Below are 144,179 nucleotides of genomic sequence, written 5' to 3' on the forward strand. Positions count from 1 at the left end.
TAAATCTTATTCTTAAAGACAAATGCAATATTTCTACAGAAGCTGCTTTCAACTTTTGGGTTTCAATATTTATTTTTTCAAGCACAGAAACTTCATCACATGTTATAGAAACATCTAGTTTCAAGGCATTTTTCAGAAGTGATCAGAATGAATAGCAAAAACTACTGAGAAGAGATGAGATCAGGTCTAAATAAAGTAAAAAGACAGAAGAAACAGATCTTTTTACTCAAATTATCTTTAAAATATTTTAAAAGAAGCCTCCATTAAATTGGTAAAGAAGTGATTTGGAAGTAATTCCACAATGGAAGATTTTAGTTCTGTTAAACTTTGAATTTGAGACCTCTTCATGAATAAAAATAACCCAGCCATCTGTGCAAGCTAAGGAAAAATTTTGACCATCATTAATAGCATACTTACATGTGCTACATTTGTGAAGGAGAAGGTGGTGGGAAAGAGCAGGAAAGGGTGGGTCCGGATGACAATGATTAAGTAAAGTGCCGACATAACAGAGATGATGGAGTGTGACCACAGTGAGTCACTATGCCTGGCTAGACTTTCCATTATTGAAGGGGACAATGTACATGCGGACATGGATGAGTGCTGACCGCCTTTGAGAAGAATGAGAACACAACTCAGAAGACTGTTCAAGCGACTGCATGCCAAGGAAATGATTAGTGGCTTCCCTCAGAGGAGAAAACAAAAACGAGATTTCACTTAAGAAATGAATAATGCTGAATAGGGGCAATTATTAGCAACCATTATCCACTAACCTAGATCCCATTTCTTGATTTTGCATTAAGATTTCTGTAGAGGATGGTTTTGTTTGAGCTTTCCTTTGTTTTCAGTGCAGGTTTTATGAGTCTGATAGTGGTGAGCTGAAATAATGCTGAGAGAGGTGTGCATGTCCCACTTTATCTTATATGACATTTGTTATTTTATTATAGTTTCATCCACTTTACTGCAGGCGTGTTATACAGAAGCTCTTTCTTCATATGTCAGATATGTCCTGCCTTTGTTGCAGTTGACAGACTGGATGTCACAGAGTCACAGCTCTCAGGATCCTCTGAAGAGAGCAGTGAAACAGAACTCCTATGCTCCCCACACAACTGATTGAAATTTATCCAGGAGCTGAAAATTAGGCCATAAATAACAAAGCCTATGCCCCAAATTGAGTAGACACTTCTTTCCTCATCATCTTCTGCCCAGTGATGAGAAAGCAAGAGACTAGCTGCACCAGCTCTCTTTGCCTATGTGACGCAGGCCTCACAAAGATGCCTTTTGGCTTTCTAATACGGGCTTTCCTGTTCATTTCATAGCAGAAAATGTTTGGTTCCCATATTATCTTTGTTAGGCAATATAAGTTGAAGAAAAGTTGTCAACTGATTTCTTACTTTCTACGTTTAAACTAGAAAAACAAAGAAGAAGAAATTATATCATGAGCCTATTGGACTGTGTAGGAGTGTGATTGAGTTGACTTTTCTAGTTTAGGCACCAGTAATTATATATTAGAGTGCTGCCCTGAACACCATACAGTATCAGCCACAATTGCACTGATAGAGATATTCTGACCAAACTCAAGAGGGTGGCACTGACAGAGGTGAGCTTCTGGAAAAGAGGTAATATTAGAAATCATAAATTTGTAAAGATGTAAGGTACACATCTCTTCTATCTCTTCGGCTCCCTCTTCTTCCACAGCTCTCCTCCAGCCCCACCCTGACTCAGTCTTCATCTCCATTTCTATTTCAATTCTTGTCTTTAGTGCAACTGGGAATCATTTGCCAGAAGTTGACCTTTGATAGATTCTTTTCAATTTTTTTCACCATAGGAACCACGGCGTGTGCTTTATCTATTGGACCTTGTTTTTCTCATGATGAGACGGCTGATCCTGATACACAGGGGAACAATAGCAACTGGGATAGGAGAGGACATAGGTTTTCTTTTTGAGAAGAAAAAAATTACCATAAATTTTACTTATTAATAATGAGACTGTCTCAGATGTTCAAACAAAGCTCAGGGAGGCTTCAGGTGACATGTTATAGTTAATGGAATTAGCATCTCTTCAAACTAGGCAGATAAACATATCCCTGGGAAGACAGTTTGTGAGCATTGCCTCACTAACAGATTTACTCAAATGCACATTGATACTTTTCTGAGGCATTTATTACAAGTGACCTCATAAATAAAGTCAACGTTAAAAAATCACAGAAATTATTATGAAAAAAATGACAGATTTTATGGATTGCTTATGGGGAAATATATGAAATATCCCAGTTTGTTATGAAGTAATGTAGAGTTCTGAGAAAAACACTGAAACATTTTGGGAGAAGAAATGATTTGGCGGCTTTTAAAGGTATCTTTCAAAATTCATCATAAATCATAATATCAGAGCAATCTGTTAATATGAACAGATTATAATAAAATATAATAAATTTTAATATGAAATTAAAATTTTAAGGTGATAGAGAGATGACTCAGTGATTAAGAACACTGGCTGCTGTTCTAGAGGATTGCAGTGTGATTCCCAGCACCCACACATCAGTTCACACCTGCCTGTCATCCCTGTTCAGACATATGATATCATTTTCTGTCCTCCATGGACAACAGGTATGGATGGTTCACAGTCATAAAAGCAGAAAAAATGCATATAAAATAAAAGCAGATAAATTTCATTATTTTTAGAATTATAATTTTAGGTAAAAGGAAACAGACTTACAAAAAAGAAGGCAGGGTAGGTAGTGGAGTGCACATGCCCCTCTCTACCCTCTGCATCTATGGTATAGGCATGTGTATGTGTGATGTGTGTCTGATGTTACATTGAACTTAGAGCATTATCAGAGGAAACAGAGTCCTGAAAATAAGAACCACATTGTTTTTATTATTTTCCCTTGTCACTGACATTTTCAGAAAATTGTGTAAATTCCCTATCAGAGTTTTTAATTTGTTAGTGGATATAGTTTTTGCCTCTTTGTTGCTGCTGCCTGTTGTGCAGCCCCTATTTCTCAGGGAGCAGGGGGTGAGAAGACACGAAGTCAATGGCACAGACTCCAGGAGATTCCAGTGCAGAAGCTCATTATTGTAAATGGGTTTGGGGTTTTACCGGGTTAGGGAAATTAAGCAGACACAGGAACATTTCTCCTTGGGTCTTTGGAAACTGGCAGTCACAACTGGCATTTTTATTTTTGAAGAGGACCTACACCAAGTCTTGGTGAGAACCCTTTATATGCTCTGAGGGGACCTTGGCCAGCTCTCCTTTTAGGGAGCAGTTTGTTCTTTCTACAATAGCCTGGCCTTGGGCAGTATAGGGAATCTCTGCTCAGAGTTTGATTTTCCAGCTCTGGAAGAAGGCCTTAAGGGTTCCAGAGGCATACACTCAACCATTGTCAGCTTTTATTGCCCAGGGTACCTCCATAACTAAAATTGCTGTCTTTAATGTCTTGGTAGCTTGTGTGGCCTGATCTGCTGTTTGTGCCAAAGCATACACAAAAGCAGAATGTGTGTTAATAATTACATGTACATATTTAAGCTTAACAAAGGGCATTGGGAACCAATCCACACGGGTTTACTCCTGCCTTATTCAGAGGTCCCAATGGGGCCAATGTAGTATTTGTAGTATAAGTTCTAGCTGAATGTTTAAAGCTGGGCAAGGGTAAATCAGGTAAAAGCTTGTGCTTAAGAACCACCTATAGCTCCCTAGTAGGACTTACTGATCCAGGATTTGGTTGATTATAGGCTCTTTCCTTATGATTAACTGTAACTCCTGGGTCAGGGAGTACACCAAGTACCTCAAGCAGCTGCTGACTGGCCTGAAGGGCAGCAAAAGGCTTATTTTCATAGACTGTCCTGGGAAGGTTGCTGAACACATATAACATAATCAACAACTGTATTTCTGTCCTCATTCTCAGTTTCAGAGTCAAACTAGTGGAAGGAGAACCACATTAGTTGAGAAGAGAGACTGGAAGAGGAAGTCCAATAGTTCACACTCCAAAGAGCCACTGGGACTCCTTATAAAAGCAAGAGAGCCTTCTGGGAACCCTGGAGAGTGGCCCCAGGCAAGGCAACAGTTCCTCTAATAAGTCAAAGGAGTCCACTTGAGGACAAGGACAAAAGAGAATGAGAAAATAGTGTTTGGAAACGTAGGGTGTTACTTATAGTTAGGAACTTCTGAGGTTAGGCCGTGTATGCTCACACAGTGTCTCCTGGTAAAAAGGATCTGTCAGAGGGTCCCTTTGTGGTTCTATCTTCTGGGTTATCAGTGATATGTGGAGGAAGCGGATGAACTGAGTAAATATGGAGAGTTCCTAACAAGGAAGACAAGTAGAAAGAAAAGAAAATGTAGGGACAGGAAAAGAAAATTACCCAAAAGAGGGTAAGGAGGACCCAAAAAGAGAACAAAAGGAAAAGTCCATCTACCTCGGGCGCCAGTTGTAGCTTTTGCTGGCTTGCTGCTGTTGCTTGTATGCAGGTCCAGTGTCCCGGGATCAGGGATGAGAAGATATAGAGGCAATGACACAGACTCTGAGATTTCAGTGCAGAAGCTCATTATTGTAAATGGGTTTCGGGTTTTATGGGGTTGGGAAAATTAGGCTGCCACAGGAACGTTTCTGGTTGGTCCTTTGGAAACCGTGGTCACAACTGGCACTTTGTGATTAGCTAGGAGTGTGCATCATTGGTTACCAGGCTGTTGGTTCGCTGACAGGTTGTCTTGGCCAATTTTGTTTACTCATTGTGAGTTTGTATGCGCTTGCTTGTGCTTGCGTTATTGCCCTGTCTCAAGTGGAAACTATTGTTCTCTTTATTAAAATCATTTTATGTTGATATTGTTTTAGAAATAATGTTTTTATTTTCCTGAGTAATGGGTCGTGCTAAAAAATTTCTTTATTGTTTCCTAATTGTTATTTTCATTGAAGTATTGATGATTTTAAATGACCACTTGTTTACTTTTTTCTAGAAGTAATGTTTGATTGAATGATGACTAACTTTAAGAAATACTCAGTGGCATGTACTTATTATACTATACTTTTGTATTTTATTTTCTCAGCTTTTCAATGATTCAGATGTTAATCCTATACCTTTTCTATAAACATAAAATATGATGTTTCAATATATTTGGTGATTTGTCTGAGAGTTTATAATATCTATGGTGTGTGATTCTAGAGCTAATATTCTTTCCTTAAACATATTTATTTTATTTCTTTTTTTAAAGAATTTTTTAACATAATCTTTTCTTATTTTACATAGCTGTCCCTATTCCCACTCCCTACCCTCCTCTGGCTTCGCCCTTCCCTCTATTCCATCCCCATGCACTCCTCAGAAAGGGTAAAATATTTTTAATCACCATAATATTTTTCTTATGAAAGAAGAGTGTGATATGATGTCTTTAGTTGCCTGTTCTCTTGTATATGCAGAACAATAAAGTCTTTTCAAGATGGCATAATTTTCAGCAGCCACAGCAACACCACTAATACACATGTGTACATCTTTAAAATTTATTCAGTGAGCTCTAGGGAAATTTTCATATTTTCACTAAACACAAAGCCCAGGGATATTTATTTGGACAGTAGAGACTGCTGACATTTTTATTTCTCATGGAAACAATGTTGCTATGAGAGGCAATTTTGGCACCAGTGGATTTGCTAAGACTTGACTCTGCTAGTACAGTAATTATTCTTATTATTTATTCTCATAATCCAGATACTTCTTAATGGTTCCCTTTCAGAAGAAAAAAAGTGATTTTAGAAAAATTTATTATGAACTATATAAATACAAACAGGGTACTTCACTGATGCAGATTATAATATTAGCATTATAGAATAATGCTGTAGAAGAGCTACTTAAGTCCGGGTTTGGAAGTTTATATAGAACATTAATTTTTCCTTGCAGATTATTCATATCCAGTACTCCATTAAATGGGTAAATATCAAGTAATTAAGTCTTAGACTTCACAGAAGTAAGAAAATACTTCGATATTATATTCATGTGTATACACATAAAAGCATAACCAGAAATATATATATTATTCAATGTGTATATGCATATATATGTGTGGGTTTATCTGAATTTTATAATGAATATGTATATACCAGAGTTATATATCTTTCTATAGATATATCACCTATATCTATATATGAAGATGTTTTATATACATCTGATCATATATAGGATTATTCATTTATCTGCTTTACCCCTCCCCTTTTCATTTAAAAATGAAAAGATCAAAACTGAAGGGTCTCTAAGAAAATTATCAATTCAATTTTCACTTTTGTCATTCGTTTTTCAGACTTTTACCTGATCCCCTTAGGCAAAGCAAAGAATATGTATATTGGAATAACTTAATAATTAAATAAATTGCAACGCATGCAATCTATAAAGTAAGTGATGTTTTCCAGTCTCTGGTGCCCTTTCAATTCTCTGCATGATATTCCTGTCTAAAAGCCACTAATAGAGACATTCTGATCTTGAAAAGAAAAGAGAGGAAAATCAACATCTGAAACTCAGAAAAGTCCTGGGTAGTAAAAGGTCTTTGTTCTGCGGAGTGTTCTCCCACAGAGGAACAGAATTTTCTTTTAGCTTTTACATTTGACTCCCAGGCTCTGAAATATAATAATCAAAGCTCTTTGCTAACTTATGTTGAATCTCTTGTACGTAAAATCTTTTTTATTTAGTAAGAAATGGAATTCTTACCACCAAATAATTTTTTGAAAGATTGAACATTTGGCAGTTAAAAATATCTTTTTTTATTATGATGTTACAGAAACTGCTTGGTAGGCCACTGGGATAATCAGAGGAGAGTAGGGGATATTTAATGAGGTTTTCAGGGTGCAGTTGAGAGTGGATCATATACCATCCTGTGCTGCTAATAATTTTATACTTCATTCTCTGGGTGGCATGATACCCTGGTGATGGAATGCTTAAATTAGAGATCCAAGAAAATTCAGACATCCAGAAAATAATAGCTTTTTCAGATATTTTCTAAGGAGGGGTGAGGTTTCACCCATTGTCAGCTGCTCTAGTCCTTATATTTCTCCTCATCTACGGCTCAGTATAAATGAACCAGTAGCTCATCTCCAGAGGAAAACAGTCCTTTGCATTTTCAAAGAACAAAAATGCCAGAGCTTTATAGCTAAATGAAAACAACACAGTAAGGGGTGGTCTAGGAAGTTTTCTGTGTTCATTATATACCTAGGTGATCTGACCAGCCCTGGGAGATGGAGGTAGGAACTTCAAGGCAGATCAGTTAGGCTAGATCTTTCCTCTGTAGATCCTTGAACATCTCAACATACATAGCTTTGCAACAGAATTTATTGAGCAAGCTCTGTGGGGGAAATTCTAAGCTAGAAACAAAACAACAGATGATACAGACAATTGAGTGTAGTCCTTCCTGGACTACAAGCCCTTTCCCATGGAGAATATTTGGTATCCATAGACTTCTGTCCTCTAGCCTCTCTTGTCTGTGAAGAAATGTCCCCTGTTTTGTTTATAGGTGAGCTGTTAAAGGCTAGGTTTACAACAAAAAATATAAAAAAACCATTTTTAAAGAATTTTTTCAAGTTGTTTGACTTTCTCAGTATTTCATCCCCATATTTTCAAAATGTGCATTGTTTTTTATTTGTATTTTCTCGCATGAAAACCATGACTATGTTAATGGCAAGAAAGAATATATTTTTCCCACATTTTAGTAGAAAGCCTTTTTCAGAATCTTCCATTATTAGTTTGTGATATGCTTAATTAACTATGAATAAATCAGAAAATAAAGTCCCTTACCCTCAAAATGCTAGAGTTTTTATTGTCAGGAACAAAATACTAATTTTGACTATCTGTATGCTATCAATATGAATTTGTCTACTCAAAAAAACCTTTAAGATAAAAGTTATTGTGTGACAATATTCTTGGGAATGCATAAGCAAATGTCTGCTCAACCCATAGAGGAATACTACGCAGACCAAAGGAGGAAAGCCATCAAAGTCCCAATTGGTGAATCAATGATTCTTCTTAGGAATGTAAGTGAGGGATTACTTTCAGAAGCATAAATGATTCAATATGGCTGCATCACAATAAAAGTCTATTCCAGAATGAATAACAGCTCATAAATCTAGAAATACAGAATGCAGAAGGGAAAGGGTTCCTGACAGTTGGAAGTCAAGGACTACCACAAAGTCACAGTGCACAACACACCTTACACAAAGATTTTTTAGGAAAACATGAGAGGTTGGTTGCCTCTGCTCAGGTGAGAAACAGCAGGGAACTGAGCAGAAAGCAGGCTTTACATAGAGTATCTTGTGGGGCAGATCTTTCCAGAGTGGTATGGTATTAGTAGGAGTTTTATGGCCTGATCTGGGGCAAGCTCATGGACTGGTGGAATTCTGTTTTCAGACTCTGGTCTCCCTACTTGGGTCAAGTCTTTTCTTTCTCTTTGCTGTGACCTCAGGGTCAAGTCAGGATTAGAGTGTTCTTTTCCTTGGCCCTGGTCTCAGGGTCATGTCAGGGTCTGGGTGTTCGTTTGTTGGCTCTGATCTCAGGGTCAAGTCAGGGGCAGGGTGTTCTTTTCCATGACCCTAGCATTTGGGATAAGATAGGATCTACGTGTTCTCTCCTAGGCTCTTTAACCCTGCAGCCTAAAGGCAGATGAACCACATGGAGAGAACTTTCCAGCTAACTTAGGTCATCTCACAGTCTGCTTGATTAACCTCTGCCTCTTTCAGGAAGCTCAGCTAGTTTGATCGTCTCTTAGGCAGCCCAGTTTGTCTGAGAGTATCTCTCATCAGTCCTAATGCTTATATCTGTCTGAAAAGGGAGGGGCCTAATGTATCTGCTCAGTCTCAGGGACTTGCCGAAGCCTTCGGAGTGTTTGCCTCCTGAGCTTTATGAGCTTCCCTGCAGAATACAATGTTTCGCTTTCCCTTAGAACATACTGTTATTTCAGCGCTCCTTGGCACATTCTAATTTCACCTCACTTTCAACACCTTACATCTAATGAGCTTCTCCCCAAATGGAATTTAAACTCAGAGGAAATTGCTATACAACAAAAGTCTCACTTCAAAATCGTCATGGCCGGCAGTTGTGGAGGCTGCTTGTTGAGTCTCACTTCAAAATCGTCATGGCCGGCAGTTGTGGAGGCTGCTTGTTGAGTCTCACTTCAAAATCGTCATGGCCGGCAGTTGTGGAGGCTGCTTGTTGATTTAACGAAGCTGCTCTCTGTAAAAACTGATCACAATAGACTGTTAGATGAGCAAGAAGAACCACATTGAGAAAGAAGTCAGGGAACCTGAGAAAGCTCCTTAGTGTAAAGCTAATCCCAAACCTTAGCTTTTAAGAACTCTTGATCTCTCATGTGATGCGCTGCATGTTTCTGGGCTAAAACTTTCAAAGTAGAAGAAACGTTACATATTGGAGTTCTGTTAAATTTTATTTTCTTTTAATGCTATGGAACTAGTAAGACATAAAAGACCGCAACCCAACCATTCCCCTTCATCACTACAGTTCATTGCTGTCCTCTGTTTATCGCTGGAAGTAAGGTCTACATGGTATACAGACACCTTTGTTTCTTTCATTTTGCCAATAAAAAGTTAGTATAAGAGTATTCTCTGGCCATTGTTTTAAGGTATAAAAAAAAGGAGAGAAATGTATTGAAATTTCTCCCAGTCTACTTGATAATGAAGTTTTCACATAATGATCTTGAACTTGGTTGTACATTGAGAGTCAGAGGATAATTATTCATTTCTTTAAAAATAATGTTTTTATTAATTCGCACAACGAATTTTGGTCACATTTATCTTCTCTCTCCTTACAACTCCTTCCAAATTCTCCATTACGTATTCACTTCTCACTCTCCTCTCTCTCTCTCTCTCTCTCTCTCTCTCTCTCTCTCTCTCTCTCTCTCTCTCCCACTCTCTTTCCACTGCTTTTAAATTTTGGCTCCAGTTCACTGGCTTCTTCTGGGTACAGGGCATTTCCTAAAGTGTGGTCCTTAGAGCATGTGTCCCACCATTGAAGAGAACTGACTTTTCCTACCCCAGAAGTGATCAAATACCCCTAGTTTTCCACTAGGGGTAAGTAAAACTTCAGGATCAGCTCCCCTCTTCCATGCCAGGATTTTGCTAGACTCAATCTTCAAGTTTTATAGATGTTGCCACAATTTCTGTGAGTTCATATGTACATCTGCGCTGTTGGTCATGAAAACTCTATTTTCTTGATGTCATCTATCTACAGTCTTTTAGTCCCCCTACCACATAGATTACTTAGGCTTGAGCAGAGGAATTTGATATATATTTCTTATTGAGGGCTGAACACTCACAAATCTCTTACTCTGATCGTACTGACTAGTTGTGGGTCTCTGACTTAATTTCAATGATCATGGAAACAAATTTGGTCATTTCCTCTCCTCAACCCATCACTGCAATGCTACAGAAGATGGATGCTTTGTGTTAATGAAACTTTGCATGTAAAACCAGAAAGGTAAAGAGGAAAGTTCATATGTATTCTGTTAACTCCTTTCATCATTAAAAATTACACCATAAGCCTTTTTGTCTCACCCATGGCCCTTCTGAATTATCCCATCTATAAAACTTTCTTTCCCAATTGAGTATTTTGGTCCCATCTATTTGATCACTGCTTGATTATCCTGTGGTCAGGCAAAGCCTTCTACAAGTGAATGCTAGGTGCTTGAACTGGAGTTTCCAGAAAGCTATGAATGCACTGAGAAACTGTAGATTGCATTACAGTAGGAAGTTCCTATCATATAGGATTTCAATTAATTAGCAACAACAATAATAATAAAATAAAACACAGAAATATAAAAAGACTTCCCAAAATAAATGAATATCCCATCTCATTTTACCATGCTTGAATATCTTATCTCAATGACTTTCCATATGTTCCATGCCCTTGAAGACTGTCTAAGTCACAGTTCCATTGTTAAGAAGAGACATTGTGACCAAGTTAATTCTCATAAAAGAATGTATTTAATCTGGTAACATGACAGTTTCAGAAGTTTAGTCCATTATCATCATGTGGAGGAGTATGGCAGCATGCAGGTAGGCACTGGAGCAGAACCTGAGACCTATGTCCCTATCCAAAGACACTGAAAAAGAAACAGTGGGGCTGGTGGAGGAGCTCAAACCCTACCTCCAGTGACACACTTCCTCCAACAAGGCAGACAGACCTATTGATCCCTTTCAAATGTGCCACTTCCTGGTGGTCAAGCATTCATATATACGAGCCTGCTAATTTAAATCCCCAAATTACTACCGTTAATTATGTACACCTTAGGAAAGTTCTCCCCCTAAAGTTTTAGGAATCTCAGAGTAGATGGTATGACATTTTCCCCTTTCACCTCCTTCTGTGTCTGCTCATCCTTCTCTCCTCTCCCTTTATCCTAGTCTCCTATCGTCACTTCCTCACTTTGTGTCTGCACAGGCATACATGTATGGTTCAAACATTTCAAGATAAAAGTCTTTACTGTTTAGTAAAATGGACCTATCATTCCTCAATGAGGAAAAGGGAGTAAGTAAATTTCCTTTTTATTTTTCTCACATTTAGATAAAAGTAAATCAAAAACAAACAAACAAATGAACCCACTCCAGAAGTTTACAGATGGGATGGTAATAACAGATTTTGTGATTCAGCAAATTTTGTATAGTCACAGTTGTTCCTTCAATGCCCTTACACTAACACTTAGGTCAGCTTAAACGTGTCACATTCCTATGTTGAAATGATGTAACTGATATCACCATGACAGGGAGAGGACCTGAAGGTTCACAGGGATTCTTCCCACATTGAGTCATCCTAGCAGAACTGAAGGGGACGGATGGTCAAGGGAGAGCTTGAAAATAACTAAGCCCCATGGACTAGGGCTTATTTACTACTACAGTCAACCCTCTGCCCCCTTTTTAATGAAATAAGAGCTCCTGATAGTAGTTCTAATTTATCTTCCTTTTTCTTTTTTTTGAGGGTTATATTCTAGCCAGGGATTCTCATATGTAGTGTCTTATTCCTCCATTTCTTTTCCATTTTTTCACTTTTTAAAAGGAATTGTACACTGCTGCAGGTCCATAGAGGGTTTTTGAGGAACAGAATACCTGAAAAATTACCATAGCTAATCTATCCACATGGAATCTATTTACATAGATGAGGGATTCCTCAAAGATGCACTCTACTTCCTACATGTTCTGATTTTTATAATTTATCTTTATCCATGTGAGAATTAACATGGTTACTGCTTTTCCAAACCCTAAATATGGAAGTCTGGCCGGCAAGGAGTAGGAGCTAGAAGAACAGCAGGGGCAGAATACTTCTTAGATGACGGAGATTTAAGATTCCAGTCCCTGTGACTAGAAAATTGAATCTAATGGACCTTTTCAGTCCTGGAAACTATATGAGCACAGGGAATTTGGATCATTTGTTTTCTCTTCCCCAGGCAAAAGGGAAAACACTGAGGAGGGTACCAAGAGTAAAGAAACTCAGAGTGCCTGCTTTGAGTTTTATTTCCGAAAATGAGGAAGACATTATTCGAGATAATGAGAACAAATTTTATCTTTTAATCTTACCTCATTTTTCTTAATCAAAGACTTTCCTAGAAGAAAAACATCACGGAAGAACACCAATTGGAGATAATTCATCTAAATGATGAATCCTTAGATAAGGGTAATTTCATGTTGCCAGAAGTCTTAGGATTGACTTGGCTAAATAATCATCTTTTAAGGTATTTTTGCTATGACAGTAACATCCTAAGAAATTGATGAAACCAACCAATTTCAAGTTTTTAAATAATTATTTGTTAGTTAAAATATTTATACGAGTGTTGTATGCAGATAGAAAAAAATAGTAATCAATGGATTTAAATGTTTCCCTCTGCGAAACTTCCTCAGGTCTATTTAGAAGATTAACATACAGAAATATTTTTAGTTATTCTAAGTAGTTCACTTTCATCTGTAAATGGTGTATTTTATGTCAATTGCAATAGTCCGCTCAAACATAGATAGGATGCTTGGACTAAATACTATTTTATCATCCAGATCTGAATATACAAAGGCAAACATAGAGGGCTGCAAGTTACAGCCTTGCTGAGCCACAAAGTAAGAGCCCAAATAAAACCATAAAAAATGAAAGTATATGAACAAAATTATAAACATTTATGATTTTATAGTAACATAATATCCAATTATTGCTATAAAGTATGAAGTATGTGGATTTCTATGTGTTGGGCACTGGGTCACTAATGCTTGTGTGCTTTATGTCTTCTATAAATTGGATTGTACACAACAGAACAAATTTTCTGTTGTTATTTATCACTCATAAAATATTTGCCATAGTCTTCATGTTATTTTTGGACTATATAATAATTATATTTTCTTAGAAATAGCCGCATGTTAGATCATGGGAAATTCACAGAGTAGTATTTGCTCCAACTCTTGGTGGACTTTGCTTCCTTTATCTCCTGACATTCTGTGGTTGCCAGTAAATGAAATCCTGAGTCAAAAACAGCTACTTTGAGTGATTTAAGGTATACATAATCAGAAAAGAATACTAGAAATACTGAGGTCAAAGAAACAATGGTATTAAAAAAAAAGAATCTGTTGAACTTTAAAAATAAAGCATGGGTATTTAGATAAAAAGGAAATATATTAAAATGTCACTGCCTTAGTACACAATAAAGACTGAAGAGAGTAAAAGTGCTGCAAGCTGTGGTGTTTGCTGAGACATGGCACTGCGTACAATGCCCTGGTTTCCAAATAGCTGAAATCAATCAAGGAAGTGAAATGTGAAGTTTGACATTTTTAATAAATTACACTATTTACCTTAATGCAAGTGACATAATTGAAGTAAATTAAACAGTGGAAAGGAACAACTGGGCTGTAACTAAATCATGTTTTAGTCAATGCTCAAAGTTTTCTTAACAATGTATGCAGAATTTTTAATTTCTGGAATGAGCAAAGTTAGTTCTTTATGTAGTTCAGACTATTAGTCATTCCTAGCTAGAGAAGAATGAAATTCTTTCACATGCCTGCATTCTTATGACAGTGGTGAAGTACATGGCCATTTAGAAAAGTAATGGTAGCTTATCAAGATAATTATGTTTATGAACACCATTAGCTTAAAATATTCAGTATTTGATGGATACCCTGAGGACACAATGGGGTAGATCTGAGAACACAATCTTTTCTGTTATTAATATTGTCTTGAAATTTTATTCCCGAAATCACTTACATCATTTCATTCAAGCTTGTTAAAAGATAAATAATGTGAAATGCATCTGAAAAAATATATATTTGAACTAATAATTTTAAAAAGTATTTCATAGTATAAGAGTACAATATTTCATAAAGTCACACAGTAATTCTACTGGGGCAAAAATAAATATATAAAAGTCAAAATTTGCTTTGAAAGCCTTTCTTTTATGTATGTCTTTTAAAAAGACACCTAGTAAAAGGATTATGCAGAATAATAAAATTGTAAGCTCTTTAGAATAGTTAATATTTCAATGACTATGAACTCATACTCATGAGGAAAGCATGGACAATAAAGTATGATTTGGTTTATTAAGATATTGTCCAATAATCTGTTTTTCTGATAGTTTACCAAATTCAACTGTCCTATACAAACTAATAGCATATTATTTTTAAATGTTAAGACAGAAAATGATTCCATATAAATTATAGAAATTAACTTGACATATTTGATCTGATTAATTTTTCCCTTTAATGTGATCTTCTGAGTTTTGCAGGATATCCCATTTCTCCTTCTACCAGAAGAGGGTATTTGAGGATACTCTCATTTTTAATATTCCAAGTGATAGGTGTCCCATGGTCCACATCAGAATGGCATGACTTCCAATATTTTTGTTGTGTCCATTGTTCTGTTCCTAATGGTGCTCTCACACAAACGAGATTAGATTTTGTCTAAAGAGTCTACTCTCCATATAAATTGGAGATCAGTCCTCTGTCTGATGTGGGGTTGGTGAAGATCTTTTCCCATTCTGTAGGCTTTCATTTTGTCATGTTGACTGTGTTTTTTTGCTTTAAAGAAGCTTCTCAGTTTCAGTTTCAGGAAGTCCCATGTATTTATTGTTGCTCTCAGTACCTGGGCTACTGGGGTTATATTTAGTAAGTGGTCTGAAATGTAATGTATTCTAGTGTACTTCCCACTTTCTCTTCTATAAGGTTCAGTGTGGTTGCCTTTATGTTGAGGTCTTTGGTACAATTGGCCTTGAGTTTTTTTTGTGCATGGCAATAGATATGGATCTGCTTTTGTTCGTCTACATTCTGATATCAGTTATGCCAGCACCATTTATTCAATCTGCTTTCTTTTTTCCATTTTACATTTTTTGCTTATAAGTCAAAAATCTGGTGTTTAACAGTGTCTGGATTGATATCTGGGTCTTCAATCTAGTTTCATTGGTGCTCCTGTCTGTTTTTATGCCAATATCAGGCTGTTTTAAGTACTGTAGCTCTGTAGTAGAGTTTGAAGTCAGGGATTGTGATGCCTTATTGAACAGAGGACTGATAACTAAAATATACAAAGAGCTCAAGATATTGGTCATCAAAAGAACAAATAATCCAATAAAAAATTGGGGTACAGACCTAAACAGTGAACTATGTTCATAGCAGCATTCTTTGTCATAGCCAGAACCTGGAGAAAAAAAACTCAATGTCTTTTTACTGAAGAACTGAATAAAAAGATGTGTTACATTTACAGAAGGAGTACTACACAGCAGAAAAAAATAATGACATCTTAAATTTGCAGCAAATGGATGAATCTAGAAAGCATCATATTGACTGAGGTAACTCAGACCCAGAAAGACAAATATCATATGTTCTCACTCATAAGTGGCTTTTGGACATAAAGTAAAGAAAAACCAGCCCACAATTTACAATCTTAGAGAACTTAGACAACATAGAGGATCCTAAGAGACAAATACACGTATATAATGCACATGAGAAGTAGAAAAAGATGAGATCTCCTGAGAAAATTGGGAGCATAGGGATCGTGGGAGAGTGTAGAATGGAAAGGGATAGGAAAGCAGGCAAGTGAAGAGAAATGTATAACTCAATAAAAACAATAAAAAAGGAAAAAATAAAATGCATGCATGTGTATATACACACACACACTTACATGTATACCGTATGCAAAATGAAGAATGAAGTGGAAATTGTTCCCAGGACAATACTAATGAGAAACCAGGTTCTCTAACATAAAACTTGACTTTCCCAAGAAAATTTGTTATCAAATGTAACTCATTCTCAAAATAAGAGAGATCTTGTGATCTCTTTATGTCACAATCAGGACTTTAATGTCTTTATAAAACACATGTCACCTACATTTATATGACCATATTATTAGAATTCATCAAAATTATGTTGGTTGATGATCATATACACTTTCTTCTTTATGAAGTTGTATAAAAATTTATTCTATTTTAAAAAGTGTCTAATGTCTGGTTGCATGCTTATTCTGTGGAATAAATCAAACAGTAGGTTTTAACATGAAATTCATTAATTGTCATTGAGGTTTGTGGCAGATATCCTTTTGTAGATCACCTCCATATTTCTTTGCTCCTTGTAATTCATTCATATTTTTGCCATTAGACCATCCAAAAGGCCATTCCACCTGCCAAAGAAAAGAAGTTGATAAAGGGTGCTCTCAGTTGGAGTAACCTGATATACAACACACAGTTCTGCATATTGACTTCTCATATCTTTTTCTCATGTTCATATGGTGCTCTAAAGCATACATTTTCACATGCTTGGTCCATGCTATGAGGATATATTGACAAATGTGTATATTGTTTTTCAGAAGGCACAGTATTTTACATTCACTATTGCAGCAGATGTCAGGTCTCAGTAGTCCTGAGAGATAAATGGCATTCTAACACTGGAGCAAGCCCAGGGCAGGGCAGCTGTGGAAGTTCTTACACACCCATTTAGCATCTCAGAGGACTACTAATCACCTGCCCCATCAGCTTCCAGATGTGGACTATTTAGCAGCTTGATAGATTGCAGTAGCTGGGAAGGATGGAACATGAGGCATGCACTCAAACTCTTTCTTGTTAGAAACTGGGAGCAGTGTGATTTGTCTGTTTGATCTGAACTTAGCTGGGAGAAATGGTCACTGAAAGGGAAGGAACAACTGGTTCAGTTCATTTTGTTTTAATCTTCGTTTTGGGTACTGGCAAATAATTAACCTTGTCCTTGACAGCACAAAGTCAGTCTTTTAGTGGGGCTCTAAAAATTGGGGTGCCCAATAAGTAAGCTAAGTCCTCCCAGAGAAGTGATAGAGAATAGGTTTAATTTTGTGAATAAACTGGGTTATGAGAGCAGACGGGTGGTGTTTCTTGAAATACTTAGTCAGACTGCCAAAATTCTTACTGATCCTAATACATGACACTCCAACATGTTCAGTGATATTAAAGAAACTGGGGCTCGGGAATTCTTGTATTTTCCCTATTTATTGTATAATCTTATTTTAATTCAATCTTGAGCTTCAGACCCTTTGTGGAGGAAACAGAAGCATAACGAATCTCTGTGAGGGAGTCATCTGCATATTGCTCTATTATTCTGAACTAATAGATTATTTTTATGATCTCAACCTATTTTTTGAGAAAGGATATGCTTCCATTGATACAAAAATGTAGAGCCAAATTGTAGGTCATTTATTTTATTTTTTTCAGATTTATACTGTGAAATAGTTGAAGCACAAAGAAGGAAAGGAATAGAAAAACAGAGGTTACATTTGTTTTTGATACGTGAGGAAAAGGAAAAGAGTTACTTGAACCTCACGGTTACAAAGTTAAAAATAGGTCATAATTTAGTTGATTACAGTGACAAATTTTAGGCTGTATTTCTCTTTGGTTACAGAAAGGTGATTCACAAATTATTAGAAATCTTTTCCCTACTGATGCTAAAACCTAATAAAACAGGGTAAATATGATAAACAGATATTTACTATTGTTTCTTCTATAATGAAATAAATAGTTGTAATTTAATGCAAAAGTTAGCATACATTAAAACAATTTTTTTAATAATTCAGCATGAATATCATTAACAGAGTGAGCTTCTCAGTGTTGGGAAGCCTGGATTGGTTCTTGGAGTGGGAAAGCAATCGAAAGAGTTGGATTACTCTATGTAGTTTCATAGATCTTGAAAGGGACAGACAGAGACAGACAGACAGAGAAAATATAAAGAAATTATGAATCTTCTCTTCCCTTCAAATCCGGACAGGATAATATTAGGAAAGATAGACACCATATCATGTATAGCACAACAGGGTCCTGAATGTACCTGTAGGGCAGACCCTTCAGCTCTGGAAAACAGATTTTTGATGTTTGTAAAAGGGAAAAGGAAAGTCAGAAGGTATGAACTTAACAATACTCAGCTTGCAAATCTGAGACAATCCTATGACATTGGTGGGAATACACAGGGGGAAATTATATATTTTCAACAAATATATAGATAGAACTTCTTCTGGGAGGTAAAACCAACAAAAAGGTTTTTTAGTATCACAATACTCATTTTGCTCTTACTTCAAAATTATATATTCTATAAAGTAAACTTTTTCTGAATGGTGAATGTACAGAAACCATTTCTCTATTTACAACCTTATAGTGAGATTAATTTCAATTTACTTGATGATTCTACATTTTATAAAGAGTCTCTGGTAGTTAACTTAAGTTCCAAAAGCTATGGCTACATCTTTATTTCAAATGTCCATTAAAATTCTAAAATTTCTTGGGTCTGTCACCTAAAGTGTCAATTCACTATAACTTTTACCCTTAGTCATGTTTCCAACTTATTTCACAACTAAAAACAATGACCACTGTATATTTTCCCGATTGTCCTTGGCTGTTCCTTACATACACTTGGATTGAAATATTCTGCATCTTACAATCCTTAAAAGATTTTCTGTATGCCCCTTTGCAAACTAAATGTACTACTTTCCTGGGATATCTGTGTTTCTGATCAGCTCATAAAAGCTGTGTAATGACAGGAAACTTCACTGCTGTAAGGGTAAATAGTTGTTTATCCGTCACTTCTGACACTACATTGCCTGATAAGATGGCATCAAGAAGTAAGGCTGTGCAGAGATTAGCAATGAGTGTATGGATTCACAAATGAGAATAAGGTTCTTATACAGTGCTAAGGACACAATCTTCACTGAACATTCACTCTGCTTTTGTCTTCATATTACATTTTCCAACCTCTAAAGTATCAGAAACATTTATATGTTGTTTATAGATTCTAATGGTATTTTGTCATAGTAGCTCCCAAAAGACTGAAATACTTTTATTAAATGTTAATTTTCATCATAAAAATTATTTTGCATGTAAAATATGAAATGAAATATTGTTTTTATCTCAAGAGTCAATGTCAGTGTGCTAGTAGGGAGGCCTATAGTGGGTGTTAACAATAGATCAGAGAAGAAAACCTCAGTAGGAAAACTGTGATGTCTTAGTTCTATTTGCCATCACTTTGAAAGAGTAGGGTGCTGGTCAGTATTTTAAGCCCTGCATCAACAGATCATTGAACATGAAATGATTCAGAGTTCTTTGCAATGACTTCAAGCTACATAATCACCTTTGCTAGTGGAGACTTGTGGAGATGATACCTTTGATGATATTCTAAAACAATTAGTGACAGGTTCTAGAAATTCTTTAGTGGCTAAATAGAAGATAGTACCATGGTGATAAATGACCATCACTAGGCTAGTTGAAGCCTGTAATATGGCAAGGTTAATATATTTCTTAGTATTTATGGCATCTGTTCTCTTCAGTTGTGATAGTAAACATTCTTATGCTGCTTTATCTAATAAAATGCCATGTAGGGTCATACATGGTTAAGCATGAGTAAAAAGCTTTGTCAACTGGATATGAGTCTCATGGAAAAAGTGAACCTCAGTTGGGAAATAGGTTCTTTAGGATTGGCCAATAGTCAGTTTATGTGGAATTTTCTTGATTGATGTTTTATATAAGAGGGCGGCCTAGCCTAATGAGAGCAGTGCCTTCCCTGGGCAGGTGGACACACTAGTGGAAGCAAGCCATTAAATAGTATTAATTCCTTCAGTTCTATCCTCTAGGATCCTGCCTTGGAGTCCCTGAGTGTAGGGCTTTATCCTTGTGCTTCTCTCAATGGATACTTGCTTGTAAGAAGTAAACCTTTCTTCCCACAAATTGTTTTTATTCAGTGGTTTATCGAATAAACAAATAAGCTATTAAGAACACCTACAGCAAAGAAACTTTCTCCACAAAGTCAAAGGAAAAGCAAAGTACTTTCATGATTGATTAATCATCACAGCATGTGATGTATGCCACAAACAACATACTCTGGAGAAAACAAAGATAGAACACAAACAAAAGTCCTCATCCTTTTATGTGGAAAAGAAAATGGTATCCAAGAGATATATGTTATTGTGATAAATAACTAACACTCAAGTAAAAGGACTTGACAGCATATAGCACATCCTAAATTTTTTTAATGTTTATGGTGAACATCTGTGATAATGAATTGGTTAGAAAAATAACTTCATGACAGGTAATAAACTAGCAACTTGGAACAAAGACTTGTACAGGAGACTGTTGTTTTCTTCCCATCTATAAATACTGGGGGATAAGGGTATTATTTCTCTTAGTCTATATTTTTTTAAAGAGATGAACTTTCTTATAAAATTACAAACCAGAAACAATAGAAATATAGACATATTAACTAAAGTTGTAAATTAAGAATCAGCATTTTAAAAGGTTATATTTATATATAAGAACAATAAACTATGACAAAAATTAAGAAAATACCACTCAAATAGTATAAAAAGAGTGAAATGCAGTATTTTATTTTTAATGTACATATATTTAGATGTGGCTAATTGAGCTAATTAACGTATGCAAATGCCTATTACTTTGCTTGTCAGTGGGAGTTTTTCTAAGTACACATTTTTAAATCTTTGAGAATTCCAAATGTCTACAATGTTTTTTGATCAGAACCACTTACTTATTTCTCCAAAACTCTTTCCTAGATCCTTCACTCAGAGAGAGTAGAGTTTACATTTGAACAACTCAGTTATTTAAAAACTCAGAAGGTAAAAATCTATTGTAATAACTGAAAAATCAAACTAAAAACTACAGAGGATCATTACACCACAAAAAAGACTTTTATCCAGAAATCTAAAGTCCATCTATGTGGACAGAAATTTAAACAATTACTTTTTTTGTTTATTTTTTATTTTTGTTTTTGTTTTTCTTCTGTAACTGCCCAGGAAACACTCATAAGTAGAAAGTCAGTTTTAATTCCTATGCAGTTTATTAGTAATCATTAATTCTAAAGGGAGAAAGTAACTATATTTCTGTAAACTGAAATAAAGTATGCTACGTTCACTTGAATGTATGGTAATATTAAACAAAAATAAATATATTGTGAGTGACTTGGTCTTTTATTGTTGACTTGGTTTCCTTCCAATTCTATATGGCAGCCCATTGAGCCTTTCCTTTCATCCCATCTTTTATGATTCTGTGAACCCACAGATCCAATCTCTTCCACAGAAGATGAAGTATTTTCCTCTATTCCATCTCTCCAGACTTAATAATGTTTCAACCTGCCACAGGATCATCTCTTTCCAACCACTCCATCCCAACCAAGCACATGTGACTAAGAATCAAGCAGGTACAACTATTTAATGTTTTACAAAACAGGCTTCAAAACAAAACTAATCAGAAAAGACTAACAAGGTCTTCCTAGTTCTCCCTGGTGACTCCTCTATGCCTTTCCTTCTAACCTATCTTCACTCCTTTGTGATTCCCTTCCAATATGCAGAACAGCCTCTTCTTTCAGATCTTCCACTTAGAAAGAACATTTTTGAGGTTCAATTTGGAGAACTTAGTCATTTAAAAACCCAGAGGGTAAAATATATTGCAATAACTGAAAATGATATACCCATACCCAAAATATATGACTGGAACCCATAACTTCTTTCTACTTGAGATGCAATAGATATCACTCTTCTCTGGGACTCAGGAACCTCCCAACTGTGACACTTGGTTAGGACTGAGATTAGAAAAAAGCAGACAGTAAAACACTCACTCACCAAAGACAAGACCAAATATTTACACCAAGAGACACCAAATATAACACTAGATACCCAAATTCCATTATTTCCTAATGATTAGAGTTTCTTCTCCTATCTGTCTATTATGTATAGGTTTGAACTTTTCAAAATTTCCCCAGTTGCCTTTATGTCATTCGCCTGGACTTTTATAATTAACATGTTAAAATATAAACATTAATGATCAAGATAAAATGCCTCCTCTCAATAACAACAGTTCTGGAGATGAAAGTAAAGATACCTCTGTCATAATAAAATACTGAGAGAGGTGGAACCAGCATCCAAGGCTGCTGCAACCAAACTGCTTACCATTTTAAAAACACTCCTGATCATAAAATGATTACAGATAAGAAATAAAGACAGATTCAGGAAGAAATAAACCTCTGAATGAGTTACAGTGTGTTTAAAAAATGTATGTAGGCTTGAGAGAGAGAACAAAAGGAGTATGACATTTATAAAAAGAAATAAGTAGTTCTAAAAAATAAACCAAAGTTTTTAAAGAGATAGAGCACAGACAGTCATAGATTAAAGAAATAAAGAAAAATAAGCCACATAAAGATGAAAACTACACAGAGAGTCTGGATTATATATAGTATTGTGTTTTCTTTGAAATTTTGACTGTGAGTTAGCTAAGTACAAAGAGACATTCCATTGTATAGGAATTTATTTTAAATCAACATGAATGTTTTATTATATTTAAGTCATATTTATCTTGACTTCAAAATTTGGGTCTAAGGATTTGTTGCTTTAGAAAAGAGGTTCTGTTTTTGTTTCCACAGAAGATGAAAACCTGTGGATTCCTTCCAGGCTAATATGGTTTGATCAAACAATACCCCCTGAAGCATTGGCCCAGATTGTTCAACATCCATGACAGCTTCAGGACTGCTGGCTGAAATGGCCCTACGACACAGAATACTCCATGAAAGATCTGAGTAACAGCACCTCCAATCAGTCGGAAGTAGTCTAGAGAACAACATCCAAATTCCTTAAATGATTGTTTATAAATCTTTGCATTGTTTGTAAATACTTTGCATTGGTATGAATTTTGGTTTATTGGTACAAATTTAAGGTCAATTTTGTTTTATGTTTATTTCTGCTCTTGATTAAGGCATTGTGTTTGTGCAGCTCATCTAAAAATGCAATGTATGATTAAAAATACAAGTTAATAGTCTAGTCAACTTGTAGTTATATTAGTTAGGGTTTCTAGATGTTTGGAGATATATTCCAGATGAATAAGTGATTCCTTAAACTTTTTAAAGACTAACAGAATATGGCATTTAAAATGTTTAATAACTTAGGACTTTCATGACAAAGAGACATATGTGCTACTGGTAGCACCAATTACTTCAAGAAAAAGATCTGCAACACAGAGGCTCCTTATGGAGTTCATTAACCATTTGAGCAAAAAACTGTTCTTTAATGCACTACTTAATGTCATGTTATGAACTGGACATGCAGGACCCACAGAAAAATGACTGCTAACTTGCCGAAAGGTGAGACAGTTCTTCAGGCTTCCTGCTTCATGAAAGTGTCTGCAAGACATTCTGCAAGCCACAGAAGAAAGAATTGATGAACTTTGCCAGTAAAAGACATAAAAAATCTTTAAATTTCCTGCTTAATGGAAAAGTCTGCCAGATTTTATGGGCCTAAAGGCTGAAGATGGATGATCCAGCATTACAGAAGAACCTTGGATGACTGTCCAGGCCGTGAGATGTCTCTGTCAATTCTAGATTTTGGAAGCTGCTTACAATGCACTTCCAGTTTATGTAGGTAATATTATATTCTTCTGGGGTCTTTGATGGAGTTAAAAAATAGATAGCTATAGTTACAGTTTTCCTTAGTCATGGTAAAAGATAAATTAGGTATAAAACTTTAGACTTACAAAGATAGGATAGATGATAGAGTATTTTCCACAACTTGTTAAATGCAAATAGGTTTGTTTGATAATTGTTTTGTATATGTAATTTTACTTTGTTATAGTTAAAGCCTCTCTTTTTTTGGACAGAAAAGAGGAAATGGAAGTCTTTCTGTATATGTGTTGCTTTTATTCGTTATTGAATAAAGATGTTGCTTGGACCTATGACAGGGCAGAATTGAGCAATGCAGAAATTCCAAGCAGAGATAGAGGAGAAAAGAAGGCAGAGTCAAAGAGATGTCATGTAGGTGCTGAAGGAAAAAAATGCTAACAACCAGCCAGAACTTAATAGGTAGGTCACAGCCTCTTTGTGATTCACAAATTAATAGAAATGGGTTAGTTGAAGATGTAAGAGTTCACTAGAAATATGTTTAAGCTATCTACTAAACAGTATTGTAATTTATATGGTTTCTGTATAATTATTTGGGTCTGAGTGGCTGGGAATGAACAAGAAGTCTCCTCCTATAGTAGTAGGTCCTGAGAAAAGCAATCTAGTCAACCACAAGACAAAGACTGTAAAATAGCAAAAACAGCAATCATAAATATGTTCAAATACCTTAAAGTGGATAAGAATAAAAGATTAGCTTAATGACAACAACTAAAACACAACTAAATAACATAATGACAACAGTTCAAAATATTACTGTAGAACTCAACAAAGAAATAGAATCACTGAAGTAAACTGAAATTTAAGTTAAGACTGGGGGGAAAACAAATAAACTTAGAATTTTAAGTAAAAATTTCAGAACAAGTCTCACCAACAGATTGAAAAAACATAGAAATGAGAATTTTAGGTCTTAAATGTAGAAGAAAGAAATAATTAAATGAAAAAGCATTCTAAATTTAAAAATCCACACACAAAACCTACAGGAAATCAGGGAAAGTTTAAAAATTTCAAGCTTACATACAACAAGCATAGAGGAGAAGAAATCCTAGTCAAAAGAAAATAAGGTAGGCTACCACCGACTTTTCCCTCACTCTGTTTCCCCAGACCCAATTCCTCAGTCCTGTCCCTAGCTTTTCAGCAAAACACCAATTGAAGCCCTCCTCCCCTGCCTGTTCACATCTCCTGTCATTTCCACAGACCATTCCCTCCTAACCTGCCTCCCCCACTCACCTCTACCTCCCAGCCCACAGTAAGAGCAGGCATTCCCTGTGAAAATACCAGCTGAGCAGATCAGGAAAACAGGCAACATACAGTCATCACACTCTCTAAAATTTCAGAGAGGAAAGAGAAACCAAAAAACAAAACACTTACCCAACATGAACAAAACCAAAAATCAGCAGGCAGATAATGCACAAAACAATCCCACACCAGTTTGGATTCAAAAGGTTATTTAGTTGACGGGAAAAACTTACAGAACACCATCCTACACAACAGCCAGGAAAGGAGTCTAGTCACTGGAGCAAGAGAGTGAGCAGAGGGCTGCTTCTGTTTTTTAAAGAGGAAGAGACCACACCCCAGTGGGCTAGTATCTCAGCAGCTATTGGCTGAAGGTGCTCCCTCAGCACCTCCCCCTTTTGTTTAAGTAAGAGAGTTCTAAACCTACTACCAAATTCTATATAGTAAGAACAAATATCATATTCTAACTAGCTTAAGTCTTGTATAATAAATAATTTAGCCAAGTCCTGAGAGGAAAGTAACTACATTTATCTAGTCTTCAACCCCATCAAAGATCTGAGAAGGAAAATAATGTTACCTAAGTAATTAGGAAGTACAATCAAAAAACTTTCAAAACATGCAACAAATCACAGAGACAACTGGCTACCTGGGCAATCACCCAAAGTAACATTTGCAGCATTGAAGCAACCAACTTCAGATTATTTTTAACAGGCAAGAAATTTTTCAAAACCGTCTGACCCTGTCTTGGCAAGATTTTACAGATCTGCTTATCCATTTCCAGATACTATGTATTCTGTCAGTAGTTGAGGTATGGACAGTTCCTTGCCCAGAGGCCAGTTTTGCCAAGAAGACAAGTTCCAAGTGGAGTGTCTTTGGTGTTCAACAATGTCTCGGGAATAGATCGGTGTTGCCAGGAGCGATTGTGTCTCACTACCACAGAACTCTAAGATTAAATTAAATGCCATTTTCTACAGTTATTTGAAGAGGTTGAAGATTATTTATACAGGATATAATCTTTATGTATCTAAAGAACCTGATTAGTCTAACTATAAATATGACAAACATAGATGACTAGTAATCTGCAATTCTTAATACCTATCTAACTTAAAGACTAAGAGAATAAACAACTGTGTAATAATTGAGGACAATGACCTCCAAATGTAAACAATATACAAGTATACATTGCAATATGGTAAATATATATATATATCAACACATAAACAATATATAAGTATCTTAACCAAAGGTAGAAATGAACACTGCAATATAGTAAAATATATATATATATATACATACATGCATATATATATAAATACTATACTTATATATGTATATCAATACATTAAAAATGTTTTAACAGAGGTAGAAGCGTACATGCATACAATATTCAATACAATTTAATTTGTATCCATATACAAAAATCTATGCCAATGTAATTATCTATAAACAATAACTCACAAATACCAATCTATTATCCCATTATCCAATTTTCCTTTTTTTCCCAAAAAAGATCCCTGAGCTTATAAAATTACTCCCCCAACCCTCAACTATATACTAATTATAATCAACCCCTAAATGATGTCCCTAAACCCGAGGATAAACTTTACTGGGAGAGGGGACATCTTTCTCTAGAATTACTTCCATCTGTCATGGGGGCAATGTTCTTTCTGGGGGATCCTGTGAAAGTAAAATGATGGTTAAATTCCAAGATTAATGTCGGGTAAGATTGCAAATAGTCTTTGAGTGTTTAGTGGAGGTCTGGCCAGAATGTTGTAAAAGATGTGCACCATTTCAACTAACCAAGTTGGAACGGTCTTGTGCAGTTGGCACCAAAATCAGGCCTTGTAGTAGCACTATCAGTATCATGACATCATACCAACCAGGTAGAGTTGTTACAGGGTCCCCATCTTCTTGCTGAAAACTTCAAAGATTGCTGCAGGAAAATTAATTGTTCATTGTGGGAAAGTTACATTAATTATATAAATGTATACAGACATACATAGATTCAATGAAAATATGATAGATTTATTCAATGAAAAGTTTGATAAACATGAAGAAAAGCAAAGATGTTTTCTAAATTCCTTTTTTCCTTGTTTCATATCATGGCTCTTGACATGAAACAGAAACCCTGGGTTTTTCTCTTAACAACAGGCTTGGAATTAGAAAGGGACTGAGCCAGAGTCCAACTCCAAAGCCAGCTCTATAAATTTAGACATATCATTTAGTATATCTTAGTTTATACTTACAGAACCTATTCAGTTTTCTTGATAGTCCCTATTGGATAGTTATTTTTCCATCTGTCAGTATTCAAACATCAAGGGTCCTTGAATTTTTCAAAGATGAGTGTTTTCCTGTGGAGATAAGAACAGAACCCTGCCCCCATTATGTATGTGTTTCTTACCACCTGTGTGGTTATCATCATTGTGGAAGAGCTGTCATTCCTCCTTTCCAAGAGGCTTATACTCTTCAATTTGAACCTTTATTAATTTTGATGGAATCTATATTGTTTCTTATCCTGTGGAAACAAGAACAAAATCCCTCCCCCAACATAGCACATCTCCTGGCTTCCATTGAGAGGTCAGCACATCCTTGAAATAAACTGTTTGATTTAGTTCAGCTGACTTTTCCATTATCCAATGTCTTTCTGCTGCTGTTGTTCTTTTCTTATTAGCATTAAGAAAATTCAAGTTTAATAAGGCATTATGTAATCTATTTCTGGGGGCATTTTCCACCCTTTTCTGTTTATTTAACATATCTTTTACAGTTCAATTTGATCTTTCTATGACTGCTTGACCTGTAGGATTGTATGATATACCTCTAACATGCTTAATATTATAATAAGCAAAAAACTGTTTCATTTTCCTGGAGACATAAGATGGACCATTATCTGTTTTTATTTTGCAGGTATACCCATGATGGCCATATCTTCTAATAAATGTGTGATTACCGAATCAGCTTTTTCTGAGCTTAAAGCAGTTGCCCTTTGAAAACCTGAGTAAGTGTCAATAGTGTGATGTATATATTTTAATTTTCCAAATTCAGCAAAGTGGGACACATCCATCTGCCAGATTTCATTTCTTTGAGTACTCTTCAGGTTAGTCCCTGCCGGCAACTGTGTTTAGTTATATAAAGAGCAAGTAGAACACCTTTTTTTAATCTCCTTAGCTTGTTGACATGTAATGAAAAACTCTTTCTTTAAACCTTTGCTATTGACGTGATTTTTTTTAATGAAATTCTGAGGCCTGCCACAAGTTTCCAATCAATAATTGATTAATTTCTGCATTACCTTGTGCTAGAGGACCTGCTAGACCCATATGGCACTGGATGTGTGTTATGTTCTTTGGGCAAAGTCTCATCCTGATTATGTCTTGTACCTGGATCAACAATGAAGTCAACTCTGTATCATCTGGTACAAATTCAGTGGTTTCAATATGCAAGATAACTCTTTCTACATAATGTGAATATGCAGAAAATAACTATAATTATTTTATAACTATAACTATATTAAGAGGGTCTTTAAAATCCCTTAGTACCTTAAGAAAGGCATATTATTCTGCCTTCTGTACAGAATTATAAGGGCTTTGTTCCACCTTACTCAATCCATCTGATTTGTAACCTGCCTTCCTTGATTTCTTGGTATCAGTATAAAATGTACGGGCTCCAGTTATTGGGGCATCACATACAATTTGAGGAAGAATCCAAGAACTTCTTTTTATAAGATTAAGTCTACCACTTTGGGGATGGTTGCTATTAATTTCTCCCAAACAATTAGCACAAGCCCTTTGCCATGGTTCATTGTCTTCCCATAACTTTTTTTATTTCATTAGTAGTGAAAGGCACTATAATTACTGCTGGGTCTATACATGCTAGTTGACAAAGTCTCAGTTTACCTTTTATAATTAATTCAGAGACCTTTTCTACATAAGTTTTCAATTTTTTACTTGATTTGTAAAATGATCCATTCTAAAATAATATCTTTCCTCTGCATTAAAATTCCCATAGGAGAAATTTTGGAAGGCACTAAGACTAGAATACTACTAAGGTTTGGATCCACCCTATCCACATGTGCCTCCTGTAATTTTTCTTTGATCATTGTCAGTTCCCTTTCTGCTTCAGCTGTTAACTCTCTGGTACTATTCAAATCTTTTTCACCATCTAAGGTTTTGTTTAAATGAACTATTGGATCAGGTGTTATCCTAACAGCCAGTCATCTAGGAATGTCTCCTAATAATCTTTGAAAATCATTAAGAGTCCGTAACCTGTCTTTCCTAATTTGTGCCTTTTTCCTCCTAATTTTCTGTAAACCTATTCTGTAACCAAGGTAATTAACAGAATCTCCTCTTTGAATCTTTTCAGGAGCAATTTATAATCCCCATTTGGGCAAAACTATCTTTACTTCCTCAAACATTCTTTCTAAAGTATCCATGTTTGAATGAGAAACCAAAATATCATCCATGTAATGGTAAATTATAGATTTAGGGAATTGCTTATGTATTATTTCCAATGGCTGATTTACAAAGTATTGACACAAGCTGGAGCTATTGAGCATTCCCTGTGGGAGGACAGTCCACTGGTATCTCCTAGTAGGCCGAGAGTTATTATAAGTAGGCATTGTGAAGGCAAATTTTTTTCTATCCTTTTCTTGTATAGGAATAGTGAAGAAGCAATCCTTCAAGTCAATAACTATAAGAGGCCATCCTTTGGGTAACAGAGAAGGCAGAGGAATTCCAGACAATAGAGGGCCCATAGGTTGAATTACCTTGTTGACAGCTCTTAGATCTGTCACCATTCTCCATTTGCCAGATTTATTTTTTACAACAAACACAGGAGAATTCCAAATGCTAGTTGACTCCTCAATATGTCGAGCATCTAATTGCTCCTGTACCAATTGTTCTTAAGTCTGTAATTTATCTTTAACTAAAGGCCATTGCTTAACCCATATCGGCTTCTCAGTTAGCCATTTTAAAGGAAGGGCTATTGGTACCTCTAAAGACTTGTTAATTGCTTTATGTTCTTGTAAAGCCTGAATGGTTGGTTACCTTTGTGCCTACTACCTTATTAGATCCTTCCTAGAATTTTGAGTTCCTGGGACTGCAGAAATGTTAATCTGGGTATTCCATTGTTGTAGCAGGTCACAGTCCCATAAATTTATTACAATATCAGCTACATAAGTCTTTAGCTTTCCTCTTTGACCTTCTGACCCAAAGCAGTCAACCCATCTCATCTTTGTTTAACTCAAGATATGGTTCCAATTCCTAGTAACCAAACATCTGCCTCTTGAATAGGCAATTTGGATGCCAAGATTCTGGAATGATGATACTCACATCTGCTTCTGTGTCTATCAAGCCAACAATCACAATCCCATTTATATGTACTCTCAGCTTTGGGCTCTGATCATTTATAGAAGTTTGTCAAAATATGCTTCTTATTTCCTAATTGAATTTTTGACTTATCCTCCAAATTTAAGCAATTATTAAGAACCTTATGGTCTTGCAAAGAAGCACCTAGAGTTTTTAATTTTCTTGGTATGACATGTCCTCCACAGTTACTGGAAATGACTATGCCACTTTTGGCTTTGGGCCTGTGAGAGGCCCCTTAGGGAGATTCCTGATGGTATCAGGTTGCCTTGTCTGTCTGTTGTTGGTCTGCATTCATTGGTCCAATGCCGTCCTTTACCACACCTCCTACATGTACCTGAAGGGCAAGGTTTCCTATTCCTGCCATTCCCAGATGAAGTGGTATTTCTAGAAATTCCTTGCCTGCCATCCCTTTTCAGGTGTCCTAATTTATCACAATTAAAACATTTGTTGACTTGTTGTCCCCTCATCACTTTGGAAATCGATTCCCCTACCCAAGATTCATCTTCATAGTTAAATGTCTGAAAATTCAGGGTATGCTGAATCCATTCATCCATAGGTGCTGATCTAGACCTTAAAGGCCCAATTATCTTTTTGTAGCCTTAGTTTGCATTTTCAAAAGTCAGTGATTCAAGAATTAGTCATCTAGCTTCTGGGTCTGTTACTCCTATCTTTACAGCCTTAATTAATCTTTGCAAAAAGCCAGTATAGGGTTCTCCCTGTCTCTGCCTAATATGACTACCTTTTTTCTTGGTTCTGATATCCTATCCCATGCATTCAAGGATGCTTTGTGACATAGGGACAATACTTCTTCATCATAAAGAGCTTGAACCCATAGATCAACATAAGCTCCTATGCCAAGAATTTGATCCTGAGAAACCTCCACACCTTTTGCTCTTACTTGCTATTCCATATGTTTGAATTCTTCTCTGAAATAAACTCCAAACATCAAGGAAGTTCCATCTTCTAACACCATTGAAGCTAACTGGGAGAAATCATGGGGTATAGCTGTGACATTAGAAGCCCAAGTTCTTTTCATTTCCTTAACAAATATTGAGTGCAAGCCATAATTAGCAAGGGCTTGCTTAATTTCCAGTAGGATCATTCATTCCTACTGGCGTCCATCTAGCTTCTTTGACTCCCTTTGATCCTTTAAAGGTTGACGCTTTGTCAGAATAAATTACAGGGTATGTCACTAAAACCCTGGGTAAACCAGTTCTGGCAGCTGGTGGTGGCATTGTATCTTACCCTTGTATCTTCTCACCTGGTTCATCAGCTCCAATAATTTCCTCAATCATTTCAAATCTCTTAATCATTGTCTCACGTAAGGCCTCAATCTCCTGACCTGCAAAGGTTAGTAGTGATTTCCCAATGATATTAATTTTCTGGTCCCCATTCTGCACTTGTGATTCTAAGGTTTTAAAGTTGCCTTTCGAAGATAGCATCTCCTCCATGAACTGCCCCTGGATATCGTGTAAGTTGCCATTCTGGAGGTATATTCTGTCTGTTGCCTTATCAAAACTCTGTGATAACTTCTCAAAGTCAAATTCAACAGTCTGGACCCTTTCAGGCAAGTTCCTCAGATAAGGAGTCAATTTTGCCTATCATGGTATTAATCATATCAATTAATGCCAAATAATTCCATAATGATATTATATGAAGAAAGAAACTAAAAACTAATAACAAGTAAATTGAGGCACCTCCATAGACATATACACCTCTTGTGATTTCTTCCAAAGTGGCTGCAAACGCCACGGCTAGAGTCCCATTAACAACGAAACCTGCCATTTTACCTGTTAACCAGCTGATGACACTGTTTCCGTGTCACAACCAGAATCAATGGAATGGTGTCAGGATAGATCCTGTGGTTCTCAAGAAGTTAGATGTATAAAAAATCCAGTGGCTGATAAACAGCACGACTCATGCTGGGCACCCACCCTGCTCAGACCCGATACAGGGGTCATGACACAGCCACTTTGAGAACGGCAGACTGAGAATGGCTGATCACTGCTCGGAGTCCATTCAAAACCCACTCAGACTGTACGGGCCCATGGATCCCGGGAGACATGGAGTTACCACGGTTGAGAGAGGGTTCATGCCAAGCCAAGTTGGCCAAACCAAGCTGACCAAGCGGAGCTGACAGCAGTCAGCCGAGCCAGAGGCAGGCAGCCAAGCCAGGGGATAGGGAGTGTAGGGTGGTTCTAAAACCAAACACTGGGTGCCTGATAATGTGTGAAACAATCACACACCAGTTTGGATTCAAAGGGTTATTTAGTTGAGGGGAAAAACTTACAGAACACTGTCCTACATGACAGCCAGGAAAGGAGTCTAGTCACTGGAGCAAGAGAGCAAGAGGAGGGCTGTCACTGCTTTTTAAAGCGAAATAGACTATGGACTGATATCTCGGCGGCTCTTGGCTGAAGGAGCAGAAGGCACTCCTGCAGCAGGTAAATTTATAATCATCCCAAACTCAGATGCCTAGACAACAGCACAAGAACACAAACAATAGCCATGGCATTACGTCTCCACGAGAGTCCAGCTATCCTACCACAGAGGCCCTGGATATTCCGACATAGTTAAAACACAAGAAAAGACCTTCAAGCATATGAAAAAAATAGAGCTCTTAAAAAAACAAATGAATCCCTTAAAGAAATCCAGGAAAACACAAACAAATAATTGGAAGAAATAAATAAATTGTTTAAAGATAGTCAAGAACATGTAAACAAATGGTTGAAGAAAACAAATAAAACTGTTGAAGACCTATAAATTTAAATAGAAATAATAAAGAAAATCCAAAATGAGAGAATTCTCAAAATGAAAAATTTGGAAACTCTAGCAGAAACCACAGAGGCATGCTTCACCAAAAGAATACATGTGATGGAAGAGAATCTCAGGCTTTGAAGATACAATAGGATAAATGGATACATTTGTGAAAGAAAATGGCAAATCCAAAAAGTTCTTGACATAAAACATCCGGGAAATCTGGGACTGTAAGAAAATATCAGTCCCAGGAACAAAAAGAATAGAGGAAAGAGACAAATCTCAAAGCCCCAGGAAATATTTTCAATACAATCATAAAAGAAAATTTTCCTAATCTAAAGAAGGGGATGTCTGTTAAGGTACAAGAAGCATACAGAACACCAAATACATTAGATCAGAAAAGAAACTCCCTAGTCATGTAATAATCAAAACACTAAACACACAGAAAAAGGAAAGTCTTTTAAAAATGGCAAGGGGAAAGACCAAGTAATATATAAAAGCAGATCTCTTAGAATTAGATGTGATTTATCAATGGAGACTCTAAAAGTCATAAGGACATGTGCATATGTCTTGCAAATTCTGAGAAAACTGATGTCAGATTTTTATACCCAGCAAAACTTTCAATTACTGTAGATTTATAAGAACAGATATTCCAAAATAAAGTCAAAATTAAAATATATTTACATTCCAGATCTACAGAAGGAGCAAGAAAAAAATTCCAGCCTAAGGAGGTTTATACCCATTTGAAAACTAGGAAATAAATAATCTCACACCATTAAAACAGAAGAATGGAAAGACACACAGAGACCACCACTATCACCAACAATAAAATTACAGGAATCAACAACTATTGATCTTTGATATCTTTCAATATCAGTGATCTCAATTTCTCAATAAAAAGACACAGATTAACAGAGTAAATGAAAAAACAGGATCCATCCTTCTGCTGTATCCAAGAAGCATGTCTCAACATCAAGGATAGATAAAGGGTTAGAAAAAAATATATATTTCAAACAAATGGATCTAAGAAGTAAGCTAGTGCAGCCATTCTAATATCTAATAAAAAAGGCCTTAAGCCAAAATTAATTGAGAGAAACGGGAAATGATACTACATTCTAGTCAAAGGAAAAATCCACAAAGATAGCAGTTCATTTCTTAACATCTGTGAACCAAATGAAATAGCAGAGTAGTTTGTAAGTGAAACACTACAAAACTTAAACCACATAGTAACCCTCACAGAGTGATAATAAAAGACTTTAATATCAGACTCTTACCAAGTGACTGGTCATCCAGACAACACGTAAAGAGAAAACACTGAAAGTAACAGATTTTATAAACCAAATGGACCTAACACGTTTACAGAACATTTCACTCAAACATAAAAGAATATACCCTTTTTCTGTACCTCATGGAACTTTCTACAAAATTGAACACATACTCAGACACAAAGCAAGTCACAACAAATGCAGGAAAATTGAAATAATTTCTTGTATCCTATCAGCATGTCACAGATTAAAGCTGGATATCAACAGCAACAGAAACAACAGACATCTTACAAAGTTATGGAAACTGAACAACTCTTTACTAAATGGAAAATTGGTGGAGAGAGAAGTAAAGAAATTAAAAACTTTCTGGAATTCAATGAGAACAAATACACAGCATATACAAACTCATGGAACACGCTGAAAGTGGCAGTAAGACAAAAGTTTGTAGCACTAAAGGCCTACATTAAAAACATACAGCAGGGATCTCATACTAACAATTTAACCTCAGAGCACCTGAAAGTTCTAGAATTTATCATATTTGGGAGGAGTAGATGGCAGAAAGTAATCACATTCAGGGTTAAATGAAATCGAAACACAAAGAACAGCACAAAGGATCAATTAAACAAGAGGTTGGTTTTTTTTTGAGAAAAATAAACAAGATAGGCAAATCAAGCTTACTAACTTGAAAAGAAAAAAAAATACTCAAATAACAAAAACTGAAACATGAGGACATAAAAACAGACAACTAGAAGTACAGAAAATCATTAAAAATCATTTTAAAAATCATTAAAAAAAAAACCCTGGACTGCACCAAGTTTAAAATCTGAAGGAAATGGATAAATTTATGCACTTATCAATGTTAAAAGAAGATAGGGCACACAATTTAAATTGACCTAAATCCCCCCATTAAAGAGATGTCGGTAAATGTTTCATATATATATTTATTTCAAATGTTTCATATATATATATAATCTCCAGGCCAGATGGTTTTAGAACAGAATTCAATCAGAATTTCAAGAAAGAGTTAACGTTGATATTTTTCAAATTATTCCAGTAAGAAAAACAGGAGGAAAATTGTCTAGTTCTTTCTATGAAGTCACAGTTACCCTGATCCAGTAATCACATAAAGATTTAACAACAAAAAAAGCGAATTACAGACCAATTTCTCTTATGAACATAGATGCAAAAATACTCATTAAAATATTACAAACTAAATCTAAGAACACATGAAAAAATTCTCCCCCGTGATCAAGTAGGCTTCATCCCAGAGACCTTGGGATGGTTCAATATATGATAATCAGTAACTATAATCCACCATATTAACAAACATAAAGGAAAAAGAGCACATGCATATCTTATTAGATGCATAAAAGCCTTTGACAAAATCCAATCCCTTTTCATGATGAAAGTCCTAGAGTGATTAAGGTGACAAACATAATAAAGGCAATTACTGAAAGCCTATCGCCAATATTAAATTAAATGGAAAGAAACTCAAAACCATTTCACTAATATCAGCAACAAAACAAGGTATTTCATTCTCTCCATATCTGTTCTATATAGTGTTTGAAGTTTAAGCTACAATAAAAGGAAACTGAAGGAGTTCAAGGAGATACAACTTGGAAAGGAAGAAGTCAAACTATTGCTATTTAGATATGATTCAATAGTATACATAAGTGGCTCAAAAAACTCTACCAGGGAACCCCTACAGCTGATATGTGACAGTAATGTGACAGGATACATGATTAACTCAAAAGAATCAGTAGCCCTCCTACATACATAAAGATACTAAACTAATAACTGCAATATAGATATGTAGGACCTGGTGTAGATCCATGTAGGTCCTGTGCTTGTTGCTTCAGTCTATGTTGAGGGCTTTCATTCACATGGACTTGAGTTATATGCAGGGTGATAAATATGATCTATTTGCATTCTACTGCATGAAGCCAAACAGATTGACCAGAACCATTTGTTGAAAATGCTTTTTCCACACTGTGTAGTACTAGATAGTTCATCAACAATCAGGTGTCCACAGGTGCATGGACTATGTTTTGCCTTTCAATATGATTCATTTGATCGGTATATCTGGTTTTAAGCTAGTACCATACTCATTTTTTTTTTTTACTATAGATCTGTAGAAAAACTTGAAATCAAGAAAGGTGGAACATTCAATGGATCTTTTATTGTTTGGCATTGTTTAAGCCATCCTGAACCTTTTGTTTTTCCATATGAAGTTGAGAATTTTCCTTTCATGATCTGTAAAGAATTGTGTTTGTGTTTTGATGGAGATTGTTTTGAATCTATAGATTGGTTTTGGCAGGGTGTCCATTTTTGCTTTGCTAACCATATAGATCTATTATCATGGAAAATCTTTCTATCTTCTTTGATTTCATTTTTCAAAGACTTGAAGTTTTTAACATGTTGGATTCTCATTTGTATTTTGTTTTTTGGTTAGAGTTTTCCCAAGATATTTCATATTATTTGAGGCATTGTTTCTTTCTTACTCTATTTGTCATTTGTAGATACAAGGGCTACTGAGTTATTTTTTTTAAGTTAATCTCGTATCTGGCAATTTTGATGAAAGCATTTATCAGCTGTAGAAACTCCCTGGTAGAGTTTTTGGGTCTCTTAGGTATATTATCATATTATGTACAAGAGACACCATGTTTCATATTGGCCATCCACTTCCAGGTGTGGGGCCTGCCCTTAAGTGTGGTTTGTTTATTCGCTGAGATTTTTCCTGTTTGAATGTCTTTTAATTGGAGAAAACTTTTGGGTTTGGGATAGAATCTTGTATCTACTTCCACTCACAGTGCTGGGACTCCCATGTAGAACAGATCAAGCCCTGTGCATGTTTTTACAGTCACAGAAAATATTTTCAACAAAATAATAGAAATTTTTTCCAAACTAAAAGGTAAGATATCTATTAAGGAAAAAAACACATGCAGAACACCAAAGAGCTGGGACCAGGAAAAAAAAATTTCTTGCAATACACAATAATCTAAACACAAAATGTAAAGAAGAAAGAAAGAATATTAAAATCAGCCAAAAAAGTTGCAAGGAAAAATAATACCAAGTTACATATAAAGACAGACCATTTGAATAACACCTGACTTCTCAGTGGAAATTCTGAAAGCCATAAGGGCCTGGAAAGATGTTCTACAAGGTCTTTGAAACCTGAGAGATTATAGATGCTAGCCTAGACCATTATACACAGCAACATTATCAATTATAATAGGTGAAGAAAAAAGAAGCAATTTTTGTCTAGCAAGCCAGGTCTAAAAAGACACTAGAAGGAAAATTTCATTCTCAAAAGAAGTCAATGACATTTAAGAGAAAACAAGTAACAATTAATTCCAGGACAATTAGACAAAAGTAGGAAAAAAAACCCACACAACCTCAACAATAAAGCAGTGCTTATTAATAAGTCTCAGTATTAATGGTCAGTTTACCTATTAAAAAGATATTGACTAACAATTCAATATTGAATTAAACATTGAATTAGAAAACAGGATATTTCATTCTGCTCCACCAAAAAAAATACTTCACAAATGCATACAGTACCTCAGGGATAAATGATGGAAAATGTTATCCCAAGATAATGTAACGGAGAACTGAGTAAGTGTGACTCTTTAAATATATGAGAAAACAGATTTCAAACAAAACCTGATCAACAGAGATAAAGGGGGACACTACATACTCATCATAGGAAAAATCAATTAGGGTGATATTAAAATTCAAAAAATTTATGCATCCATATTCATAAAAGAAGCACTAGTACAGCTAAAATCATATTTTGACCCTAAGTGTCATAATGTGGAATTTCAGTACCCCGATCTCACTAATAGACTGGCTATCCAGACAAAATTTGAACAGAAAAACTCCAGACTTAAATAATGTTCTAATCTAAAGGACCAAGTCCACATCTACAGAATATTCCACACAAACATTAAATATTATGTTTTATTCTCAACATCCCATGTAATTTTCTAAAAAAAAAAATCATTCTATTAAGACACGGAAGAAATAAAATGAAGACATCAGAAGATTTGGAAAGATCTCCCATGCCTGGGGATTAGAAGGAGTGTTATTGAGAGAATTCACATCAAAATTCCTACACAATTCTCCAAAGAAACTGAAAAACGAAATAAAGCAACAAAACCAAACCTGCTCAGCTTCATTGAAACAAACATTCCAAGATGTATCACCATCCCTGATTCCAAAGTATACTATAGACCTTAGTTATATGTTCTAAAAACTTTATAGTGTTGCCTAAAAACAGACATATAAATCAAAGTGATCAAACTGAAGACCCATCTATAATTCCACAAACACGAACACTTGATCTTTTATAAAGATCCAAAAACACACACCGAGCAAAAGAAAACTTCTTCAGAAATTTGTATTGGTATACCGACTGGATACATGAAAGAGTGAAAATAGAATCATATCCACCACCATGCACAAAACTCCACTCCCAAATGAGAAATTCTGTGAATATGCTAGAAGAAAACTAGGGAAGAAGCTTGAACTCACTGGCACAGAAAAGGACTCTATGAACAGGATAGCAGCAATACAGACATTATTAACAACAATTGCTAAATGATACCCCCAAGAAACTGGAAACTTTCTATATGGCAAAAAACACATCATTCAAACAAAGCAGCAACCTTCTCAAGGAAAACGTAAAGCTTATCAGAAAGCTTATCTGAAAGAAGGTTAGCATCTATAACACATAAGGAACTAAAAAACGTAACAACAATAAAACCCCTGAATATCAAGAAAGCAAAAAAAAAAAACAATTTAAAAAATTAAATGTAGAACTAAATGGACAGATTTCAAAAGATGAAACATAAATGACTGAGAAACACATTTGTCGTGTTCAATACCCTTTAGCCATAATAGACATGAAAACTGAAGCTACTCTGTGAGTTCATCATACTACAGGCATAATGATTAATGTTAAAATAAAAGAGAAGGAAAATGAGTGCACTTTGCAAGAATGTAGGGAGCACTTATTCAGTGCCGTTGGGAGAAGTAACTGGTACTGGCCTTGTGAAAACCAGTATGGAATTTTCTCAAAACGCTGAAAATTGATACACCTCACGATCCAGTTATACCACTCTTGGGACACATGTCCAGGGAGCTCTCCATGGTACTACAGAGATGCTTGCTCACCCATGTTCATTGCAGCTCTACACATAACATCCTGGAACTGGTAATAGTCTAGATGTCCATCAACTGACGGGAACATAATGAAAATGCAGTGCACTTACACAGTGGAATATTATTTGGCTGTTAAGAAAAGTGAAATTCACAGAAAAGTGAATGGAACAGGAATCAAACATTCTGAGTAGAGTAACCCAGAAAATTTGTATGTTTTCTATTATCTGTAGAAGTTAACTTTTGAGATTTCAGTATGTAAGTTTCATATAAAGTAATCACAGAGGTTAGACATCTGGAAAGGGACTAGGTGGGAGGAGAAATTCTTACAAGAAAAGAGAAATGGAGTGTTGTGTTGTAAAGAAATAAGGGAATAATAGAATAGATTAGTGGGGAAAGGTACAGAAGGGCTGGGTAAAGAAGGGTGTATGGGGATGAACACTTAACACATACCAAAAGCCTTTGGAAAAGTCATATGAAACCTAGTAGTGTAATATATATATATATATATATATATTACAGACTACTTCTGAAGCTTCTGATTGCTCTCTATATTCTTACAGTAGGGCCCTATTGCTGAAGCTGCATCATTCTTATGCTATCACGCATGGAGGATTGGTATTGTGCCTAACTAGAATCTTTACCCATAACTGACTAGCATTCATTATGGTAATACTTTGCATGTTACCAGCTGAGAAAGGACATGCTTTATATCATCCAGCTACAAATCCTGTTAACAACAACAAAATGTTAAACTCTCTACAAAATATGCTGATGGACTAGTGCCTCAAGTATTGTGGGAAAATCCAATCATTTTTAGATTTGATTTAAAGTCCACTCCATATTGGGCATTGTCGTTGGAGGCTGCTTGTACGTTTTGTGGCTGCTCAGACTCCCAAAATTATATTATTTAAATCACTGCTTTACCAATCACTTAAGCATATTGCTATCTAGCTATTATATCTTTGGCTAACCCATTTCTATTATTTTATATTTTAACATGAGGCTCGTGGCCTACCAGCGAGGTTCCAGCTGGAATATAGCATTTTTCCCTATGGTGGCTCAATGACGTATCCCTAACTCTGCCTACTGTCTTTCTATATATCTCTTGAAGTCTGGCAAAATTCTGTTAAGCCATTGCCCGAAAGCAGCTTCTTTATTAACCAATAAAAGGAGCCTATATACAGAAGGATTTCCTGTAATATTCTGTCTCTTTAAGAGACATACCACGCCCATATGGTACCATACCTTCCTGCTTGCAGCACCAGAACCCCACTGTCTCTCTTTCTGTTCCCTCTCTTAGAGAGGTAGCCTCCCTCCCTTTATCTTCTCTCTCTCTCTCTCTCTCTCCCCCTCCCCTCTTCTTCCCTTTTCTTTCCCTTCCATAACCCATCTAATAAATGTCTAACTTTACTCTGTATGGTATGTTTATCTGTCTTTCTCACCCGCCAGCCGCAGTCACGAGGAGATCTGCCGCAGAGTTGAGTGCTCTGTCCCTCTAGGGACTGGTTGCTTTCCGGACCCGGCAGCTTGCAGCAAACCCATCTACATGGTGTGCCTATCTCTGTGTCCCCCATCTGCCTCCTACACCTTCCCTGCCACGTGGTCTCTGGGACTGGCTGCTTCTGGGTCCCCAGCAGTCCTGGAGACTCGCAGCAACTGTGCCTCCTACCCGCCACATGCCCACACTGCTCTCTGGGGACCAGTCGGCCGCCACATGGCAAGGGACCAGCCACCTTGGTTTGAGGACCTACTGCGTGGTCTTGACCCCGCAGCAAGCTGCTGGGGACCGCAGCAAATTCATTACACTACCCACACCACGATGCACACCCCAAATGGCTAAATTGGCAAAACAAAACAAATACAAACAAACAAAAGCCCAAGACTTGATATGTCAAGGGGAAAACCTACTACTCTTATTTTGCTAAAGGGATATAGGAATAAAATGATGCCGAATAACATATTACTATATCCATAGATCAGAGCATTACTCAGAAAATCTTCTTATTGCAATTTAAGTAATTAACAAACATCCATAGTAGAGAGAGGAGAAAGAGACAGAGAGAAGGAGAGAATTTTAGATGATTTGGCCCTAAAATGTATTTTTTAAAAATAAAGTCATCCCCTCAAGGCTCAGTAATCTAAGTGATGACAATACAGAAAGATTACAAGAGCCAGAGGTGGAGGATGACTTCAAAGAAACATTGCCATCCAGACACAGTTCTTCTCATAGAGACTGTTACAGCACACATAGTAAAAGTTCATACTGGACAAAAAAACAAACAAAACAAAAACAAAAACAAAAACCGCATTGGGTTTAGATAGTGAAATGGGGACCCATCCCTATCCAAGAAGAGACTTGAATTTGATACCTGATGTGTTCTCCAATGAAGTGTCTCTGTCTCCATCAACCACACTCTAGGGAAGGTCCCATGATCAGGATTAGTTGACTAACACAAAGTAGACTTTATTTTTTTTAATATAATATTTGTTTTATTTGAATATTTTTTATCTTACTAATTTTCTCTTTTATGATTTTGTATATTTTGATTTTTGTGCTTCGGATTTTATTAGTATATGGAGTTTGCTGAGAGAGAGATAGAGAGTGAGAGAGTAGATGTGTGAGAGAGAACGAGAGAGAACTTGAACACATGAGGTTTGGGGATAGGAAAGTAGAGGATGATATGGAAAGAGTTGGAGAAGGAGACAGAATATTATTAAAATATATTGTACAATTTTTTTAAAAAAATATAAAAGACAATATTTTGATAAGGACATGTTATTAAATTATAATTACATGATGTGATATCATTTTTGAAGTCTAAGCAAGTTTAAGAAAAATGTATCTTTTCCACAATATATAAAAATAATAAAAGGAATTTTTATTAATGGTTCTCTTCATAGTTGAATTATGGGTCTCTCTTTCTCTTTCTCTTTCTTTAAGTTCTTTCACATTTCCAAAATGAACAATCAGTTTTTATTGAAAATAATACTTATTTAGAAAAGATGAGCCCTTTGCTCCTTGCTACTTGTCTTCTGAGCGCTTCTCCCAGTCATAAGATCAGCCAGTGTTTACATCTGTGGCACAAAAGAATGCAAATATTTACTCGCTAAACAGTGGGAAGGGTTTTCAAGGCATTTGTTGGCTGTAAGCACTTGTACAGTGAGTTGATTAAGATTTGTATACCCCTTAAAAGTGTGGAGATTAAAGGAGAGGCCTAAAAACGCATGCATAATTAGAGAGGGGACGGTGGCTGTGTTTGGGACATGATTAACTGGTAATCAGTGAAGAACAACTGATTATTAGCTGTTGGTCTTAGGGGAACCCACTCAGTGCCCTAATTAAAGTGAACTTGAAGTCTTCACATCTCCATTCAGTGGCAATTTCATTATAATATTCAGTTCTTTGCCTGAGATCTGCCTTCCCCCTCTTTAATCATATGTTTTGCATTTGTGTAACACCTTCCTTGATTAGTTTCTCTACAGGATTAGCTCTTGATAACTGCATGGTTTATGAAAGCAAATGTCACATATAAGACAATCTGGATTTTGAGGTTTCTTGTCAGCCTTGGAATTTTTCAAAAAGGAAAATCAAACAAAACCCACGATCTTGTTTTAATTAACAGGCCTTTCTTTGTTTTCTGAATAGTTTCCTTGGCTCTGAATATTTTTTATAGATATGGCTTTAGAGAAAATGAATATCTCAATGACTCCAGAGAAATAAAAACATATTTGCATTTTCATCTTAGACTCAGGAGATTTTTATTAATTGCGTTATTCCCAGGGTGATGGTCACTGCTAGGAAAGCAGTAGGTCTCCTTGGCTCTGGGGGTGCTGCTTAGATTAAAAATACCCTCTTTGCTTTGAAAAATGCAGCACAGAGTCTCTAAATGTGTGCCTTTGTAGTTCTAAACAAAATAGTGATTTAGCAATTACCCTATTAATTTGATCAGGGTTGACAGCTGAACTGGGGCTTACTTGAATAATGTAGTCCTTTGCATGAATTTTTGGCTACAAAGCTTCTGGGTTAGCTATATAATTCATTGATAAATGAACTCAATTAAAAATCCCCAATTTCATTATGCCCAACATAAGCCTAGAAAGAGAAAGTTCAGTTTACCCTAAATATGTGGAAAGAGAAGAGTTTTATAATTATGACATAAGAGCATGGCTGTTTGATATTTTGAAAGTAGTAAACTGTATAATTACAAATACAAATATTCTAATATTTCCAGTTCTTGACCTGTGTTACAATTTCTATCCTAAAACAAGCATTTTATTTTTAAGATGTAGCATTTCTTGGCAACATTTTCTATAGTCTACAAAGTAAGTTATTAGGTATAAAATACGAAACCACATCCAAATTTGCTTGCATTTTCAGTATGCTAGTATTATGTAGAATTGCTCATTAAAAGCAATCAATATTTTTTTTGTAATGCTGTTTGTAAAATGAATAATTCTAAAAATTGTCACTTGACAAAATGATGGTCTTAGTTATGAATATTTTAATAGATGGATTTTTTTTGTAATACGCTATCTGTAAATAGTTTTAACTGCTGGTTTAAAGACTGCAGAGTAGCAACTTGGAAAATTTTAATTGAATGAATGTAAATACTCTGAAGGTTATTCTGCTCCATTTGGGATCTTTCCCTAATCTTGTTGATTCACTGAATAAGTGACTACCTCCCCATCTTTATGATTGTAGTCATTGTTGCCTCATTCTTGCTATGAAAACAGATCTAGTGTTTTATTTAATTTTGCATTTCAAAACATGTACATTTCTATTTTGCTCAGACACAGTCTTCATACAATATTATAAAGAAATTTTTTCTAATTTCTCAATGGAAAGCAATTTCAATCATTAAATTGTTGTTATACAGATATTTTAACATTTTAAACTTTAGTTTATTTGGTAACAGAAAAGCTTGTATCAGTAGTAATAAATTGAGAACTTTTGTGAGTATACATTTTGAATGTCAGTAATGTGTAAAATTTTAGAAGCTTATAAATTATTAGTCTGTTCAATACTGAGCCTTATTAAATACAGTGATAGCTGATAATTCCCAAGGTCCTGAATGCTCTGATAAATGTGGCCATAGGGAGTGTTTAGTGCAATCTCAACGTGCATCTAGAATATAACAAAATGGGAGTAAGAGCTTGAAATGCCCACTTTATAGCCTTTCATTTAATTCTAAAATGGTATCTCAATTTGACTCAACATATGGACGGTTTCTCTTGATAATATGTTTAATTTTTGCAAACTATCTTGAAATAATATAATGATATTATATATTTAACCCACAATATAAGTATCTCCCTATTCTTTGTCTTAACATTTCATGTTTATCTGTATGTAAAATGTATCAAAATATGCTGCTACAATTTAGGAATTTAATAGTTCATTTTCTTTTCTATTTACACTTTAATTTCATTTTCATGTCTCATCCCTATAGAGTCATATTTTTGGTAAGTTAAATCTATTAAATAACAACTAAAAAGAGGATTTGTGTGTGTGTATGTGGGTGTGTATTTTATCCGCATGTGAATACCTGTGTGTATCCATGATGATCTGTGCGTGCACGTGTGAAAGTCAGAAGACATAAAACACTGTCTTGTGCATTGTGTTATCCCCAGAGCTCATCAAATATGTTTTGAATTCAGATAATGTGGAGGTTTTGAACAGTGTGTATTCTAATCACTTTGTACAGTTTGTATTTCAGTGGAATATGTCTTTGCCGATTACATTTGACTTCTATAATATATAATTAGTTTATTCATATTTCAACTTCTATGCTAATTTTAAAATTTAAGTTAATCTGATTGGCGTTCGATTCTATCACATCTCCATAGCCAAGCACTTCAATGATATACAAGTATAAGTAGTGATCTCAGCTCTCCAGTCTTTTCCTTAGTGCCATATTTTCTCTTAGCAAAGTAAGTGTGCATATGGATGGAGTGATGTTGTTCTTAGAAAAGGAGGTCTCTTATTCATCAGCGCATATCTTATGTACTGACCAGCTGATGTCTTAAGTACTTGGGAATCCTCTTACAATTGTCTTTCTGTCCTGAACTCAGACCAAGTTCAAGTCATGACTTAGCTTTGAAGACTGCCTACCTACCAATTCACCTGTTAAATACTAGCTTTATAACAAAACTAACCTTTCTTTCAAGGTTCTTAATAATATTATGGAGTACATAGTAGAAATTTTATTTAGTATTTTAGAATAATGAATTACACTAATAGATCTTGTATTATACACACACACGTCGACACACACAGACACACACAAATCAGTGGTCTTCTATAATTTAATTTAAATACAATTTACAATTTCTTTCTTTTTATTTACTTATTTTTAGTTGAGCTATATGTTTTTTGTTCATTCCCATTCCTTACTTTCCTCTCCAGTGATTCACCCTCCCCTCCCTCCCTCCCTCCCCCCGCTCATACTTACAGTTTACTCAGGAGATCTTGTTTGTCTTTTTAGCTCCTTCCTATGTAGTTCCATGTATGTCTCTTTTAAGGTCCTCTTTGTTATCTAGGTTTCTGAAGTTTTTGATTGTAGACTGGCTGTTGTTTCCTTTATGTCTAAAAACCACTTATGAGTGTATACATATTATATTTGTCTTTCTGAGTCTGGGTTATCTCACTCAATACGTTTTTTTTTTTCCTAGACCCATCCATTTGCCTACATATTTCAAAAAAATCATTATTTTTGCCTTTGAGTAGCACTCCATTTTGTAAAAGTACCACATTTTCTTTATCCATTCTTTAATTAAGGGGCACCAAGGTTATTTTCACATTCTGGCTATTATGAATAATGCTGCTGTGAACATAGTTGAGCATGTGTCCTTGTGGTATACTTAAGCACCCTTTGGGTATTGTACCCAAAACTGGTATTGCTGGGTCTTGAGATAAAATTCAATGTCAAGAATTCATGTTTCTTAAATTCATGAGCTATCACCATACTGATTTCCAAAACAGCTGTATTTTTGCATTCCCATCAACAATGGAGGAGTGTTCGCCTAATGCCACATCCTCTCCAGCATAAATTTTCATCAGTGTTTTTGATCTTGGCCCTTCTGGCAGGTGTAAGATGGAATCTAGAGTTGTTTTGATTTGCATTTCTCTAGTGGCTAAAAATGTTGAACATTTCCTAAAGTGTCTATCAGTCGTTTTAGATTTGTCTGTTTAGAGTTCTCTGTCTAGGCTTGTACCTTATTTTTATTGAGTTATTTGTTCTTTTGTTGTCAAACTTCTAGAGTTCTTTGTATATTTTGGAGATCAGCTTTCTGTCTGATGTGGGGTTGGTGAAGATGTTTTGTTATTCTGTAGACTGCTGTTTTGTCTTGCTGATTGTGTTCTTTGCTTTACAGAAGCTTCTCAGTTTCAGGAGGTCCCATTTATCACTTGTTCTCAGTGTCTATGCTTCTGCTGTCAACGTAATCTACCTCATAACAAACTGAAAGAAAAAAAAACACATTATCATCTCATTAGATACTGAAAAAGCCTTCGACAAATTTAAGCACTCCTTCATGATAAAAGTCTTGGAGAGAGCAGGGATACAAGGAACATACTTAAACATAATAAAGGCAATATACAGAATGCCAACAGCCAACATAAAACTAAATAAAAAGAAACTTAAGGCGATCACACTGAAATCAGGAACAAGACATGGTTGTACACTCTCTCTGTATCTATTCAGTATAATACTTGAAATTCTTGTTTCAAAAGGACAATTTACAATTTAATATTAATTTGCAACACTTATTATTTATTTTTATATTTTTTAAAACAAAGTTATGAAGGTACATGGCTATAGAATTAGGTGAATTAAGAGCACTTGGATTCATGGAAAGAGAGAGAGAAAATACCTGAGATATCTGAGTATTTGAGTAGAAATGATAAAGAACAAATGCTTTGCTTTCTGAATCCTGATACAAGGGCAGCAGATATATAAGCTGATTTATTCTTCACTTCCATCTGAACTTTGAATTTGGGAAGATTCTAGAAGAGAAAAGCAGAAATGCACTTGCTATTTGTAGTGCCATGAACACATTGTGGCAGTGATATCAATAGTGACTTTCAGTGTCAGAGGAAGAGATGTCACATTGGGCTGTTCTGAAGTGTGCCTGTGACCTTAACTCCTGAGTTTTCATCAAGTCTTCTGTAATTTCCCCAAGCTCTATTTTTTATTTCTGTTCAAGTGATGGCAAGATTTTTAAATTTATATTTGTTCTTTTAATTTGTGCATATTTGAAAATGTTTCTCTTATTCATGTGATTATGATACAACAGCATCACTTCTCCCCTCTGTTCCTTCCTCCAAACTCTGCATAAAACCTTCCGTACTCTTTCAATTTCATTCTTTCTTTTTCTTGAATCGTTTTTACATACATATATGTCTCTGTATACATGTTCCTGAGTGGACAAATAGAACCTGCTCGACCTCTGTAATGTTCCTGGCATGTATGTTTGGTATTTGATAACCATTTATGTGCTTTTCTATGGAGACTATTTCTTCCATTCTCAGCTTTCTTAAATTGCCTGCTCTTTTTGTCTAGGGCTGAAGCCCTTTCTACAGTAGCATGTTTACTGTTATTCTCCTTTGTAGGCTCATGTTTAGGCAACAATACTACTGAGATTTTTATGGACGTATAGTCTTCCACTCCTAGGATACATAATTTCACCTCAACATTCCTGTTCCTCTGGTGCTTACAGTCTTTATATTTTGCTTTCCATAATGATCCCTGAGCTTAGACGCAGAAGTTGTAACACTTTAATAAATCAATATAACCCTAAAGGCATTCTGAATATCCTTCTTATACTCACAGCTAAGTGTGATTCTCACCCTCACCAAGGAAGCTTCTCTTTTAACTGACAGAGATCATTACATAAAACCACAATTAGCTAAAACACAGTTGTGGAATCCAGATACAATCAATGCATATATTTGTATTTATATGAACTTGAAAAACTTAAACTCCTTTTACTAATTTTATAATTACACAACAATTTATTTAACACCACAAGTAGCAGTGTAGAAAGATTCTCTTCAAATTTCACATTTAATCTTTCTTCACAGAATGAGTGACATCATTCTGTAGCTGTCAAATGTAAAAGGAGCGGTGGGCTGTGTCCTGCCACCTGGCTCCCGGCTAGCTTTATCCGAAATAATTACACGGAGACTGTATTCTTTTAAACACTGCTTGGCCCATTAGTTTCAGCCTCTTATTGGCTAACTCTCACATCTTGATTAACCCATTTCTAATAATCTGTGTAGCACCACGAGGTGGTGGCTTACCGGGAGGACTCTAACCTGCAGCTGTCTCGGAGAGGAGAGTCATGGCGACTGCCTCATTGTCTTCTCCCCAGCATTCTGTTCTGTCTACTCCACCTATCTAAGCTGCTGTCCTATCAAAAGTCAAGGCAGTTTCTTTATTAACCAATGAAAGTAACACATAGACAGTTAACCCTCCTCCATCAGTCAAATACATATAAGAACTATTTAGTCTGAGAAATCTTATTTTTTCATAAGTACGTGCCAAGTAAAATAATGCAGTGGTGATTATTACATGCTACTTTTATTTCATTGTAACTGACAGGTTCTACTTTCTTTAAATTGTATAATACAGGTATATTCTAGAACTGTGAAGATTATAAAATGTTAGAGATATGGTAATATCATGAGATTATTAGACAATTTATCAGTATATAAATAAAACGTTGTTAGCTTATGTTTTAGTCATATGGAGTATTTGAAATTTCTTGAGAAAAACAGTATCCCATGCAAGAAATTTTATATTTTTTAAATTCCATTCATTTAGAAGTATTCTAAGTTAAAATAGATTATTCATATTTTAAATCTTTCTAATTTCCTTATAAGACAACTTTGAAAGATGTATGTGGGTTTTATATCTAGGTTTTTTTTTTGAAGAAAAAATTCTCTTGTGTCATGTTATCAGATTCTTTAATATTTAGACAAACTCTGATGATTATTCATATTTTGGTATGTGGGGGTCGCTCCACACCACGTGGTCAGCATCACCACCCACTTCCCACGAGTTCTATATTGTCCTAGGGGTTGAAACACAGACGCACATGACACAGACAGAGTTTCGAGTCATCCTCAAGAAGAGAATGCTCGTTTATTCAGCTTAATCTGGGGTTAATATACCCTTTTGCCTCAGTAAAGAAAAACTCCTCCCACCCAGAGGGGGCTGGGGAAACTGGTGCCTGTGAGAGCTTCCCAGCAAGCAGGTGGTCGAGGGTGCAAGGCAGTGTCAGACAGGTAAGATGGACCTTAGTGCCTGGGCTCTTCCAGGCAGGTTGAGAAATTACCACTTTAAAGCCCTATAGAGCCCTTAGGCTATTATATCAGGCTACAGCATAGCAAGCACGGAACTTAGCAGGAAGCTTAACTGGTTAGTGTAAACATTTCTTGCATCCTGTGCTTTGGCCTTGAGGAACAGGGAAGATAGGGCCTCACATTGGTATACATGTATAGTCCTTAAACATGTTATACAACCTGTGATATTTCACTTGGTTTCCTAAATATCTTAATGTCTACAAATCTTTCCCCGTTTTAAAAATAGAAATAAACAATATTACAAAGATGCTGCCTTTAAGACTTTAGGTGATTTATTATATATAAGTGTAATAGAAATCGAAACTATTTTTCAGCCAGCTAATGACAGTGAGGGCAAATACACCAGGACTTGTTACAGTTTTTCCAGGTCCCATGTTGGTGTTTAAATGACTTTTATCTTTGTTCCTGGGCCAGAAAATATAAACACTGAATATTAGCAGTGCTTGGTCTTATAAGTAAAGAAGGTGTTTCTTCCTGTAAGTAGAGCAAATTGCTGAGAATAATAGGCAAATGAATATTCAGTCCTCGAGAACACTCAAGGAATATTGCATTATGGAAAAGGGAATAGACAGAATGCAAAATGCAGAAGGTATGGGAGAGATCTGTGAAAAAATCCTATTCTGGGATAGTCACAGAGCCTTTGTAATTATGAACTCACAGTATTTGTGGAGATCTGCACTTGGTCTGTATGAATGAAGATTTGGGGGTCCCTCCCACTCATTGTTGAATTATTTGATAAATTCAAGAAGAGGAAAAACCCATGCATGACTTTGCCTTGGATGACCAGAATCTGGAAATTGAATGGCTCAAAGATCTAGGGTAGAACCAAGAAGGAATACCCTCCCCCCAAAAAAACACCCCCAAAAATTGATGAAATGATTTCCAATGATATTCTGCAATACTCATAGAATGGATTGGTGTCGAGCCAACCTTCATCAGAGAGACTTATCTTAGCTGATGGGAACAGATACAGACACCCAGAGCCAAACATTGAGGGAAGTTTGAGGAGCTCTACAGAAGAGGGGTTGGAAGGATTGTAGAATCTAAAGTGGCTGAGGATACTGGGAGAATATGGGCCAAACAATCAACTAATCAGGACTCAGAGGGGCTCAGAGAGATAGAAGTGACCACCACAGAGCCTTCATGAAGCTGAGGCTCTCTGCACACATGTTGTGGCTGTACAAAGTTCTAACAGTGGGAGCTCAGCGTTTGATTCTTTTGACTGCTTTTGGGACCCTTTAACACCTACTGTGTTGCCCTGTCTAGCCTTAATATGAGGGTTTATGCTTAGTCTTATTGTACCTTGTTATGCTGTGTTTGGTTGATATTCCTGGGAGGCCTTCTCTGTTCTGAAAGGAAACAGAGGAGCAGTAGATGTGGGGTAGACTGAGTTTGGCAAGGGAACTGGAAGGAGTCGGGGGAGAGGAAGCAGTGGTCGAGAAGTCTTGTATGAGGGAAGAAAAAAAGAAAAGAAGAGGACAAAAAAATCACTTCTTCCAGTTGTAGACAGACACCCTGAGAAGTCCTACCAAGTTCCAACGAACAATTCCATACCATTATTTTATACAGATGTCATTGGTTAGGCTAAATATGACACACACACACACACACACACATGCACACACACACACACACACACACACACACACAGAGAGAGAGAGAGAGAGAGAGAGAGAGAGAGAGAGAGAGAGAGAGAGAGCACAAAGCAACGATCGCCAAAATCATAATCTGGGAAAGAAACTGCTAGAGGTGTGGGTGAATGAGAGAGATGACAGAGAGTTAGGGGACATAGGGAGTGAGAGTAATTAGAATTCATTTTGTTCATATTTTGTTCATGTGTGAATCGTCAAATCACATATTAACCAAATGAAGTAATGTTACTGGAACAGTACCTACACAAAACCAAATGAGCAATAATCCCAACATAGACAAGTTAAAATGGGATAGACTATTTTCCTTACTGCATAGCTATTGGTAGTTGGTAGTTGCTGGGGAAGGGAACTTCACTATATTTCAAGGATGGGCTCAAATACTATGCAAGCATGAGTCATACTAACTGGATTTAGGAGGTCATTCCAAAAGGAAAAGAAAAAAGGAGAGGGATATTAAAGATTAAGATGAAAGAATGAGGAGTATATATGACCATATTGCATTAGATATCCCCCAATATCTACATTCTTTCTTCTACCAAAGAAGACATATTTGTTATAATAATGGTGATTCTACACTCACATCGTCATCACACAAATTTTTAGCTTACATATGGGTTAACTTTGGGTTTGAACATTTAATGGATTTGGACAAATATTTAATTTCATACAGAATAGCTTTACTGCCTTATCTCACTAAACATGTTAACCCTTATTCCTTCCTAGTGCCTAATTTTTAATCTACTCTACAGATTTTCCTTTGCTATAATATTTTATACATGGAATGGAAACATTAATCTGTTTTCACACAGACTTCTTTTTAGATTATTATGGTTGTGAAAAATGCTGTGGACTGGGATTGAGAATTAGCAAAGTATAATTTAGGAACACCTCATATGTCCAGCATGACAGGTCACTACCACCCTTGGGAGGCCCCTTAAGTTGCCTGACCATATAGTACAGTCGAAGTCTAGTTATAACCTGTCCTCTACGCTACAAGAAGGAAGAAGGGACCCTCCTTGTGACTCAGTTTTTTCAATTGTGAAAAAAGATCACTGATCTTTCTAAGATTCTTCCTGAACTGAAGCTTGTTCATGACACTAGCCAGGCCACAGCTTGTAAGTGACTCTAGTGAATAATAATTGTGTCAGTTCTGTTCTTCTAGAGAACCAAAACAACATAACAGTGATTTCCACGTTTGACTAATTATCAAGGAATATGATTTCTTGATTGTATATAGAGTATTTTTAGTAGAAGAAACTGTTCACCTGCTTTACAGGCCAATTGACAGAGACTTAGCTGTACTGTCAAAGGCAGAGAATGTGGACTTCTGTTGCCTTCATCTCACACATATTTGATATAGTCTGTTTTGGATTTAGGCTATTGTATTTACGTGTGCAAAACTGTCACATTGTTCTAACTTTCAGTATCCTGATATAGGGTGCTAAGCACCTTTAAATAAATGTTGATCGTTTTTATATTTTATTTGATAATTTTTTTCCGTGTTCAGAGAGTTTGATTAATTTTAAACTGAATTATTTCTTTTCTTATTGCAAACTCTTGAGAGTGCTTTGGAAAATTTAATAGCAATCCTTCAGCAAGTAGGACTTAGGCAAACATTTTCCCACAGTATACATCTTCTCTTCTCATTCCCTTGAAAGCTCAGATAATTTTAATTAATAGTTTCTGAGAAAATTCAAAGCTACATAAAAGTAGACAGTGTTGGATACTTATAAACATTTATAATCCATTTATATTTTAGACAGATACCCACAAATTCTACACCTTTTCTCAATTTATCGGATTATTTTGAAAGTTATGAGACTTATTTTCATGTTATTTATGAAGATTTCAGAATAAATCTCTAAATAAGAGAAACTTTTTATATAGTTGTGACCATTGTTAAAGATCAGTTGTGTGAGGTGGTGTACTGCATGGATGTAACCCATTGTTCAGGATATGGAGACAGTCATTTCAATACTTTGAAGCTGGATAGGAATATAGTGAGATTCTGTCTCAGGAATGCAACTTGATGAGAGTCTCATGTAATCAAACAGTCAATCCACACTTGCCTGTTTGCATGTTTTTATATGCTACACATTTGATATTGCAAGTATGAATATTGTTTTGATCAATAAATGTTCTCAGATTATTTTCTCTAATATTAATTGTGCACAGTATAAATTTATCAATACATTTCATGTGCCCATAAAGTGTACTTTTGTTATTTTCATCTTTCAGCTGAGATTTATTATTTTGTGTAAGTTTTCACTCTACAGGTATTTTGCCTGGATGTATTTGTAAACTATGCATCACTTGCTTGCTTGGTGCCCAAAGAAATTGTCAGATGCCCTGGATCAGGAGTTACAGTAGATTAGAGACTTCATGTCAGTGCTGTGAGTCAATTTCAGATCCTTGGGGACAACACCCTTAATCATTGAGCCTTCTTCCCAGGCCTCTATGATTTATCATTTTGAAGTGCAATTTATTTTTTATTTTGTACTTAATTTCTTGTTTTCTATATTACCATTTCAACCTCTTTCCTATGCATTTGTTGACAACATTTGGCTTTTTGCTTCTTCTTTATTTAAAACTTGAGGCTCTGATTTTATTGTAAGCGTTCTCCTTTACATTTCTTAATCAAATATAACATTATATGTATAAATGTACATCCTTTTTTCCTACTCATTATATAGAATTCCTTTTCTTTTATTAGTTCTCAAAGAGTTTTATACAAGGTATTTTGGTCTAGTCACTTGTCATCCATTTTCCTAGATTCTTCTTTCCCTCCTCTGCTAGCCACCCACTTATTTTTCTCCTCATTTGTTTGTTGAAAACCCATTGTGACAGTGTGAATAAGAATGATTCTCTATGAGCCCAGGTTAGCTAATTCTGTATGGCACTGATTTAGGCACTCCTGCACACATGTGACAATGGTGTAACTTGGTTTTCTGTCAGACTCCTAACAGTGGGAACAGGGATTGTTTTTTGACTGTTTTATTGACCTTTGGGACCCTGTGCCTCTTACTGATTTGCCCTGTCCAGCCTTTATTCAAGGGGAGGTTCTTATTCTTATTGCAAATTGATATGCTATGTTTTATTGATGGAAAATCTGCATTTTTCTGAAAAAAGGTGAAGGAAAGTGTATGGGAGGCAAAGAGGAGGTGGAGGGAAGGGACTGTGAGGGGAAAGAGAGGAAACTGTGGCTAGGATGTAAGATAAATGATTAAATAAATTTATCGAAAAATAATTGTCCCCATAGATAAATAGATTTGAAAACTTAGGGAGTAGCACTAAATACAACAATTAGCAGGTATGACCTTGTTGGTGGAAGTATGTCATTGGGGGTGGGCTTTGGGGTTTCAAAAGCTCATGCCAGGACCAGTGTCTTTTCCTTCCTCCTGCCTGTCAATCTAGATATAGAACTCTCAGTTAGTTCTCCAGCACTCCATCTGCTTGTGTGCTACCATGCTTCCTAAAGATAATCACCTAACCTTTGAAATAGTAACCAAGCCCCAGTTAAATGTTTTCCTTTGAAACATTTGTCATGGTCACAGGATCTCTTCACAACATTTGAATTGTAGTAAGAGGAGCGGGCTGCTTTCCCGGCACCTGACTAACTTAACTCCCAAAATAAACACATGGAAATTGTATTAATTTAAATCACTGCCTGGCCCATTAGTTCTAACCTCTTATTGGCTAACTCTTGCATATTCATTTAACCCATCTCCATTAATGTGTATCGCCACTTGACTCTGGCTTACCGGCATGAGTATAACCAGAGTCCCTCTTGGAGAGGAGAGTCATGTTGTCTCCCACAGTGCCTTCTCCCTCCCAGCATCCAGTCCTGTCTTCCCTGCCTAAGTTCTGTGTTATAAAAAGACCAAGGCAGTTTCTTTATTTGACCAATGAAAGCAAGACATAGAAAGAAGACCCTTCTACACCACTCCCTCCCCTGCTTTCTCCACCTTCCCCCCCTACCCCACCCCTCAGAGAGGGTAAGGCACATAGTTTGAGGAATGACCAAGGCCCTTCCTATATGTAGGCTGAGCAAAATATCCCTCCAAAAAGAATGGGTTCCAAAAAGCCAGTACTATCAGTATGGAAAAATTCTGTTCGCATTGCCATTGGCCCTGCTGTCTGCCCTGGCCAAAATACTGTCACCCACATTCCAACGGCCTAATTTGGTCCTATTATGGTTCCTTTCCTGTCTTACTGGAGTTGGTGAACTTCCTTTAGCTTCCTTAAACTGTTTCATTGGGTGAACCCACCATGGTCTTGACCTCTTTGCTCATATTCTCACTCCTCGCACTCATCAACTAGATTTTGGGAGTTCACTCCAGTGCTCCTCTGTGGATCTCTGCTTCAGTTTCCATCAGTTTCTTGATGAAGGTTCTATGGTAACATTTAAGATAGTCATAAATCTGGCTACATGCAAGGCCAGATAGGGCACCCTCTCTTCTATTTCTTAGGGTCTTAGCTAGGGTCATCCTTGTGGATACCTGACCACAAGGTAATCTCTCTAGTGCCAGGTTTCTTGCTTGCCCCATAATGGCTCCCTCAATCAAGATATCTTTTTCCTTGCTCTCCATCTTTGTCTGTCCCCCATCTTGACTATCCCTTTCTCTCAAATTCTCCTATTCTCCTCCTCTTACACCCTTTCTTCTCCCCCCAAACCCCATGCTCCCAATTTTCTCAGGAGATCTTGTTTATTTCCCCTTTCCAGGGAGATTTATATGATTCTTTTAGGGTTCTCTGTGTTACTTACCTTTCTCTGGAGTTGTGGACTATATACTATGTCCATATTTCTGGGTCTGAATTAAGTTACTCAGGATGTTTTTCTGGTTCCACCCATTTGCATGCAAATTTCAAGGTGTCATTCTCCCCCCCCCCCCGCCCCCACAGATACTACCACATTGTTTAAATTTACCACATTTTTTTTACCCATTCTTTCATTGAAGGACATCTAGGTTGCATCCAGGTTCTAGTTATTACAAATAATGCTGCTATGAACATAGTGGAATAAATGTCCTTTGGTTATATGCTCAAGAGTGGTATTACTGGGTCCTGAGTTAGATTGATTTTCAATTTTCAGAGAAACTGCCATACTGATTTCCAGAGTGGTTGTGCAAGTTTGCATTCCCACAAGCAATGGAGGAGTGGTTCCCTTACTCTGCATTCTCTCCAGCATAAGCTATCACTGGTGTTTTTAATCTTAGCTATTCTGACAAGTGTAAGATGATATCTCAGAGTTGTTTTGATTTGCATTTTCCTGATGGCTAAGGATGTTGAACATTTCTTTAACTATCTTTCAGCCATTTGAATTTTTCTGTTGAGAATTCTCTGTTTAGATCTGTACTCCGTTTTTTGTTTGTAGTATTTGATACTTTGATGTCTAATTTCTTGTGTTCTTTATATATTTTTTTTTTTGATTTCAGTCCTCTGTATGATGTGGGCTTGGTGAAGAGATTTTTTTTTCATTCAAAAATCTACACTTCCTCCCCTCCTTCCATTCACCTCCCGCTCTCCCACTCCCCCTCCTCCCTCCCCCTCCCTCCTTAAGAGAGGGCTGGGAACCCTGCCCTGTGGGAAGTCAAAGGCCATCCCCCCACCTACATCCAGGCCTAGGAAGCTTTGCATCCAAATAGACTAGGGTCCCAAAAAGCCAGTACTTACAGTAGAAACAAATCCCAGAGCCTTTATCAATGGCTTCTCAGTCAGCACCCATTGTCAGCCACATTCAGAGAGTCCAGTTTGATCACATGCTAATTCAGTCCCTGTCCAGCTGGATTTGGTGAGCTCCCATTAGAACAGGCACACTGTCTCAGTGGGTGGACCAATTCCTCACAGTCCTGACTTTGTTGCTCATATTCTCCCTCCTTATGCTCTTCAACTGGACCATGGGAGCTCAGTCTGTTGCTCTGATGAGGGTCTCTGTCTCTATCTCCATCCATCGCTGAACATAGTTTCTATGATGATATTCGAGATAATCATCAATGTGATAGTGGGCAAGGCCAGTTTAGGCACCTTCTGCTCTGCTGCCCAAGGACCTAGCTGGGGACAACCCCGTGGACACTTGGGATCCCCTCTAAAGTCAAGTCTTTTGCCAACCCTAAAATGGCTTCCTTAATGTAGATATCTTCTTCCCTGCTCCTATATCTGTCCTTCCTCTATCTAAACCCTCCCACTCTGCAAGCTCTCGCCAGTCTTTCCCTTCTCTCTCCCCCTCTCCCTTTCCCCCAACCCTACCCCGCCACTCACATCCTCATGTTCCCAACTATTACCCAACAATCTTGTTTGCTTCCAATTTCCAGGAAGATCTATATATGTTTTTCTTTGGGTTCACCTTTTATTTGGCTTATCTAGGCTTGTGAACTATAAGCTTAATGTCTTTTGTTTATGGCTAGAGTGCATAAATGATTGAGTACATACCATATTTATATTTTTGATTCTGGTTGTCTCACTCAGGATAGTGTTTTCTGTTTCCATCCATTTGCATGCAAAATTCAAAATGTCATTATTACGACTGAGTAATACTCTAACGTGTATAGATTCCACACTTTCTTTATCCATTCTTCCATTGAGGGGCATCTAGGTTGTTTCCAGGTTCTGGCTATTACAAATAATGCTGCTATGAACATAGTTGAACAAATGCTTTTGTAGTATGCTTGGGCATCTCTTGGGCATATTCCCAAGAGTAGTTTTGCTAGATCCTGAGGTAGATTGATTCCCAATTTCCGGAGAAACTGCCACACTGATTTCCAAAATGGTTGCACAAGTTTTCTTTCCCACCAACAATGAATGAGTGTTCCCAATACTCCACATCCTCTCCAGCATAAGCTATCACTGGTGTTTTTGATTCTAGTCATTCTGACAGGTGTAAGATGGTATCTCAAAGTTGTTTTGATTTGCATTTCCCTGATTTCTAAGGAGGTTGAACATGATTTTAAGTATCTTTTGGCCATTTGAACTTTGTCTGATGAGAAATCTCTTTTCAGTTCAGTACCCCATTTCTTAAATTGGGTTAATTAGAATTTTCATGTCCAGTTTCTTGAGTTCTTTATATATTCTGGGGATCAGACCTTTGTCTGATGCGGGTCTTCTCCCATTCAGTAGGAGGCCTTTTTGTCTTACTCACAGTCTCCTTTGCTTTACAGAAGCTTCTCAGTTTCAGTAGGTCCCATTTATTCATTGTTGCTCTTGTTGTCTGTGCTACAGGGGTTAGACGTAGGAGGTGGTCTCCTGTGGTCATATGTTACAGTCTATTTTCCACTTTCTCTTCTATCAGGTTCAGTGTGGTCGGATTTATATTGAGGTCTTTAATCTATTTGGACTTGAGTTTTGTGCATGGTGATAGATATGAATCTATTTTCATTCTTCTACAGGTTGACATCCAGTTATGCCAGCACCATTTGTTAAAGATGCTTTCTTTCTTCCATTGTATACTTTTAGCTCCCTTGTCGAAAATCGGTGTTCACAGGTTTGTGGGTTAATATCCGGGTCTTTGATTCGATTCCATTGGTCAACATCTTTGTTTTTATCTCATTCAGCAGGCTGTCTTTTTGTCTTTTCAACTGTGTCCTTTGATTATAGATGCTTCTCAGTTTAAGGAGGTCACATTTATTTATTCTTGTAGTCAGTATCTGTGCTCCTGATGTTATATTTAGGAAGAGCTCTCCCATGCCCAAGCATTTAAAGTTACTTCCCACTTTCTCTTCTATCAAGTTTGTTGTGATCAGATTTATACTGAGGCCTTAAATACATTTGGACTTGAGTTTTGTGCATGGGGATAGGTATGGATCTATTTGCAATCTTCTACATGTTGATATACAGTTATGCCAACCCCATTTGTTGAAAATGATTAATTTTTTTTCATGGCATAATTTCACAATGTCTTTGTCTAAAATCAGGTGTTCATAGGTGTGTGGATTAATATTCAGATTTTTGATTCATTCAATTACATTGGTCAACCTGCCTGTTTTTATGTTAGTGCCAAGCTGTTTTCATTACTTTAGCTCTATAATAAACCCTGATGTCCTGGATGGTGATGTCTAAAGGGAGTTCCTTTGTTGTACCGGATTATTCTGACTATCCTGTGTTTTTTGTTTTTCCATAAGAAGGTGAGTATTGTTCTTTCACAGGCTGTGAAGAATTGTGTTGGTATTTTGATGGGGGCTTGCATTGAATCTCTAGATTGCTTTTGGTAGGATTGCCATTTTTATGTTAATCCTACCTATCTAAGATCATGGGAGATCTTTCCATTTTCTGATATCTTTTTTTGATTTCTTTCTTCAAAGAATTAAAGTTCTTGTTGAATAGGTTTTTCACTTCTTTGGTTAGTGTTTCCCCAAGATATTTTATGTTATTTGTGGCGATTGTGAAAGGTGATGTTTCTCTGATTTCTTTCTCAGCTTCTTTATCATTTGTAAATAGAATGGCTACTGATCTTTTTGAGTTGATTTTGTATCTTACAACATTACTGAAGGATTTTATCATCTGTAGGAGTTCCCTGGTGGAGTTTTTTGGGTCACTTATGAATACTACCATATCATCTGTAAATAGCTAAAGTTTGTTTTCTTCCTTTCCAGTTTGTATCCACTTGTTCTTCATTTGTTGTATTATTCCTCTAGCTAGAAGTTCAAGAACTACATAAATAGACATGGAGAGAGTGGAAAGCCTTGTGTTTGAGTTTTATCTTTTCACTTTGAGTTTCTCGCCATTTAATTTGACATTGGCTGTCGGTTTTCTGTATATTGCTTCTATTATGTTTAGATATGTTCTTTGTATACCTGATCCCTCCAAGACCTTTATCAGGAGGGGGTGCTTTATTTTGTAGAATTCTTTTTCATCATCTAAAGAGAAGATCTTACTTTTTCCAGTTTATTTATATGATGGATTATGAAGATAAATATTTATATATTGAATCATCCCTGCATTTCTGGTATAAAGTCAACTTGACCATGGTGGATGATATTTTTTGATGTGTTTTTGAATTCAGTTTGCCAATAATTTTATTGGGTATTTTTTGCATCATTGTTTATAAGGTAGATTGGTCTGAAGTTCTCTTCTTGGTTGAGTCTTTGTGTGGTTTTGGTATGAGAAAAACTGTAGCATCATAAAAAGAGTTTGGCAATGTTCCTTTTGTTTCTATTATGTGGAACAATTTGAGGAGTATAGGTATTAGCTCTTCTTTGACATTCTGGTAGAATTCTGCACCAAAACCATCCAGGCCTGAGCCTATTTTTTGGGGGGGGGGGGTTGTTTGTTTGTTTTTGTTTGGGAGACTTTTGATGACCAGTTCTTTTTTCTTGCAGGTTAAAGATCTACTAAATTGTTCATCTAGTCTAAATTTAATTTTGTTGTGTGGTACCTCTCAACAAAATTGTTCATTTCTTTTACATTTTGAATTTTGTGGAGTACAGGTTTTTTATTATGACCCAATGATTCTCTGGATTTTCTTGCTCTCTGTAGTTATGTCTCCATTTCATTTCTAATTTTAATTTGGATGTTTTCTCTCTGTCTTTTGATTAGCTTGGATATGGGTTTTTCTATCTTGTTCATTCTGTCTTTGTTTTATTGATTCTTTGTATTTTGTTTATATTCTATTCATTTCTGCCTCAATTTGATGATTTCCTGTCTTCTATTCCTCCTGGGTGAGTCTGTTTCTTTTTTGTTCTAGAGATTTCAGGTGTGTCGTTAAGTCACTAGTGCGAGATTTCTCCACTTTCTTTCTTTCTTTTTTTTTGATTTTTTTGGGGCTCTACATTTTTCTTTGCCCCCCTCCCTGCTACAACCCTCCCCCAAGGTTCCTATGTTCCCAATTTACTCAGGAGATCTTGTCTTTTTTTATTTTCTACTTCCCATGTAGATCACATCTATATATGTATCTTTTAGGGTCATCATTGTTGTCTAGGTTCTCCGCTTCCTTTATGTTGGCAGTTCTTTCAATAAAATTTTCTTTTAGCACTGCATTCATAGTGTCCCATAGATTTGGATACATTGTGCCTTCATATTCATTTATTTTTCAGAAGTCTTTAATTTCTTCATTTATTTATTCCTTGACCCAAGGGTGATTTAATTGAACACTGTTCAATTTTCATGAGTATGAATGTTTTCTGTACTTAGTGTTGTTGAATTCTAACTTTAAAACATGGTGATCAGATAAGATACAGTGGGTTATTCCAATTGTTTTGTATCTGCTGAGGTTTGCTTTGTTACTACTGAGTATGTGGTCCATTTTAGAGAAAGCTCTTTTTGGTGCTGAGAAGGTATATTCTTTTGTGTTTGGGTGAAATGTTCTATAAAAGTCTTTTAAGTCTGTTTGAGTCATGACATCTAGTAGTTCTTTTATTTCTCTGTTATGTTTCCGTGTGGTTGACAGGTCCATTGATGTGTTTGGGCTGTTGAAGTCTCTTACTATTAGTTTGTGGGGTTTGATGTATACTTTAAGCTTTAGTAATGTTTCTTTTACTTATGTGGGTGCTCTTTTACATGGGACATACTTGTTTTGGATTGAGACTTCATCTTGATGAATTTTTTTTCCTTTGAGAAGTATGAAGTATTTTTCTCCATCCCTTCTGATTGATTTTAATTCGAAGTCTATTTTGTTAGATGTTAGGATAGCTGTCCCTCTTGTTTCTAGGTCTCTTTGACTGGCAAATCTTTTCACTGCCCTTTATTTTGAGGTAATGTCTGTCTGTGAGGTTGAGGTGTGTTTCTTGTATACAGCAGAAGGCTGGATCCTGCTTTTGTAACCATTCTCTGAGCTTGTGTCTTTTTATAGGTGAATAGAGTCCATTGAAAATAAGACATATTAATGACCAGTGATAGTTAATTCCTGTTATTTTTTGGTGGTAGTGTTTGTGTGTTTCCCTTCTTTGGGGTTTGCTAGTGTGAGGTTATCAGCTGCCTGTATTTTTGTGTGTGCATTTAGCTTTTTTGAGTTGGAGTTTTCCTTCTAGAACTTTCTGTAGGACTGTATTTGCGGATAGGTATTGTTTAAATCTGATTTTGTATTGAAATACCTTGTTTTCTACATTGATGGGGACCGAAAGCCTTGCTGTATATAGTAGTCTGTGGTTGGATCCATGGTCTCTTTGTGACTACAGCACATTTGTCTAGGACCTTCTGGCTTCCATGGTTTCCCTTAAGAAGTCTGGTGTAATTCTTTTAAAATTGCCTTTATATGCTACCTAAAATTTTGCCTTTGCAGTTCTTAGTATTCTTTCTTTACTATGTATGTTTTGTGTTTTGGATATTATATGGCATTGGGACAATTTTTCTTTTCTGTCCACTTGTTATTCTGTAAGCTTCTTGCACCTTCATAGGCATATCCTTCTTTAGGTTGGGGAAGTTTTTTTCTATGATTTTGTTGAATTTTCTGTGCCTGTGGGCTTGAGAACTTTTTCTGTTCCCTTTACTCTTAGGTTTGGTCTTTTCATGGTGTCCCAGATTTCCTGGATGTTCTGTGTTAGGAAATTTTGGGGTTTAATATTTTATTTGACCGATGAATCTATTTCCTCTATAGTATCTTCAACACCTGAGATTCTCTCTTCCATCTCTTGTATTTCCTTGGTTATGCTTGTCTCTGTAGTTTCTGTTCATTTACCCGTATTTTCCATATCCAGAATTCCCTCAATTTGTGGGTTTTTTTTTGAATTGTCTCTATTTCAGTCTTTAAGTCTTGAATTTTTATTTCACCTGTTTGATTTTTTTCTCTTGGTCTTTTTTTTTGAGAAATTTATTTATTTCTTCCAATTTTTTTGATTCTCTTTTAATCCATTTTTTTAAAGGGAATTTTTCATTTCTTCTTTAAAGGTCTCCATCATCCCCATAAAGTTATGTTTAAAATTGTTTTCTTCTGCTTCTTCTAAGTTAGGATGATCAAGTCTTCCTAATGTATGACCGCCGGGTTCTGGTGTTACCACGTTGTATATTAGATTATTGAATTATGTTTTATATTGGCACCTAACTATCTCTTCTTCCAGTTGCTTTCAGCAGTGTCTTTGCTTCTTGGGCCAACCCTCTCAGTCTTCTGGAGCTGTTCTTGGTCTGCATTGTACTCTGGTTCTGGTGTTACAGCGTTGCATATTAGATTATTGAATTATTTCTTACATTGGTACCTAGCTATCTCTTCCTCCAATTGTTTCCAGCAGTATCTTTGCCTCTTGGGCCAATCCTTTCAGTCTTTGTGAGCTGTTTCTGGTCTGCACTGTACTCTGTTGCTGTCTGGGTTTCTGGGAGTCCCTGAGGTATATCTTGGCTTACTCTCTTGGTCCACTCTATAAACTCGCAACTTTTGCTTTAGAGTTCCTCTCTGTGCATTTGCAGTTGGTGCTTCAGAGTTCCTCTGAGGACCTGGGCAGCTAGGAGAATTTGGGTGCACAGTGAGACTTGTAGTTTTCAGGGTCTGATTGATGATGTGGGTGTGTTGGAACAGCCTATCTTCAGGAAGAGTACCCATTGGCTGTCTAGAGAAGCTAAGACAGGTGGGGGATGGGTCAGGGGTTATTCCCCAGTACAGAAGGCCCAGGAAGTGGGCTACTCTGCTGTGTGGGTGATCTCTCATTTCTTGGTATTCTCTGTGCATTTGCAGCCTGTGTTTCAGAGTTTCACTTATGTTGTGTGGGATAGAAGGTGTTGGCTGCTGAGTGGGATTTGTAAATTACAAGGTCAGTTCAAGCTTAAATTCTTTGTTTTTGCATATGTGTATGCATGTATTTTGAGAAGCTTATACAGCATTAGTTTCCTCTATGAATTTTTAGATATATCACTAATGGTAGTGATCCATCCCCATATTGCCTCTTCTGCTTTCTATTCTATCATCTCATCTAATACTTCCTGTTTCATTACTTCCTTTAAGTTTCTATAACTCCGAAAACATTTTTAAAAACAATAAAATATCATGTGTTATGGCTCTGTTCAACAAGAATATCATAATACCTAAATATCTTATATTGTTTCACTCTATATATAAATTAACAAACTGGTGACAGTGTATCATTCTGTTTTAACATTTGTATAGATGACTGCAGTGAATAGCTTTCCTTAGTTATTTTTATACTGCGACGTATTTTTAATAAGAAATATGATGGAATTGTTTATTTGCTTATCTTCAATGTTTCCATAGTGATTGGATGGTTTCTTTATACTATGAAGCCATTATATTTGCTTAGTATTGTAAATAACATTAAAATTTTATTTGTCATGTGACATTTGTATTAGCAGTGTTTTTTTTCAATAAGCATTGGTTTTTTTTTTCAGAAGAAATCTTTGTGAATTGATTCCTATAATTTATTTATTCATTTAAGTTTTGACTTGATTTCAATGTTTATTTTATTCTTTCCTTGTACCCCTTGAGAGTAGTTTTTATTTTTCATTTCTATTTTATCATTGCAATTAATATGTTATAGTAGGATAATTCAATAAATGCATCTAGTTTGTAATAACCAGATACAAATAGTTAACATTAAATTCCCTTACTATTTATTTATTTATTTTTCTTTAATCTGCAACACGTTTACATATTTATGGGATACTGTGTGGCATTTCAAAACAAAAGCTCAGTGAACTTGACCAAATCAGGCATTATTCTTATTTATACTATGTCTGTAAGGGTTGTGAACAATTGTCACTTACTTTTTAACAACAGTCTTTATCACAGGTCCTTCAAACAGAAGCATTTACTACTCCTGTTTAACTCTATTGAGTATATTCTTTATCTCCTACAATTCCTATCACTAATCTAAATTGTTATTCACAATTTAAAATGTAAATTAGGTCTATGAGCTGTTTTATTAAGTTCTCCGTGTTGCAAATATGTTTATGAGAAAGTATTTATCCTAAAAAAGGATATAATGACCATTTAATATACCGAAGTATATCACAATGCCCATACCAATGGTAATTAATAATGCTTAAAATATTTATTATCCCATAGCTTGCTTTATCTGAGCTTGAGACCACAGAATAGCTGGTTCTCTTAGGGTCTCTTAAGCTATAATGAAAGTATTAACTTAGCTCCCTTCTTATCTGGTGAAGCATTCAAGTCGATATTCATTTCAGTGTCTGGTAAAGAGGTAGGGAAGGAGGAAGGTGTTGAGATGTAGAGAGAAATAAAGATATTTAAATATAGATTTTTACATATATGAGAAAACATTCAACATTTGTCTTCCTCCTCCATCCTACTTCTTCTCCTATTCTATTCTCTGATTACTGACATCACTTTTTATGAAGGACGTTTCAGCTGTTTTCCTGGTTTGTATCTAAAGACTGGTGCCATTCTTTTCTTATTTATCAAGACTAAAAAGTAAATCTGCAACTTCAAAGGCAGACCAGACCCTCCTTTAAAAGATACCAATTGATTAAATTAGGTCTATGCAGGATAATCTCCCATGTGATTGATCTGAACCTTTAATTACCTCTGAAAAGCTCCTTGCCTTTGTCCTATTCTATCCATAAAAACCAGCCACAAGCCCATATATGCATATGGAAGGGAGGTTATTTAGAATTTTAATACAAAGAAAAGGTGGTCATGAATGTCATGATAAGATTCTGCTTGTATTTGGGATATTATCATTAAAATAAAATTCTTTTTGGAATAAAATATTCTTGAATATGAGAAGTGCCCGGAAGACCCAGTAAATGAAATCTATTTCATGTCTGGTGAATGATATTAGGCTTTGTGTAGTAGGGGAAGACAGGATGTGGTTAAAGTCAAGTGTCTGGAATTAAAGGAATTTATATTTAATTTGACACTTCTTGACCTGCGAGTCAATGTTAAGAAAACTGTAGAAAAGATTAAGGAGATATGGCAATACCTTTGATAACAGACATCTGTAGGCCTTTGTAGATAGAATAGAATCATCCAGAGAGAGTCCAAGGAAACTCGGTAAGAAATGTAGCTATGAAGATTGTACTAAAAAGTAAGAGAACTCTAAGATGTGGGAAAAGCTCAGACATGTTAAATTATGTCTTCACAACTAAATGAAAATACGCAAAACCTGATCATGAAAAGGTGAACTTAATTTGTAGAGAATAAAAGTCAAAGGTCAAGTCACCTCTGTAAAATCTAGAGACATTTTGAGAATCAGTGAGTGCTGGGTGCACAAACTATAAGTGGACTCTATCTTGTGCCATCAACCCCTCTTTCTTCTATGATAGCATCACCCTACCCTGGCTCTGACAACCATTACATTTTTTTCTTCCTATTGGTCTTTCCCATTCTTTCCCTGTTCAAGTACTTTTTAATCTACTCTAGGCTACCTAGGTGTAGGGTGTTTTCCCAACACTGACCAGGACCCATTATTCATGGCAGATTTGCTTTCTGTAGTGATGTTTCTGTCCTTTTCAGTATCACAATCCCCATGTGTTGGGGTGCTCTCCATCATGAATTTCCTTCTCTGTGTATGTTCTCATAAACCATATTTACATTGTCACCTGTACTCTCCACGTCTCACACAAATTCTTGCATCTTTATGATGCCACTTTTTTTTTCTTGGTTTAACATTACTTTGACACCCCATACCCTAACTGTTTGTTTTAGACATTACATTAGGAAGTAAAATGTCCTTGGAGGCATAAAAGTTAGTATGTTCTGGAAGCTCCCCAAAAGAAATAAACAATTGATTTGTGCTAGTTTTTTTAGCTTTAGCTATCTTGAGAGATTTGACAGTTATGTTGCAATTATTTAGAACTGTATGAAAACTACAAGACAATAGGCCAAATATAGTCCAAAATATCCCCTTCATGTCAGTAGGGTTTATAAAATAAATAAGGACAAGTATTTTGACACACAATTGCGTGATTCTTAGGAGCTTGCAATGGTCTCGTCTAACAGATATCTGAAGGAGCCAAGAGAATAGTAATGTTAGAAAAAAAATGGACCAAGGACTTCTTCGGCTTGGGCATGTAGATGAACCATATATATTCATTCCAATTTCTTGTGACCACAGTAAATTATGAGTGTAAAAGGACTGAGGATTCAGAAATTGAGTTCAGTTATCACATACCTGGATATTTTATGGTGTTTTGAAAATAAACGACCTGTAGACAGATATTTTTGTCCTGCAGCAGTTCCTAAATAAACACACAGAAGCTTATATTAATTACAAATGGATGGCCAATAGCTCAGTCTTGTTACTAGCTAACTCTGATATTTAAATTAATCCATATTTCTTATGTTTGCTTTGCCACATGGCTTGGTACCTTTTCTCAGTATGCCATGCCTATCTTGCTTCTCTCTGTGTCTGCTCGTGACTTCTCTGATTCTGCACTTCCTCCTAGCGTTCTCAGTTTGGCTCTCCCAACTAACCTTATCTTCAGTTATTGACTACTCAGCTTCTTTATTAAATTAAGCATAGTGACATATATTCACACAGTATAAAGCAATATTCCACAGCAATGAGTTACAAAGGGAGTTGCACTATTACAAGGTAGGACCTTGTTGGAGGAAGGGTGTCACTGTAAGGGCAGGTTTTGAGGTCTCCTTCATGCAATACTGCCCAGTGCAATAGACTACTTCCTCTTGCCTGCCAGATGTGAGACTCTCACTATATCTGCTGCATAGGCCCATGTCCCACCATGATGATTATTTACTGAACCTCTGAACTCTAAGTGAGTTCTATCCCCAAAATGTTTTTCTTTTTGAGAATTATCATGGTAATGGTTTCTCTTTACAACAATAGAAACCCTAAAACAGTTTGGCAGTGCAAAGCAAGGCATATCCTTTTTTTTTTTTTTTTGTTCCTTTTTCAACCTTGCTTATAGTACTTGGGAAAACTTCCTAATTTAGAGAATTTAACTATCAACAGAAATCCAATAGAAAAACTATTTTCTAAAATAGTATGATTTGGCCAAGACATGCAAACTCCTGATTTAACCCTCCCGAGATCTTTGAAAAAAATATTGGTTATTGAAATGGAAGAGACAGCTCTGGGAATCCAGCCAGGCTCAGCATCCAGGCAGGGAATTGGATCTGTGAATTAGCACGAAGAAGAATAAGTACTATCTGCCAGAAGGTAGAGGATGTGAGTGAGATGGATTGCATGCATCCTCTCCACAACTAGATATGAAGTAGGACCTTTCTTTAATATCTATGTTACAAGTAAGAAAGAATGAAGAAAGTCCTTTAAGCTCATAGAAATACGGTATTGAAAAATAAGGATAAGTATTTTCTGGCTAATGTTCATAATCTAGAACAGAAAATTGGATGGATAAACAGAAAGTACTGTGTCAATTATACTCTTTATTTTTGGATCATTCAAGATTCACATTAAATTGAAGGGAATAATTTAAAGGTTTTAAAAATACTTCTCACCAATGGAGTAATGACAGCATCTTATAAGATGTGGAATAGTATATCACTCCTCAAACAATAGATCATACTCAGATGGAATGTGTTCATTACTACCAGTGTCTTCATGCTGTATTTCATAAAATATCTTTGCTATTATAATGTAATCTTGTCATTTTCCCATTTGTCTCTTTTCCCTCCAAACTTTACCACGTACCTCCTCAAGCCACATTCCTCTTTTATTTTTATCATTCACTAGCTATTGTCTTTTCTATTTTTTTTATTTTGAGAGTTTTATGTGCATTTAATCATGTAGTACATATCCTTTGAATAAATTACTTTACTCAGGAAAACCCTTTGGAAAATCTCCCAGCTAATTTTTCACAATAACCTTTTTTCCTTAATACTTATTTCTGAGTAGTATCCCATGACATGGACATATATACTGCTTCTTCTGTACCTATTTCCAAAAGCATTTCCAAATGGTTTTCAGTGTTTGTTCATTACAAATAAATTTACTATGGACATTTATGAATTTTATATTTTTATTTTATATTTTTATTATTAGTTTTTATTTCTCTGGATAAGTATTCTAAAATGTTAAAGCTAGGTTATACAGTGGATTTTTGTTTAATCTATCATGAAGTAGTCATATTGCTATCCAGTGTACAGTGACTATTACGTAGTCCCAGTAGAAACAAAGGAATTGATTTTGTGACTGTACTTTGCTCTTACAGAACCTTTTCTCTGCTATCCTGCTCCTTAGGCATTCCCTACCCTTATTGATCCCTATCTGATTCCCAAATAGGCTCTCATTTACTTTCCAGTCCTTTGCATTCCATTATCCCCTCCTACTTCCTTCATTAGTGCCCTTTCCTTTCTTCTCACAGTTCACCTTCTACCTTTAACCCTACCCCTATACATCTTCACACAGTCTAGAGTGTGAGTATGGCAATACCTATTCTACTTGCTTTTGTGAGTCTGATTTATTTTGCTTAACATTATTATCTATAGCTCCATTCATATTTTCTACAAGTATCAGCTTCATAATTTAATAAAATTCTATTGTGTATATGTATCTTATTTTTTTACCCATTCATTTGATGACAGAAATCTAAGGTGATTTTCTTTTCAATCATTTTAGCCACTGTGAATAGTACCATGACCACCATGGGTGTGCAATATTTCTGGGATGCTGACTTTCTGTAAATACACAGAGTGACACAGATGAGTATTATGCTTCCTATACTATGAAGAATAATGGCACCAATGCCTAGAGTGGCTGTACTAGTTTATGTTTTCACCAGGAGTGGACAAGAGTGCCTTTTTCCCCAGGCCTCCACAAGCAGATTGTGTACTTTGTTCCCTTCATGGTAACTATTCAAATTGAGATGAAACAGACTCTCAAAGAATTTTGAATTTGAGTTGTCCTAATAACCAAGGATTAGCCACATGTTTTTCTAACTGTGTATTATTCATTATTTTTCTTCTGTTGAGAAACATAAATTCATTCAGGTTATTTGACCATTTGTTGACTTAACGTATCTGAAGTTTATATTGCAGATATTAACTCACTGACTAATGTATCACTTGTAAAGATTATATTTTATCCATTCTGTATCTTGTCTGTTTTCTCTGCTGTTTTTTGTTATGAATTACTTTTTTTTTACATTGTTCTGTGGGAGTCCTGTTTGGCGTGTCCTTTCTTTTCTTTATTTGTAAAAGTAGTTTGTTCATGTGTGCTTTAGCAAATTTGAAGGTGTTGAATACTATGTTTAGGTCTTTCATCCGTTCTTTAGTAATATTTTGAGTCTAATGAGAAATATAGCCTATTATAATTTTTGTACAAGTGTATATTAAGTTTGCCTAGCACCAATTGTTAAAGAACGAACATATTGAGCAGTGTTTTATTGATGTCAAGAGAAAGTCTGACCACAGCAATTCTTGTAAAGGAAAAAAAAATTAATTGGGACTTGCTAACACTTGTCATCTTGGTGAGGAGCATAACAGCATTTGGGCAGAAATGACACTGGAGAAGTATTTGAGAGTTCTACATCTGGATCCAAAGGCAGCAGAAGCATCAGCCACTGGGTCTGACTTGGACATTTAAACCTCAAAGTCCAACCCCAGTGGCACACTTCTTCCAACAAGGCCTTACCTACTCCAACAAATAGTGTCATTCCCTAAGGATTTAAATACATGAGCCTTTAGACCCATTCTTACGACAATCTCCACAAAGAACTTGCTTCTTTTCAACTGCACATTTCTGATTACATAAATCTGAGGTTAGCTGTTTCTCTGTGCTTCTAGTCCCGTTGGGTTGTTGTTAATCATTGCGGAATGATTTTCTATCTTTGAAATTATTTTAGAAACAATTAAACTTTCTTAGATTTCCAAGAGTTAAGTAAATTTAGTTTCCTTTATATTGTGTGTGGTTTCTAATACCTGGTCTGTCTCCACCCCTTAATGATGAGCTACTTTAAAATTATTAAATCAATGGGAAGGAAGTTAGTGGTGAATTGGATAATTTAAGGAAAGCTATATAGCAATTGAACTATGATTCACAGACTCGTCAGTACAGCTTCTTTTAAAGACACACTACTTTAGAGTTATTTAAATCATACCACTTTTGTAGAGACGTTTTCCACTTTTTATGGAAGTTAGGTTTTATTCTCACATAATATATCCTGGTTACAGTTTCTCTTCCCTCTACTCCACCTAGTTAATCCCCACCTCCTCTCCTATCTGAATACACTTTCAGTCTCTCATTAGCAAACCAACAGGTATCTAAGGGATAATAAGAAAATATCTAAGATAAAATAAAAACTAATAAGCTGAAATAGGACAAAACAAACAAAGAGAAATAAAAGAGCCAAACAAAGGGCAAAAGACACAGATATTGCCACAGAGACCCACTCATTCAAACACTCTAGAATCCCATAAAAACATAAAATGGAAGCCATAATACATATTCAATGAATATTTTTTCTGTCACCTCTTCTGCCTTCAGCAGGGTTCCCTAATCTCAGAGGGAAGTGGTTTTGAAGGAATACCCTATTGAGGGCTGAGTGTTACAAGGTCTTTCTCTTTCATTATCTGAATAATGTCTGGTTCAATTCTCTGCATAATGTCTCTGCATTTATTCCAGTCTGATGACTAAGTAAGGTACTCATCTATGAGTATAGCAGACTGTCATTAAGAGACAATTAATTACTATTTTTTTAAAAAGTAATATTTGATTTTACTCTAGGTACCTGGGCTAACTGATATGAGGTTCTTTATCCCTATCACTGTTGAATTCTATCTCATGGAGTAGGCCTTTAGTCAAATGAGGTATTAGTTGGTTATATCTATAAGCTTTGTGCCACCATTGCATGACATGACATATCTTTCAGGTGGAACACTATTGTATATTAAAGAAGGGTTTGTGGCTAGGTTGGTGTTTCCATTTATCCTCTGATAACATGCAGAGTACCTTTCTGTACCAAAGACGCTAACACATAGATATGAAGGATCTCTGTAGGCACCAGGTTAATTTCACAATGGACTGTGATGTCAGTTTATGGAGAGCAACCAATAGTCAAGAAAAAAGCCTGTATAGTTTGGGGATTCTCAAGGAAACACTTTGGCTAACAACTCAATTAGATGTTGCCCAATCCCACGAGTGAAATATTCACTTGGTGACAAAAGATGTCCATTTGGGCTCTTTCTCCTCTGTTATGTGGAGACTTTATTTATGTCACCTTCATTTATATATGTATGTATTTAAAGAAGCTTTTGTGTCATTAGGTTTCCATGCTACCCCTAAATTCCCCTTAATTTAGTTTTCTCTCCCCATATTACCTCCCTCATCCATGTTTTCCTTCCCCTTTTTCACTTCATCTTCCCATCCCCATGCTTTCCATCCAGCCATATCTATCTATTCTATTTTCCTTTCATAAGGAAATCTATCTTCCCCACCCCCAGTAATTTATTCTGGGAAAAACATTTGTGATTCCATGAATTTTATCTTGGTTTTCACTGACTTAATAACTAATGTCCACATATAATTGAATAAACACCACATTTATCTTTCTGGGTCTGGGTGACCTTACTCAGAATAATATTTTTTCTAGTTCCTTCCATTTACCTGTGAATTTCATGATTTTATTCTTTCAATGGATGAATAATAGTTCATTGTGTAAAGGTTCCATATGCTTACCATCTATTTGTTAAGGAACATCCAGATTGTTTCCAATTTTTGACTATTAGCAATAGAGAACGAAGGAACATAAATGAACATGTTCCGTGGTAGGAAGAAGCATCTTTTTGGTATATGTTCAAGACTGGTATAGCTGCATCTTGAGGTAGATAGATTCCAATGTTCCTGAGGAACTGCCATACTAATTTTGGTAATTGGTATATACAAGTTTGCCCTCCCATCAACAATGGCTGAGTGTTCCACTTACTTCACATCCATGCTAGAATGAACTGTCACTTATTTTATTTGATCCTAGTCATTCTGATGGGTGTACAATGAGATCTAAACATAGTTCTGATGTCTATTTCCCCTGTGACTAAGGATGCTGAATGTTTAAGTGTTTCTCACCCATTTGACTTTTTCTTATGGGAATTCTCTGTTTAGATCTATACACCATTTTTATATGGCTATTTGTTTTCTTGATATCTAGTTTTTGAGTTCTACATATATTTTGGATATTTGTACTTTATCAAATGTGGAGCTAATAAAATATTTTCCGATTCAACGTGATGTAGCTTTGTCTGACCGATGGTATTCTTTGTTTTACAGATGCTTTTTATTTTCATGAGTTCCCATTTAACTAGTTGTTGAACTTAGTACAGTGATAGTGGTGTTCTGTTCAGAAAGCCTTTTGTTTTGCAATGAGTTTTATGCTATCCCCCACTTTCTTCTCTAACAGGTTCAGTCTCTCTTGTTTTATTGAAACCTTTCATCCCTTTAAAGTTGAGTTCTGTGCAAGGAAACAGGACAGTAAGTATAGCTCTATTTAAATTTTTTAATATTCAACCATAGATTTTGACTAGCATCATTTACTGAAGTTATATTTTTTTCCACTGTGCACTTCTGTCTTCTTTACTTAAAGCAATCAATCAAATAAGCAAACAAACAGAACCCAAAACTGAACAACAATAACCATGTACCCATAGGTGAGTAGATTTATGTCTGGTCTTCAGTTCCATTGATCAGGGTCTCTGTTATTATGCCAAGGCATGCTGCTTTATGACAATAGCTTCCTAGCACAGTGTGAAGTCAGAGACAACGATGTTTCTAGCAGCTCTTTTACTGTTCAGCCTTGTTTTAGCTCATGAACTTTTTGAGATTCCATATGAAACACAATATTGACTTTTCAAAGTCTGTGAAGAATTAGACTGGAATTTTGATTATGATTGCATTGAATATTTAGATAGCTTTGGTAGAATGGCCATGAGCCTTAAAATATTTCCTTATTTCTTTACTTATTTATTTATGTATTTATTTTTATTGTGCAAAAAATCACTTGTTTGGTTACAGACACTGCAAGGTATTTTATATTATTTGAGGTTAGTGAAATGTGTTGTTTCTGCAATTTCTCTGTTTGTTATTGTATATATGGGGGAGGAGCTAATGATTTCTGTGAATTGTTTTTGTATATTGTTACTTTGTTGAAAGTGTTAGGCTTGATGTAGTCCCAGGGAATGTCAGCTGGTGTTAGGGCCTGTGATTACAGCAGGAATGGGGATGAAGGTTGAAAGAGAAAATCTGTGTAGTCCACTGCAGAGGGGGAAGAAAGTATATGGGTGCCACATGTGGTCTGATGCAGAAATGGTGTTGAGACTGACAGAATGGATTTTAAGAATAGGAAGTGAATATCTTTACTTAGCCTACCAATATCCTTGGCCAGAATGGCCTTTGAGTTTTCCTGGGAATGCCTACTGTGTAAGGGATTTTGGTAATGGATGTGTGGAAGCAAGAAATTTTGAGGAGAAGATCTCTTGGATACCCTGGAGTTGGGAGAAGAGAGGTGCGGAACTCAAAGAAGACAGTTGGATACACAGCTGGGGATGAGACTTGTTGGACTAGACTTTGTTGAGAGGAGGAAGTGGGGAAGATCCATGCTAGCTTACCTGCTTCTTTGGCACTCTTGACTTGTGAGTTCCCAGGGAATCATATTATGCCATTTTTAAATATAATCATGTAGATATATTAAATATCATCTAGATGGATAGGGTAAAAGAAACTACCTATCTTCGTTATTTTTTAATTAGCAATGACTTTGAATTACTGGAATAATTTTATTCATATTAAATATTTAGAAGTAACTGTTGTCACTCTACATATACAGTATTATATATCATTACTCAAATTTCAGAGTGAAAGGACAAATTTTTCTGTTCTTTCTTTGAACTTGACATGACAGTAGTATGGCTTTTTGAAGTTTGTTTAACACTTTTCATCCCGCAATAACTCTCAAATAAAATTTCAACTTTTTATATGTCAGTTTTCTTAAACTGTTTTATAGAAATTCTCAAAGGCTGTTGTGGTATAGACCAGAAGGACACAGACTCAGCTTCCTGCTTTTGGATTCACCCCAACTCAACAACACTGAGCCGATATTGTGTGAATATATATATACTATAACTGCAAGTTAGCAGAAGGTTGATATTAGAAATATATGTGCCCACAAATGTATTCACTTTTATATATGATGCTTAGATTTGTAGTTCTGTTATTCAGCAACTGCTGTATAATTTTCCTTCTGCTATAATTTATTAGTTTTATTTTCGTTTAACTCTGCACTCTAAAAACTTAGCTTCCTACAGTTTTACCAATTAAACAAACCTTTTGATTTTAAACCTCTCTTTTATCAGAACAATCACTTTTAATGTGTGTTTCTGTTGTGTTACAATGTTCATAGTGATGAAACCTTCCATTTTCATGGGAAAATTCAAAAGACAGGATGTTCACAGGGGGGTGAAATAACAGGATGCTCTAGTGGAGGTGAGATAGCACAAGGAAGCTCTTTAAGACAGGAAGTACACAATTTCAAAGTAGCACAAAGAAGTCACTGAAACTGACCAGATTTACTAGCTCTTCCTTTTGCAAGAATACATAAACAGTAGACTGCTGAGAGTCACTCACTGAGGTCAATTGCAAATCAATTTCTCAAACATATTTAAAAATATTTTTCTTAGGGTGAAACATTTTATAATTCAAAATTTTAGTATTTACTAATTCTGGCTACATAGTTATATACAAACCAAGCAAGAAAATGTTCATCAAACTAGTCAAGATCCTGTCCCAATAATATCTCCAGTTTTTGAGTTTATTGGTACTTGGATTTTAGTCCTCATCACTAAAAATGATTTTATTAGCATATATTATTTGTACATAAAATGGGCTTCATTATGACATTACATACATGTATGTAATATATTTTGATCACATTCTCCCCTATTACCCTCTCCCATCTCTTCCTACTTTTCATGATTGCTTTTCTCTTCTCACCTAGACCCACTTCTATTTTCAAGACTCTTTCAATTTTTATTTTTGACCCAATATTTTTACATGTTCACAATTGTATACAATAAACTATGGTCACATTAATGCCTTAGTATCTCTCTTAACTCTCTGCTCCCCGTGCTGAACCCATTATTTTCAATTTACCACTTTCCTTCCTATCTTACTCCATCTCTCCCATCCCTTATTCTCTTTATGCTTTGAACATGTGCTCAGAAAGTCTGTCCTCACAATTTGTTCAGCTGTGCCCAATTCACAAGTCAATACTCCTTCCTCTTCCCCAAAATCTGAGGCTCACAGTCTCTACACCATGTCTTCTTTGACATTTTCTGGACTAATGGAGGGTGAAACAGATGTTCTGTTCAGGGACTCACATTCAGTGGTCACATCTCACCACTGAAAGTCATTCTTTTGAGAAGTACTGATATTGTAAGAAACGAAACTACTTTAAAAATATTCGGAAACAAGTAGCCACAATCTGCAAAACCTAATAAGGTCAAAGAACATCTCTGGATTTTTAATAAATAGCCACATTTTGCTCTATGAAATGTGGTATGATGTGGGGGTCACATGTATATCAATGATGACATGTATATCAATGATGAAGGATGTTTTGCTATTCAGTATTGTTATTTCATGTTGTGTCCTTCTGTATACTGCATCAATAACTTAAGGTTACTTTCAGAGAGATTTATATTTATCTTAATTGATTTCCCAAATCATTTGAATCAATCAAAAATGTTTTCTTTTCTTCCCAAGTGTTACAAATATATGGGCATTAAACTCTGTCTTATGTTTCTGGATATCAAGATTACATTTCAGGAGAATATATTGTTTTTCTTTTCTTTTTTTTTGTCCAGATAGTTCTGTATCTGCTTTCATTACTCAGTAATTCAATTTTTCCTAATTGTTCTCATCTTTATTATCACTCCTTCCCACGGGAAGTTTCTTTTTATAATGATATATTGGGTGACTTACTTTTATTCTTGACTCTGTAGTAGCACCAATTTAAGGTATTATATGGAAATGCAAATTTTATAGCTTTAAATTTTTAATGTACTTGAATATATATGCTTAATTAATAGGCATGCACGGGATGGAAGAGACATCATAGCAATTATACTGCTTTCTCTTAAAACAGTTTTCAGGAGAAAGAGCCTTTTCCACATGCAAATATATCTCATTATGTTGGCTTAAAAATACTTCAAGGTAAACTGGAAACTGAGGGGGATAAAACTCTTTTGTAGAACTATACAAAATAAAAATAAGAGTACATGCCATATTTTTATGGCCCTCTGTTTCCTTCCTGTAATTTATAATCTAGAGTGAATATTAAGATATTCATATACAATTAAAAATTAGCTTCTATTAGCCATGTTTCACTTTTGAGAATTTGTATACAAATACTTTAAAATTATGTGCACTCCTACTTCTGACATGATGACTTCTATGGAGAGGTGACATTGTACACTATGCATAGGCTGTTCTAAACTCTATGGGATACATATTCATATACCAAATTAAGACATTGTAAGTCGTTTGAAAGGTTTTTGCATTTTTACCCTTCCATGCATGGAGTTAAACTAATGGACAGTGATCTGTACAGAAGAAAAGGGAGTGGAAAATCACTGTATTCCACTGGACAGTATTACAGCACTGTAATGAGTGGGAGAAAGGGGCATATTAATTAAGTTAAATAAAGCAACTAAGCACCTCCTCATGACTTTATTATTTATAGATTTATGAAGATTTTTCTAGAGTATTACTTTGAGGACTTTTTCCCTTAATGGCAGCACTGACTGTTAAACAAGTAATGAATTCACAAACATTCAGAGCAAGGATAGATGTACATAATGTTAATGTAGGAAGATGGAGAAGATTCGAGTACTTGAAATGCAAACTTCATGTTGTTTCTCATTTTCATCTTTTTTTGTGCTGCCGTGAATGAATACAAAAGGTAAAAAGCATTTTTGCTTAAAACCCCACTGAGATGTTTTCAAATGGTGAGCACGGTTTTCCTTGTAGAGCTACAAGAACAGAAGCACACTTTAGCTGTGACATAAAAATTACAGGTTCCCAGATTAAAAATAGTTCCCTTAATATGTATGTGTTGTATCATCACTGCCATTCTTCCTAAAAGGATGAGACTGGCAGCTGATATTAATAAGTATGTTGATTGTGGGTATCGTTTTCACTAAACTAGGACCTAAGACCTCTGGCAGTTTTTCAGAGAATATATTTCCACATTTTGCCATTATTATTTTTGTCTTTTAAGAAAAATCTCATTTGCAGCTATTACTGGCATAACATAGATATGTGAGCCCAGGGTGGCTATGGACTTTTCTCCTCAAGTGTGAGACTTCAAAAAAAGAAATTACAGGTGTGCCTCACCATGTATAGCTCTGCAATTTTTATTACAAGGTATGAAATTAATCTATAATTTCTAATGCAAGTTAAGATTTTGTTGTGTTTCATTTTGAAACCAATTTTTTTATTTAAATGATCTTCTTAATTCACACTTGAATATAAAATATCTGCTATTATTGCAAACTGATATTATGCAATTTTGTATCAAAAATAAAGTTGTGCAAAGATAAAAATATGGAAGTACTTTCCCTTACCAAAAGAGAAATAATCTTGCTAACTGTGAAGTGTAAAGTCAATGTATTTGTTAGACTATGGTGGTTTAAAAAGAGCACACTTTTATAAATATTTTTTACTGGTATAAAATCCCTCCTTTTTGATATGTTTATTTTAAAAAACAGAAATTATTGATACAGTGATGTTTTTACAATAATGGACTAATAGAGGCCTGACAATAAGTTTCCTGAAGTGGAGGACTAGGTTCATTCTGTGTGAGCCAAATGAATCTCGTTCAGAGTACTTGACAATTATATAGAAATCAATAAACTGTCAGCTGTGAAACTTAATCATAATTTTGTGGCTTGTACACTATATTGAGAATATTTAGTAGGTGTTAGCACACATATTCCCATGTATATATGAAATACATTCTTCTAAAAATAACACTGAGCTACTTTTTTATTTTGTTTTGATTTTGGATTTCTTGCCTACATGTGTATGTACACAATGAATCCAACCTGTTCTTCTAGAGTCCACAACAAAGCGCTGGATACACAAAACTGAGTTACAACTGTTTGTGAGCTGCCATGTGGGTGCTGAGAACCAAAGACAAGTCCTCTACAAACACCCTCTTCATGAAACACTCATCTGCCTACAATCTTACAACTAAGGTTCAGGGGACATGGGAGAACAGTGTCGGGTAGGATGAGTATAAGAGCCAGAGATTCTGTATATCTGCTAAGGAGTAGCCTCTCTTTTAGAAGAGAGACAAAAACAAAAAGATAAACTAGAGGAAGTGGAGGCAGCTTAGGGAGGAAAATATGAACGTGGCACAAACTGGAGGCAAGACTATTGTAGAGATACACTTTATGAAACTATCAAAGGAGTAACAAAATACTATAGCATTAAAAAGAAAATAACCTTTAAAATTAATTTATTATTTTTTTTTGCAAGGAAATAAAATTTTCACCATGCCAAAATTGTGTTCAATTCAAATGTCTCAAATTTATGTGGAAGGAAATGAGGTTGTGTTCCTTTAAGGTTAAGTTTTCATGATTTCATCAAATTTCATATTTTTTTTCAGGATGTGGTTCCAACTCCAGTCTTTTTCTTAATGCAAATAAGCTATTTTCTTTCATGAGCTGTGTAGATATTTCTGCTAACCCATCTGCTTTCAAAACACCAGCTTGAATTTTAATGAAGCAATATTATTTACTGTACTTGTTCCAGCAAATTTTCTAGTGTTTGACTGTCTTGATAATTCTTTCTGAGAATGGGTCAAATTACCTCTGCCTTTCTGGAGAAGTTGGCAGTAAGTGTTGAAACTTGATTAGTCAGTGAAGCTCAGGGATGTGAAAGTTTAAGGTCTACAAATTCAAATAACTGGAACTGAGACTTTAAACAGGGAGGCAAATTCAGGAGGTCACCAAGACATCCTTCCTGGAGATAGTAAATGAACATCCTCTCTTACATAGAGAGGGAAATTCGTGTCTTAAATATCACCTATGGGACCTTTGAAGAGTTCATTCACATCCACAGTGGGAGAATAATACTTATGCCCATCATATGTTGCCAGGAAATGATCTTCATTTGTAGCATTAGATAAATCAGTTTCTTTGCAGAACTGTCTCGGTAACCTTTTTGTAAGAGTAAAGAATATCAGAATAAAATCATATTATAGGATTTGAGGTCCACATTATCCTTGATATGTAACGGATGGAAGTATGCTTGCTGTCTTGTGAAAACATCAACAGTTTTCCTTCCCATAGCACTTGTTTTCTCTAAGAGGCAGAAAGCTTGGGCTCTCACTGGAAAGCCCAGGGCGGGAGTTTCATATGGGTGTTCATACCTTCATTTCCCTTAGGAAAACCCTTCTGCAAATAAATGATAATATAAAACCCAAGTCATTAAATAAAAGGAATGAATTTACAGAATGGTATAGATTTTCAGCTGTCTTAATTAAAGTTCATAGAACTTTGGAAAATTGAGAAATGCCCTCTCTTGACACTTTGTCTACTGTTTTGGTTTCTGATTTAAAAAGGTTTAATTAGTTATTCTTAGAATGCAGTAATCTTGAGAGAGTTGGGCTGACTGCTTCTTGCTTGGAAGACAAATTATCCATTTGACTATCATTGAAGAGGTTGCAGTGTATTATCTATCTTCCCCCATCCCACCATGATATGACAATCTTTGTAAAGTAGGGAGCATGGGCACAACAGAGCATAGAGATTTCCTTCCTAGGAATGACAGCTCAGTGGCACAGAAGCAAATCTGCTTTCTTATAAGCAGTATACGAAGATTTGAATATCTTAAGGATAAAAATTTCCACCAAGTACTAGGAATAAGGGTTAGTGTTGACCTAGTAGAGGAATTAGCAATATCAGTTTGTGTGTCTCTGGCTTCAGTCAGCTGTCTCTGGTTGAATAGAGATGCTTGGCATCACACCAAGAGGGACCCAGGGTATCCAATGTACTGGAACTTGTAGCTTATTTAAAGCTAGGAAACTGTCTTTCCCATGCCCTAGTGTATTTGAAGTTATTTCAAGAATGAGTACTTAGCAAGGGAACACAACCACCACTGTGCTACCTTAATAAGCTCCTTGGTTGCAAACAGAACCTATTTCAAAACATAGGGTTAAAAGTCTAGAAACATTTTTTATCGAATCTTGCGCTATTCTTTGAAATTGAGGCTGCTCTTCGAGGCATGCAATGTAAAGGTGGCATTTTGGATCAATAATATTCCATCTCCTAGAAAATAGCTCTTAGAGTGAACTGTTCCTGTGGGGAAAGATTACTTTGGGGCTTAAATTTGCTGCTTGGTTTTGCTGTTTTATTTTCCCCAGAATTCCCTTTCCTTGTGACTTGGGGTCTCCTATGCCTTTAAATCTGACAATTATAGTCCTGGATCATATGCCCAGCATAGCTTTAAAGTCATGTGTGAAAGGCTATGTTAGAGCTGTGTCTAACAAGCACTCAGCCTGATACGCAGCAGTAATGCATCCCTTTACCCTTCTCTAAAGCAACATTCTGTTTTCTAGAGTTTTTGAAGCAAATCCTGTTTTCTGGGTGGACAGAATAATTAGTAGTCAAACAGAAACACAGAGGTTTGAAAAAAAAAAGTTGATGAAACGAATTCACAGTCGGGTAGACCTAACTCAGGTGCACATTTATAAAGAATTATAAATCTACCAGTAAAATTATATTTCCACAGAAGAATTATTGCTCAACCATGCACTGACTAGTGCATGGATAAAATTGGTAAATGGTTTATCTCAAATGGTGAACTATGGACATAAGAAAAGACATGTCAAAATGTTTCTTGGTCATATTCTCAATGACCAAGCATCTTACAAAATCCAATTCCTTACAAGAATCTTTATATGAATGGATAATTTTGGTGAGGATGTAAGGTACATCATTTAGAAACAAAGACGACATTGCAGTATCTATTTTTATTAATAATAATACTTTGCCATAAAAATAGAGGACATTCAAAGCTTTATTGGTTATGAATGAGAAAATGTATTAGTATAATAACATCTGATTCTGAAGTACTTAAGTTCCTCATGTGATTATCACTATTTAGATTTGAAAATACATGAAAATTGAGAATGTGTTTGCTATTATTATTCATGTTCTGGGCAGATAAACATAAACTACTTATCTTTTTCTATTTCAGAATATAAATTATTGCCCAAAGAGGGGAGTCTGATTGTATAAGCACTAGGTTCAAGATTTCATAATAAACTATGTTATAATGTATCCAGAACTTTAATCAATTTTATCCATAAACCAAAAATCACATAATCTAGGTCTGAGTTTTTTATTTCAATTCATGCAGAAAACAAACAATGCTATAATAACTATAACAGTTCAAATTCTAAATTGACATTTAAAATCCAATGTGTTCAATCCTGTTCACTTTGTGGTAACAATATAAGAGAATCACTTTACTTCCTTAATAATTTATTTCTGTACTACTTTTTCCGATAATGTAGTAGAGGTCTTTTTAACAAAGCCAGATTGGTTTCATCATGCATTCAACTCCAGCACGTGGGAGAGTGGACACAAAGAACAAATAATTTTTAATATTTTTTATAGTGAATGATGAGACTTCAGTTATATCTTAAGACATATATTCCAGACTGAGTAAATTCAAGTAGAAAACTGTTGTATTATTTAATAATGAAAAAAGTAAACTCATTTGCTTGCATATAAGTTATTAAAAAGTTACAATGTTATTGTTCCTAAATGCAGATCTTTTACTGAATTATGTTTCTAGTTCATAGTAGACATTTAAAATTGAATCAGCGTGTTGTTTCTACTTTGTATTCTCCCTTGAGATACACCACTGATACCTAATAGCTTCATCTAGCAAAAGCCTAATTAAAAGTCATTGTATCAAAAAATAGTTGAGTAGATAATGCTATTTCAAACATTTTAGAACCTAAACAAGAATTCCTCCAGAATCACAGGTAGTTCCATTTACATCTCTTGAGAACAAAGAGAATTCTTTGTTTTAGATAACCCACAACAGGGCTGATAGAAAATGTCATTACCACTAATTGGAATAAATGCCTACCTTTCCAGTTGCAAGTCAGTGCTGCTCAAGATTTTTGTCTGATAATGTGGCAAGAGTAGCCTCACTTTCATCTATTAATGTCATCTCTTGTGTGCCTGCAAAATTTGCCAGAACTGATTAGAGCAGATATTAAATGATAATTGGACATTTAGTGCTCATCAAACAGAAAGTGACAGATGGGGCACTAATTAAATTATAGTTCTGACATTATTCACAATGGTTTATGACCCTTCAGTGACGACCTTCATGCATCTCTTCTTCAGATTCTCCCCACTCCTCTGTGGGGAAAGAAGGATTGCAGTTTGACTAGCAGAAAGAAAAAAATCTTTTAAAACCCCTGAGCAAAATCCAGATAAGTCGAAAAGTCCCACTTTGTTGAGCCTATCTATCAAGATAAAGCATCGCTGAATGGCGAAATGAATAATCACACAACAAAGAGAAAACCTTACTATGAAGCTAATGAAGTGGGAAGAAAATACCTATGTCGTCTTGAAGAACGCAGGAAGACAGATGACAATGACCTTAGTTTTGAGAATGGTAAAGACTTTTGTTCTGATTTGAATAAAAATGTAATTCGGATATCGGAAGTAAAGATGCCGGGCCTTTTTTATCTGCCTTTCCAGTCTGTTAGCCCAGGATCCTATTACTCCTCATCTGCACCATCTAAATGAAGAGCAGTTCTGAACAAAAGGGGCACGTGAGGTGCAGGGCATCCCTTAAAAGTAACTCTAAGCAATGTTGCTGTATCAGGACTACACTTTCTGTTTCAATTAAAAGAGGAAACACAGTGTTGATTACTTTCTAACCTTAGTTTCTTTTATTTCACTCCAGTGTTTGGTAGTTGTCTAAAAATAATTTAAAAAATAAGCCAACAACGTCAAGTGTAACAACTTCAATGAGTCTGAGGTTTCTCCTGAGGCTCATTTAATGACACCTTTCTGTTTGAATACACAGTTAACATTTTAAATAAATTATTTCATGGCTCACCTTTTCTATGGTTTTCTAAACACACGGTACTGACAGAGTCACACAGCCTTATTAGTGATGAGACTTTGTCTAATGACTAATCAGAATCCATGCTCTTCCCCTTCCTTCATTAGAATGAGTGAAATATGAAGGAAAAGTGCTGCTTTGCTTTGTAATAATCGTTTCAGTGTGTAATAGGATAAAAATATAAAGCATGGAGGTATCATTTTTGTAGCTGATTTGAAAAACAGTTTGTGTGTAAATATAAAAATTAGCTGACATGGTAGATGTAGGAAATTATAAATAGATCTCCAGCTGTCTAGCTAGTAATCTTAATTTGAAGAATTTTCTTTACTTGAGAGAATCTTTATTGCCTCATTGGCAAAATCATATAACTTTAATAAATATTTTATAAATCGTTTTACACTGTCAAATGTCTTCTACATGTTATGGATGACTTGTTTTTCAGTCAGTAAGATCAACATATGTCAACAACAGTTTATTTCTAAAGAAATTGTATTATGCCAACAATAGCATCACAGGTCAAAGAAATGTAAATGTTTTCACCTACTACAACAGAACAAGGATGTTTAGAAAATTATTATCATTAATAGCTGAGCATCCACCTATTCAAAATCTTTACAGTGTTTTTTTTTCTTTTCCTGTTTGTTAACCAATAATAAATTGATACTATTTCAGCTGCAGTTGAGCTGGTCAAAATTGTTTGTACATGTTCATATTGGCCTCTTTGTCAAGCATTCTTTTAGTGATGAGATGTTTTCCAATTACATTGATGAATAAAAGCAACATTAAATCCTTTGCTTTTCTGCTAGGTTAATTCCATTGAAGGAAAATGTACAGTTACTAGAGTATAACACACACTTGAGAAACTTATATACTATGATATTTATTCTTTTCTAGATTTACACAAATGCGTTCTTTCTTGTAACTACATTTTCAGTTTTTATTTTGATTTCAAGAATTCTTTTTAATATGTTTAGTCAAAAATAAACATCTATAATATCTAGTACTTTATTTTCTCTTTGAAAATCATAGCATTTAACTTCTTTGTAATATTTTTTGATTCTGTTACAGAAAAATATCACTATCAACAGAATTGTTTCTATTTTTACACTTGAAATTTACTTCAACCCTTGGGATGCACTAACTGGAAATGAGTTTTTATTGCCCTGTTTACTGTAGGTTCTATGATTTCACTCATAAGCATTCCCATTGCAGTTATTCAGAATTCTTCATGAAAGAAGTGAAGAAGCTACCCACTTCTGCTTTGTCTTTGGTTAAAAGGACACCCAGGGTTCTCTTTTTAATAGTCTCCAGTTTTTCTTTATTAAATAATAATTCAATGATTTATACTACCTCTTAGTCTACTAAATCTGTGTGAGTCAGACTGATCCAGATCTGTTGTATTCATATAATATAACTTTCAGTCTTAGACCCACTAAATCGATTTTATTTACAACAGTATTTTACTAAATAATGTGGCTCCTGGAGGCATAGGATATTGTGAAGATTAGCTTGTTATTTTAAATTGAGCTAATTGTAGAATATTAAAAATTTAATGTTATTCATTTATTTATTTGGCACTGTAAACTTCAATGAATAATTCACATGTCAATAGTTTGCATTATCTATCTATTTATGAATACATTACTCAACATTCAGATTATTTAGGAACAAGCATAACAACCTTATAAGAAACAGAGGTGTAGATACCCCATCCCCGCTTTCAGCCAGGAACCCCTTCCCTTCCTCTCTCCCTTTTTTGGGGCATAAAATCCTCCAACCCAGCCTGTGTGTGCACAGCCGGGACGGGGCGATGAGTGCAAACAGGCAGGAGGGAGTTCCTTTGTTTTAATAGCCTGCCTGCAGCAAGGTAAGACTGCAGACAGGGAGATTTCTGACCAGCAAGTGGCACTGATCCTGTAGCAGAAGATACAATGGAGGGGTAAGTGTGCTCCTTACCCACCACACAAGCCCGGTAAGGGAACACACAATTTTCCTGCCATTCTTATATCCCTAGGTATTCCGTAGTGGCGGCTTCCCAGAGCTAAAACCTCTCTCCTCCTACCCCATCCCCGCTTTAGCCAGGAAACCCTTCCCTTCCTCTCTCCTTTTTCGGGGCATAAAATCCTCCAACTCAGCCTGTGTGGGTGTGGCCGGGATGGGGCAGTGAGTGCAACTGGGCAGGAAGGAATTCCTTTGTTTTAATAGCCAGCCTGCAGCAAGGTAGGACTGCAGGCAAGGAGATTCCTGGCCAGCAAGTGGCACTGATCCTGTAGCAGAAGACCCAGCGGAGGGAAGAGCCATTGGAGAGCATTTGAAGGAAGAGATGGGCAGGCGCCAAGGCAAAAATTCCTCCAACAATCTGAAAAACAACATGAAAACACCAGATCCCAGAGATCTTACGACAGAAGGACTTGAACACCCTATACCGGAAGAAGTGGAAAACAGTGTCATTATGAAAGCAATAGAGTCTCTTAAACAGGGTATGAATAACTCACTTAAAGAAATAGAAGAGAAATATAACAAAAAGATTGAAGAAATGAGTAAAGAAATGGAAGAGAAATATAACAAAAAGTTTGAAGAAATGAGTAAATTCGTAAACCTGGGAAACCCTGAGAAACCAAGAAAAAACAATCAAACAGGTAATGGAATCAGTTCAAGAATTGAAAACTAAAATGGTGACAATGAAGAAAACACAAAACGAAGGCCAGCTGGATATGGAAAACCTAGGTAAACAAACAGAGACTTCAGGAACAAGAATAACCAATAGAATAAAAGAGATAGAAGAACGAATCTCAGATTATGAAGACACCATAGAGAAAATAAACGCTCTGAACAAATAAAACAGCAAATCCAACAAATATTCATCACAAAACATTCAGGAAATCTGGGACATAATAAAGAAAACAAATCTAAGAATAATAGGGGTAGAGAAGGAGACGAATTGAAGATCAAAGGTCCAGAAAATATATTCAACAAAATTATAGAAGAAAACTTTCCCAACCTAAAGAATGATATTCCTATGAAGGTTTAAGAGGCATACAGGACACCGAATATACTGGATCAAAAAAAAAATCCTCTTGCCATATAATAATCAAATACAAAACATTCAGATTAAAGAAAGGATATTAAGAGCTGCAAAGGAAAAAGGTCAAGTAACTTATAAAGGTAAACCTATCAGACTTACACCAGATTTCTCTATGGAAACCATGAAAGCCAGAAGGTCCTGGATAGAGGTACTGCAGAAACTAAGAGACCATGGATGCAAGCCCAGACTACTATACCCAGCCAAGCTATTGTTCACTATCAACAAAGAAAACAAAATATTCCAGGATAAAAACAAATTTAAACGATACATAGCTACAAATCCAGCCTTACAGAGAATATTAGAAGGGAAATCACAACACAAGGAATCCAACATTACCAACACTGCCTACAATAACTCAGACATCTAGCAACCCTTCACAAGCACAACTCAAAGAAGGAAAACACATACACTCAACTACCCAGAAAAAAAAAAATGACCGGTGTCAACAACCACTGGTCATTAATATCACTTAATATCAAGGGACTCAATTCACCTATAAAAAGGCACAGACTTAAAGATTGGATACGAAAACAGGATCCACATTCTGCTGTTTACAAGAAACACACCTCAACCACAAAGACAGACACCTACTCAGATTAATGGGTTGGGAAATGGTTTTCTAAGCAAATGGACCTAAGAAACAAGCGGGCGTGGCCATTCTAATATCTAACAAAATCGATGTCAAACTAAAATCAATCAGAAGAGATGGAGATGGACATTTCATACTCATAACAGGAACAATTCATCAGGAAGAAGTCTCAATCCTGAATATCTATGCCCCTAATATAAAGGCACCCACATATGTAAAAGAAACACTTCTAGAACTCAAGGCAGTCATCAAATCACACACACTAATAGTAGGAGACTTCAACACACCTCTCTCACCAATGGACAGGTCAATCAGACAAAAACCTAACAGAGAAATAAGAGAATTATTGGAGGGATTGAATCAAATGGACTTAACAGACATCTATAGAACACTCCACCCAAATAGGAAAGAAAATACCTTCTTCTCTGCAGCTCATGGAACCTTCTCGAAAACTGACCACATACTTGGTAAAAAAAACAAACTTCCACAGATACAAAAAAATATTAGTAACCACCTGTGTTTTGTCAGATCACCATGGATTCTAGTTAGAATTCAACAACAATGCTACCCCCTGGAAGCCAACAAGCTCATGGAAGTTGAACAGACAACTACTAAATCACCCCTGGGTAAAGGAAAAAATAAAGAAAGAAACTAAAGTCTTCCTTGAATTTAATGAAAATAAAGACACAACATACTCAAACCTATGGGACACTATGAAAGCAGTGCTAAGAGGAAAGTTCATAGCACTAAGTGCCCAATTAAAGAAAACGGAGAAAGCACACATTAGAGACCTAACAGCACACTTGAAAGCTCTAGAAAAAAAAGAAGCTGATTCACTCAGGAGGAGTAGAAGACTGGAAATAATCAAACTGAAGGCTGAAATCAACAAAATAGAAACACAGAAAACAATCCAAAGAATCAATGAAACTAAAAGCTGGTTCTTGAAGAAAATCAACAAGATTGACAAACCCCTATCCAAACTACTCAAATGGCAGAGAGAGAACATGCAAATTAATAAGATCAGAAATGAAAAGGGGGTCATAATCAGACACAGAGGAAATTCAGAGATTCATTAGATCTTACTACAAAAGCCTGTATGCCACAAAATTGGAAAATGTAAAAGAAACGGACATTTTTTTTAGATAAGTACCATATACCAAAGTTGAACCAAGAACAGGTGAACAATCTAAATAGACCTGTTAGTCGCGAAGAATTAGAAGCTGTTATCAAAATTCTCCCTACCAAAAAAAAAAAAAAAAAAAAAAAAAAAAAACCCAGGACCAGATGGTTTCCATGCAGAATTCTACCAGAACTTCCAGGAAGAGCTAATACCTATACTCCTTAATGTATTCCACAATATAGAAACAGAAGAGTCATTGCCAAACTCCTTTTATGAAGCTACAGTAACCCTAATACCAAAACCACACAAAGACACAACCAAAAAAGAGAATTACAGGCCAATCTCACTCATGAACATTAACGTGAAAATTCTCAATAAAATACTGGCAAACCGAATCCAAGAACACATCAGAAAAATTATCCATTATGATCAAGTAGGCTTCATACCAGAAATACAGGGCTGGTTCAACATACGCAAATCTATCAATGAAATCCATCATATAAATAAACTGAAAGAAAAAAACATATGATCATTTCATTGGATGCTGAAAAAGGATTTGACATAATTCAACACTCATTTATGATAAAGGTGTTGGAGAGACTGGGGATACAATGATCATACCTAAATATAATAAAAGTTATTTACAGCAATCCGACAGCTAACATCAAATTGAATGGAGAGAAACTCAAAGCCTTTACACTAAAATCAGGAACACGACAAGACTGTCCACTCTTTACATACCTCTTCAATATAGTGCTTGAAATTCTAGCAATAGAAATAGGACAACATAAGGGGATCAAGGGGATTCGAATAGGAAAGGAAGAAGTTAAACTTTCGTTATTTGCAGATGATATGATAGTGTACATAAGTGACCCCAAAAACTCTACCAAAGAACTCCTACAGCTCATAAGCATCTTTAGTAATGTGGCAGGATACAACATCAACTCCAAAAAATCAGTTGCCCTCCTATACACAAAGGATAAAGAAGCAGAGAGGGAAATCAGAGAAACATCACCTTTCATGATAGCCACAAAGAGCATAAAATATCTTGGGGTTACTCTAACCAAGGAAGGGAAAGACCTATTTGACAAAACTTCAAGTCTTTGAAGAAAGAAATTGAGGAGGATTCCAGAAAATGGAAAGACCTCCCCTGCTCTTGGATTGGGAGAATTAACATAGTAAAAATGGCAATTCTACCAAATGCAATCTATAGATTCAATATAATCCCCATCAAAATCCCATCAAACTTCTTCACAGACCTTGAGAGAACAACAATCAAGTTTATATGGCAAAACAAAAAACCCAGGATAGCCAAAACAATCTTATACAATAAAGGAACTTCTGGAGGCATTACCATCCCTGATTTCACACTCTAATACAAAGCGACAGCATTGAAAACAGCTTGATATTGGCATAAGAACAGAGAAGTCGACCTATGGAATCAAATAGAAGACCTGGATATTAACCCACAAACCTATGAACACCTAATTTTTGACAAGGGAGCTAAAGGTATACAATGGAAGAAGGAAAGCATCTTTAACAAATGGTGCTGACGTAACTGGATGTCAACCTGTAGAAGAATGAAAGTAGATCTATATCTATCACCATGCACAAAACTCAAGTCCAAATGGATTAAAGACATCAACATTTATCTGTCCACTTTGAGCCTGATAGAAGAGAAAGTGGGAAGTAGTCTACAAGATATAGGCACAGGAGACCACTTCCTAAGTAGAACCCCAGTAGCACAGACAATAAGAGAATCAATGAATAAATGGGACCTACTGAAACTGAGAAGCTTCTGTAAAGCAAAGGACACTGTCAGTAAGACCAAAAGGCTACCTTCTGACTGGGAAAAGATCTTCACCAACCCCTCATCAAACAAAAGTCTGATCTTTTTTACAAAGAACTCAATATACAAAGAACTCAAGAAACTAGACACTAAAACTCTAATTAACCCAATTAAAAAATGGGATACTGAACTGAACAGAGAATTCACAAGAGATGAACTTCGAATGGCCAAAAGACACTTAAGGTCATGCTCAACCTCCTTAGCGATCAGGGAAATGCAAATCAAAACAATTTTGAGATACCATCTTATACCTGTCAGAATAGCTAAACTCAAAAACACCAGTGATAGCCTATGCTGGATAGGATGTGGATTGAGGGGAACACTCTTCCATTGTTACTGGGAATGCAAACTTGTGCAGTCACTGTGGAAATCAGTGGGCGGTTTCTCAGGAAACTGGGAGTCAACCTCCCTCAGGACCCAGCTATTCCACTCTTGGGAATATACCCAAGAGATGCCCTAACATATTACAAAAGCATTTGTTCAACTATATTCATAGCTGCACTATTTGTAACCCAGAACATGGAAACAACCTAGGTGCCCCTCAATAGAAGAATGGTTAAAAAAGGTTGGAACATATACACATTTGAGTTTTACTCAGCGGTAAAAAAAAAATGACATCTTGAATTTTGCATGCAAATGGATGGAAATAGAAAACGCTTTACTGAGTGAGGTAACCCAGACCCAAAAAGAGGAATATGGTATGTACTCACTCATAAGTGGATTCTAACCATAGTTAAAGGTCTTTGAGTCTATAATTTGTGATCCTACATAAGCTAAATATAAGGTGAACCTGAAGAAAATCATATAGTTATCCTCCTGGATATTAGAAGTAGACAAGAGCAGAAGGAGGGAGAACATGAAAAAGGAAGTCAGTACTGTTAGGGGTGCGTTCACCAACTGATTCAAGGGGACTGATCGAATGAGAGCTCACCAAGGCCAGCTGAACTGGGACTGAAGGAGCATGTGATCAAACCGGAGTCTCTGAATGTGGCTGATATGGGGGCTGACTGAGAAGTCATTGACAATGGCACTGGGTCTTGTTTCATCTGCATGTACTGGCTTTTTGGGATCTTGGTCTGATTGGATGCTCACCTTCCTGGACCTGGGCGGGGGAGGACTTGGACTTCCCACAGGGCAGGAAACCCTGACTGCTCTTGGGATTTGAGAGGGAGGAGGAGAGGGAGTGGGGGGAGCGGGAGGGTATTGGGAGGAGGGGAGGAAGTGGAAATTCTTATAAATAAATAAATAAATAAGTAAAAAATATATGTTACTGATCAAAAATTACCTTAGATTTACTTTACTGGGAGGATTTTGTGTGGTTTCAATGACCATAAATACACAGGGAATCATGATAAAATCGCGATCGTCAGATATTCATTTTCCAACGCTGTATGTTTTGTGATAAGAATATTGAAAATCTCTTTCAACTATGTTGAAATATATAATAAGCTGTTCTCACTTTCTTCATTTAAAAAAAAGAAACACATGTGTAATAATAGGAGAACCATATGCTCTATGAAACACATATTCACCTTAGAAGAATTTCCAAGAATTATTTAACACAGTATCTTTAATTGGTGACATGAAGAACCATGCATGATAAAACTTTTCAATTGTCTTAATTATCGGTGAATGGTATATCTGATTGAAAAACAAACATCATAAAAACAAATAACCCCCCTGTCTTTTATGGTCAATGTGGCAAACTCTGTTGTTGTTATGCAAAAGCAAAAATTTATTTAATCTAAACCAATTTTATGTGATATTTTAATCTACAGGATGTCAGATAGCAAACAATATTGGTTTTTGTGGCCATGCAACCTCTTCCAAACACTCAAATGTTTAGGTATAGACTATATGTTAAGCAAGTTAATATGAATTATTTCAATGCAATTCCAATCAAAACCACATGGCATTCCTTGCAGAAATATGAAAAAATCCTAAAATTCATATGGAAGCAAAATAGACCCTAGATAGTTGAAGCAATTATGATCCAAAACAATTATGAAGTGATTACAAGACTGGAAATAAGATTATATTAGAGAATTATAGTAACAAAAACCAGTATGGTACTGGCATAAAGCAGGCACATAGATTGACAGAAGAAGACAGAAAATCTAAACACAAGTGCACCTATCTACAGCCATCTGCTACTGGACAAAAATGTATTTCCCTTATTTCACCACTCACACCTTACTTTTGTCTTATTGATCTTAGCTAAATTAACAATTCTACAGAAAGGAATTTCTCATTCAGCACATCTACTAAGTTCTGTGTTCAATTTTAGCGGCTCCTAACACTGGGACTTGTTTGCTCTAATCACAGACAACTGATCTACCTATTCTTTTATTTGTTTTACTACTTGTCAGCAGGTAGTGAAAGATCATGATTGCCAAAGTAAGGAATAAATATGATCAACCCTAATTTCTTTAGACATCTTTCCAAAGGAAGCTTTCAACCATCAGAGCAGTAAACAACTAGAATACAGGAGGAACTTAGTGAACTTAGGGAGGATCCTAGGAAGATTTTTGGGAATTTGGGAAAGGTTGGATTAAAGGGACCCAATAATATCATGGGCAAAATGTCTTAGACACATAGAGATTTTGTGTTTTCTAGGGAGACTTCCTTCAGTCTTCAGTTGAGAACACAAGGTATATGCATATTGATGTGGGAGTCCTCTCTGTGTACTGTGATTACCATTAATGAATAAAGAAACTTCCTTCCTCTGTTGATAGGGCAGAACTTAGGTAGGCAGAGAGGACTATAATGAATGTTGGGAGAAAGAAAGGTGGAGTCAGGGATGCCATGGATCCACCATCGGAGATAGACATGTTAAAACTTTGCTGGCAGGCCATGACCTCATGGTGATATACAGATTAATATTAATGGGTTAAATTAGGATGTAAAAGTTCGCTAATAAGTTAGAGCATGGGCCAAGCAATGTTTTAATTAATACAGTTTCTGTGTGGTTATTTTGGTTTTGGGCAGCCGGGAACAAACAAGCAGCCTGCTGCTATAGTATATGAGGATATTTTTTAAGCCTAAAAATAGAGAATCATACAATAAAAAAGAAAGCTTTTTTTTTTTGTAAAATCAAGGACCAGAGATAATAATAGCCCAGCATCTAAAAAGAAAAATCACCTAGAAATACAGAGTATTTAGAAGGGCATGAAAGCAGGTGTAAGCAAATGGTTTTCTGTAAAGAGTCAGATAGCACTGTGAGCATGTGCATGCATGTGCTTGTGTGCACACACAAGCGTGTGTGTGAAATCGCTATAAAATTTACACAGTTCTGAACTGTAGAACAAAAATAGACACAAGCACTGTTTATGCCAGTGAACATAAGATTAGTGACCCATGGTTCCAATTTTCTTTCAAAGAGACCAGCTTTATCTATATAATTTAAAAGATGTCTTGAATTCACTAAGGTTTTACATAAAACTTGATTCTCTGTTAGAAATATATAAAATAATTGAAAAAATCACATTAGACTATACAGACACTATGAATATAATTATAATGGGAAAAACCCAAGTTTTTAAAAGAGGGAAATTATAAATTGTAGGAAAGATAATCACAGCTATGTAACAATAGAAAAAAATCACAGAATTAAAAGAAAATCAGTTAACACTGTTATTGAAACTATTGTTCATAAGCCAAAGAACACAGGAGAAAGACTGAAGATACAGAGCAGTAAAAAATATAGAAGTTAGAAATTGGATTTCTAGAAATAATAAAAGATCTGACCAAAACCAAGCCCATAGGATTTACTGAAAATTAGACAGTGGAGATAAAAAGAAACTATTCGCTGTTAAGCACCAAAAGGTTAAAAACAAAGATGGGAAGAAATCCACAAAATGTCAGTGGCTATTAGACAACTTTAATCAGCCTAATAAGGTGTAAATGAGTCCTCAATGGAGAGGAAATAGAATAGTGAAAAGACAAAAAAGTGTAATTAGAGAAAAGAAGGAATTGCACATTTCAACTTAGCTGAGAACTGCTAACTTACTGATCCATGAATCTATTGAAACCTTAGCTAAAGAAATAAAGATATAAGCATGAGAAGAAAACAGCTAAAGAGGAATACATTTCATTAAAAAAAAATTGGATGAGCAGTTATGATAAATAAAGGTAGCTGAGAGAGAGGTAGGTTTTCTTTTTTAAAGATGATATGTTATCTAGTCCTAACTAGTCAGTCGGAAGTGCCTATAGATACAAACAACAGTAAAGTTGTTCCGTATGTCTCCATACAGGAGAATTCATGTAACAATAACGATTAAAGAGCGTGAGGCCATCAATTTGAGGAGGAGCAGGGGCTAGAGTGGGACAGAAAATGAGGAGAAAGAAAGAGAAGGAAAAAGGTTAAAGACAAAGGATCTGGGATATAATGCAATCTGAAGGTCAAAGACTAGAGGTGTAACACAAAACTCATGCAAATGATATGAGTCAGATATGTAATAATTGTAGGGTGTTTGCCTAGGATGCATAAAGTCCTAAGTTTGAACCACAGTTATGAAAATTCAAACCAAATCGAAACAAGAAATCAAAACCACAAAATTCAGACAATTGCAACATAAACACTGAAAAAAATTATTTCTTCGTTTTTAAAAAATTAAAAATGTGAATGAATGGAAAATGCTAAATCAGAGTTACATAACACTTCCTTTAATACCCATGAATTTAAGACAAAAGAGTAAAAGTTTGGCTTCAGGGCTAAGCAACATGGAAAGGTCTGAAGGTGTAGCACACAGAGCAGAGACCAGCTACAATCAGCCATACTGAAACTGTTTGATTAGTTAAAACAATAAACTGGCTTTAGCAAAAAGAACTAGACAGTGTGGCAGGGAAGAAGGACAGTCTTGGTTAGTGGGTCTTCCCACCTCAATTACTAACCAGTCTCCCCAGAGATATGTCCACAGGTCTAGCTAAAATAAGTTATTCCTCTATTGACGCTTTTGTCTCAAATAGTTCTAGGCTGTGACAAGTTGAAATTTAAAAACTGACTACCACACTCACTAAATTAAATTTTAATTAAAAGATTTAAATCCTCCAGTTAAAATCAACCTGAAGCCCCACTGTTTAGAGTGTGTGGAATAAGTCAAGGCTCCATAAGAGGAAAATCACAGTTGAGTGTTCACAATTGAAAACCAAAGTGATCCAAACAACCTAATGATGAACTCCAAGCTCCTAGTAAAGAAAGAATGAGCCAAGACAATTAGTACAAAAGAGATTGTATTGTATTGTATTTTCTTTCTGAAGTTAATAAAATGGAAACAAAATGATAATACAAACAATCAAGGACCAGGCCAGGGTTTGGCTCTCAGTCTCTATGAGTACACATGAGGGTTGGTGAGTTGATTCATGTGGGGCATATTCCCCAGGTATCCTCTATTCCCTCTGATATCTACAATCTTTCCTCTCCAACTTCTGCAGGGTTCCATGATCTCTAAGGTGAGGGGTCCAATAAAGACATCCAATTTAGAATTTCTCTACAGAGACTGTGGGTCTCTGCACTCAGATGCACTCACATCTGCTGCTGGGGAAGCTTCTCTAAACTCTGATGAAGCCTGGACAAGGCACCAGTCATTAAGTGTAGCAGAATATCGTTAAAATATACAATATAGGAGTTATTTCTATGGTTTCTCTTTCTCTTTCTCTCTCTCTGTCTCTGTCTCTCTTTGTCTCTCTCTCTCTCTCTCTCTCTCTCTCTCTCTCTGCCCAATTGTGTGTGTGTGTGTGTGTGTGTGTGTGTGTGTGTGTGTGCACGCACATATGTGCGTGCCAGTTTGTTTGGCTCTACTCTGCGACTCTACGTAAAGCAGATTCCAGGCATGGGGTACAACTGGTGGTATAGGCCTCAAGTTAAACTAGACATTGGTTGATCAATCCATTAGCATGGTGGTTTATGGGAGTCATCTAGCAGTGGGAGTTGGTATCTTGGACTCCTTTTCTTGCTATTGAGACTCATTTTCTGCTCTTTGGTTGCTTTTTCCAGCCTGAGATGAGGGTTCTTGCTTTGTCCTATTGTATCTCCTTTTGTTCTGTTTGGTTATTGTCTCTTGAAGGTCTTCACTTTTCTGAAGTAAAACAGGGAGAGTGGGATTGGGAGATGCGGGGGTGGGGGGAGTAGGAAAGAGTGAAGGGAGGGGAAACTATGGTTAGGATGTATTGTATGAGAGAGAAGAATCTACTTTGTTTTCAAATAATCAAGAACATGAGGAGAAGGGTTAACAATCCTTTAGTCAAACTAAACAACAAAACATAAATGAAGATGTGATCTTAAATGGTGCAAAAAATGTGAATTATCAGTATCAAGATTAATACCACAGAACGACATACAGGATCACTGAAGAGTATAATGAAACATGAAATTCCCTAACATTCAGAAATGTGAAGAAATGAATATGTTTTTAGGTGTTAGACTAGACAAAATGGCATGAGAAACAGAGCAGATTTTTCATGCATCAAGAGAGAATTCTATCAAAGATTCTTGCAATAAAGAAAACCTCATGTTCAGATAGAATCAATACTAAATTCTACCAGACCTGAAATTAGAAACAGTGATCCTTTGCTTTTTTTTTAAATAGGAAGCAAAAGGACATTTGCAAATTCATCCTATGAAGCCTGTATTATCTTAGTGACAAAACTTGATAAAAATACACAAAAAGATAAACAAAAGAAATCATATATATCAATTCTCTTTATGAATATAATGACTAAATTTTCAATTAAATTCTGCCAAGAAAATTTAACAATATAAAGATTAAACAAGATGAACATGTTGGTTTCTTACAAGGAAAATAAGGGTGTTTCAACATAAATTGACATATATTTTCAGCCCATTAACTGAAGGAACAATAAAAGTTCTGAGTATTTCAATAAATTCATAAAAACTATTTGACAAAGTTTAATAGCAAATATAAAAATCTAAAGGCATTTCTTTGAAAAATCAAAACATGAAATATGTCTACTCTCATTACTCTTCTTTACTATAGTGAATAAAATGTAGAGCAATGAAGTAAGATGAAGAGAATATGAACAAAAAATGCAAATAATATATATTTAAAAATTAATTGGATTAGAAAATTATTCAAAAGTAATAAATCATGGGAATTTAAAGTTCTGAAAACTAATTGGTTTAATATGAGAATGTTGATGCTGATAAGTTAAATATATGTACTTGACGTAAGACACACATTTACCCACAACCATATCTAATACAATATTAAAGGTTAAAGAAGAATCATACAGAAATACTCAAGACAATGTAGTACTGGTTTAAAGACAGACATCTAGACAACAGAACATTGCGGAGAGTCTGTGAGGAGATAATAGAGGGAAATCATAATCAGAACATATTGTATGAAAAACAACATTTTGGCAGGCGGTGGTGGCACATACATTAATACCAGCACTTGGGAGGCAGAGGCAGGCAGATCTTAGTGAGGTTAAGACTACAAAGTAAGTTACAGGTCAGCCAAGATTGTTATACAGTGAAACATTGTCTTGAAAAACAAAACAAAAACATAAGAAAATAAAAGAAAAGAAAGAAAAAAACTGTTTGTATATCAAAATGAGAAAAGATTGTCTTAAAAATTCTTAATAAAAAAGAAAAAATATAACAAATAAATATAAGAGAACAATGGAACTGAATAAACTGACACATATGTAGTCAATGATTTTTAGGAAGTTCACTAATAAAATAGAGAAAAGACAAGTTTGCAATATATGTTAAATAAGTAATTCCAAATCATTTATAATTAAGCATCTAGTCTTCAAAACATTTGTGGGAAATCAGTATACTTGCGTTAATCAAATAGAGTGAATAAATTTCAAGTACACTGCTCAAATGAAAAAGAAAGCAAAATACAGGATGAAAAGTACTAGTGTGTAGCTTATCAAATAACCTTTAACTTAGTGTATATTTGAGAATAACAGGTCAAATGGAAATAACCTATGCAAAAATTAGAAAACAAAAAGAATTGGGATATGGAATTGACAAAATAAAACACATTAAAATCACATGTAATTATGCAAACTTAAAATTGAAACACAATGAGATGTTACAGTTTTTATATATATTTTTATATGTTTATTGTGCTATACATTTTTTTTGCTCGCCTCCCTTCTTGCCCTCTTCCCTTTCACCCTCCCCCATGATCCCATGTTCCAAATTCTCTCAGTAGATTTTTTTCTTTCTCTATAGCACCAAGTATGTCTCTTTTATGGTCCTCTTTGTTGTCTAGGTTCTCTGAATTGGTTGTGCACTGAGTTTTCTTTGCTTTATGTCTGAAAGTCACTTACAGTTGAGTACATATTATATTTGTCTTTCTGGGTCTGGGTTACTGTTGAATGAGGGTGTTCATTCCCAGCCACCTGGCTAGGTTAGACACTAAACAATCACACAGAAACTGTATTAATTAAATCACTGTTTGGCCTATTAGCTCTAGCTTCTTATTGGCTAACTCTTACATATTAATTTAACCCATTTCTGTTAATCTGTGTATCACCACGAGGCTGCGGATTACCGGGTAAAATTCCCAGTGTCTCTCTTGGGTGGCAGCATGGTGTCTCTCTGTTACTCCACATTCCTCCTCCCATGCTATAGGCCAAGTTTGTTCTTCATTAATTAACCAATAAAAACAATACATAAGCAGGAGGGGCTCCCACTCTCTTTTCTCTTTTCTGTTTAAACAAAAAGGAAGACTTTAACTTTAACATAGTAAGATTACATATAAAAAAACAGTTATTAAGCAAGGATTATAGTTACAATAGTTATATCTTTTATCATAACTAAAGAAAACTGTAACTATAATTATAAATTCTTCAACTCCATCAAAGACTCCGGAAGGATATAATACTATGTAAGTAAACAGGAAATACATTATAATTCGATAATTGACAGAAACATCTCACTGCCTGGACAGTCACCCAAAGTTCTTCTGTACCGTTGAAGCATCGATCTTCAGCCTACAGGCCCATAGTATCCAGCAAACTTTTCTATGAAGCAGGAAATTTCAAAGACAGTTCTGCCTATATTGGCAGTTTGTCAGTCAATTTTTCCTGTGTCCTGCAGAATGTCTGGAAGACTCTTTCATGAAGCAGGAAACCTGAAGGATTGTCTCATCTTTAGGCAAGTTTAACAGTCATTTTTCTGTGGATCCTGCATGTCCAGTTCATCTAACAAACTCCATAAGGAGCCTCTTTGATGCCCATCTTCTTCTTAAAGTAGATTGGTCCTGCTAGGAGCACATGTGTCTCACTGTCATGAAAAGTCTTAATTTCTTAAATATTTTAAATGCCATATTCTGAAGGTCTCTGAAAGATTTGAAGAATACCTATCTAACTGATATATATTTCTATATATCTAGAAAAGTGTAACTAACATGACTAAAAGCTTGACTATTATAGATGATAATCTATTAACCTATATTTATTTTTTATTAATTTTTTACTACTTTATAAATAATACCAATCAAAATTTCCACTTCCTCCCCTTCTCCCACTTCCCACCCACTACCCCCCCAAACCTTACTCCCCACCCCCCTCAAGTCCTAAGAGAGGGCAAGTTACCCTGCCCTGTGGGAAGTTCAAGGCCCTCTCCCCTACATCCAGGCTTAGGAAGGTATGCATCCAAAGAGACTAGGATCCCAAAAATCGAGTACATGTAGAAGAGACAAATCCCAGTACCATTATCATTGGCCCCTCAGTCTATCCATTACATTTTTAAATGAACTGGAAGAGACACAATACCTTAATCAAGAGCAGAAATATACATATAACAAAATTTGCCTAAAACATATAAATAAACCAAGATACATACCAATGCAAAGTATTGATCTCTGTAGCATATTCCCCTTTAAATGTAAACAAACATTTATAAGCAATATTTGGGACTATGGACATAGTTTCTCCAAACTGTGTCATACTGTCTATTGGGTGAAGTAATTTTTTAAGGGAAGTTCAAGGCGACCTTGGGGCAATCTTGTTCCATCAAACCACACCATTGTGGAGGCAATCCACAGGTTCTCATTCTCTGTGGGAGGAAAAGAAAAACCTCTTTTCCAAAGCAACATATCCTTAGACCCAAATTTGGAAGTCATGATTATGACTTTATAATCTTTATAATATAGATGCTGGTTTGGCTTAGCAACCCATATGATGAAATGTCTCTTTGTATTTAGCTCAATTCATAGTCAATAAATTCAAAAATAATATAATAATGTTCATAATCCAGACTCTCTGTGAATTTTCCATTTTTCGTGGCTTGTTTTTACTCTATTACTTTTTCATTTTATTATATTTACTCCACTAATCTTTGATCATCTGTACTCTATTTCAAGACTTTACCCCCTTTTTAAAAAACTATTTACTTCTTTTTATAACTCTCTATCCTCTTTTCTTCTCTCTTCCAAGCCTATGTAAATTTTTTTTAACTCACTCTATCTCATTTAGAGGTCTTTTCCATCTGGATTTTTCTTTATTGCATACCTGTAATTCTTTACTGTCCAGGAGCACTTTTTAAAATGCTAAGCCTTCTTAAAACTTAAGCTGAGGCATTACTAGGTCAAATATGGTACCGCCAGCTTGCTGTGCCCATTCAATATGGTGGAGCTGCTCACTGCTTCTGAGATACACACATACCACCTCACTTCCAGGCACAGAGCTTATATGTTTTTTTTCTAGATCTATTCATTTGCCTGCAAATTTCAAGATGCCATTAATTTTACTGCTGAGCAGCACTCCGTTGTATAAATGTACCAAATTTTCTTTATCTATTCTTCAGTTGAAGGGCACATATGCTATTTCTGTGTTATGGCTACTATGAATAATGCTCTTATGAACATAGTTGAGGACATTTTATTGTGAATTTATTATCTTTACTAAAGTTACTTAAATCCAAACCTGTATATTCTGAGAGGCATGGGAAAGTTAAAATAACAAGACTGTATGATATGTATGATGCTAAGATCACTTATGAAATGAGTTCAATAAAGTCTTTGCTGTCAAGGTTGTGGTATTTGTGACAGGACCTCTCTTTATAGTACAGGGAAGCCTAAAATTTACTGTATAACCTAGGTCTGCTTCACTTTTCCAATCATTCTCCTTTCTTGACCTCTCAAGTGGTAGGATTAAGAATCTGAATTACCTCATTCAATCTGTCTAAGAATTTTCTGAAACATCAAACTCAAACTTGTCATAAATCTATTTTTATAATAAATATATAATATTGTTTTGATTTTTATATATGTAATCATAATAATAAGCATCTATACATATTTCAAGAGTCCATTAAAATTAGCACAGCAAAATATTATGATGGTATACATATTCAAATCAATACTCCAACAGTTATAAAAAGTAAATACATGAAAACATAATGAACTCAAAGTAACTAATTCTATGTGAAAAAAAAGACCTGCTACCACAATAGTACATAAGATATAATTCCATTTACTTATAATTCTAGAAAGTAATACAGAGTGGCAGACAATAACCTCCAGCAACAGAGGGTTTTATGGTGAGGGACAGGTTTACTCTGGAACAAGAACACCATATGTCTGTTTATTATTTTAAATAATTTGGTATCTATTTTAGTTTATGTGCATGAGTGTGTGTTTGTGTTTGCATATATGTATGAGATACATATCCATGTAGTTGGTGTGTAGGAGAGAAGAGGTCAGATCCTCTGGACTAAAGTCAAAGATGATTGTAATACACCATGTAGGTGTTGAGAACCAAGCCTGGATCCACAGCATTAACCATGGTACACCTAACAGCTGAGCCAGTTGTTAGACACTCGAGTTTTGACTAAATGGGTTTTAAAATTTCTCTATTATTTCTGAGATTATAACTACACAATCTCTCCCTTCAAAACTTTCTTCCTTCCAAACTTTTTCTTATACTTCTCCCTGAATTTTTTTTAATTCCTGCCTAAATTTTCCATTAGCTATTGATGCATTCATATACAAAATATAGGAAATTAAGAAATGCTCATAGTGGAAGAAATTGACTTACTGTTTTTATTATTGATTCAATCAGACAACATCCTCATGAAACCTAATAATTTAAATGTGCACAGGCCATTGTCAATATTCTATTAATTTATTTAATCAGTTAACATGCAAACATTAAAATAAAATGTTTTCCATATGTCAGCAATTATTCTTTTCAGGTCTCCACTGATTATGAGGTTATTTTTAATTTGTCCTTCATGACATGTTCCAATCATCAGTTGTCATATAAAATTACTTCAGAACTTCTTTAGAATTTAAAATATTAATACTTATTTTCTTATGAGTTTAAAGTCTTGTAAAAGCTGTGTGTGGTCAGCTAACTGCATCTCCAGTCATCCCAAAGCTGGAAATTTTGAATAAGTTAAAAATCACCATTTAAATGGCTGGTGATTGATCTCCATGTTGGCTGGGGTAACGACCTGACAAGCACGCTTGGCCTTTGAGTATTGTTGCTTGGCTTTCTTCCAGTACGGTGCATGAGTTCTCTAAGACAGGGACAGACAGAAACTCTATCTCTTTATGACATCAGCTGAGAAATCATACAGAGGTACTTCTACAGCATTTTACTGTTCAAAACAAATTCAAGAAAAGAAAAATTAGTCTTTTTCACTTAATAAGAAGAGAAATTATAGACATGTTTGAAACATGCAACAAAAGTGATAATTTATGCTTACATATTAATTTTTGCATTAATGTTCTATTACTTCATTAGTCTAAATAATTCAATGAGAGATACTTTCATGTGAAGTAGAGTTTAATTAATTGAATAATTCATGTTAGAAATAATTTTTAATTGGAGTTCTTTTTTTATTTTCTGATAATGAAGCTACTTTGGATATGCAGATCCATGCACTCTATAGTTACATCTGCCTAACATCATTGCTTCTGCTTTGGATCAAGGTGAAGTTAAATCTGAGACTATTGCAAAAGCCAGTCTTTAGTGATGACAAGTGACTGATTGTTAAATGCTGTACAGTATTTGTTTGGAATGCCTTGATTAGAAATTTGATGATGCATGTGGAAAATAAGTGGATGAGAACAAAATCTGCTTTTTATTAACACTGTATATCCTCTGCATTTCCTAATTAATGTTTTCAAGCAAAAAGATAATATTTTAAATTTGTTTGGCATGAGAGAGATCCATTTGTTCAGTTTCTTGGAAAATTAAGGTTGACTCTGGAGTGCAGTAGTACATTCATATCTGAATGTATAATTGAAAATTAATTAATTCAGAGCTACTAATATTATGAAAAGACTTTGAGAATAGTTCTCACAACATTATTGAAATTTAAGGTTATTTTGTTTTTATGTCATACTTAATAAACAGAGTCAATAGAAAGTCTTTCCTTACCTTACTTGACTCTTTCTTTAAATGTTGAAAATAATTTTTACACTTAATATCCAGTAACTTACCTATAATACACATTGTTGAATACTATTACTTTGAGTAATGATTATCATTAAGAATGATTCTTTAAATAAAATTAGGCTACTCATCCTATTTATTATTTTTCTTTTTTGTGCAGTCTATGAACCTGATTAATTTAGAACAATTTATGTCTTTAGTCCATCCACTAAATCTATATCATGAAATAATTAAACACTTTTTCAGGACATTCACTCACTTGCTCTCTAAATGTGTATCTTTAATTCTCATTGGTATTTAATAAGCTCTAGTTCAACATTTTCATTAATATTCTGTATTTCAGAAATGACAATTGAAAAACATACTTAATTTATTTTCTGGTCTGATTTCTTAACAACATAAACAATATGTCACTAGTTGAAGTTTTTAAGCCTTAACATTAAACATGCACATTCCTAACATTAAATCAGAAGGTATTCCCAGTCTATACCCAAATAAAAGTAAACACTACTGCCTATAACAACAAAGCAAAAAATAGTTTGAATTAATGAAACCCTTGATCTTCTCTGGTACATACACCTTTGCTCAGGAGTTGCTCTTTTAAAACATAGATCTTTCCTTTATAGAGTTATCGGTAACTCATGTAAGACATTATGCATGATCTTTTCCTATATAATGTATTTTCTTTTGCCTTTACCTTTGTTTTAAGTGTTAATTAACATACGGTGCTTTACATCTTATATATTTGAGCCTCCTCTTGGGCATTTGTGTATATATTATATGTAAAATTTTTTTCTTCTTTTTTAATTTCTGGATTTAACATTTAATTTCTTCATGTATTTTTTGAAGAATGCTACATCCATGAGAGAAAAAAAAACCGGGCCAGTGTTCAGTAGCTGCTATTGTATCCATGTATGTATGTAATATACATAAAGTTTCTAAATATAACCTACTAAGTCTGTATAATGTTATCTGTATGTACAGATATTTCAGGGCTGACCATTCGGCACTGAACAACCAAATAGTTTGCTCATCTCTGGAAAAGACCACCTCTCCTTTCCACAGCTTTCTTCAGTTGCCTATAGTATCTTGTGGAAGGTTGAGACCTCAAGGGCTTTCCCACTTTTGCACAACTGTTGTTTATGTTCAGATCATGCTTAGACCATCACATTGGTGAGACTTTATGGGTTTAGCTTCTCAATTTACTTGGAGAGAAAAATCTCATAGCAACCTCCCTGATCCTCTCCCAATCTTCTGACTTTTACAAAGGTCACAGCATGAAGTGCATACATTAAGAATTTGTAGAAATCTCACACTTGTGACTTAAAAGCACACCTGAACTCTCTAGAAGAAAAGAAAGCAAAATCATCCAGGAGGTGTAGATAATAGGAAATAATCAAGCTCCAGACTGAAATCAATAAATAGAAACAAAGACCTATAGAAAGAATCAATGAAACCAAGAAATGGTTCTTGGAGGGGTGTAATATGAGGGCCAGCTTGTTGGGGTTTCTGTTCCCGCCCAGTACCCCACAGCTGGCAAGTCCCAGAGAAAATCACACACAGGACTCCATAAGATTATAAACTGATTGGCCCATTAGGTCAGGCTACTTATTAGTTCTTATGACTTATCTTAACCCATTAGTCTGATCTTTGTTAGGCACACGACTCCGTACCTTTCTCAGCACTCCGTACCTTTCTCAGCTGGGCAAGTTACATGCTGCCTCTTCAGTGATCTGCACAGGAGTGGCAGAGGAACCTTCCTGCTTCCCAGAATTCTCCTGTTCTCATTGCATCACCTCTACTTCCTGTCTGGTTTTCCCACCTATACAGCCTGCCTGGCCAATCAGTGTTTTACTAAAATATGATTGACAGAATACAGACAATTCTCCCACACCAGAGGGGGAAAAAGACAAACCCTTGTAGAAACTAAACAAAATCAGTGAGGAGAATATCCAAATTAACAAAATCAGAAATGAAAAAAGTCATAACATCAGGCACTGAGGAAATCCAGAGAATGAGGAGAATAATAAAAGGATAATAATGAATTGATGGGGCATGAAACGCAGTTAGGGAGAAATCTGGTGTCAGGGATAATCCCAGGAATTCCCAAGAATGGTTCCAGGTAAGATATCCAGCAAGAGTGTAGAGGGTGCCTGATTTGTCCTTCTCTTGTAATTAAATTGGTGACTATCCTAATTGTCATCAGAAAACATTATTCTGGAACCTGAGTGAAACAGATGCAGAGATCCCTAGCTAAGCAGTAGGTCTAGTTCCAGGAGTCCTGTTGAAGGGAGAGAGGAAAAATTATAAGTGCCAGGTGGGTCAAAGTCATGACAGGAGTACCCACAGAGACAGCTGACCAGAGCTCTTGGAAACTTAAGGACTCTAAATTTCCAGTTAGGGAGCCTGCATGGGATTAATCTAGGCCCTTTGCATGTGTCTGTTAGTTGTATATCTTGATCTGTTTGTGGGGCTCCTACCAGTGGAATATGATGTGTCATATTTTATAAACTCCTATGGAAGACCTGCCACTTGCTGAATGGAGACTAAGGAGGAGTGTGTGGGAGAGAGTAGAAGGGAGGAGGGTGAGAAAACAAGAGAAGATGAGGGAATGGAAACTGTGGTCGGTACGTAAATAAATGAAAATATTTAATAAAAAATTAAAAAAAATGCTTGTCAGTCTTAAACTTACCTTTTCCTCTCCATTTTAATCTTTGATTACTCAATTTATGTCTGAAAATTCCCCTTTGTTATAACTGAAGCACAGATGTATTAGAGGCTGAAGATACCCTTTGATGTTTTCATTGATTCTGCTTCCTTTTGTCTCTCTTCCTTATGGACGTACGCTTTCCTTGATCATGTTTTCACTTTTGCCTGTCAGAGGCACACTATACATGTTCCAGTAATACTGATAGAACTTCAACAGTTGCAAAGGGATTCCTTATGTCTATTTATATAATTTATACAGTGTTATTCTACAGCCTTTCAAATTAGCACTACCAGCTGGGGAGCAACCTACAATATATCAGCTTGTGCATACACCTTTTATTTAAGTTGCAACCCCTAACTTACAGAATCACTTCGATTTCCTATGATTTTATGTGCAGTAGAACTTCCATATTCTCTTTCCTGTACACTAAAAAAATGTTTTGTATGTGTATGTGTGGGGGATATATGTGTGTAACAGTGAGCATGTGTGTGAAGAATTCTGTAAAAGACTAAAAATATACAGATTGCATTGCAAAATAAGACTGAAAATTCTACTTGTTTTCAAAATGTTTTTATCTGAGTCCAATAGTGTTCAGAATTTTAAGGTTGAAGATGATAACCAGGAAAGGAATGTTAGTCTTTTAATTAGGGAAAATACATAAATTGCAAAACAATTGGTAATGCTTTCACTGACAGATACAGTAACAGTCATGAGGCTGCAGAGCACAGCTGAAGTGTTTATTTGACATTTATTAAAAAGAGCTTAATGGCAGTGACATTTTAATCTAATTTATCAATTTAATAGTTTTCATGAGAACGGTTCATTTACTTAGACACTTTATGTATCTTTTCTAATCTCACTAATCATTTTTGTTCATCTGCAATTGAAGCAGGTTGTCTTGAAATAGAGCATTAGAAACAGAAGAATACAGCTTCATAAAGCACTACCACTAAAAACTATCTAGATTAAGAAGTAGTAAGTAATTACCATTTTACAGGATTATTTTTCCATTTGTCTCAATGACAGTAAATCATTAAACCAGAGAAGCCATAGGAATGGATCTATAGATGCAAGCCAGAGGTCATCTTTGAAAACATCATCATACATTATTATGAAGTCCCAATTTATAATAGTTTTTCTACTTTAAAAATCTTTAGTGGTAATCTTTTCTAATGAACATGATATATTTGATAATCATCTAGAGAGTTTAGCTTCAAAAATTTTGCTAAATCAGTAGAACGCTTAAGGTGAAGTAAAAAGTAGACAAATATGTGCTGATCTACACCTTAGGGAAAATATTTTGTATCTAAGATATTCCTGTTTCTGATGCTACAGTTTCAAGTAAGTATGTTTATAAGTAATCGGTAAATTCTTACTGATTTTAATCTTGAATGGATTTCTCATGGAAGATGTTACACACTGGAGTTAGTGAGTAGTTCAGAAAAGGCCAACTGGCATATTATGAAATGCTCATTTGCATTAATCTCCACAACAGGGTTAAATAAAGTAGGTAGATATCGAACCTCTTCTTCCTCCCTCTTTTGGAAAATTGAGTACTTAATTATAAAGCTGTTCTGAATTGTTCTATCATCTTGTAGGTTACTAAGAAGTTTGTTATAATTGTTGTTAAGAAAAGATATCAATTTCTAATAGTTTCCAGTTTCTATTATGTAGATATTAGTTAAATAGTCAAGTTCTACCTACAAATACCAATAACACAGATATAAAAACAACACACATTCTCGTTCTGTTAATTCAGTGCCACTTGTAGTTTTCTGAAATCTGTGTTAGTCAAAATAAAAGTGGGGATTTAAGAAATTTAAAAAATGATGCTCAATCATACCACAAGGACTTATGCTCAACTATGTTCTGAGATATAGCTCAGTGGTTAATAACACGGCCTGCTCTTCCAAACATCCTGAGATTCAATTCCCAGCAACCCCATGGTGGCTCATAACCATCTGTAATGAGATCTGGTGCCCTCTTGAGGAAGAGACATGATCAATCATTCTCATCAACTTAGACCATGAAACCCAATATGGACCACAGACAATATAATGTTCATAGCAGCATTATTTGTAATAGCCAGAACCTAGAAACAACCTATGTACCCCTCAACTGGAGAATGGATAAAGTGGTATATTTATATAATGGAGTATTGGAGTATTACACAGTGGTTAAAAAAAATCACATCTTGAAATTTGTCATAAACCATATTGAGTTAGGCAACACAGACCCAGAAAGACAAATATAATATGTACTCACTCATATTTGGCTTTAAGACATAAAACAAAAAGAAAACTTACAGCCCACAATTACAGAGAACCTAGACAACAAAGAGGACCCTAAGAGAGACATACATGGATCCGTATAGAAAGGAGAAAGAGAAAAGTAAATTGGGGGAGTGAGAGTCAAAGGAAAGGGTAGAAGAGGGTAGGGGCGAAAGGGAGGGAGGAGCAAAAAGTGTATAACTCAATAAACACAATAAAAAAGAAATGACGAATGGTAAGAAAGTACTATATACATCATGAAAACGCCATTTTAGTGGACTTACTTTGCAGTGACAATTCACCACTGAAGAAGACATTTCCTTTTCTCTAGTTGACTAGTCACTGAGTTATTTGGATATCTATTCTCATTTCTAGGTTATGGTAGAGTCCCCTGGAGTGGTTGCATCTGTGATTAATTTATGAATGATATTATTAAGCATGATGATTGAAAATTAATTTCAGTAGGGATCCCAATTTTTCTTTGTTATGATAAAGTGATGTTCTCCTGTGTAAGTCTGAAGTAAAATAAAATAAAATAAAATAAAGAAAAGAAAAAAAGAAACTCACAATAATCCTAAAACCCGTGTTTGGATATTAAGTTGAACAGTTTTTGTGCATTTAAATATTAACATTTAGAACCATTTAATACTTTTATTTGTTAATTGAAAAAATAAAAACATTTGTTTTTATTAAATAACTAAAATTATTGATTTATTCAATGTATGCTCTTGCTCATGGCCAGTTTATCTGGTGCAATGCACAACTCTTCACAACATGGATTTATATTGAAGAACTAGATCTTTCTTTCATATTTGATAGTTATGTTTTCTCTGTCTTTTAGGGTAGACATTGATAAACTCCAAGCTTTGTGAAGAGATGATATTACTAAAGAAATATATGTGTGATATTTCAAAATCTTGAGATTTTTGATCCTTGTTAGCTCTTTACAGAAATATAGGATAACTTGGCATACCATTTAGGAATTATGTGCTTCCAGAACAATTTCTGTTATGGGCCAATGTAATGAAAAACATCTCCAAGCATACTGATAAAGATTAAAGATATCCTGTGGAATCATGATTGTTTATGTCTTGGAATTTCTCAAATTAATGAAGAAGATATTTATCATGACTGGATTATAATGAAGCTAATGATAAGGTAGACATTTTGTTAAACCATTTATTAGTCATTATTTAAGTACATATTATATTATCCTATTTAGTTTTGGGAGAATATAGTAAGGTGCATATACTATTATGTTAATTTTTATGTACTAAAATTGGAGGATTAACACCCATTTAGATAATTTTACCATTGCTATGTGGTGTAACTGAATAGAGAAATGATTTTGCTTGAGGTTCACATATAAGAATTCTTGCCAAAAGGAGACTGTCACAATCAGATTAAAATTGGTAGGAAGTTTGTGTTCCTTGTATAATCAGATAGACTAAAATAGATTGATGGGAAATCAAAGGATTTCTGGCATAGACAAATACTAGGAAGGACTGGAGGAGATAAATGTTACAGACACCATGAGTTTGGCAAGTAGAAGTGTGTGTGTGTGTGTGTGTGTGTGTGTGTGTGTGTGTATTCTGTGTGTGTATAATCAAGAATATTTGCACTCATGTACAAACAAATATACACTCAAAATGTTCACTGGTATCATTAGACTATGTTTCAGTGGAAAGGACCAGTAATTTACAGGGTATGAATGTAAAAGGAAGTTAAAAACAAAACAAAAGAAAACAATATAAAACCCAAATGTCAGCAACTTCAATTATTTAATAATTTTATAAGGCTCTTTGTCACCATTGCTACTTATTAGCCTTATTAATGTGCTTCTACACTTACAATTCTAACATATACCCTGTGTTTAGCTTATTGTTCAATTATTGTACAAAGTTTAGGCTTTTCTTTTTTTTAATACTACTGCTTTAAATTTTTGTGTATATGGATATTTTTCCTGCATTTATGTCTGTACACTGTATGTAAGTAGCACTTGTGGAGGCCAGGGGAGGAAACTCAATACACAGGAAGTGGAGTTACAGATGTTTGCTTCCTTCATATACTCATGTATATCTATCTCTTTCTGTACGTGCACACACACACACACACACACACACACACACACACACACACACAGTCTGAGCTGAGAATTGGTTCCAGCCTTCTGTTTGAACAATCAATGTACTGATCTTCCTAATCATCTCTCCCGCCCCAGGACTTTTGAAAATAGTAATTTTGAGGCTGGAAATAATTCAGTTATTGATGTTCTTGCTGCCATGTGGACTAAGTTCTATCTTCAGAAATCATGCAAGAAAAAGTAGCACACATGTGTTACCATGGTACCAGTAATGCAGAAATAGGTGCCAGCCAAGGCAACTCAGCAAGTCCCAGGCCAGTGAGAGACTGTCTCAAGAAATATGTGAAAATCTTCTGAAAATGATGCTCGAGGCTGACTTCTAACCTCTGTATATGTTCTTGTGAACACATTTGTGTACCCAAACACAGTTATGCACACACATAGCACAGAAACAAGCACAAATTCATCCCCACTTAGGTCCTGTACAATGCCCGTCATAGCTAGCTTCACTGTCAACCTCACAAATGAGGGATTTCATCTTTCAGACTGGCCTAGGATAATGCCTGTGTGATGTTTTTGAATTTGCTAATTGATGTAGGAAGTCTCTGTTTACTTTGAGTGGCCCCATGCCTAGACCTGTGGGCCTGGAGTTTATAAGAAGGAAGCCCGAAAATGCCTGAGAAAGGAAGTTAGAACATAACATTGCTCCAGGGTCTCGGCTTTAAGCTCCTGCCTTGAGTTCCTTCCTTGGCTTTATTTGATTTGACTTCACTGGACTGTAACTTGCAGGATGTCATCTTCCTTTTTTCGTCAAGTTGATTTCAGTTAGTGTTTTATTGCAGCATGAGAAAGCGAAGTAATATGTTACCTCACACATATTAGGTTGAATCCCAAAGTTGCCTGTAATAAAAAAGGCAAAATTCTAGTATTGCTTGCAAAGTCTTTCAAATACTGTAATTGTGAGTTAATACTTATATGAAGAATAATACAAATTAAAAGGTAATTCCACAATAATGTATGCTACTTTTACAAATCATTAATGTCCCTGCTGATAGTTACTTTGAAGCCTCTCTTGCGGCTTTAGTCCAGAAAGAGGTAAGCAGCAACTGTGTGTTGCGCTGTGAGCATTTTCTCTTTTGTTCAGTGTCTGCTAATGGGACACTCATCACATAATACTCCCTCACTTTTCACTTAGTGGTATGCATGCAGATATTTGTTAATTTGTAGTATCTGGGATAACTTTCGTTAGTAACTCTCTGGAAAATATTCTGACATGTCTAATCTTATATTCCTAGATTATATATGATTTATCTGTAATTCATTAATGATTAGTGCTTTAATTTTTGCATATGTGTATAAACATGTGTAAGTTCATAAGAATTATTTACTTATATTTTGTTTATATTATTTACACATATTTATTTCACAGTAGAGAATTCCTCAACACTATTCTGTTTATCTTCGTAGCCTTTCTCAGATGTTTGCTTGTTCCCAGAGACTTCTGTACTTCTCAGTGTTATTTCTTATGTTTTGTGATATTTGTAAAGTCAGCAGGCGAACTAGATTTCTGGGGTATCTGGAGTGTTTACTTCTTAAAAAAGTAGAGAGGCAGTTCTTTGTAAATGAGAGAAAATGGGTAAAGGAAGTTCAATATATTGCTGCACAAGGACTTCATGATAAAATACGATTTAAATAGATTGAAGTCAATTGTATTTTGTGATGTGTCTTTCCACACATTTCTATTGTGTATGATAATGCCACTTTTGAGTAGTGGAGGCAGAGATGGAAGCTGAATAGGTAATGATGCTAATTTACCTCATCAGGGAACTGTGCAAAAGTGTCCTTCTTTATTTACCACTTTAAAAGAAGAAAGTGATGTGGGAGTTTGCTTTAGAAATACATGGTAAAAAGGAAAATTGATCTTTGCCTGTGTTTGTCCTCTTTTGTTGATGTGGGAACAATATTGAATGACTTCTGGCAACTACTAATCAATTGCTATCTTCCTTCTAACAATCTCGCCTGTCATTGTTTGATATTCTTTTATCTCTTTCCCCAGAACATCCTACATTAGCACTATTCATTCACCCAAACATTTATTGAGTGCTTACCTGTGGTCCAAACTATGCTAGGTATTTTAGGGAGTAAATGTTAGTACAGAAGAAAAATGGTTTCTGCATTCAAAAATATATCAACTCTTTTCTATTTAACAGAATAACCTGGGCAATACATGTTAACATTCTCATGAGCAATGGGTACATTTATCTAGACAGATACAATTGCAGCATCTTATGTAATAGCCTGAAGTAATCTTATCTTCCATCCTTTCCCAACCTTTGACAGCTTCTACTTTTTGTGATTGTAATTATAAAATTTAACATTCCTTAAGATATTATATTATTTATTTACTATAATTTTATTTCTATAAATTTATCTTAACTTAAATGGTTATTCTAAAGTAAATCATCTATGCTGTTAAAAAACCTTTCTACTTGATGAATCTTGACACTTATTGTTTAATGAGGACAAAGAAGTTACTAGCTTTAATTTTTCTTATATCCAGAACACAAGATGATTTTTATGAAGTTCCTAGCTAGCAAGTAAGTTAGTTTTTGTTACTTATGAGGTGGTATGAGGATCTGAAGAAATCTTTGGCACTCAGCAGTGTAATACATAACCAAGTCAGTAGGAAAGGAGCAGAACAAAAATGTCTATTTATCAGATTTTAAGTACAAGATTTTATATAGTTAGAGATTTAAGAACAGGAAACAGGCGCTTTGAAGTTTAATGAAGAATAATTGTGGCAAATCACAAGCTTTAGAAAGCAGACTTCTATAACTTATTGTTCACTACACTCTACAAGGGATAAGTAAACAAATGACACTTAAATTATTTTTTTTGTTAGTTTCTTAGGAAAATTGATACAATTGGTTACAGTGTAGAATGAACCTGAATGAAGATTATTTAGAGGCCAATATTGGAAAATCATGCTAAGATCATGACACTAAAACCTGCAGTGTTCTGTGATCATATTTTATTTTTATTTTGAATGCTTCTTTATTTATTTTAATTTAAAATAAGTCAATCATGCAAACACTTTTTATTTCAAATGAATAGAAAAAGGGATCTGGTCTTGCTTGCAGAAATTTTCAGTTAAGAGTCTGAGATGTGACCCAAGTACATCCTTTGTAAGGTCATAGGTGATTGTGCAATATGCCTGCTACCAATGGTCAGGGCCCGTATACATGGGAGGAATAAAGGATGCGTGATGGCAAAGCAAACAACTATTTATAATTTCCTATGGAAAATAAGAGATTTGAACATTGAAAAAATAAACACATTAATTAAAAAGCACATTGCTTTATTTTCAGGGTTTTTGTTCCATTTTTGAGAAAAACTAAAGTTGAGTGTGTTGACTGAGGTTTCTGTCCTGCCCAGATGCTACAGTCATTAAATTCCAAAGAAATCACACAGAGGTCTAAATTAGTTATAAACTGATTGGCCCATTAACTCAGGCTTCTTATTAACTCTTATTACTTTTATTAGTCCATTATTCTTGTCTATGCTAGTCATGTGGCTCGGTACTTTATTCAGTGAGATAGTCACATCTTGCTTCTTCTGTGGCTGGGTCAGGACTGTCAAATAAACTTTCTTCTTCCAAGAATTCTCCTCTTCTCATTGTCCTACCTCTAATTCCTGTCTGTTTTTCCCACCTATACTTCCTGCCTCACTACTGGCCAATCAGCCAGTTTTAAAAAATATAAAATAGTTTAAATTATATTTAAAATATAATTGACAAAATACAGACCATTGTTCCACACCACTTCCCCTTCTTTAAAAAAAATAAGAACTCTGAATCTAATATCCTTTGTTTAGTTTTTCTCCTGACCATTAGCCTTAACAACTTGTAACCGACATTCTAAACAAAGGAAAATATCCATAGTCTATTTTTTTGGAAATGTGTGTATAATTTCCAGGCTAATTTCTGCTGGTTGGCAGTGCTGATAATCTTATGGGGACCTGAAGAAAATTTAGAATTATGATCAAGTCCTGAATGCAGTAGTCTATGAGGCTTGATCATCTCAGGCAGCATCTTGAATCTGTTCTGGATGTAGTACTCAGACAGCTGGGTGATCTGTTTCTACCAGAGATTTCTCAGGTGGTCTTCCTTGGTCAAATCTGATTTTTGTTAATTCAGAATGAATCCATAGCCTCTCATTTTCTGTGGAAACTAAAGTAAAACCTCTTCTCCAAAGTAACATATCTTTTGACTTCAATTTTGAAGTAAAGGCATTTACAAAATATTTATGTTTTATTAATCTAGCAACATTTATTTTTAAATGTCTTTTAGCAGCTGTTGCTCTTTCTTCAGCTGTCAAACAATTTAAAAAGATATAATAACATACAGTATTTAGATTCTCTGCATATTTTTCATCTTTATGTGGCTCTCTCTATTTTAACCTCTAATTTTTTATTTTTAATTTTTGGCTTTTTGAGACAGGGTTTATCTATATATCGTTGTCCTGGAACTCACTTTGTAGACCAGGCTGTCCTTGCACTCACAGAGATCTGCCTGCCTCCGCCTCTCAAGTGCTGGGATGAAATGTGTGTGCTACTACAACTTGAACTCACAGAGATCTATCTGCCTCTGCCTCCCAAACGCTGGGATTAAAGGCATGTGTCACCATGCCTTTAACTCACAGAGATGAGCCTGCCTCTGTCTTCCAAGTGTTGGAATTAAAGGTGTGTGCCACCACACCCAACTACTCTCTCATTTTTTAAAGGACTTTAACCTTTTTATTTTCTTTCCAAAGTCTACATGTATTTTTAACACACTGTAAACCATTTAGAGTTTTTTTCCAATCTTTGAATCTATCTTTACTGTATATCTCTATCATTTTCTGACCACATGAGTCCATAATTTGCTAAACTATATGAGTAGGTTTAAAGCCATGACTTTGACTGCTGGATCCAGCCCAATTTTTAGCTTTCTGAGATTTAAGCCGCATGTAGAAGGTACCGACTGGAGTCATGTTTATTGCCATAACTCTATGGCATTTCAAGGTCCCTGCCACCACCAAAAAGCATGCAGTCAGCTTTTTCATCAACACCATTTAAGTGTTTCATGGCAGAACCCCTTTAAAGAGCTGCAAGGTTTTACAGCTAAAGCTGAGTCAGGAAGCCTCTCTTAAATGAGAGCACTTGCCTCTAGCAACAGAGTCTACCCGAGAAAATGCTGCTATCAATAAGCCAAGCTTAACTCTACAATTTTCTGTCTAGAATTATTTCCCAAGCTCTTTTGGACTTTAGGTGGATGCAGTTGTCCACCATTTGGGTACCATTTATTGACTGAGATTTCTGTCCTGCCAGGTTCCTGCAGTCGTTAAGTTCCAAAGAAATCACACAGAGGTTTCCATTACTTATAAACTGATTGGCTCATTAACTCAGGTTTATTTTTAACTCCTATAACTTCTATTAGCCCATTATTCTTGTCTATGCTAGCTGCATGGTTTGGTACCTTATTCAGCAAGGCAGTCACATCTTGCTTCTTCTGTGGCTGGGTTAGGGTTGATGAATAAGCTTGCTTCTTCCCAGAATTCTTCTCTTCTCATTGTTCCACCTCTAATTACTGTCTGGTTGTTCTGTCTATACTTTCTGCCTGGCCAATCAGTGTTTATTTAAAATATAATTAGTAGAATACAGATTGTATAGGAGAGACAATCTTGAAGGATTTGGAAGAGGAAATTATCAAAATATTATCAAATATATTTAAATTGAAAGAAAATTCAAGTAATAAAAACATAACAAAATATCTAAATTTTTTTATCTCTTGTAAACAATGAAAATTTCTCCTTCATTTAAACTTACTAATTTATTTATTTTAATATTTTAATATGTACCTCTATATGCACCTTTTTTATACTTAGTGGCTTTGTTATCAAAAAATAATATTTTCTAATCTCAGATAGTTTGATGTGTCCATATATGGATATGTGCATGCAAATAAATTATTTTTTATAGAAATAAATTTAGATAATAATTATTTACTGAATTGATTGAAATTCAAATTGATTTTTTTCTGAACTGAAGCTATAAGAGTACAAAATCTTCTGTATATTCATATCATCATTTAAAACTTATATAAACCTTATAACATTTATTTTGCTTCTCTATAGTTGTGACCATTATACTTTTCCTATAATAAGATCTTTCCTCTAGCAATCATAAAGCTATGATTTACTCTTTTTAAGTTCATGACATATTTGACTTACAGGAAATCATTCTACCTAATTAAATATCCTAAAAAATTTTATTGTATATGCCCATAATGTGCATAGAAATAATAGTAGCGTGCTCTTTGTGAATAATTTAATCATTGGAATATATGAGATATATATCTCACTCCATATGAAAATTCAAAGAACTAGAGGTTTTGATTTACTCACCAAGAATGACACAGCTAGATGATCTCATTATAAGAATGAACTGTCTTCCACATACTTAACTCACCTTTCAGAACTATAGATGAATATATATATCATGTATGCTTATAGTTGACATTTAAAGCCAAGATATGCCATAGAGCTCCTAGTTACATTGTTTTAGAACTAAAGAACAAATTAGAAATGAAATTCCAAGTCAAACAGTGACCTTTACATTCAAGTGATATTTCTGATTAAATTAAATTTAAACCAAATTTTCTTCAGTTTCTCTTTTACCTGCTATTGTCTCAAATCTCATTGCTTTTGTTTTCAGTGTGGCCTTTGAAATGCAGTTTTTATTAAATTAATACTTTTATTGCCCAATCAGAATTCCCTCTTATCATTTGGGGAATTATCAATAAACTGAAAGGTCACAGTTCTATATCTTGGAGGTGTGTGCCTACTGCTTCTATAATTGTTATTTAGGTTCAGTTAAGGCTTATGACTTGCTTTTTCTAAGTATAAGCAACTGCATAATCTGATTTCAGCATTCAGTTTCCTGCCACAACTAATAAGATTATATGAAAAAATATAGTGCATCTGAACCAATCACAAACTTACTTTTCCTGTAATTATTCCCTTACAATAAACTCTAACAATTATTCATATAACTGTGTGTAATATTCTAAGAAGCCTAGTGATAATTTTAAGAATACAAGGATACACATAAGCTACAGCAACTTTTGTTCAATTTTCGGGAAACATGACCACTTATAGAATTGTATACATAAGTACATTGAACTATTATCCCACAAATGTTGATGGGTAAGTCTATAAATGATTGAAGCAGAAGTACATGAGAAAGTATTTTAAAAATTGTGCTGCATAGTTTTATCTCAACTTTACACAAATAAGAGGAGGGTACATAAACTGAAAAATTGCTTCCATAATATTGGGCAGTAGGTCATTTTATCAGTTGGTGGTTCATCAGAAAGGGCCCAGCTAATTAATGTATGATAGGGGAGCATTTCTGTGCTAGTGCTCTTACTTCAAGGTGAGGGAGTGGGATACCAACCCATCTACATAGCCTCCAACCTACAGTCTATCCTGCTATGAGATGTGCTGGGGTAAGGGTGGCCTAGAGATTGAGGGTGTAGCCAAACAATGACCCATCTAGTCTAAAGGCCATGCCAGGAGAGTGAACCCACCTCTGACAGTGCCTGAAGCACCATGACACATGGGCTGGATGACCTGGAGACCTGTGACAGATGAAAACATGATTGGGAAAAAAATGTCAATTTATTTTATTTTATTTTATTTTACATACTAATCCCAGTTCTCTCTCCTTCCCCTCCTGCCCTCCCACCTTCCCCTCATTCCACCCCCATCTGTTCCTCTCAGAGAGTAAGGCCCTCCCACAGGGAGTCAACAAATTCTGCCACATCACCAAGTTGAGGCAGGGCAAAGGCCATCCCTCTTGTGTCTAGGCTGAGCAAAATTTTTCTTCAAAGGAAATGGACTCCAAAAAGCCATATCATTCATTAGGGATTGCTCATGGTACCACTGCCAGTGACCACACAAACTGTCCAAGTCATGCCCTGTCACCTGCTTCCAGGGAGAGTTGGCGTTAGATAGGTCTTATGCAAGCTCCATGATTGTCAGTCTTGAGTCAGTGAGCTCCCACTAGTTCGGGTCAGCTTTTTCTGTGGGATTCCCATCATAGTCTTGATCTCTTTACTCATGTTATTGCTCCTCCCTCTCTTCGACAGGACTCCTGGAGCTCTGCCCAGTGGTTACTTTCACAACTAACCAAGAAACCATTCAGAATCTGCATCTATTAAAAAAAAGAAAACTGGCAGGAAAAAAATATTATTTGAAGAAAGCTGACTGTGAGCAAGTAGGAGGAAGAAGTCAGGAATGCAATATTCCTCGAAGGGCTCTGCTTTGCTTCATGCCTCCAGGTTCTGAAAGTTCATTATGTGGCATCTCTAGTAATGATCTGTGATCTATAAGTCAGATAAACTCTTTCTTCCCTTAGATAGGGTTTCTATTACTGTGATCATCATGATTAAATGGGGGGGGGAGAATTTATTTAACTTACACCTCCAAATCACAGTTTATCGTTAAAAGAAGTCAAAGCAGGAACTCAAGTCAGGAATCTGGTAGGCAGGAACTGAGCCAGAGACCATGGAATGTTCTTACTGACTTTACTCAACTGTTTTTGCATAGTGCTCCGGACCATAAGTACTGGGATGGTACTAGTAGCTTACAGAGAGCTTGGGTCCTCGAACATCAATCATCAGTCAAGAAAATAGACCACAGTCAAATCTGGTGGGGGCATTTTATCAGTTGAGGTTTCCACTTCCTAAATGACTTTGGTTTGTGTCAGGCTGATAGTAAGCTAACCAGCTCCCCCACACTCCACCAAATACGCCAATGTAATGGATATTCTGCTATACTCATAGATTGATGCCTAACCCAATTGACATTAGAGAGGCTGATGGAAAGAGATGCAGACTCACAACCAAATATTAAGCAGAGATCAAGAAATCCTGGAAAAGAGGTGGGAGGGAAGGGTTTGATGAGTCAAGGGGTCAAGGAAACACAAGAAAACCAACAGAATCAGTTAGCCTGTGCAAAAGGGGCTCAGAGAGATTGAATCCACAGCCAGGGAGCCTACACAGGACTGACCTAGGCCCTCTGCATATACATTACACTTGTAACTTGGTCTTGTTGTGGGACTCCTTTCAGTGGAGCAGGGGCTATCTCTGACTCTTTTGCTGGCTATTGGGACTCTCTGCTCATAAGAGTCACCTTACTCAGCCTTAATACATGGATGAGGAGATGCTTAGTCATACTGCTGCTTGAGATTCCATATTTTTTAATATCAATGGAAGGCCTGCCCCTTCCTGAAAAGAAGCAGGGGAGGAATAGATGGGAGGATGGGATAGAGGGAAGGTGGGGAGAGGGCTGGAAGGAGAGATGGGAAGAGAAACTGAGGTTAGGATGCAAAATAGGCCTGAAAGGAGAGAAAGGAAGAAAAACTGAGGTCAGGATATAAAATAAATAAATAAATGAGAGCAGGCTGAGCGATGCATGAGGAATAAGTCATAAGTAATATCCTCCTTTACCTCCATATTAACTCTTGCCTCCAGATTCCTGTCATGCTCTTGCTCTGATTTTCTTTAAGATTAATGGTGATGTTGAGGCTTAAGCATAGTCAACCCTTTCCTCTCCAACTTACTTATGGGTCATGGTGTTTCATCACAACAATGGAAAGTTCTAACTAAAACAAGAATCTCTGGCATCCACATCCTATTGTTTTTAAATATATGCAACAGCCTCTCCCTTTTTTTTATTCTTAAGCCTTCCTTTAATGAATGTTCAGGGAAAAGGTCAAAGGGGAATAAGGTCCAATGTTGTGAGAATCTTTTTTTGTGGGAATCACGTCTGCCTACAACAGACCACTCTGGTCTAGAGGACAGAACTCCACAGCAAACATCAAACTGTTGTTTATGCTCTCATAGGAAAGGTTGCCAGTATTTAGGGGACTTGGTTATATATGTAATTTATTCTTCAAGTTTCTCAGAGTCAAATAGGTTTTGTAAGTGACTTTCTCTAGCTCTTCCTTCCTTAATTTGTATGATTATATTTTTTTGGGGGGGACAGTGATGGACAATCTTTTCCATTTGCTAAAATTACTTAGGCTATTTGATGTAAAGTATATTAAAGAGAAACTATCATGGAATTCAAATTCACTGAATCACTTATTCCTTGATTTTCAGTAATCAAGTAGTCATGCAAAACCTATCTTTGTCAAAGTTAATAAGTTTGAATAGGGTTGCAGAGAAGCTGGTAAAACTTTGATAATTGCAGTACTACATTTAACCCATCCCTCAGGTCTAAATGCCAGTTGTTATTAGGGTGAATTCGAATTTACCTTCAAATCCATCATTTTCAAATGCAAAATAATTGCAGGATTGCAAACTTTTGACCTTTATAAATGTCAAAAGACAGGGAAATGTCTTCTATAAGGCCAGTTCTCTGCAAACCATGTAGTGATTTGTTTCTTTACCTTAGCTCAGAATAGTTTTGATGGCTAGCTAGATCCCTTTAAAACAAGCAAAGGAGATAAGCCTGATTCCTTGTTGGAGTGAATGGACGGTGATTTGTGGGAGAGATTAATTTTATATATGAGAGCTCTTTTTTATAGTTTGGGTTTGCATTGCCCTCATTGAACAGCCTAATTATTAATGGCCTTTTAGTCAGGGTTTTACATAGAAACAGGACAGATCACACTGAGAATTGTTTCACAAATTTGACCTATATGGTGAAGACCTGAAATTATGTAGAACCGATGGGCAAGAGGCTGTGTAAGAACAGCAGTATATATTTAAGGAAGAATTTCTACTCAGCAAAACCAGTTTTTTCTTAAGACCCTTCCATTGATTGACAAGTCTTACATTTTAATTCACCACCTCTTTTACTTGGACACAGCTGAGTGTAAATATGAGTTCCAGCATCAGTCGTCCTCGTGTTGAACAGCTGGGTAATATTATCTAACTATACCGAAAACAAAGAAGCAAATATCACACTTAATAAATTGAATTATACAAAATTAAGAATTTATTTTAATGGGAATTCAGCAAAGTCTACATTTGGAGATATTTAGTTTCAATCAACATCTGTGGTTAACCAAAGCTGTCCAAGCCTGCACAGTGGAAATTGATATTAAAGCTTATTATTCTCCAGTTTGCCTTAAATTCTGCTTCTATCACATGACTGATACGGATAACACAAATCAATTATTTTTTCTCCAAACTATAACTTAAAAATAAGAAGAAATAAGGTTTGCAAATTAACACTGCATGTGATGCAGGAAAATCCAGGGTCATTTCTTGGGTTTTTAATTTCATTAATAAAAAAATTTAAAAATTGATGTAAAGGTAAGCTCAAAACACTTTCATTAGATTTTAGAGAAAAATAAGCTGAGGGGAAGAAAACTGTAAATCTCAATAGCTTCACTGAGAAGAGTAGAGGAGAGAAGGGGTGGGGAGGCCCTGACTTAAATAAGCCAAGTGGAAGACAGACAAAAGAAGAGAAGTAGCCCCTTAGCTGGGATGGTGGAATGGTGGGTGGAAAGGTGGGGGATCTGGAGAAATAGAGTAGGAAGCCCAAGGTATCGGAAATGACATAATTAGACTTCTGTCTGCATCCTAATAGTGAGACCAAAAAAGGAAAAAATAAAGCTGTACCTTTATTGAAGAATTTTATTGAAGGGAAAATTCTACTGTCTCTTTAGCATACTAAAAGTGAGACTGCCTTCCTTGGTGGTCTCTGGGCCATGTCTATCAACAGGCACATTTGGACTGTCAGATCTTATGCAAGTGAGAGATTCTGTTTTCTTAACCAGGAGTTTCTCCTTATTGGGCCTCCCTTACTACTACTCTTAAATGCACATACAAGATTGAAGGTCACTTTTTGTTTTAGTTCACTTAGTATGCTACACTGGAAACAATAAACTGGATACCTTGTAAACAGCAAACACTTATTTCTCACTGTCTGCAAGTGACTTCATGACTATTGTGTAGATGGGTTGAAGACTGAATAAGGTTCACTGTCTAATTTTGGATATACCATTGTAAAAGGGCATAAATAATATTCACGAGGGCTCTATCCTTAGGACAGATTTCCTAATACCTCCTTTCTTGATATCATCATCTTGAGGTGAGAATTTCCATAAGAATGTTTCAGGATCACCAAACTTCTGGCCATAGCATAGAAACTGTCCTGTAGCATCTTTTCTGTTCAGCATCATATTTTCAGCAAAATAAAAACTGCCTGGGTATTTCTCTACTACAAAAGCTTCACCTAAGCACAACAGCTGCTGAGTATTCACATGCAATTTTTCCTTTTAGGGAATACTTACGTTTACAATCTCATTTTCCATTGTATTCACTCAAGGAGAAATAAACCTTCTTCAAGGGATTGGAGAAACTCTCTTACCAAAAATTAAATTTTTTTTCTTCCTTTAAAAACTACAGTAAACTATTTTTTTTTTCCTCAGAGCAGTACTGAGTTCACCAAAATGTTGTGGAATTGAATATGGGTTTAACTGTGTAATGATGTGTTGCAATTGTTTATGTTGCATTTGTTTAATTATGTAAAGATGTGTTGTTGTTTTACACTGCCTGCCTAAGACACCTGATTGGTCTAATGAAAAGCTGAATGGCCAATAACTAGGCAGAAGAGGGATAAGTGGGAATGGTGGCCAGAGAGAAAAGGGGAGCCAAGGAGCCAGTAAGGGGCCAACTAGTCAGACACCGAGGAAGTCAGAAAGAAAGATGGGCAGGATGCAGTTAAGGTACAACAAAAAGCCCCAGAGCAGCACATAAATTAATAGAAATGGGTTAATTTAAGTTTTAAAAAATTCAATCTAGAAACAAAGCTAAGCTAAGACTGAGCATTCATAATTAATAATAAGTCTCAGGGTCAAGATTTGGGGGCTGGTGGTACAAGAAAAATTTTACCGCACCAAAATTGATGTGAAATTTCTATCTAATAATGGTTGTATAAAAGTAATTAGTTATTGCTGTGGGATTTAACAATTTGACTGTGGTAAACCTTTTAAGTATAAAATCTGAAACAAATACATATCAGTAAAAACAATAGATATTGAAATAGCCTTTTATATTATTTACTGATATTATTATTTATTACTTTTAAATTTCTATATGTGTTTGTCTGTGAATGCACCTGTGTGAACAGGCACACAAAGGGGCCAGAAGTGGGTGTTGATCTCTTGGAACTGAAGTTATAGGTGAATGAATGTCTCCTGACATCGGTCAGAGAAGAAATCAGGTCATCCAGACAGGCAGCATTTGTTTTACCGAGTGAGTCATTCTCAACAGGAAATATCTAGTGCAGATATTTTGTATGATGTTCTACACCACTTTCCTTTCCATTTCAGCATCTATTTCCTAATCAAAGAGACTAAACTTTATGTAAAATTGGGCTAGAAATTATATGTGGCCATATATTTGTTTAACAATGGCACTCAGATTGCCAATGAATCCCAAGTTCAAGTTCATACAAAGTGAGACATGGTCACAAACACACAAACAAAAACATAAAGAAATGAGAAGAATAACAAAAGCTGAACTGATGGTATAGTTCAGCTGTAGATAGTGAGCACACCAATCAGAAAACCTTGGGTTTAATCTTTAGTGTCATGTAATACATGTACATATAGATAAACATATAATCATAAACAAAAGTTTATATTTGTTCATTTATTTCTATTTTCAAATTTTAATACAATTTGTTTATATTTTCAAAGATAACCTTATTTCTAACATACAATTGATAAAAAATATAAGATAAACATCCATACTGCTATTTTCTTTTTAAAATTAAACTACAAAATCATAATCCTCAAGAATTAAAATACCTTGTGTTTTATTTCTGATAGAAAAGCATAATTACGTAGCTATTTTGTTGTTTTTATATTGAAAAAATTGCCTAAAATTTCTCAAATTATGTAATATAAAATTTTACTTTATTTGAAACAATATATTAAATGTTCTTAATAAAGTAGCATTATATTTTCAACATAGCATTTTCTATACAGCTATTTCTGGCATTTCCTTCAGGAATTTTTTGTTATATAAGTACGTTTAAAAAGCAGTATGTGCTCTGAAATTTTTTCCCCATTTTTCAATGTTTATTTATTTATTTATTTATTTATTTTCTATTAAAAATTTTCCACTTTCTCCCCTCCTCCCATCCCCCTTCCACTCCCCTGCTCTCTCTCCTCCCTCCGCCTCCAGTCTTAAGAGAGGGCAGTGTACTGGATAAATACCCTGCTTTAAACTTTTGAGTCATCTCACTGGTACTTAAACTCATATTTTTTGAGAACTAAAGAAAACTGGGGTTCTTATGCTGTATTAACTAATATATCTGTAAGGTCCTTTGCGCTCATGTCTATGACATGTTTGATTTTTTTTATTATTAAGGAGATTGTAATATCAAAACCATTTATTTAATAAAAGAATACAAGGAGAAATCATAAAATATTCTTGCATTATGTTTCTTACTAGTTGCCTACAATCTATGGGCAGTTCATTTTAGACACAAAAATCTAAATATTCAAAACTAGCATTTATAAATGAGGATTATGAAACCTTTGTCACTCTAGGTCTTGGTAACATCACTCATTTAGCTCCATCCCTTTCCCTATGAACCTAATAATGCCATTTTACTTTATTGCAGAATGACATTCCATTGACAATGGTTCATTGTATATGAACCAGATTTCTGTTATATATTCATCAGTTTGTGGACATATAATCTGTTCCCATTTCCTTGGCATTGCGATATTGTGAACAGAAAGACAGTGAGCATGGACTACCAAGTTTCTCTGTAGCAGGCTATGCCTTCCTCTGGGAAGATTTGAAGGAGCAAAGATGATGATATGATATAATGCAGCTCAGGTTCTGTGAATGAGGCATGAAGAATATCAGGGCAGGAAAATTGTGGGTTACATGAAAAGAAAAAACAAGGTGTGGCAGATGGTTCAATATCCCCTGCTTCTTAACTCTGGATATGATGTGCTGTTGACTCACAGTCTTCCAACTATTCTTTGTCATGATTGCCCAAGTACTCAAACTTTGAGCAAAAATAAACTCTTTGTTCCTTAAGTTTCTTTTGCCAGGACATTTTTTATCAAAGCAACAGGAAAACTAACAATTTCAGTGTCTAAGATCATTCTAGGTTTGATATTAGTTCAGACTGCCTGTTGTGTTTTCACAAGAGTTTTCACTGAACTAGTCTCAGACTAACTCACCAAATCAAATTGTATTAGTTAAATAAGACTAAAACAGAATAAAGCAGTGTGTGTGTGTGTGTGTGCCCACATGCAGTGTGTGTCCCTTCAATGAATGATTTCCTTGGTTCATGGGAAGAGCAGAAAAGAAAGCTTTTAAACATAGCATGTTATTTATCAATGGACACATTCTAGTAGAGACAGAAAAACAATAAAATTGTGCTCTAAATCAGTGGTTCTCAACCTGTGGATCAAGATTCCTTTGGAGGTGCAGTCAAAAAGCAGTTTTGCAGTGGTCACATATCAGATATTTACATTATGATTCATAACAGTAGCAAGATTACAGTTATGAAGTACCTACAGAAATGACTTTATGGTTGGGGTCACCACAACATGAGGAACTGAGTTACAAGGTTGCAGAATTAGGGAGGGTGAGAACTACAATCATAGCTGATCTCTCTTCCTTAAGGGGCTATTGGCTCTTGATCAGCCACTTGGGATTCCCTACTGTACTGTTTAGGGTCACAGTATTAGGAAGCTTGAGATTCATGACTCTAAATGTTCATGGCATAAAAGGAAGGAAAAGATAATCTTAAATTTACAAAAAACAAAATACTTTGCAAAACTCAACCCTAAATAACTCTTCAAGGTTCAGGGATCTATGCAGAAGAGGAGACAGATTGTAAGAGACAGAGATGGAGGATGACATAAACGTAACAGTATCATAAGATGAAAGAGAACTCTCAGAGACAGTGACAGCCCTGAAAAGACCTGCAGAAGGTTAAAACCGGAAAAATGAAAACACTTAAAAGATGAAATGCGCACAGAGCCACGCCCATACCATAATTGTATGCAATTGATAAATGTTGAGAAATGAAAATCAATTTCTCCAATGGCATTTTGCTGTATATATCAATCGGTTCCAGGGCAACACCTCTACTCAGAGTGGCTGGTAAACTAAAAAAGAACTCCATATGCTTTTTTGGTTGTTTGTTTTGTTTATTAATTTCTTTCACTAGATTTTTTGCTTGTTTGTTTTGGTTTTTTTCTCCCAAGGTCCTATTGAAGAGCAGAAGGAGGGAGAACATGAGCAAGGAAGTCTGGACCGTGAGGGGTTGGTCCACCCACTGAGACAGTGTGCCTGTTCTAATGGGAGCTCACCAAACCCAGTTGGACCGGGATTGAATGAGCATGAGCCCAAACCGGACTCTCTGAATGTGGCTGAAATGGTGGACTGATTGAGAAGCCATTGATAAAGAACTTTCATCTGGCGATGGACAGCGATAGAGAAGTGAACCACATTGAAGCAGTGGACTGAGCTCCCAAGGCCCAGATGAAGAGCAGAATTAGGGAGAACATGAGCAAGGAAGTCAGGACCGCGAGGGGTGCGTCCTCCCACGGAGACAGTGGGACTGATCTAATGGGAACTCACCAAGGCCAGCGAGAATGGGACTGAACGAGGATGTGATCAAATCGAACTCTCTGAATGTGGCTGACAATGAGGGCGGACTGAGAAGCCAATGATAATGACACCAGATTTGGATTCTAGTGCATGGACTGGCTTTTTGGGAGCCTAGTCTGTTTGGATGTGCACCTTCCTAGACCTGGATGGAGGCGGGGTCTTGGACTTTGCACAGGGCAGGGAACTCTGTGACTTCTCTTAGGACTGGAGAGCGAGGGGAAGGGAGAGTGGGGGAAGTTGGAAGGAAATGAGAGGATGGGAGGAGGTGGAAATTTTCAATAAATAAATAAATAAATAAATAAATTTTTTTTTAAAAAGAATGTAAAGCTCAATGGGCAGAGAGGTGGGGAAAATTCTGGGAGAAGTTGAAGAAATAAAAGAAACAATCAAAATATATTGTGTAAAATTAATCAAATGAATATTTTTGATTTAGGAAGTTTACAATAAAGTACAATAAGTGCAATAATTATTCCCGGACTACTAAGATTTCCTAGTGTGTAAGAGTCTGTCCAGAGTAGACAGTAGAATCTCAATTTGAACACCTAGCACCTATGTAAAACGTCAGGTACCGTGTCTGTAATCTCACTATCAGATGTCAGAGGCAGATACAGGTTAGGAAAACGCTGCCAGGCCAGTCTAGCCAAAACAGCTAGCTTCCAATTCACTAATGGACCCTGTCTCAAGACAATAAGCTGAGGATTGATTGAGTTGCAATCTCAGTATCCTCCTTTCATTACCATATGGGAAAAGATACCCCACACTCATGTGTATGTACCAAACACACACAGCACTGATACCCTCACTACCAAATGATATTTGTAAATCGCAGAAAACAAACTCATTATGATGGAATCCGTATTATAAAGGTGAGTTGTTCTTTTACTAATTTTACAGATAAAGGGAAACATTTAAGCCTTTACCCACTGTTTCATAATCATCTTTTATCTATTGTATTTTTATGACAGATACAAAAGTGACCAACACATATTTTACTATTCCACAAACAGACTTGTAATAAAAAACTTGCCTGGACACCATCACCTCTCGTATCTACATTTGCCCTGCTAATGAAGCAGAACTACCTTCTGTGGTGGATTTTGAGCAATGTCAAACCTAGTGTTAATATTTATTTGTTTATCTTCACCTTTCTCCTTTATTCTGAAGGAGTCCCTTATTTTCCATTGCTCAGCAATGAAAAAAATGTATCTAAGGGAAATCTTACAATTATTTCAAAGCTCATTTTTTGCAAGTCTAAAACAAAATTAGAGATTACCAGATTAAAAAAATCTATAGTTGCTGTCAGCGGCGTGAGATTTGCCTACTTCCCGATTCAGTGCTTTCCCCCGAGTTTCCATTAGTTTTCATGTCATCCTAGCTTCTAGATAGCCTTCTGTTTTATCATGACAGAAATGAAAAATTGAGTCTTTCTTACCTTGAGGGATATTTCTCCAAGTAATAGAAATAAATTCCAAATACCATACTGGCTCTATTTTGATATGTGATATAGGAAGCTCAGAGTCAGTATCATGAGGATGGTGCTGCCTCTATAGCAAGCTACCCTGTGCTTTCCATGTGTTGCATAGCTTTCTAATTTATATTTATTTTATATTATCTGTCATAAGTTGCTTTTATAATTCTTTATTTCTACTTCTATCATTTTTGTTTTTGTTCAGAAAAAAAATTAAAAGGAAAAATTAAGAGTTTTCTCTGCAAGCTAAATGATTGAACTGTATACAATTTAAGGACTCCAAGCAATGTTCTGGATCCTTAGAAATCCTAAAGACAATGGTATATAGGTACTTAGTCAGAAGGAATTAACGTAGTGTCTTAGGCTTGAAAAAAGGAAAAACATTTTCCTTCATAGTTTCATCAGTGTTTGAAAAATAAGTCCATACAGAATAATCTACAACTTTATATCTGTGTGTGGCAGTTTGCTTCACCATCATACTCTTATTTGAGGAAACAACCTGTTACTCAAAAACCTTAATAATAAGGAAAGGGAAAAAATAGAAGCAAGAAAAAAACAAAGTGGCATAGAATTTAGGATTCAAAGGTGTAGCAAATATAACAATTACAACATAATCTCAAAAATATTTTTTAAAGTACAAAATTCATTTAAAATATTTATTCAAACCCCAACTGGAAATCACAGTTTTCACATTTCCTTGTTGCTTCAACAGTTATAAAATATAAAGAGTTGACTGAGACTAATGAATATAACAAGGTAAATATATTTTTCGTGTTTTTTTTTCTGAAAAGATTCTTCCATAGGGAATCTGGAAAAGACTTAAAAACAATAGAAAGATATTAGACAAAAGCTAGACAGAAAAAAAAGAAAGTTGTCAATGTAACCTTGCATTCCACTTAACAATTTCTACTTAGGGACTGAAATTCTCTCTCTCTCTCTCTCTCTCTCTCTCTCTCTCTCTCTCTCTCAATCAAACAGTTCAGTTATTGTTCTCTTTTTTAATTTTCTCATTTATCTAAAATGTTTCTTTTTATTTTTTTTGATCTCAAATTGTTTAACTCCATTACCAAAATATTCTTTAAATTTCATTTTCAACTGATGGTGTTGGGCTCAAAAATCCACTGCAGCTTGACATTGCAGGTAAAATAAGGACCTTTCCTCCAAGAATTTCTTTCTTGTTAATGCCTCTTCTCAGAACCAGTATTCAACACCCTCCTCCACACTGCTTAATAGAAGTTGCTTCAACAGTTTATAACCACTGGGGTGTTTTGAGAGCAGAAATACTGAGATCCTACTCTGTGAGTTGAATCCAATAACTATAACAGGAAGTTCAGGAGGAGGGAAGAGAGTCTGGGAGCTTCACTAGTTTCTTTGTCGCTGAGTTGACATCATAGGGGACTTACTGCTTCTGACTGTCATTTCTCACATCTCTTCTGGCATTCTCTTTTGAGTTGTCAATAGAACAGTCACAAGCATTGGTTCCTTTTTTTTTTTACTGTTTTTTATTGATTTTTATTGAGCTCTACATTTTTCTCTCCTCCCCTCCTGGCCTCTCCCCTTCAACCCTCCCCAATGTGTTCATGCTTCCCAATTTACTCAGGGGATCTTGTCTTTTTCTACTTCCCATGTAGCTTAGATCTATGTATGTATCTCTTAGTAAACACTTTTGCATTGCTGGTGGGAACGCAAGCTGTTACAGCCACTTTGGATGTCAGTGTGGCCATTTCTCAGAAAATAAGGAAACAACCTTCCTCAAGACCCAGTAAGCATTGGTTCTTAGAGTCTTTCTATGGACAAACATGAGCACAGCAAAGACCACAGAAAGAAATACACTATGAATAAGTAAAACTACAAAACAACTGAGAGTCCAGCTGCTGGGGAAGAGCATTTTCAGAAAGTTGCCAGACAGATTCACTAACCACAGCTGCTAGAGAGGTGCCCCTAGCTGTAGTATTAAGTGCCAAAGGTCTTGACACCCTACTCTTGAAGCTGAGAATTCTTGTAGATATCCATGGTACTCTCAACTGTGTTCTATACCCCCCTTGAAATCCCAGTGCTCTAATATTAAGATCAAAATTCTCAGCATCATGAACTCACAGCTACTGATTCAAAGGGGGTTGAAACCTTCACAGTTCATCCAACACAGCAACAGAATTCTCAGCAAGTTGGTGACAATGATCAACAATCGTAGTGTTTCCTAAAGTATTTATTTCTCATAACTTTATATATGCATTTAACAAGCTTGTTAAATGTTTACTCATTTACATTCAATTTATTTTAAAAATTATGTTAGTAAGCATCAAAATGATCAGTTCTAGGTTTAATAAAACTTTATTACAAAATAAATAAAATAGTGTTAGTTTATATGGAGGTTAGGTATATAAGAGAATTGCAGAGGGTTTGATGAAAAAAAATGTAGAACACTTATTTTGAAAAAAAATCTGCTCAGACCTTGGATCTGCAAATGTATGCATGTGATTACCATGTATGCAACTGAAACTAAATATGCACATGTGCTAATACACAAGCAAGTCACACTGGGAAACTATCAATATTCTATGTGGATTATGTCACATCAGTAGGATATACCATGGTGCTGGTGTCAGTACTGTACTATGATATTCTAACAGAATATTTGAAGAAGTTACCACTGAGAGAAGTGGGTAGAGATGAACTAACAAACTATTTCAGCTGCCATGCTTATGTGTCAGCAACATTTATGTGAAGTGTAAGCACAGTGGGGATTGAGCTATCAAGCTGCAGAAAGTCTACGAACCCCATTAAAATAAGGATTTCTATGCAGTTGACTCAAGAATGTCCACAATTTTCCAACATATACACGTATATATTCATCAGCATTTTCCAGTGAAGATAGAAATCCCCATTAGAATAAAAGTATAATTTGTAATGAACAGTTTTCTTTTTTGTTCCTCTGGAAGAAGAGCTGATGACCAGTGAATCATTACCTTGTATCACAGTGCTGCATTTGAATAAATGATAAACTAAGTAACTCGTTCTTTAAATTGTTCTAGTGATCTAAATATCAAAAAGGTATTTTCTTGACTATTTCAAATCTGATGGCATAATAACCATTGATCCTGGGTTTTGTGAGGTTTTGGAATATATACAGCATGAAGTTCTAGGCAGCTCTGCAAAGCAAAGAATATCTGTGTGTTTTCCACATTTGGCTGCCTGTGAGAACTTTCTGGTGGGAACCCCCACAAGTGCCGCCAGGAAATAAAACAGCATAGATTTTTCTAATTAAAAGAGCCCCTTGTTTTAGCAAGCACATCAATGAAGCCTTTGGTTTTAAATTCTATTTGAACAACCACCTTGTAATTTGGAATGCTCATCAGGAACTATGTGCCATTAAGCAGCACAATGTAACTTTGTAAAGGATCCACTTTAGAAATTACATTCTACTTTCTACTTGCCTATTCTGGAACAACCCTGTATTTAGGGGATGCAACCTTCCTCCTTGGATTGTGCTTTCTATTTATCATTACATGTGAGAACAAGTTTCTTTACTGCTTGTGTGTGTGTGTGTGCACACGTGTGTGTGTGTGTGTAAGTGTGTTCATAGGAATATTTAGAAATGCATTAACAGCTCCAAGGGGGTTCAATTAAAAATTTAATGTTTATTGCTAATGTAATCTACACTTTAATGAACAATTTTTTTTAATTTCAAGAATGATGGATTTAGTGTATTACTGTGTTAATTAATTGCCTTTATTTTAGTTTAGTAAGACATGGTCAGTGGAATGAAAAGTCCACTTTTGACTTGCATATTCATGCAAACTAATAAACAGACCCATGTCCACACTTGTGTTCATGTCGTTCTGATTAACGACTTCCTGTGTTGGTATTTTTCTTTCATTTATCAAAGTTCAGAAATAAGAATATTATCTCTCTTTCTAAAAAGTATTAACTTTTTATACACTTTTACAGAATTCTGGCATATACAATGGGATCTTTTCTAAATATTTATTTACCTGATTGTCTGTTTCAATGTTATTATGTACCATCAGAATTTTGTAGTTACATTTGGCACTATTGATCATGAATATTACATTTTAAATAATTTCTGAAAAACTAAGTATAGAAAAATATGTAGTTCAAAACAAAAACAAAATGCTGTCATCAAAACATGTCAGGAGGACTGCATTATAGAAAAGACATAGTAGGATGATTTTGAAATCAGAGTCATTGCCCTATGTTTTTATTGGCTACCTTACCGACACCTGAGATTTATACAGGAATAATCCCATCCTCTCTGGGAGAGGACCAGTACCAAAGGATCACTGGTCCTATAAATGCTAACACTTCAGTTTTAAGGAATTAAAAATGATTTCACCTAAAATATAATTCTCAAGAAATTATGAGACTTGAAAGTGTCGCAATTGTATTTTATGATGATTTTGATACTATCTCCTGTTGGAACTCAGCTACAATGTATCTATGTTTTGCTGATATACTTCTACTGTCATTGGAGCACATATTCTTCTTTTCAGTTCTAGGTGATTTGTATGTAGGTATTATGTGATTACTTAATACTATTCCTGTCAACATTTAGTATCTACTTAGCTATTGTGTGAGACTGTGCTCATGTGGCTGCACATCTTTCGCTGAGCCACCAGAAAGTTCTCTAAGAATAGAGACTGGAACATTCTAGCCTAACATTCTACCCAAGTCACACAGTGTACATTAAGTTTATATTTTGTTAAATAATGAAATAAAGATTTCAGGTGGGTAAGGTTGGCAGTGGTGGAGCATAATACTATCAAAGAGGATAACTTGAAAAAATGTATTGTAATTCTTTGGAGGAAAGTATGGTCTTTATGGAGTGAGTATGTAATATCTATGATGGTACTTGAGGATGCTGGTGTGTTCTGACATAGAAATGAAGGGAAAAATAACCAAATCAACATGTTTCAAAGTTAATCATAAAGATTGTCTGATTATATGCTTCAGGAAACTGAAGAGCTTTCTAGACAGTTCTTACTATTACTATTATTTTTTCTGTTTCATTAATGATTATCTTTAAACTGAGTTATTGCCAACAATCATTTTTGGTTATAGAGAGCACACACTGGATTTTCCCTTAATCACTTTTATAGTTTTTTTTCTACTTTTCTAGACTATCTTGTCCTATTTGAATCAAATAAAGACAAATTATAGCCTCTTTAGTTTCCTCTTTTTAAAAAGTTTCTTTGCATTACTTTTGTGATGTGATATTTTTTGTGGCCTGTACAGGAAAAGGGTATAATTTCAATTTTCTAATTGTTTTCTGCACAGTTTTAACACAACACCAAAGTATATGCTTGAAGTTTATTGAATACCAAACACATATATAACATGACTTGGTGATTAAAGTTTCAAATCTTAGTGCCAATGTTAGCCAGAATTCTGAGGCTGAAACAAAATATTTTAAAAATATCAGTCAAAAGGAAGGAAGGTTTATTTCTGCCCGTATTTTCATAAGATTTATTTCATGGCCACTTGACCTTGTAAAATTTTCTATCTACTTGGCATGGGAAAGCTGTCTGTCTCAGGTCACATCAAAGGAGAAAAGGATGGGGCTGGAGAGGTGGAGACAGACAAGAGTAAACAAACCAATAAAATATTATTCAGAGAAGACTTAGTGATCTACTTTCTCCAACCGAACCTCAAATCTTAAATATTTCCTACTTTTCTGTAGTATTAATTACCAACTGAAGACTAAACTTTCAACCCCTGAAGTTTTATTTGTGTATTTTCACATGGTTTACTGTGTGTGTGGGGGGGGGGGCTGTATGTGTATTTAAGTGTAAAAATCTGCATTCCCATTTGAGCTCCCTTGTACACATCTATCCACACATCTGTACACATGTGAAAGCCAGCTGAGGACTTTAGTGTCTGCCCTTTCACTCTGAGCAGTATTCTCTTTAGACAGGACCTCTCACCTTATCCATAGGTAAACTGGCAGCCATCAATCCTCAGTGATCTTCTGAGTTATTTACTAGAGCACTGTGTTCCAAACAGGTTCAGGACCATGCGAAACTTCTTAAATGGATGGTGTTAATTTGATCTCCGTTTCTCAACGGTATAACAAGTACTGTTACCCGTGGAACCTTCTTGGCAGTTTCCAAACTATGATCTTTGAAAGGTTCATCTCAAACACAGGGTGCAAAGTCTCATGATCCTTTCTATAGAATACAGAGTGCCACCTGTGATCCTTGCATACTTATCAGAATTTTACAAATTACCTTTACTTCTCTTTACAATTAAAAGAACCTGAGTGTCTCATTTATGTGACTACACATTTTTTTTGTGTTTATGTTGTATGAATATTTGTTGTTCAACATGTATTAAAATGTTTACCCTTAACAATAAATTTAATAGTTAGGTATTGTTTTCTTCAATTTATATACATAAGGAGTCATTGGTTCATTATGGAAGTAGTGACTAACCATAACTAATTAATAAGCAACAGATTATGTTAAATATTTCTATCTGCCACCAAACTCTTGATTTCTCTGCTTTCATCTTTATATTTAGGAATTTATTAATAATTAGTTGTACTTGTAAGTCTCAGAAATTGCTTTTAGAGCTATCCTGTAACCTCAGAGAAAGTAAGATTTTTATGAAATGTTCTCCCACCTTTAGCCTCTGTACAATGCTCTTTCAATAGGAAAAAGAGCAGAACAGTGGCCATGAGTGGGTGTGAAAATTATGTGTGCCTCTTACTTACTTATTAAGATGTTAAAGATGATCTCTCTTACTGGAAGCAGGGACGTCCAAAGTATAACTTCTAAGAAAACTGCTGTGCAGCCATCTTATTTGATCCATATTTTAAACTTGAAACTCAATATTTTTCTCTCAAATGGTTTTCTGAAAGGTCAAAATTGGCAATTGGCACAAAGTTCTTTTGGAAATAATTAAGAGAGGTGGTGAACTGTGCATGCACTGATCACATTTTGGCAAAATAATCAGTGTTCTTGAGGTGTTCGCTGCTGACTTTGCATTACTCTACTTGCGGGTATTTATGTAGACATAAATAATATTGTTTCAGCAGGGAGGCAGTATGAGTATTTGCAATATACAGACTAATGACTTTTCTTCTTACTGATAAAATCTTTCCCTAAAATTGGAGTCAAGGATTATTTTTACTTAAAAATAATCCAGACTATTGTTATTTGTGACAACAGTGACAATAACACAAATCCCATTGTATGCAGCATAAAATCTTAAGGTCTCATCTTATTAATTGAAAACAAAAGTCATTTGAAGAAGAGATTTAAGGATTAATTTTTAAATCAGTTTTAATCTTCTTTTTCATTTTTCATTACAGTACAATGAAAATTATAATGAAAAATGTAGTTCTTAACCTTTAATATTTTTTCTTATTTCAATATATTTGATTAGAAGAACTCTAAGGTTCTATCTTTCAGAGCCACAGACCAGAATGTAGATGTTTATTGCCAATGAGTTGTTATACCATGAGTTGCACAATTCAACTTTTACAGCAGACAGTTCTACCTAAGACTATTTGTCTCCAGAGCTGTTTACTGATGCCTTAGGCTATTAGGAAACACAAATCTGTGAAAATGGAATACTAAATTTAAAACTGGAACTGGACTAACAGTCTATGAATAAGTAAAATGTATTCAAATCAAATCTAATTGAATAATTACATTTACTTCCACTAATTATACTAATACATATTAGTATATATACCATACTAATTTAATTCCTGATATATTATATTGTCCATATGAAATACATATGTATCTATTTCAGAATTTTCAGTGAACTGCCTTTAAACTGTAATTGAAAAAAATTATTTAACTGTAGTAGTTAGAATAAATGTATATAACTTCTGGGATTTCTCTAACTTGACAAGTCTCACTAGTATCTGCCCATTAAAAAATGTAGACAAAATAACCTCGAGATAAGTATTCCAGACCCAGAAAGACAAACATGGTATATACTCATGTGACTATATAAGCTGTTAAGCAAATGATAAAGAACCTACAGTCTGTGGAATCACAGAAGTTAGGTTCAGAGTAAGGGTCTAGGGAGTAGAAACAGATCTCGATAGAAAAGGGAAATTAAATAGGTATGGATGGATAGGGATGAGGGAACAGATCCAGAGAGACACAGCTGAAATTCAGGGCTATTTTAGAAGTACAACAGGCCAGGCAGTATTTAAATGAATACAGTTTCTGTGTAATTATTTCGGGAATAAGCTAGCCAGGTGGCAGGGAGCTGGGCAGGACACCGCTCCTTCATACTACAATGGAAACTTAATATATTAGAAGCCTCTCAAAATCTCACATAATAAATGTAATCTAAGTGGTATCAGAACATAATGGGGGAGATGTGGTCTCAATTAAACATCTCTTATCACCAAATGAAGCTTCTAATACTGACCAGATCTTATCTAACAGAGTTTTTGGCTAAAGCGGTCTTATGGGAATTCATAAGCCACCCAGACAAACTGTTGCTAAGACTGTAGGTCTCCTTCCATAACCTGACTTAAGACCCAGTTGCTGAAGAAACCTTCACAACTAGTTAACTATAGGGAAGTTGAATTGTTGCCTACATAGAATCTTCACTGCTAATACTGTGTCTTTGGTACAGGAAGGTATTCAGCATACTACTAAAGCGGGGGGAGGGGGGGGGGCACAAAAACATCAACCCAGACAGAAATCCTTTTAATCTGCATGATATGACAGGGCAAACTACAAAGCAAGGAAGGTGAGAGGTAAAGGAGAGCAATAGAGAAAGAGAAGCATGAAAGAAGGACAGATAACAGCAGAGTTGTTTTTACAAATTCTCAAGGAGTCAGATTGTTTTATGTTTATCTAAAATTGTATACAATACATGAATATATTTCATATCACGTACACACATATATACACATATATGGTATAAGCAAAAATAATCTACTTGGGCTGACAGTGCTTACTGCAAAAGCTGTGGCTTATCTAAACCAAAGTCCCTGTCCAAGGCTGAGGACACTGTGTTCTATTTGTTGGTCAGGGTAGTTCAAATGACTCGTCAGAACAGTACGACTGTTCCCCTTGGTTTTCTCTCAGAGCAAGAAACTATGTCCCTATTGCTGAAGACAACACTCACATAGGACACAGGATCCATGTTAGTTGAACTGTGTATAACCAGAAATCGTTCTTCCTGTGGTCCAGTTTCCATGGTATCAGGAAGTACTGTGCAAACTTCCAAGAAAGAGAAAAAAGCAATATTCCTCTCCATCTGTGATACCTATGGAATAACAGAATGGCAGATCTTTTAAGAAATCCTTAAATGTGTAATAATGACATTAAGAACTTGACAGTAACCAATAGTTATAGTGATATTTTGTTTATGATTTAACAAATAAAGCTTCCTGAAGACCTGAGTGAGAATCTTTCCACACTAATCAGCCATAGAGGTCAAGCAATGGTGGCACACATCTTTAATCCCACACTAATTGGCCATAGAGGCTGGGTGGTGGTACACACCTTTACTATCAATACTAGAGAGGAATATAAGGCAAGATGAGACAGGAACTCACTCTCTTTTCAGTGTGAAGATTTTATAGAGGTAAGAGTTCTTTAGTGGTTGACTGCTTTGTTTCTCTCAGCGTAAACCCCAATATCTGTTTCTGGGTATTTATTATTCATAATAGTTGGTGTCCAGCATGGGGCATGAACCCATGAACCCAGGATTAAGAGTCTCATGCTCTCCTGACTAAATTAATAAATATATTTTAAGCTTTTTGTCATGGTATTAATGGTCATATGTAGTACTAATTCTAGACAAAGATTTCATCAACCTTCCCATACATGATTTTCAGCAGTGAACCATGAGCACACCTAACAGTGTGCTTTGAAGTCTCCAAAAGGAGGATGGGGCCCCACAACAATCATTCCATCGGGACTATGATATAGCTCATGTATAAGTGTTGATTTTTCTTGTTACTTCAATATACATGTGTATGTGTAATAACAAATTATAAATATGTGTGTATGTGCATGTATGCATGCATGTTTGTGTGTATGTATATATATATATATGTATATGTACGTATGTATGCTCAGTAGGTTACTCATGTATGAAGTATGTGTGTGTGTAACAACAAAAATCAAAATAAATGAGACCAGAAATTTGAAAGGGAATGAGGTAAGGCATGGAAGAATTTGGAGGATGGAAAGGGAGTGAAGGAGTGAAATAATTATATGTTAAATAAAAAATCATTGAAAATTTTAAGACAGGCTGCTAAAGAAAGAGGAAATGGGAAGATAGCTTTCCTTAGGGATGACTTCATAATTGGCTATACAATACCAAGTTGTCAGTCCTGAAGTCTTACACACACAGAAAAATAATGAACTGTGAAAGTGTGTGTGTGTGTGTGTATTTTGAAAACTTTCTGTTTTTATTTTTTTTCATTTTACATAACAGTCCCAGTTATCCCTCTCTCCCTTTCTACCTCACACCTACTCCATTGTCCCTTTCAGTTCTCAGAATGGGTAAGGCCTCCCTTGGGAAGTCAACCAAGTATGGCATCACAATTTGAGGCAGAACCACGACCCTCCCCCCTATAACAAGGCTGGAGAAAGTTATCCCACCATAGGTAATGGGTTCCAAAAAGCTATTTCATGAACCTGGGATAACTCCTGGTCTCACTGAAGGAGTTACCCCAACAAATGAAGCCACATAATTGTCACCTGTAAGATGGAGGGGCCTGCTTGTTTGTGTTTTTCTGTCCTGCCCGGTACCCCCAGCTGTTTAGCCCCAAAGAAAATCACACAAAAATCTCTATAAGTTATAAAGCTGATTGTCCCATTAGATCAGGCTACTTATTAGCTCTTGTAGCTTATATTAACCCATTATTCTGATCTATGTTAGCCATGTGGCTCAGTACCTTTTTCAATGGGGCAGATCACATCCTGCTGCTTCAGTGTTCTGGGCAGGAGTGGTAGTAATCATCTTCCTCTTTCCCAGAATTCTCCTGTTCTACTTCCTGTCTGGTTTATCCACCTATATTTCCTGCCTGGCTAACCAGCATTTATTCAAAACATGATTGACAGAATACAGACAATTCTCCCACACCAGTCACCCACATTCAGAGGGTTTAGTTTGATCCCAAGCATGTTGCCCAGTTATAGGTCCATAGTTCCTGAGCTTCCACTAAATCAATTCATCTGTCTTGTGGCTTTCTAAATCATGATCTTGACCACCAATTGCTCATATGATACCTCCTCCCTCTCTTCAATTGAGCTCCAGGTGCTCAGTTCAGAGCTTGGCTGTGAATCACTGCACTTTCTTCTATCAGTTTCTGGTTCTTAGATGACAATTAGGGTAGTCACTAATCTGATTATAGGGAAGGGCAGTTCAAGAACCCTCTCTACACTTGCCAGGAGCCTTAATTGGGTCACCTTTGTGGATTCCTTGGAATTTCCCCAGCATCATGTTTCTCCCTAACTCATAATAGCTCCCTATATCAAGATATCTCTTTCGTTGCTCTCCATCTCTGTCCTTCAAAACTAGGCCATCTAGATGCCTCACATTCCCATTTCCCATCCCCTAACTTCTACCCCCTTCCAGTTTACCCAGGAGATCTTAACTCCTGGGTAATGGGTGCCCCTCTTCGGTTCCTCCTTTTTTTTTTTTTTTTTTTGGATGGGGTGGTGAGTTGTAGCCTGGTTATCCTTTGCATTTATCTGAAATTTTAAGATGTCACTGCTTTTTTTTTCTCCTGAGTAATACTCCATTGTGAAAATGTACCACATTTTTTTTATTCATTCTTTGGTTGAGGTGCATCTTGGTTGTTTCCAAGTTCTGACTATTACTAATAAATGCTATGAAAATAGTTGAGCAAATGTCCCTGTGGTATGATTGTTCATACTTTGAGTATATGTCCAGTAATGGTAATCCTGGGTCTTAAGGTAGGTTAATTCCCAGTTTTCTGAGAAACACTGATTTCCAAAGTGGCTGCATAGGTTTGCACTCCCACCAGCATTGGAGGAGTGTTTGCCTTACTCCACATTCTCTCCATTAAAAGCTTTCATCAGTGTCTTTGATCTTAGCCATTCTGACAGGTGCAAGATGTAATCTCAGCATCTCTTGGATTTACATTTTCCTGATGACTAAGGATGTTGAGCAATTCCTTAAGTGTCTCTGGTCATTTGAGATTCTTCTGTTGAGAATTCCCTGTTTAGATCTCTGTATATATTCATACATATATTTGTAACAATAACAAAAATATAAAAGCTTATGAGTTAGAGATGGAGCAAGAGAGTACATGGAGGGAGGAAAGAGATGGCTAGAAATGATGTAATTATAGTTTAATTAAAAATAAAAACTAAAATGTCTCAAGTAGTTTTAATTTAATTTCTCTAATTATTAATGACATTGAAAACTTAAAGTATGTTTCTTAGCCATTTTTTATCTCTTTCTTTGAGTATTTTCTATTTAGATACTTAACCAAGTTTTTATTGTGTCATTTATTTTATTGCTTATTTGGGTTTATTTTGATGCTTTATATATTACAAGTTTTTATCTTCAATCCAATATACAGTGGCAATCATTCTGTATTATTCTTTGGATTTCCTTTTCATTAAATTGTTTATTTCCTTTGATATGCAAAGCTTTTGAGGTTTATGAGATCAAATTTATCATTTTTGCCTTAATTGTTGAATGAACGGTGTCCTAGTCAAATTGTCCTTACACTAATACCTAGAAGGGGATTGTTTATGTTGTTTGTAGCAGTTTCAGCTCTTTAGATTTCACATTGAGGATTTTGATTCATAGTTTCAGGTAGAAAAGAACTCTAAAGTGTGCTGTTGAGACATAGATGCTATGAAAAGAGAAAGAATCAAAATGGGAGTGGTTAAGAGGGGAGGGAAAGGAATAGTGTTACACAGGAAGGACAGACAGATGATATTAAAGATGATTGACTGAGCCATAGAGAAACAGTAGTGTATAAGCTTACTTAAAATACATGGTTTAAGGTATGCGTGCATGTGTCTGTGTGTGTCTGTGTGTGTCTGCGTGTGTCTGTGTGTGTCTGTGTGTGTCTGTGTGGGTCTGTGTAGGTCTGTGTGTGTCTGTGTGTATCTGTGTGTTTCTGTGTGTTAAATGGAATTATTTCATAGGGAGTGATGTTCCTCCCTAGAGTTATATATTACTAACAAAATCCTTCCAACAGGAAAAAGAAACTTCTTTGGTACATCTACAATATAACTCTTACACTTAAATGTCAGGAAATACTGTGAAAGAAGAGGATGGTAAAGTTGTTTGAAACAGGAGATCCAGATGTTTTCTGTGAGATCACGTCTTCTAGAAATGAAAGGGATGCTCATAAAAATCTCAAAATATAATTACATAAATAATATGAGAATAATGGCAACAACAGTTGCTTTAACAATATATGTAGAAAAATTCATAGAACTCTACTTCCAGATGAAGTGCTACAAGCAATTCATGGCTACCAAGGGTGGGAGAATCAGTCTTCTTTAGTGATCAGCTTTCTGATTGTTAATCCAACTCATTTGCCACAGAAATTACACATGAATGATCTATTGGTGAACATATTTAAGACTCTAGCAATTATTCCAGTATTTGTTCCAAAATATATTTTTAGTTAATCCTAACATATAAATTTATTCATAATACAAAGAAAACATATTTCAGTTTGACCAAACAATTGCAACTATAATCCACACAACATACTCAAAAAAAGTATTTCCAAATGATACTTAATTGAAAGTGGGCTACAGAAATATTTCTTTGTTCATTCCCCCAATTTATTGAGTTTAAACTGATATATGCACATTGAAACTGTACTTGTGTGTTATTTTTATTATTTTGCCCAACTGCTTAATTATTCTGCACATTTTATTTTGTGATATATTCATATTATTTTCTGGAAGTACTAAAACACACATCCACCTTCAAATACTTCAGAGTCTCATTATTAAAAAAACAAGTCAACATGTCCTGAATGCTGTGGGACAATGGTCTGTAGCCTGTTACTTGTATTTTAAATAAACACTGATTGGCCAGTAGCCAGACAGGAAGTATTGGCGGGACAATGAGAATTATGGGAAGAGGGAAGTTTCAGTCTGCAATCATCACAGAGGAAACCAGACTCAGAGCAAGCAAGATATGACTGCCTTGCTGTAAAAGGTACCATGCCATGTGGTTAACATAGAGAAGAATTATGAGTTAATATAAGTTATAAGAGCTAATAAGAAGCCTGAGCTACTAGCTCAATCAGTGTATAATTAGTG

Source organism: Myodes glareolus, chromosome 25, assembly GCF_982192425.1.
Source record: "Myodes glareolus chromosome 25, mMyoGla1.1, whole genome shotgun sequence".
Lineage (NCBI taxonomy): Eukaryota > Metazoa > Chordata > Mammalia > Rodentia > Cricetidae > Myodes > Myodes glareolus.